Genomic DNA, 142,217 nt, shown 5'->3' with positions numbered 1-142,217 from the left:
GTTTCTGGATTATTTTTTTTTTTAATGTCTACAACTCTATAAACTTCTTCGTCATCAATAAAGAAAACAAGGGTAGCGTGCCTCACTTAAATTAGAAACCTTGGCTGTCTTTTTTCAAACTCATAATATCTATTCATTTCATTTCTTTGGATTTTTCCACTAGTATAGTCAAGAAACGTTTAATACATTACATTTTTATTAATTTTTTTAGGGGTACCATTTCAATTAATTATTTTTCAAATATATATTTTTTTGTTGGGAAATGTTAACCAGTGTCCCGAGTGCACTGGTTAAGGAATTATAAAAGAAAATATTTTCTTGGAAATTGTGTATTCTACTTTTTAAAAGTTAAAAAGTGTTATTTTCAATGTAAAACTTTAAAATTCTTTCTACTTTTAGTTCCTTAACTAGTGCCCCGGGGGCACTGGTTAACAATACCCAATATTTTATTAAAGATAGTAAGATCCACCTTTAAACTAGGAATGACAATACGTGTAAACCTACCCCGCCTATAATCTGTTTAAAATAATACAGTCGGAATAAAGCAACTAGATATATAAGGTTGAAAATCTCACGTTGTCTCATTTTATAGTAGTTCGGTTCGAATCGGTTCGGAGTGCTACCCGTCAATTTTTTAAATAAAAGTTTTAAAAATTCACTAAAAAAATGTAAAAACAATTTAATTAAAGATCATATTTTCAGGTAACCAAAATATATAAGTAACGAGTATAAGAAATATAAATTTTATCATTCAAAAGTTTATGATACACCGCAACAAAATCTTGAATAAGCCAACAAAACAACTAAATAAGAAGTTAATGAATTTCCTTAAAAAAAAAAAAAATAATGAGTTCAATGACTCAAAAAATATTAGAAACATGAGACTAAAAACTTAAAAAAGTGATTTAATTAAATGAGTTGTTTTTCCTCTCAACTCTATGAGTCAAATACAAGAGAAATGAAAAGTTGATTATGACTTATAAATAAAATTAGTGAAATGTTAACCGGTGTCCCCGGACACTAGTTAACGCCTTTAAAAGGTAATTTATCATGAAAATATGTGAGATGCATTGTAAATCGAAATATTTAACTTTTTTATAAAATAATTTTTTCTTTTGGAATTCTTAAAAGAGTGCCCCGGGGCACTCGTTAACAAGACCCTAAAATATTTTATCTATTGTAGCAAAAAAATTATCTATTCTCCATATTCTAGTATGGGAAATGTTAACCGGTGCCCTGGGGCACTGGTTAAACATATTAAAAAGGAAATTATATAGTAGTTAATATATTGAAATTGTGTAATTAATTTATAAAAAGTAAAAAACAGGTTCTTTTTATGGTAATAATTTCCTTTTTTGGTATGCTTAACCAGTGTCCGGGGCACCGGTTAGCATCACCCTTCTAGTATTTCCATTTTATTTTTTATTAAAAGTATCTATATTCTTTCCTTTTAAAATTAAAAACCGCCTTCACAGCTCAAATTATGGCACCTTTTCAACAAAACGATCTATATAAACGACGAATAATTAGTGTAATTTAAAGTAGGCAGCAAATAACAGAACACTGAAGCAATAAAATTGATTTGACACACTGACATTTTATGTTCTGAATATATATAAGATGTGTTGCTTTGTTGCATGAAGCACGGTTAATATGCACATTTCATTTACTAGTTAGGCTTAAATATGTTATTCGTCCCTGCAAATAGAGGTCGCTTAAAATTTCGTCCCTGCAATCGCTAATCCTTTTTTTTTTGCCCCTGCAAAGTTTAATCAGTTAAAAATTCGTCCCTTAACCAAGTTAATGACTGCCACGTCATCAAATTAACAAAATGGCATGGGAATTGACGAAAATACCCCTGACTTTTTTTTTTTTTTTTCCTTAAAAAAAAATTCAGTTTTTTCCCGAATTTTTTTTGCGATTTTTTCCCCGAAAATTTTTCAGTTTTAATTTTAACAGTTTTTTTCCGAATTTTTTTTACTGAAAAAAAAAATTACCCCAGGCGTATTTTCGTCAATTCCCATGCCATTATGGTAATTTTGATGATGTGGCAGTCATTAACTTGGTCAAGGGACGAATTTTTAACTGATTAAACTTTGCAGGGGCAAAAAAAAAGGATTAGCGATTGCAGGGACGAAATTTTAAGCGACCCCTATTTGCAGGGACGAATAACATATTTAAGCCTAATAGTTATGAACAAAGGTAATATTTGTGGAACAGAATATGGAAGAAAATCATGGGATGGTATCAGAACAAAAAAAATTGAATAATAATGCATTGGTTTCGGATGGAAAGCAGGCTTGCCCTCCTGATCATCCTGCAGAAGATTCCTCACACTCATCCAAGTTAGAAGAACCCACGCAAGACCTAATTCCTTTCAAAAAAGCCAGGGTTTCCATACGTGCAAGATCAGAAGCTCCCCTGGTACTATATATTAATTGATATCTTTCACTTTTTATCTTACTACTACTATTAATAATCATCACTCTTATTGCACCATTGTACAGTTATATTTATATATATACTTGGTGAGGCCTAAGCTATTCTGGTGCATATTGTTTTTTGAAGAGCTAATTGTGGTGGATATATAGCTAGCTAGGCCGGCCACATGCATGAATGTGGAAATTAATTAACTAGTTTAGAGATCAATACATAATACACTAATTAATAATTGATGATTTTAGATCAGCGATGGATGTCAGTGGAGGAAATATGGACAAAAAATGGCCAAGGGTAACCCTTGTCCTCGTGCCTACTATCGTTGCACTATGGCTGTAGGATGCCCAGTTCGCAAACAGGTAATTAATTAATCATATGCTTATTTCTTTTATAAGATCAAAATGTCATTTTAGTCTCTAAGAAACAATGCATAATTTTATTTAGAACCTCTGAATTTTAGTAAAATATATATCACCATTTTACCATAAATGATATTGGGTCTACCTTTGGACAAATTCTTACGAGATTTATGTTAGATGAGCCCTATATAAAATATGTATATCCCAATTTGGTAATTTTAAGAGATTATTTGTGGACTATTTTGAAAGCCTATAATGTGTTTCATATTTTCTTCAAAAGACTGAATAGGGTCTTTAATGTTGCAATTTTGTTGAATCTAATTTTATGATGTTGTTTTTTTTTTTTTTGCTGTTTGGAAATGGTTATTAATTGAGTTCTGCAATGGTAATTGTAACTACTTCAAACACATTTATATGCATTTTTTTACAAAAACAAAATTAAGTTGAAAGAATAATATCCCCTCAAATCCATCACTGATGTTGGTGTGTGGATATAAACAGTATGTAGGCCGATTGATAGGCTCTGATGTCATCTTAAAGTTTTATATTAGATATAACTTATCTTTACAAAACCATTTCGTAAGGTAGTGAGGAATATTACTCTTTATAAAAGATAGGGTTAAATAAGTAAATGGTTCCCCTAAATATACCAACATTTGATTTTAGTCCCTCTAAAATATTCCTTAGGCTTTTGATCCTCTAAAATTTTCCATCTACGAAATTAATCTCTACTATTTATTCAATTCATGTTAACCTTCATATTTTTCAATAAAATTTTCCAGAAAAAGGTAGAATATTATGACAATCTCTCCAAAAAAAAATTAGAATTTTTTAACAAAACATGAATTAAATATGAATTTTTATGTTTTTGGTGTTAAAAAGTTCATATTAAATTCATGTTATGTTAAAAAATTCTAATTTTTTTTTTAAAATATTGTCATAATTAACCCACTTGGGTTGGTTTGGTGGCATTGGCTTGGGACCTAGGAGTGTGCTCCTCCTCGAGGTCTCAGGTTCGATTCTCTCCAGTGTCAATTTAGGTGGGCTAATTTAGCTTCTTCAAAAAAAAAAATTGTCATAATTTTCTACCCATTTCTAGAAAATTTTATTAAAAAATATGAAGTTTAGACATGAATTGACTAAAAACTAGGGACTAATTTCATGAATGGAAATTTTTAGAGGGACTAAAATAAAATGTTGGTATATTTATGAGAACCATTTACTTATTTAACCCTAAAAGATATTATCTTAATTCTTTTATGTGAAACTTGGATTTTTATCTATTGAGCTTGTGGGTTTCAAGAAGAGTAATGTTAACACTCACCGACTCACTAATTGAACTAAATCAATATATGTTCTACACTTTGTAAATGAAACCCACTTAAAATCATCATGAGATATACATATATTGCAACACATGGATCGGAGATTTAAAGTTAAAAACATTGTTCCTAATATACATATACACTAGTAAATGTGCACTATGTTTCTTGAACAGGTTCAAAGATGTGCAGAAGACAAGACAATACTAACAACAACATACGAAGGCAACCACACTCACCCACTCCCACCAGCTGCAACTGCCATAGCAAACACAATATCAGCAGCTGCAGCAATGCTGCTATCAACTTCAACCTCATCAACACTTAGAAAGGAATCAGCCGGATATTTATCTAATTCATTTCCCTATGCAACAATGTCAAGTACCCTATCAGCTTCTCAACCCTTCCCAACAATCACCCTCGACTTGACACATAGCCATAACCTCTCCAGAGTTCCTCCTCTACCATTTCAAATGCAACATCCGCAACTACTAGGGATTAATCCATTGTTCTTCTCACAGAAGCTACCACCATTACTTCAACTAGGGCAACCACCACCTTCATCTATGGTTGAGAGTGTTAGTGCAGCCATTTCTTCGGATCCAAATTTTACTACAGCTTTGGCCGCAGCAATTTCATCAATCATTGGAGCACAAAGAGGTGGTGATGGTAATAATAATCTTGCAGGTGTAGTTCCTGCAGGTTCACCTCAGCTTCCACAATCATGCACTATATTCTCTACCAATTAGATAACTATATATATGCTTTCTCTATGTAGTATGTACAGGAAGAGAAGAGATGATTAAGCATGCGTTTTACTCTTTTCTTTGTTCACTATATTATGTAAAAAAAAATTAAATTAAATATCGACATATGAATAAGTGGAATGTTCGTGCATTGTCCTTACCAATCGAGATAAGCTCACCGTTTAAAAGTTGAAGCATTTTTTTAATGAATTGCGTACAATCTTTAGGAAGAAAAAAAAATATTTATACAATCTACTCTTTACTAGTAAAGTCCAGAACTAATACGGCATTTAAACAGAAATGACATATCAAAAGCATTCGCTAATTTATGATTTAACTAAACAAAAAACTGAGTAAGTAAAAAAATTTATAATATTTTCTTAACTTGTATAAAAAAATTGAAATTTATTGTACAACTTCAGTTCTGGTGTTAAGACCTCCAATTTATGCTCAACATAGACCATGCTTAAAATGCAAACTTTCAAAAATAGGAACTACAGAACTTTTTTCTTTTTCTTATAATCATTTTGGTCCTGCTAATGCTTCTTAGTGCACTTTCCTTAAGCTTCAGAAAGAAAAAAATTGTATATTTCCAAAAAAATATCTTGTATTTTTTTTTTTGGACAATTTTTGTATTCTCTATCAAACTTGAAGTTTAAATTTAACACGTAACTTTTGATTTGTTTTTGGATCATGTTAACTAATGTCCTGGAGACATTAGTTGAGCAAACAAAAAAGGAAAATTTTGTATTGAAAAGAGTACTTTTTATATTTTTAAGAGTTTGACTACATCTTTCTAGATAATTTTACTAATTTGCTTACTTAACTAGTCTCACATAGACTCTTGTTAGCATTTTCCTTTATTTTTAGATGTTCGGAATGCTTCATGTGCTGCTGGTTTTATTCGCGGCTTATAGTTGACCAGTTTTCCCAACAAAAAAAAAATCAGTAGCTATAGGGGACAGTTTTTCCTTACTCATGTGGTTCTGATACTATGGGTGTTTACTTGTTTGTAGGGCTGGGATTTGATGACTTTGGTGTTATATAGTTGTGAAGAATAATAGTAAGATAAAGTTGAACCTGAGAAAGCGTCACCAGCCACCTAGACCATATTGAATCTGAGGAGATAAAGAACAATAGTACTTGATATTTTTGAGTTGTTTTTAGTAGTCCTCAGTTGGCACATGTGATTTAAGAATAATATTGAATATAATCATATGTGTCGGCGTCACGTGTCCGACACCGAAGACGTCTTTGATCAAAAGTGTTAATGTTGCAACTTGCAAGTCAATTCTAATGCTGAAGAAAATTCAAACACAATTTCTAGTCATTCTTAAAATTTTAGAACACAATTTTTTAGATGCTTTTTTTATGATGAATATTGAAGATGCTTTGATATATATGATGACAAGGAAAAGCTTGTGAAATAAAAAACCTATGGAGAGGGCATAGTTCATTGAAACTTTTTTCGTTAAAGACAAAATGTGTGGACCATTGATGAATGCAGACAGAAATACGGACAATGAAGGATTCGGCTCAAAAGGAGACTTAACAGATCCCAGCAGTAGAATCAATTGTAAAATTTTCAAGCTTAAGAAGGAACTTTTCCTGCTTTTATAGAAGCATCTTTGACTTATTGAGACTAACAGAAATACGTATCTAAGGTGCTTGAGACACATATTTCAAGACTGATTCTATGTTCAATTATTAGCAAAGATGGAAGTGAATCATGCCCAAGACAGTTAAAACATTTATAAATGGTTATTCTAAGAAACGCTTTCATTAGTCAAGTATTCAAGTTCATCTCTATACCACATTGATTCCTTATAATTTATACGTGGGATGAAATTCTTTATAATTTATACTCCCTTCGGAGGGAGTACCTAGTTTATACCTAGATAGTTAATGCAACTTATAATTCTCATTCAAATTCAGTCATGTTATCTTACCAGATTTTAATCACCAGCTACTAATTTTAAGCTTTCTACACCTTCCATTCAGTAGGCATAGGCTTTCACTGTCACATTAATTCTTTCTTTACAAAGGAGATTATAAGCTATTGAATGTCATTGGTTTTTATCATTGGCACAAATACTATCCAAATTTGGACTCAGATTCCCTGCTCTAAAAATATCTCACCAGCAAATTTGAGAAGGGGTGGCACAGATTACACAATCAGCAATTCAATTCCAAATGATTTTGACCATTGATTTGAGATCGAACAATCGAGATCTTTAAACGCAGTTACAGCAGGGAATCTAATTCTATTTCCAAACTTATATGCCTTTAAACACTCATTTTGCTTTCCAGCAAGATAAGATCCTGAGGCCACCACCAGTAAGTAACTACCAGCCCAAAATAAAAAAATGAAAACAAACAATAACTCTTTATTATTATGTGTAAAAAAGGATGTAATTGATTAGATTCCACCTTTATAGGAAGTTTAGTTACTGGATTCCTTATTCAAACAAACATCTACCTGCCTCCAACTTGTGCAAAATCTTCAATGTCCAACAACATAGTAGCAAAAGGGAATTGTGTCAGAAGAATAACCATATCTCACCTCTACCAACAAACACACTATTTTCCCTTAGAACCAAAAAGAGACAACATTTTCATTTTTTTTTCTCTTTACCAAAGCCAAAGGTAGCTAGAAAAAGCAGGACATGAAATAATTCAACTTCCTATTTTTTTTTTGTTTGATAAATCACTCAATTATTTGTCACTGCACACACGTTACAAGAAACAATCATCTCTCTCGGTATATCTTTCTGCAGACGAGCAAATCACAAATCAGCAACTCCACTCAACTTCTTATGTCAAGTGAAATTTTTGTCCTGCCGAAAAAACGAACCAAATCAAATTTCATCTATGAAGTACACTTTGGTATGATAATGCTATAAACTCCACAATTTACCAAGACATAAACCAAGCACCTCTGTTTTTATTATTTGAACTTTGTTGGTGATTCGACAAATAGTAACAGTCTGAACAATGGTCGGGGAATATCCTCTCCTTGAGCGGCTCACAAGCTTCAGGAAAAACCATGTCAGAGTATCCTCTAATGTTAGAGCAGTTCCATGGATAGTTTGAGCTCACATTGAGGGTGATGTTTGATAAGCATATGTTGACGAAATTGTCACCTTCTATACCTTCTATAAGACCTGCTTTTGTGATCTTTTCACCTATCACATCCTCGATGGTAATCTTTTCAATTACTGGTAAAGCATTTGGGTCATAAGCATCATCTGGATGATCACCATATGAGCCGGTGAACCGAATAGCAATATCAACATTAGCCAAGGTCATGTTAGTGACATAGATGTTTCTAACATAACCACCTCTTCCAGGTGAAGTCTTTATTCTGATTCCAGTATATGAATCATAAAAGTGAATATCTTCCGCACGAACATCTGATACACCACCCGACATCTCACTTCCAATAGCTATCCCTGCGCTTGTGTGAGTTTTTCCAACAAGCCTGTGGATGACAATATTTGTGCTGGGACGACCGAATGCAATTCCATATTCATCCCACCCACTTTTGATGGCAATCAGATCATCGCCAGTGCTTATATAACAGTCTTCAATACACACGTCATCAGAAGAATCTGGACACATTTTGAAGGTAAATGTGAGAATCTAGGTTTCAAAATTGTCAAATACACACAGAACATGACATTCTAGGGGTATTATAGATAAGTTAGTTAAGAATTAGTTATCCTTGTTATCCTTTTCATTTTCATATGGACTCGTATGTATAAATAGAGTCTTTTGTATTCATTATCAATCAAGTTATCGATAAATGAGATATGTTAGTAATAGGGAGAAAGTTCACCTGGATCGATCCCATCTGTGTTTGGTGAATCAAGAGGAGCAAGGATCGTGACATTCTGAACTGTAACTTGGCTGCAATATACAGGATGAATAGTCCAAAATGGAGAATTCAAGAAGGTTAAATTTGAAATAAGAATCCCGGTTGAATTCATCAATTCTACCAAATGCGGACGCGTATAATCCAGAGTTTTGTTCCTAAACATGCTCCACCAGATACTCCCTTGACCATCGATAATCCCCTCATTACCTTCATTTAGACAGCAATAGAATCAAGTAACCAACATGTATAGAGACCACGGTTATTTGCGGAATATTTATATCACCAACCTGTTATGATAACATCAGTCAAATTACATCCATAGATGAGACTCCTATGCCTTCCACCCGGCAACTCCCTTCCTCGCCCATAAGACGGTAGAGGATCAACAACCGGCCAATCCTCAGAGTTCTGTAACAAGGAACTATACATATCATAGTTGAACGAATTGCAAGATCTTAGCAGATTAGAAGCATGTGTTTGGTTCTACAGTAATAAAATTTATTTTAAATGACTTGATTATGGCTACAAGTGAGTTGAATGTAAAGTGAATAATGTTTGGATAAACTCAAGCAAAAGTGAACTGAACAAAAAATTCAACGCTACAAATCAATTTTAGAGGCAAAAGCTCCGAATTCTAGCTTCAAGTTAGAATCAATTCTAGAAGCAAAATCAATACTACTTGAGAACATCCAAACATGTCAAAATCAACTCTACACCTCTGAAATCAACTTTGCCTCCTTCAAAAGTGGGACCAAATGCACACAAACTTAAAGACCAATGCATAATATACAAATCTGGCTTGCTATAAAGATTACTTATACCCCAATTTTGAAAAATTAATACTCAATCCTTTTTTTGGGTACAAATACTCAATCCTTTTATAGTAAACTAATCCATATCTCAGAAATTACCTATATATAGTTATCAACTAAAATAAACCACCACTACATTGATTGATTAGTAAGAATAAGAAAGTTATGCTGAAACCGAAAGTGACATTCCAAATTATTTTTAAAGAGTGAATGCTTACTGTTGATCCAAGAATTATTGCATCCTTGTCCAACCACAAAGTTAGGTGACTAATGAGATCAAAACTACCGGTTAACCACCGACCGGCTGGAACAAAGAGCTTGGCTCCACCTTTGTCTGAGAAAGAATTTAGGTAGAAAATCGCATTCTGAAATGCTTTTGTGTTGAGAGTGATCCCATCGCCAACTGCACCAAATTCAGTAATACTAACACTATGAGGCCTAACTTTGTCCAAGTTTGTCTCTTTGCATAGTGTGCTACTCCACACTTTCCATGAGCTACAACAGAACAATGCAAGTACCAGAAACACATCCACAAACTGCAAAACAGAAAAGAAAGAAAAAAAAAATCACCATCAGTGAAACCACAAGCACTAGCAACTTCCCAACTTTGGATTCTATCAAATTAATTAAACCATGAACTAAAACAGCACAAGTTTATTTCTCATGCTTCTTCAAACAGTAATTAAAAAAAGCATGATGAAAATTATGAAATTGTAGTAGGATCTAGACAGAGCTAAAAACAATTCAACTCAGATCAGTTACATTATCAAAAAATGAACAACCAAAACTGAAAAAACAATCACAACCCATTTTTTGTTAAGTGCAAATTAATTGAGAAGAGAATCAGCATAAACAATTAAGTGAATTAACTCAAATTATATAAAAATTAACAAGTAGATGATCAAACTAGTACTATTCTAAAATAAAATAAAAAGAAGTTTTAGATCTTACTTAATTACTCCTTTCACAACAACATTGATGCAAAAAGTGAAAGTGAAAGTGAAAGAGAAGTACTTACTGTAGAAGGTCTCCTCATATGAATGAGATCCGTTTTTCACCTTTTGAATTGAAAAAAATCTTGTTCCTAGCAATGAAAAAGACTCAAGAGACAAGAAAAAAGGTGAAGAAGAAGAAGAAGATGAAATATTGGTTAATTAGATTAAAATGTTAAGGTAGAAAGAAGAGTGATATTGATATTGATTGGGTGGGTCAATTGATCATAGAGAGTAACCACACACCACCACCCAAATCATTGATAGAGACTGTTGTTGCTAACAAAAATATAAACACCAGTAGGACCCCCCCTCCCTTAAAAATTCTGCTTCTCTCTCTAAGGAGTGAAGAAAGAAAGAGAGAGAAAATGTAACTGAAAATAGTATTAATATGAATATGTAAGTGAAAGTGATGAAGTTGTTGTTGGGATGAGAACTGAAGAGTGTTGTTAAAGTGGAGACAGTGACTTCCAACACAGACAACTATGTTTTCAGACAACTGTTAATTAATGTTGGAACATTTGCATGGTGATGTTTTTGTTGTTGGTGATCAAGATTCAGTTCAGTGAATATGTTTTTTGATCTTCTTGAGTTCCACAAACAAACTCACTCTCAGATTCACTCAAAATCATAGCTAGATATTTTGTTTCCTTTAACTACTATTAGACTGTTACTACTAATCATTTGTTTTCTGTTTTTACTATATTAAATCAACATAATAATAAAAGTGTTATATGGATTATTACCATAAAAGATTAAAAGTGATATCATTCTCCAAATTGGTTCAAGTTTACCAAAATTAAGTTTCTCATAGTGGTATTGATATTAAATCTTTTAAACAGGGTATTAACTCATGTGAAATGAATATATGAGGAGGAAAAGGGTCTAGAGAGGGGAAGGATTGGTTCATAAAATTGAGGGCATATTAACTTAATTATTTTGTTACAAGTTATTGAATCATTTTACTTTTCTCTATTGAAAATTTAGTGTTGTATCTACAAAAAGTTATTGAATAATTTGGAAATATAAGGGACATTTGTTTCAAGTTTACAAAATATAATTTTGAAAATAATTTTTCAGGGAATATAAGAATGAAAAATTTATTCTCGGGTTTAATGAGAAAATGTGTTTGGCTAGTATTTAAAGTATTACTGGGAATGATTTATAAAACGATATGTATGGATAGTAATTAATGATTTTATTCTCATCTACATGAGAATTTTATTCCTCCCAATTTCCTTTGGAACAAAACAACATTAACAGGAAACTTCTATTCACATAAATAAAATTTTAAAAATTTGAAACAAACATGGAAATATATATTTCCTGTTATCATATTCCCAATAATCTCCAAATATGACTTGAAACAAACGCCCCTAATACCTAAATATTTATGTGTCTTTGATATTTTTAGATATAAAATGAGATATTTTTTATCGTCGTCAATATTTTTCTCAATGATAAATATATAATGGAAAATGATAATGTGTGCACTTAGACAAATATAGTTATTCTGTCTCAAAAATATTTAACTCGTTAGCATTTATCATATTTGTAATATATTTTTCTTCCACCGATTAAATCTTTTAAATTCCATATTTGTAATATATTTTTCTTCCACCGATTAAATCTTTTAAATTCGTCCTTAAATCTTGTGAAAAAATAGCAAAATGTGGTTGAGAAGAATATGATGCAGACACAAGCGAAGACTAACAAGCTTTGAATCTAGATAGAGAAAAGAATAAGTTTGTAAGCGACAAATCTGTGAAAATAGGGTTTCAGAATCCAGTAGAAATTGGGAAAACTCTCTGAAATATCATTGAATGTTCATCTCTAGCTACAGCTGAAGTGTTTGAATACTAAGGAAACTCTAATCCAAAACAGAAAATAAAACAAGAATTATTAAAATTGGGCTTAAATAAGTTTTATGGCGCAATTGGACCGAAATGAACTTCGTCTTTTATATATTGGGCTATTGACCCACACCAGTAAAAAGAAAAGAAAATTGCTTTTCTGACAATGAAAACTTCCTATTGACACAAGTAAAATACTAAAATGCCCCCAAAGGCAGTTATCAACCGCTCAATGATACGCTGGCAGTTAACTGCCGTTCACACCAGTAAACTAGACCAGACATCACTGGTTATCCAGGAGAATTTTTCCTGTTTTTGCATCCAATTGCAAATTAAAGTAAAGAACCAGGATATGTCGGGAAATTAAAACGTACGTACAAAATAATATTTAACAGATAAAATTAAAACGCAAGAAATAATATAAAGGTATGTCGGAAAATATCATAGAAATACCAAAATGTACGGAACATGTCATAATTATACAGCACAGTCAAAAAGTACATAAAAAAAAGCCTAATCATAATCAACCCTGCTGCCTAGCATGCCTCGACCCCTGCGCCGACTGGCAGTCTGATACGTAAGGGCAGGGCGACCAGTATTGGCTATCTGCATCACCTCCTGGACAATCTCCTCTTTAGTCATCTCGGCTTGCCTGGCCACAATATCATCAGCTATATGCACCACATCCCGGATGATCGTCAGTGTGTCAGGCATCTCTCTGGCATGCTCCTCCTCTATGATCTGCTCCACGTTCGCCGGCCTGGGAGGAGATACTTCATCAGGTGGGAGAATACGAGGGTGAGAGACTTTGGCATACCAAGCCATGTAGCCAGGCGCATGATGCCATGCTCTCTCACACCCATCTCCCCAAGCAGTGAATAACCACGCCTGAGCGTCCATCAACACAGTGGTCAGCAACTGCGTAGGCACCTGAACGACAGAAGACGGATGTCTGGGAACGTCCTGTACAAAGGATAACTGCCTCTTTACCCGCTCAGGTAAATGACGGTACACCCTCTCCTCCCCGCACATCAGCCATCCCGAGTAAGTGCACAGAAGCTGAAATGGGCGCACCTCTCTGTGATCACCATAAGTAGAAAACCTGACGTCATCCACCTCTAAGCGATCCAGGTGTAAGCGGTAATGGTGCACATCTTTATGCCCTTTGCTAGTAAGTCATCTCCCAGCACATGGTCTCTTGGGAATCCACCTCGGGTTAGGCTTCCTTGGGTACGGGCCTGGCAAATCCTCCAAAATTCATCCCTGCCACAAAATAAATAATACAAAAAAATAATTATTCGAGTTAAATATTCAATAAATCTAAAACATTATAAAATAATCTAACATGATAATAAAATTTATAAAATAAATTCATAAAGAAATGAAGATAAATATTAAATTACTACCATAAGAAGAGTCGTACATCCAGCCATCGTTCTGTTATTCAGAATAACAGAATCATCCAGATAATCGTACAGGTAAGATAAGGTCCCTCCCCATGACCACTTCCCAATCGCCTGCAAGTCCGCCATACAATCAAGATATATCAAGTGGATGTGTCTGTTCATTTTGTTAGTGATCAGTGCACAACCGACGAGATATAGAAGGAAACTCCTCACACACCACACCCTCATCCTCGTTCTCTCTTGTAGCTCCTCCCTCGTCTGTGGCTCCTCAAGTCGTCTAGCCTCTATCAGGTGGTCTTCATTAACCCGCTTCAGTGAGGGATAACTAATATGACCAGTAGATTCATTCCTAACCTCAGCCCTAGCATCAACATCTAACATGCCCAACAACCTGGTCATCAAATCAATCGAACGGTCCCTATCCATTGCCTCGTCGTGGTCCAGCATGCGGCCGTGAATAGGAATGTGTAGGAGATTATGCACATCGTCCAAAGTAATCGTCATCTCCCCCACAGGTAGATGAAAACTACTGGTCTCCGTGTGCCACCTCTCACACATAGCACGTATCATGGCATGGGTCACAGTCGAATACCCGGTGTATATCAAATCATGTAGGCCAGACCCCTCCACAGGCTCCCAACCCGCCTCCGACTTATCAAGCTCTTTCATCCTTTTCCCTGCATTTATGCTCTTGTAACCCGCTTCATCATACCACATCTGAAATTCAAATTAATTAAGACATTGTCACTATTTTAAATAATTAAATCACTTACGCTACATAATATTAAATAGTTAAATCACTTAAGCTACATAATATTAAATAATTAAAACACTTACGCTACATTCATTTAAATAAACATTTACGTTACATAATATTAAATAATTAAATCACTTTTTTTTTTTGCTAAGCCAGGAGAGTGGACAGGCATCAGGGGGAAGCAACGACATCCCAACTAGGTTGGTACCCCGCAGAACCCTCATCCTATGCCGCCAAACTCAGATAAAATTTTATTAAAAAAAGGGGAAAAAAAATTACATGAGGGGGGACTAGGCCAAAACCCTCAAAAATCAAAACATAAACAGAAAAGAAAAAATAATTAAATCACTTACGCTACATTCTTTTAAATAATTAAAACATTTACGCTACTTTCTTTTAAATAATTAAATCACTTACGCTACATAATATTAAATAATTAAATCACTTACGCTACATTCTTTTAAATAATTAAAACATTTACGCTACATTATTTTAAATAATCACTTTAAAGCATTTAAAGAATTTTAAACAATTTAAACACTTACATTATGATGGTTCACCCAAAGAGGGTTCACCACGTGTCTCGCGTAGTCGGACAACAGTGACGTGGTCTCAGATCCTCCAGGAAAGGGAGGCCTTCCAACAGGATACAGCGGTATCAACGGAACACGACGACGTCGTGGCTGAGTCTGAGGCTCAGGCTCACCCTCAGGAACTAGATTATCTGCCTCAAGATAATCCGCCACAACATCCTGTGGCACCCCCTCATCATCTTCCACCTCCTCATCCTCTGTCTCGTCTGGCGGCTGATAAAACATCCTATCATCCTCCATCCGATCATATCCAGCAAAACCCTCATCCGCATACCCAGCATAATCATGCGCTGGTGTCGGATAAACCACCTGGGAGGAGTAATCCACCTATACCTGTGAGCCTTCTCCAGCTATCCTCGGGTCCCTGCGCTTCCGAGTCTTAGGGACATACGGGTTTTGATCCTCCTTTTCTCTCCGAGCGCTAGCGGTACTCGCCACTTTACCTTTGCGCGTCCTATCCCCTCTAATAACCCGTTGCCGCTCATCCTCATCCCTGGCCATATCTGTTCAAAACGAATTTAAAAAACACAAATAAGTTGCCAAAAAATATATACTTTTAAGGCGTTTAACATGTAACAAATTTTACTTAGGCATATCCCTAAGTTGAATGTATCTAAGCATTTCCTTAAAAACTATATACTTTTAAGGCATTTAACATGTAACAAATTTTACTTAAGCATTCATAAAAATTCAAACTTAGAATCATTCAACTTAGACATTTCATAAAAAAAAAAAAAAAATTACGTATCTTATAACATTATGTCATTCTTAAACTTGCCAAAAAATGTCAAAATCCAACCTTATAATAATTATAACATATATACATTATTAAATTTAGGGTTAATAGTGTTTTTCACCCCTGTAATATATGACATTTCCGGTTTTCGCCCCTGTAAAATTTTTGGTTTGATTTGCACCCTCGTAAAAAAAAAAATTCCGGAAAACACCCTTTTTAGGTCATTCAAAAAAAAAAATTTCAAGAATTTTTGGTTTTTGAATGACCTAAAAAGGGTGTATTCCGGAAAAAAAAAATTTTACGAGGGTGCAAATCAAACCAAAAATTTTACGAGGGCGAAAACCGGAAATGACATATATTACAGGGGTGAAAAACACTATTAACCCTTAAATTTAACATATTTGGAAAAAAAAATACAAAAAAAAAAAGCAAGATTATTTCACTTAGGCATTTCATCAAGGCTTAATTACACTTTTGGCCCCCTAAGTTTCAGAAAGTTGTGATTTTGGCCCCCTAAAAAATACAACTCTTTCCAAGCCCCCTAAGTTTACTTTCTGTTGCAATTTTGACCCCCTATGCCAATTTTGACCCAGTCAACGGACAAGTGGGCGCCACGTGTGTAATTATTATTTTTTTTAAAAAGTATTTTTGTAATTTTTTTTAATTACAAAAATAAAATGAAAAATTAATTTTTTTTGTTTTTTTATTACAAATAAAAAAAATTAATTACAATTTTTTTTCGTTTTTTTATTACAAAAATTTAAATTAAAAATAATTTTTTTATTTTTTAATTACAAAATAAAAAAATATTAAAAATACAAAAATGTGTCAACGTCAGCGTTGACTGGGTCAAAATTGGGCTAGGGGGTCAAATATGTAATTAAGCCTTTCATCAAACACATTAAGTGCATTTTAAAATAGTAGCACAATTAGTGTTAATTCAACATCAAATTCAACTACATTGTACCTAAACCTACTCTAAACAACAATGTCAGCATAAACAATCCATCAAAGCATCTAAATCATGCATAATTTGCACTTTTCTAACCTAACCTAAAACTAACATTTTGCTCAAAATTATGAAAACTAACACCCTAAACAAACTACATTGCATGTAAATAGGAAGAAAAGAACTTACTTCTGATTTACTTGAAGAAATTAGGATGATTTTCGAGCAAATGAGGATTGGGAGATTTTGATTAAAATTTGATGTTTGTGTTGCATGTGTTCTGGAACCAGAACTGGAAGTTTTTGCGTTCATATCATTAACATTGCAACGGCAGTTAACAACCGTTGGGTCCAGCGGCACTTAACTGCCGGCGGTTTTTCCAACGGTAGTTAACAACCGATGGGGGTAAAAACTTCATTTACTTGTGTCAATAGGAAGTATTCATTGTCAAAAAAGCAATTTTCAAAAGAAAATAGAACTGTTTGTTGTTTTCCAATCATACAATTATATGATTACAAACAGATCTGCAATTAGCACTTCACGAGAACGAGAAGTGTTATTAATATAGTGAACCCATGATTTTATTGTGTTAATGAGCTAACTAGCTTTGAGCTTCACACGAGGAAATAAATAAATAATAACCCCAAAAACTAAAATGATCTTAAGAGAAAAATAATACTACTAGTAGTCAAGTGTTAATATCAAAATATTTGACTGATGTTACTGAATATCAATATTGACCATTTCACGCAAGAAAGAAAATGAATATTCATAATTAATTTTAAGGAAAAAATAAATAAATTGTGTGTCAAGAAAGAGGGGGCAGGGTCCTAGAACAGACAAGATGAGAGACACAAAGTTTAGTCATAAATCTCGCTCTCTGTCATATGAAAAGTTCAGGTTTCCAAAGTCAGGCATCCTATGCCTGATTGAAACCATAATACAATAAGTGCGCTACTGGTATGACTATGATCAACTATAGGGATGAATGTATTGTTTGCTAAATAAACATAAATCTTAAACTTTTAGAACAACCATTTCTTATACTCACGAATGTTCTTACTCTTTTTTTTTCCATTTTTCTCTCGATTATTTTTGTTCGAACAAAACAAGAAAGAATAGTTATTTCAAAAGTTGTTAGAAAAATAGTTATAGTATAAATATCATTTCTCATTGTCATCATTGACTTTACCTTTTTTTTTTTTTAAATAATCTACATAGTTTAGTCATTAAAATTATGTATTTAAGAAACAGACGTAGTTTGCTCAAAAAAAAAAAAAATTTGATTTACCCATAGAACATTTATTAACTGACTAAACTTTGAACTTGATTAAATTACATGAGAAGCACTCCTTGTCCTTGACCAGAAGTCTTAAAAATCTGACAGCATAATTAGAAAGGATACTTAAGCACAGTCGCGTAATTGTGTATTTTACCCTTTCATTATGAGAAATGATATTTTGACAACCACCTTTTGACAACTTTTGGACAACTTTCTCTCTCATACTCACATGATGTTGTTATCCTCTCTCTTCCTTTTTCTTTCTCCATTGTTTTTGACCAATAAGAAGTGAGAAAAACAAGATTGTCAACAAAGTTGTTATCAAATAGATGTCAAAATATCATTACTCTTTCATTATATATACGAACTTTTTCTCACAAAGTGTGCGTGGTTATATTATAGTACTGAACATATTTGTGTAGCATCATTGTAGTAGTGCTTTGCGTAATTTGCCAATTTATTCGATTTAAATAAGGTTCCCGTTTCATGCTTTGTCAATACTCCTACCTAATGATAATAAATCAAGTAATACTAATGATAGAATTAATCAAATCCCGACAGACTAAGAACATAATATCGACCCCACGAAAAAAATCTTAAATAATTTAATTTGTGTATTCAATTTAGTGGTCTTAGTTTGGCCTCTTAAAAAAATTGTGAATTATCAAAGTACGTGATATCGTGATAAATAAATTGTTGGAATAATTGTTTGGTCACAAATAGTAAAATATAAGTTAGAGTTGAAAATGAAAAAAGAAAAGCATACAACTTTTTAAAAATACGACAATACTATAGAAGTATATCTCATAAATATTTAGGTGTCTTTAGATTTACGGGTATAAAATGACATACTTCCACTCTCTCACAATATTAATCGTTTAAGGTTTGTGCACAATTATTAAAGAAAAAATGTTAAAGAGACAATAATTGTGAGACGGAGGGAGTAATATTTTTTCGTATTTTAAAATGTTGTTTGATTTTTTTACTTTTCATACCATCGGTGAACCTATGCAAATGACCTATTATAGTCGGTTACTTTCAATTTAGTTATTAAATTTTAATTTATTGAATTCTCTCAAGTGTAATTCCCTCAATTCTTATTTTATATGTAATTTGCTGAATTGTTACATTTCAACCTCACACTCAATATTCTCTTCTTTTTTTTATATGTAATTTTATATCGCTTTTTTTTCTCTCTTATGTTTGATGGTGTAGATGTAACAACCGAATAAAATTGAGAAAATTCCAGTCAAAATAACTTTTTCCACTTTTTCCGGTATTAATATGTATGTAATTCACATTCTTTTTGTGAGAGTGAGTAGATGAACGTTCCAATATAAAGAAGGTCCAAAATTCAAGTTAACATTAAAGGATAATTTTTTTTGAAACCATTTTGTGTGACTGGAAAATAAAAAGAAGGTCCAAAACTCTCAACGTCCATGCCAAATTTATGTACAGAATGTGATATTGGTGATGAGGGTTCAAATCCACACAAAAAAACTGCTTCCTTGGACACGAATTCACCTAACTACTTCATTAGGATACCAATCTTGCTCAAAATCAACACAGTGAGTGAGACGCAAAAGCATGATTAAAAAGATTGAACCTGAAAAATTTAAATTGCATGTCAAAGATCAAGGATAGTAGTTGCTTTCGTTGTTCTTATGGAGATTTTGCATTGGAAGTCTAAATGAACAACAACAACATTTGTATTTAACATTTATACAATAAACACAGAAAACTATTAACTAAATAAGAAGTAACCTGCCATAGTAGGGTGCTTAGGTCCGCCAATGGAACATTATTTTTAGGATTCATATTAGGGCTCTCTATACATTGATATTTTTCTTATGCAAATATTTAGAGTTTAATTCATATTTGATAGTTAACACTTAACCAATCAAAGATCAAATCAAACTACGCCATACAGATATTTATAGATATATTTTAGAAACTACTCTATAAAAATGGCACTATAAAGTGATTTAATTAGATGCATGTCTAAAAAAAAAATTGCACTTTCAGCCCATACGAATTCAATTTATTCATATTTATAAAATATGATTTTGTCTTACAAATTGAAATTTATGGATATGCTTCGCTGAGTGGCAGCGTATTGTGGCTGAACCACTATATTTAAGAACCAAAGGTTACACAGGATGATACATTAAGAAGTTTATGTGACCCTCCTTCAAAAAAATCTATTTACGTGAGACACCTTCAAAAAAAAATTATTTACGTGACACTCCTTCAAAAACGTGAGACTCCTTCAAAAAAAATCTATTTAAGTGACACTTGTGTAACACGTGGATTAACATACCACATCAACTACTATGATAAATTGATTAAGGCCCCGTTTGGATAAACAACTTATATTGATGTTTATAATATTAGAGCTTATAACACTAGAGCTTACATCATAAGCTTTTATACTCAATAAGTTATTTACGTTTAGAGATGTACACTAAAAAGTACTTACATAAATTGAAGTATTTGGATGTGTCATTACATAAGCAATTATGAAATGTTAAAATATTTTTAATTTAAAAAAAAAATATAAAATCAAAGAACCAAACCACAGTTTTTTTAATGAATCAAACCACGATTTTAAAGTTGTAAAAAAAAAACGATATTAAAATATAGTAATAATTTTAATCTTACTTACTTAAAATCAAAGGTAGTCTGATAGGAGTTAATCCCTAACCCTAATTGCAGCAAGGACCCACATTATGCTTAATCTCTTTTGCCTAATACATGTTTTGGCGCCTTGCAATTTTGCTCTAATCACCCAACTGCCTGTATTAAATGACCTGCTGTTGGCCCCACGAAGTATTAGCAAGAAAATGGTTCATTAATTATTCTTCCAGCCATGTAATGCTTAGGAACAAATGCAGCCGTTTTTTTGTGTTTAACCAATGCAAACTATCTGCATGCCCTAGGTATCATTCAATGCCATCTAAGTGAAGATGCCTTGAAACACTCCAAACCTTCTAAGAAAAACGAGCCATTGTGCTATTATGGTCTGCATAGTGGTTACTATATAAACAAGCATCCTTTGTTAAGGTTAGCCATGCCTTGAAAAACCCTTAACCATTTCATCTGCCAACTAACAACCCTTTCTTTTATGCCATCTGCCAACTAACAACCGTTTCTTTTATGAATTTTGGCTGCTCAATGCAACTAAGTCAATAACCATGTGCTAATTTCAATAACCTCATCTGATACATGTGCTATATAAATTTGGTGTAGGTATATGTTGAACAAACCATGGTGTGAATCAAATCAATATCAAATTAAAGTTTCTGCCATTTCGATTTTCATCTATCTTTTTTGACAGTATACATATTTCATATTTCTCATGACAACAAAATTGTTCAACTAAACTTCCTGTGAATCAGTCATGATTTGTTGCAAGTTCCACAAAGTACTCTCATAAGTTTTTCAATTTCATTCATAGATGCGTCATGGATAATGAATAAAATACTCCAGACCATGGCAAGAGATCAAGGTCTTCATCTCACAGTAATTTCTTCCCAAATAAAACTAGCGAAAGGACTCCTCTATCTGACATCACTAATGGTAGCACGAAATTCTTTTTACCTTGCATTTTAGGTTGCACATTTGGTTTGATTTTTGCTAATATTAAGTTTACGTGATTTGCTTTTAAATGTTTTTCCAGTTGGTTCTTTTTCTTTCAATACACACGTCCCAATAAGAAAAGAAATGTTGCTCTTCAAGGACGATTGACTCCCGGGAAATATACACTAAGTCGTAGCGTGCTAACGAGCCATTCTACTCAGACAAGCAGTTGGTTCATCGTTGAAAATGCCCCTCCTATTGATTTGGATGCTGTTTCGTTTCAAGGTATGTTCATCCATGCTATAACATGAATTAAATTCATACTTTTAAAAGAATAGTTCATTTCTTGAGGAATCTCTGTATTGCGTGTTTAGATTGATTGTTTATTTAAGTGTATTGTGTTTATATAGGATTGGACATTTTCAATGAGGTTATTGACATGGAATGTAGGAATAATGAGGAAGATTCTGATATACCTTCTAATGCAGGTATGAATCAAAAAATTATGTTTTGCATTGTTGCTGAACTTTCAATGTATATTTATTAGTTATTATAAGTTGTGTTTTCCTGTCATTTATAGTTAATGCTCTTTCCCTTTACACTCTTACAGACTGACGGTCCTGAAATTTATCAATTTTGCATGTTTTCACACTTGCACATGTCTTGCTTATTGCTTCAAATAATGATTAGAAGAAACTAATGCAACTGCAAATTTCATTTTCCAGCATGGAGGAAGGAGATTTAGAGATGAAGTCTGCAATTGTTAGAGAGATAAGGGATGTCCTTGACTCATGTAACCCGTATGTTGAAACTTATAGAACAATCCGTGAAAGGATAAATGAAAATGACAGTCCTGCCATGAGGTTAAGGATACTGCACAAGGGGATGATAACTGCGTAACATCTAATGTCGTTTACAGGAAATTTTCCAAAATCTATGATCAATATTAGAATGTAGTCTTTTTTTTTTGAACTTCCTCATTACAAATTGTATGTTTATTTCTTTCATAGATTAACCTGAAAATTGTACGATTATATTGTTTTACTCTTTTATTCCTAAGTTGATTGCAATCAGAAATGACATGTTCAAGAGACCCGTGCGATAGCACGGGTCAACAGTCTAGTATACATAAATATGTGATTTTGGGGTTCGGATTTTGAGAGTGAGGCGGCTAGGTTAGTGTAGAGAGATTGGTCCTTAAAAATATAGTCAAATTCATTTTTAGTCCTCATAAAAATAAAAATAAAAAGTGAAATGTTTCGGTCCCTAATTTTTTTTTTTAGAACATAGTTTTGTTAAATTAAAATTTGTTTAATTATGTTTAAAATCTGAAACTTTTGAATGGTTTTTTACATATTTGTTTAGAACATTATAATAAGTTCCTCCATAAAAAAATGAGCTCAAAATTTGATTTTTAAGTCTAAAATTTTACTACTTTCATCTTGAAATTTGGACGTTTTAAAAAAATTATATTTAATTCATTAGATGTTAAAAAGTTATAATTTTTGGTAAAAGAGTTTCTTATAATATTCTTAACATGTTTGTAAAAATAACTTTCAAAAATTAAAAAATTGAAGCATAACTACACAAATTTTAATTTTATCGAAATTAAAACTATGTGCTGAAATTTTTTATAATGACCAAAACATGTCACTTTTTTATGAGGACTAAAAAGGCAAAAGTTATGGTGCATAAGCCATAACTTATGCACCATGCATAAGTTAATCACAACCGTCAGATCAGGGACACGTGTTATAATCTTGTGCTTCAGCTCTTTTCCATTGTTTTGCATCACAATCAGTTCTCTTTCTCTTCACCATCACCACGATTCTGTTTCTTCTCCGTCAGTTTAATCGCGCCGAAATGGAGGTGGAAGTAAAGCTACGTCTCGCAAACGCCGAAGCTCATCGCCAAGTCACCACTTTCCTCTCTCCCTTCCACGTCGTCACCCATCACCAACACAACCACTTCTTCGACGGCGCCGCCTCAGAACTCTCTTCTCGTCGAGCCACACTTCGTTTCCGATTCTACAACGACGACGAACGGTGCGTCGTTTCGCTTAAAGCAAAAGGGGTTCTAGTCAACGGCGTGCGTCGTGTAGAGGAAGACGAGGAAGATTTGGATCCGAAGATTGGTCGAGATTGCGTTGATGAACCGGGGAAGTTGGGTTTGGGTAAAAATGGGTTTGTGGGTTTGGGGGATTTTAGGAATGTGAGGAATGTTTATGATTGGAAAGGTTTGAAATTGGAAGTTGATGAAACTGGTTTTGATTTTGGGACTTTGTTTGAGATTAAGTGTGAGAGTTATGTTCCTGAAGAAGCTAAACGTATTCTGGAGGAGTTCTTGAAGGAGAATGAAATTGATTATTCATACTCAATTGCTTCTAAATTCTCAATTTTTCGATCTGGGAAATTGCCATAGTGTGTCTATATTCTATGGTTTTTGAATTGGTTTCTAAGTTATGCTTTTGTAGTTGATAATATAAGAATGCATGATTCACTACAAGAAATGTTGCATTTTGCCAGAGAACTATGCCAGGAGCAAGAACTCCTGGCAAATTTACCAGGAGCAATGCCAGGGATGCCCCTGGCAAATGACTTTAGAAAAGGTGGGACCCGATTATCATAAAAAAGGGGGTTATATTATTATTTTTTTACCTCATTTTACTCAATTCAACCAAAATATTACCACTTTACCAAAAAAATCTCTGAATCTTATCCTCTTCACCCACTTTCCTAAGCCAAAACCTTTTCTCTCTTCTCTCTCTGTTTTCAATTCAATTTTTTTCTCTTATCTTCAACCTAAAAAATTTGTTTATCATCATCCCTAGATAATATATCTATCGATTTCTCATTACTTTTATCCACACTCACTCTCACTTTCTCTGTATATCAAATCCAATTCTGAGAAATCAACCATGTCTCACTTCGGTAGGTCGGGTCCTCCAGACATCTCCGATACCTACTCTCGCCTCGTTCTCAACATCACTTTCCGTAAACGAAACCCTTTTCTCTCTTCTCTCTGTTTTCAATTCAATTTTTTTTCTTCTTATCTTTAACCTAATTAACCTAACACCGTATTTTGCTTCCTCTAGGTACCACCGCCGATGACCTATTTCCGTTGTTTGATAAGTATGGCAAGGTTATTGACATCTTCATCCCCAAAGATCGACGGTGTTAAAAAAGTTTTTTTTTTAATTTCCCCCAATTTTTCATTTATCAAATTTATTTATTTGTTGAATTTTTCTTGTATTTTTGAAAGGACTGGTGAATCGAGAGGTTTCGCTTTTGTGCGTTACAAATATGCTAATGAAGCTTCCAAGGTTGTTGATAGGCTCGATGGTATATGCTTCTTGTTAATTTATTTCATTTATTTGGAAGAAAAAAAGGTTTTTTTTTAATGTGAATTTATAAAAAAAAAAAAAAGATTAATTTTTAATGACAATACTGTATGTTATGCTAGATTAGTAGCATGCAATAGCTTCTTCGGAATTTTAAGATATATTAAATTATTGATTGACATACATCTGCTTGATTTATGGTGGAGGTTTAGTGAACATGTTAATGTTATACTCTAGTATGATGAGTCAGAGCCCTATAGACATGTTAATGTTATACTTTAGTGAACATTCTACTGACGTCGTGATTCTTTTTCTTTGCATATTTGCTTAACTCCATTAAGGGCAGAGTTGAGTTTACTTAAGCAGCACATTGAAGCCCAGGCCAAAGAACTCGACCATAGAATGCACCAGGTGGAGGAACTTGAAGAGAAGGAGAGAGTGGCAAATGAAAATGTAAGCTTAACCACATTTGCTAAAAGTTTAATATGATCCCTTAATTGTGATTTGTGAAGGTTTTGTCGACTTTTTTATTTTGTAGAATGTATGTTTTGTTGTGTGGTTATGGGCTGTGGGTAATTTGCGAGAGGCATTTGGTGTCAATACTTTTTTTTATCTCTTACAAGTTTGCTATGTATGGAGGATGTAACTGAATAAATTTCTAAGTTGCAGCTGATTGCATTATTCTATTCTCTATTTTTATTTTTCGTTATGCTCATATATATTTAAATGCACAATTTTATTTATTGGCAATTTGGCATGTTTTCCCGCTTTAGTTTTGCAATGGTGCAATGAGGGCTGCAAAATTTGCCGTTAGTTTAGAATATATGCTGGTTGCTTGTGATTCCATGTTTATGTCTATTCAAGATACTGGGAGCAAACTGATATCCATTCTCCCCATGTTACTGTCTATGAATCTTTGCTCTATTCAGCATGGCTCCGATCGTCCCTTGACATCAATGCTGAAACCAGAAAGGTTAGTATTTTAATCACTTGAGATTTTACCATTCATTGGAATTATTAAGTTTGAAAATGACTTATGCTTGTAGATGTTCATTGAGGAAGTCATGGAACTTGTGGAACTGAAACCACTGCAAAACGCATTAGTAGAACTACCTGGTGTTAGCGGTCTCTCAGCAGAGCAGCGCAAAAGGCTGACTATTGCAGTTGAGTTGGTTGCTAATCCTTCAATAATATTCATGGATGAGCCAACTTCTGGGCTAGATGCAAGGGCTGTAGCTATTGTAATGAGAAGAGTTATGGAAACAACATTGGTCTTACTAGCGCAATCCTGTATACACTGCCATAAGATCAAGTGCACGGCGATGGTGCAGCGGCGGGGCTATAAGTTTGATTCCCTTTTTCTCCTTTAATTTTGTTTAATTTAGCAAAGTCCATATATGCATGCCTTGTTTGATTGGTTGGTTGAACAAATAAGTAAATCACTTGTTGTTGGCAAAAGACGTACAAAAATATCAGTTAGTGTTCAAGATATATATGGATTTGAATCATGTATGTGGATATTAAACTTTATCTTGTTCTTTCTTTATAATTGTCTGACTATTATTTTCCTGTTTAAATTTTAAAGTATTTTAGCACTTTCATGCTACATATATCTGCAGAGGAATAGTCTTGAGCAGTTCTGCATACTTATGTATACTTTATGAATGTTTCAATATTGTGATTAATTTTTATGCATCTTTGATCATATTTTAATGAATGTTTCAATATGGTGATTAATTTTTTTTTTATAACAATTTGCGGTGTTTTCAACCTCTGCAACAAAACCCCCGCAGTTTTATACCATAATAAGTATAAACTATTTCTTGTTAAAACGTTTTTTAAAATTATTTTAATTATTAAATTTTAATATATTGATTTTTTTAAACAATTTAAAAACGTTTTTTTAAAAAAAAAAAATTGTACGCATTTTGCCAGGGGTTAACCCCTGGCAATGTTCCTGGCATGGTTTGAAAATGACTGATGTGATGCTGACACAGTCTGCAAAAGCCTGCAAATTTGCCAGGAGCTAAAGCCCTGGCAAAGTCATTTGCGATGAGCAGATTTGCTGGTGATTCTGCTCCTGGCAAAACTCCTGGCAAACGTCCATTTGCCAAGGCTTTCTGCATTTTGCCAGGGCTTCCACCCCTGGCAAAATGCAACATTTCTTGTAGTGATTTTATGTTTGTTGTGTTGCAAGTTACTGTTATAAGAACCATGATTTTCTGATTTTGAATCAGTTACGTGTTATAATCTTTTTATGTTCAGTAACAATTTTGTTTGTAATGGTGAATCGATGATTCAGTTCAGTAATAATCCTGAATTGATTTGAATTTGATTGGGAAAATTGATGATGGACCTGGTTTGAGAAAATGTCGAAATCAAATTGGGAATTTTTCTGAGAATTGTGATTTTGTTGCTAAGAATTCAAAGTCGGTGCCTGAATCTGATGATTTTGAAAATGTTCTGTTATGGTTAGAAAATTCCATATGTTTTTGATTTTTGATTGTCATATGCACCCTGCTGGATCAAAGAAAACCATTAAGTACATCTAATGGTTTTGGAGTACAACTCACATAAACCATTTCCACAGCAAAATGGTTTTGGAGTACAACTCACAGAAACCATACTCATAGCAAAACCATTTCAGTAATAGTTTTTATTTAAAACCATTTGTCAATAATAATTTTCACTATTCTTTTATTTTATTTAGCATTTGACAATTATTTTTCTTTCACATACAAGTCTATTAAAACCATTAAAGCGCAATTATATTTAGACAAAGCCAGAAATTCGTTTTACAACGTTAGAAATAAAAGAGAGATGACGAGGCTTTATAAAAAAAGTGGTTACTTATTGATTAATTCACATTAGGTTATAAGTGTGTACTATTAAGTGGTTACTTAATAATGATTTAAATGTTTATCACAATTTTTTTATTACAAAACCATTAGACAATTATTTTGGTTTCACATTGAAAACTATCAAAACCATTAAACCATACGTATGGTTTCAGTAATAATTTCAGTAATAACCATTAGACAATTATGTCTGTACTTTTGCAGTAATCAGTAATTAGAAGTTGACCTCCAGGTTTCAACCATTTGTAAAATGATCTAAATAATGTTGGTTTGTCCTGCAACAAATCCAGAGTACATTGCAGAATACAAAGGTCAGGATATTGATCAAAATTAAAATCCAGAATTCTTCTTAATGGAGAGCCAAAGAGACCAATAGTTTAATTTGCTTGCAAGTGTAAGAACCGAAAAGGAATAACATTTACGAGTAATAAGGTGGATGGCCACTGCCGAATCACTTTGAACCTAGAGTTTAGGTATTCTTTTATTCCAAGTAAAATTGTTACAGAGGAAGGAAATTTAATTTGATAAAATCGTCCTTCATTCATGCTTACAGTTACATACACCTGGGGCTAAGAGGATAAAGCTATCTATTGATTGAATATTTCAAAGCTTAACAAGATAATTCCTTACTTTGATGTATAGCATGGCATCACGAGTGTAGATTACATCATAGGTCTTCTCAGGATATGTTTTTTTTGGAGCAATCAGCACAATCAAATTCAACAGTGTATTTCAGACCGATAGCACGTTCAATAGCACGGGGAAATCACATTTATGGATAGATCTACACCAACAACCTCAACATCAAAATTTTCAGCCATGTAGAAATCACCTCCGCTAACACCACAACCAACATCCAGTATTTTCTGGCCGGGCTTTATTTCCAGCTTAGCCTAGCCATGTAGAAAGCAATTTTGGTTTTTCCTGGGGTGTAGAAAGCAATTTTGTTGGGCTAGGTGTTAATGGGCTGGACTTATGCATTGTACATAAGTTTTGGCTTATGCATGATAACCACACCCGACTAAAAACATGTCACTTTTCTATAAAAAAAATCATTAATATTCTTATATAACAAAATTAACATTAGAGATGTAAATAAATAGTCTAAACATCACTATTCTCAAGTAATAATCAAATATAGGCAAAAGTTTGATAGTCCTATACTCCCTAAAAAAAAAATTGATAGTCCTATACCATTGTTGAAAAATTCTTTTCTATTTGTTGGTAGTTACGTGTGTTTTTTTTTATTACTTACTTGAAATAAAACAAAGATAAGTATATAAGTAATCGCTGCAAAAGATAATTATACAATGAATAAAATACAAGGCTTTGGATATGGAAAGAAAAAGTGCAATGCGGGAATCGAAGGGTATCTTGTATTTGCATAAGCTCGGTAATAAGCTATTTGTTAAGCTCAAAATTTAAGCTTGTTAAAATTTGGCATAAGCAGTTTATAAAATTGTGGTAAGCTATTTTTATTGATTTATTCAAACACTTTTAAAAAGACTTATGTTAATAAATAAGCTCACATAAGCTCGGAATAAGCCAATCCAAACGGAGTCTAATAGCGAAAAGGTCAGAGTGCAAAGGCGCTAGTACACGTGATAGTATTTAAAGAAGCCTTGTTGCTTTCTCAGTGTTTAAGATTGAGAAAGTTGAACCGTATTCGACAGATGAACTATAATGAATTTTTTTTTTAATATTGCGATAGACCGGATGTTATCAATGCATAAAAAGTTCAAGACTCTTGTTACCAAACATCATTAAATTTTGGAAAAAATGTATATACTTCGTTAAAAAAAATTATATAACGGCGAGGTAAAATAATTATACTATGTCCCGTGAGCATATCTCAGGGACAATGCATTGTTATATGCAAGGGCTGGGGTTCGAACCCCGAACACCCAATTTATTCACCTTATAAGGTGAATTCTAACCACTAAGCTACTTGACCAAAAAAAATTATACTATAATTTAATGTTCACTATATAAACTTGACCAAACTCTAAAGTACACCCTTCGGTCACTAATATAAGCAAAAATCCACTTTTTAGATACATTCAATTAATGATGTATGTGGTCTTTATTATATGTCACATACATCATTAATTGAATGTATCTAAAAAGTGAATTTTTGCTTATATTAGTGACCGGAGGGTGTATAAGACAAGTTTACACCAAAAGCCAATTATTAACTTTTAATAATATTAAGTTCATACAAACCCAGAAAAATTTGAACAAACAAGGCCAGGAAAGACAAGAATTGATTAAATCTTTCATCATTCATTAAAATTTCAAATTAATTGAATCCCAATATTAATATTTTAAAAAAAAAACTAGAATTGAAATCAGAAAAACTAATCATTCTTTCAGCTGTCCTATCATTTTTCCTTCCAACGCGTTAGTTTGGATTGTTGGAAAGTCAAGTTGGCTGAAAAATCTTTAACATGCTTCCATCTTCATGGTAGCTTCCTTCCTTCTATAGGATCCATATTCATGGACACTTTGATCAATCACATCTTTTCATTCTGAATGAGTAATATATATCCACAGAAATTGAACACAATAGTTGAAACCTGGGTGACCAAACACGTTATAAATCAGAAAAACTAATTGGATCCCATAAATTAAGTGTTTCATAAATCACAAAACCCATATGTCAGAAGAACTAAAATCAGAAAAAGAAAAGGGTTGAAATGGTGGAAACATAGGCACAAATGTATGCTACACTCATAGCTTCTTCAGTCACCATTTCTTTCTTCAGTCACATCATTCTCTTCTTTCATCAATTTCACATACTCATTAATCGCAATATCACGTCGATTCTTCGGATCCCTCGCAAGAATCACAACACCATCATTAAATCGGTTATTTTCACCGCATCATTAAACGTCATTCTCCAAAATCATTAAATTCGGAAGAAGAATTGAAGGGTCGTGCGATTTAGCGGCGGATTTACGATCTTGGTGAACTACATCTTTTACTAGATCTGGGAGTTTTTTTATTTAGCGGCTTTTTGCAAGTTACAATCTTGGTGAACTACAACTTTTCACGATCTTGCTTAACTACAATTTTTTTTATTTAGCAGCGGATTTTCTTTTTTCGGTTAATGGCGGAAAATGAATGTTTAAGGCTGGTGGGTGATCATGGAATTGAAAGGTAGTAAAAGGGATAAATGAATGAGGGGAATTTTGGGGGGAGATTTTGGGAGAGGAGGCGGTAGAGATTAAGAAAAAAGATGAATGAGAGTTTTAATTTGGTAATTTTCAGGTTTTTTTTTAAGATGAAGATGAACAAAGATGCAGGTGAAGAAGATTGGTAGAGGAAGAAGATTAAGAAAAAAATTAGGTAATTGTGGTTCATTATAAGCTACAATAGATTCTTCCATGATCAAACGATTTTCATTTAAAAAAACGATCAAACGGTTAAAATTAATTTTTTAAATAAAGTCTATGGTGGACCACCTACAAAGTTGGTTCACTTTAGACATTTAAGGTTAAAAACTAACGGAGAGGACCAAAATGGTAAGCGAGGATATGGGACCAAATTGAAACATTTTATAGTTAAGGGACCAAGTTAAGGGACCATATGATGTATTAAGCCAATAAATAAGTTTTAGCACAACACTTTCGTGTCCCAAAATAAAAAAGCTGTATCTCTTTGGTAACATTTGGTGCAAACCAGAGGATTGGATTGTTCAATTTCCATTCCATTGGCTTTCAATCGACATAAACAAGCTGTGGTCAAAAGGCATAGTATTCAATTGATCAGTCGCTATACTGCCAACAATATTTGGACAGCAAAAGATGCAATACTTTTCTTTAAAGCTGAATAAAATATTGTACCGTATAAAATCAAAGTAAAACTATCAATTGAAAAATAAGTGTGTTACTCTAGCAGAAGAAACTAATATTTGCATAATCCACAAATTCAGTCAAGGCACCATTAAATGGTGAACTAGCTTCAGAAAATACCACAATCAAGATCTAGTAGCTTTTGCCCCAGTATGACCACTTCTTTGCAGGCTTGCCTGACGCAAAGCACACGGTGCCTATAAAGTCCATAACTCAAGGTCTTAATAAGAAGCATAAAATCAATTATGATTATTTACAGAGAAATATTCATACAGGGGGTCATGAAAATTAACCATAGTATAGAGCAGGTTCATACAGTCAAATGAAGCAGCAAATAGATTTTAACTGTCAGTTGTATGAATATACTACTGTATCCGTCTCATATGTACCGTAAGCACAGTCCTCCAGCAAGCATACACTAAGTGTCTCATTTGCAATTTTTACTTGTCGCATATTAATTCTCTCTTAATATTTACTAATGAAACATTAATTAATTTTTTCGATTCATATACCCTTTACTCATTGACTTATTGTATCCCAACCCTCTCTCTACTAAAGTTTTTTAGTAAATGAAAGTCATTTTATCATTGAAATCAACTTAACTAAACATTTTCTTAGGAACCATGCACAACTCAAATGAGACACTTAAGTTATAAAGAGACGGAGGTAGGATAAAATAATAACACGTTAACACCTCCACTTGAATAATGCTTATACCTTCGGGGAGTTCAGGCTGATCAAAGGGACTGCAGAGTGTCTTTGCAGCTCCTGTCTCACCCTTTGTCTTTGCTTTGACATCTTTTTCCACCTCCTGAAGCATTATAAACCAAGAACAGTTTACCAAGAAAACACCAAACCGTAAATTTAAATACATAGCCAATGAGCAGACATATCAAAATATTAAGCATAAGGCTATGTATGTCTAACTATAATACATTGGACAATCGGATATTCAAAAATTCAACACTACTGACTGTTAAGAGAATGTAATTGTTAACTTGACCTTCAGTTTTATTATGAACTTATATCATTCAAAGTGCAAGATGGAAGGAAATTATACGATATAAATTCATTAGAATTGAACCAATATAAATCCGATTAGTCCAATCACATGCGTTGTTTTTTTTTTTTTTTAACTGGTAATGAAGAAAGGCCTGATACAGAAACCAACAGACAGACAGGCGTTTAGAAATAGAAAGGGTTTACTTACCAACTGGGAAGGACAGTTTTGATGTAACTTTTTGTATTAGTTCATGACATAAAAATGCATCTTAGCTAAATATATGTCTTATTTAACCTCAATCAGAGAGTGACACGATTATAGAGGTGTAAATTCCAAAACAATGAAATGCCTAAAAAAGAACTTGGCAAGCATACTATCTTAAAATCTGGATTATTGTAATTATATAAAAAAATACAAAATTCATACCTCCTCGTCACACCAAGGAGCTAAGATCATCTTTTTTTCATTCAAAGCTCCTACAAACTCATCCCATGTATGTATGATCTGAATACATGCATCTCGTTTTTGTTTTGCAACATCGAACAAATTCTGTTGAATATTATCGAGCAACTTCTTTATTTCCTCAACCAAATCATCATTACCAATGTCGATCTTTGCTCCGCTATCACGACGAACAGCACGGACCTGTGCAAAATTAAATGAGATTTATTCGGTGTTTCATTTTGTTGAGTAATAATAGACAGAGTAGAAGCAAAATGACATTTCTGCAAATTAGTGCAATAGGCGAAGATTGATGACCTGCTTATTTGCTAAATCCTTGGGCCCGATTTCAATCCTTAGAGGAACACCTTTCATTTCCCACTGAGAATACTTCCATCCAGGAGAATAGTTGTCTCTGGCATCTGACTCAGCACGAATTCCTGCTTCCAACAACATATTCACAGTTGCGGTACAGGCATCAAAGATTCCTTGAGTATCAGCATCTTTGTAGGGCACAGGAATCACAATGACTTGAACTGAAGCTACTTTAGGTGGCAGCACCAATCCCTTGTCATCACCATGAACCATCACCATCACCCCAATCTGTTGAAAAAGCGCAAAGACACGTTAATGCAATCATATTTAGACGAATATTGCAATGCATGTATATTGAAGAAATTAAAGCTTACAGTTCGAGTACTGTAGGCCCATGAGTTCTGCCAGACCATTGCTTTCTCTCCCTTCTCATTTTCATAGTTTATCTCGAACATTTTAGCAAAATTTTGTCCCAAACAATGAGAAGTTGCACCTTGTATGCCACGACCAGTGTTTGGAATAAATGCCTGGGAAGATTTTACATCAAAATTTTATTAACTTCCAAGTGTTTATGATACAGAAAACTTGACGATGGCAGCATAAGAATGTCAGACACACACCTCAACACTGGTAGTGTAAAGTCCACCAGCAAACTTCTCAAGCTCACTTTTCTTACCCTTTACGACAGGAACTGCCAAATACTCTTCATAGATACGCCGATATAATTCCAAAATCTCGAGAACCTGAAACAATTATAGTTTAGAACATTTAGAAAAATGTACTTTCAAAGGATAGAAAATCTGTGTGGGTGGAAAAATGAACATGTTAAAATGCATGCTCATGAAGCAAAGGGGACGTTAATAGTTAATTATTTTAAGCACTACACAACCACAAGAGAAGGTATTTTAATATATATATATATATATATATATATATATATATATATATAGAGAGAGAGAGAGAGAGAGAGAGAGAGGACATATCAAGTGAGAGGAGTATTTATTGTGAGAGGGTGAGAGGAATAATTAATAACCATCAGATCTATATCAACGGTTGGCATTTAGTTAGTCGCTACAGACTTAGCTAAATCTTCATCTCCCTTCCTGACATATTCTCCACGCCGTTCCAATTTTGAACATGCATCATCATAAAACACTTGTAATTTAAATTTAATAGCTAATTTATGGAATCCATGACAAATGAAATTGATTATGACTAATTATCTAATTTTCAAATTGCAACTTTCAAATACTTAATTTTTCAAAGGGCTCTTCATCTTTACTCCTTATTTCTTCAACTCCAGATCAATAACAATGGTTTTTTTAATCAAATCTACACCACAAGTCGAAACCCATTCATAGTTTGCTTTCTCAACTGAAGACCCATTTTTTTCTTCTTCAATTCTGGATCGGGAAGCCATGAATGGGTTTTCGGTAAGATTCACCAATTTGAAAGTTTATCCCAATTTTAATTTTTGGAGAAGTAGTGTGATTCAAAAGCCAAGGACTTTTTAGAAAGACAAAAATAAAAAGAGGAATAGAGTTGATGCAGAGAAAATGGCTTTGTGCTGGAATAGGAGAAAATTTGGAAAGAAGAAAGAAGAAAAAAAATTGAAAACGTAACTGAGAGAGAAGAAAGGAAGAGAGGTGCATACGGAACATGTGAGTTGCTTCAAATAAATATCACCCACTAGATTTGATCTAATGGTTGTGATTTAATCCTCTCACCCTCTCATTTAAAAAGTCCTCTCATTTGAAATGCTCTCTCTCTCTCTCTCTCTCTCTCTCTCTCTCTCTCTCTCTCTCTCTCTCTCTCTCTCTCTCTCTCTCTATATATATATATATATATATATATATAATATATAAAACAAACGAAAAAAAATGTTCATAAAGCACAAGATATATGAAAGGCCTTACGGAGACCAAAGATGAAAAATTAATGCAGTTACACAAATGAAAAGAGACAGAAGATAGCAATTCCTGAAATAACTATTTGATGGAATACCTCTGTATCTGCTTCCTCCTTTGTTGCAAAAGCGGTGTGTCCTTCTTGCCAAAGAAACTCACGACTCCTACAATTAAAATTGGTATAAGTACCCTGAGATGGACTATACACAAGTGCCATATGAAGTAAATGTGCATGACAAAAACAAAATCTGAAAAATGTTAATAATTAGATATAAAATATTTGGTTGATAACAATTATTGTTTCTTGCAAGGCAGCTTCACGGAGACCAATTCACTAGAATCATCACCAGATGATTCATAAAGGAAGCATGCAGAATTCAAGGTATTATGTAAGACATACACACACAATGCAGAATTCACACTCTTATTGGGTGAAATTCATTTGGGTCTTACCATAATCACGAAATAGACACTACATAAAGTGGTGAGAGTGAGACCCACGTGATTTCACCAAATAAGAAATTGAGAGTTGAAAAGAGAGTGTTAACGTGAGTGTTCCTAGCACTACTCGTATTAAAATTATGAATTAAGCTTTAGAGTCATATGTTAACCACAGCCAACAAATTGCTATAACAAAGAAAGGAAAGCATGGTTAACGGAAAAAAAAAAAATAATGCCTGATGAATGGTGTGGGATTGCTGAACTCCCATCTAACAACATTGCACCACTGATTAAGCTTCAAAGGTAAGTCACGATGTCCCCTTATCCACTTAGAGTAGTAAGGATACATAACAGTTTCACTAGTTGGACGAATAGCAATAGGAATCTCTAAATCAGATTCTCCAGATTTGGTCACCCAAGCAACCTGGGTAATGGGCAAGACATTTAGTCAGAAAATTAAAAAGCTATTTTAAGAAATTAAATACTAAATAGTCACAGCAAAATCAGGCACAGACGTTGCTAAGTCAGATCATCCAGCATAGCATGCTGCTGATAGAAGGACTAGGACCATAAAACAAATATTTTTAAGGAGCAAACCAGTCAGCATGACATGCAGGGAGAAAGTTGCCTTTATTCTAAAAACACAACCAAACTTGTTGAACAATCACATTTAAATGACTCTCACCTCTGGAGCAAAACCCTCGATATGGTCCTTCTCCTTTTCCAGAACAGTATTAGAAACAAACAGAGGGAAGTAGCAGTTCTTGATCTTCATTTTCTTTATTTCTGGATCAAAAAACGCCTGCACATTTGTTTTTAAAATAAAATAAAAAATTGAGAGCTACATAAATATTCACAAAAATAACTATGTATAGATCAACAACTAATGAATAAATAAATAAATAAATAAATACATTTGGGTAACAGATCTAAAACATGAAGATTGATTAAAAGAACATACTTGCATAATCTCCCAAATAGCCATTGACCAAGGTCTGAGAATATAGCAACCAGAAATATCATAGTACTCAATCATTTCCCCATTCACAACAACCTGTAAAATCAATCCAAATCAAAAGTCAAACACAACATGCAAGCCACACTACTCATAAATCAAAATCAGATCAAGATAAACAAGTTTGACCTAAAAACAAATCAGGTGAATTGAATTGTACCTCGGAATACCATTCTCCGAAGTTTTCAGCCTTCTTATTGGTCAAACCTAAACCAGTTTCTTTCTTAACTTCCTTCTTCTTTCCACCACCTACAAAAAAGTTTTGGCCGTTAAATTGAAACGTGGAAGGAATGGTACTAAGAACGTGAAGGAAGATTGGGAATGTGAAATAACCTGATTGTTGTGGTTTTGGTTGTTTTGGTTGTTTTTGGGGTTTTGCAGCGGATTGTTGTTGTGTTTTGTTGTCATCGGTCCCCGCCATTGTGAAGGATGACGAGCACCTGATCCTGAAACAGAATGTTACCACCGATGAGGAATTGAAGAAGAAGAAATGTTTATGAATGAATTCAGAAACGGTGTTACCTTGTTGTGTTGGAAAGAAGGCGAGAGAGAATGGAGCGTGCAAGAGCGATGGTGCCGGCCGTAAGAGGATATTCTCTCTCTGTATTCTGTAATCTCTAGCTAGCTAGGGTTTTTTATTTTTATCTTTTCTCGCTCTTGTGGCCCACGGTTCAGTTATCCCTCTCAACTAAATCTCAGTTATGCTGTAACTTTTTGAGATTTTTAAATAGTTATTATTTAAATTAAAAAAATTTATTTATAATCGAGTGTTTATACTTTTTCTTTTTTTTAATCTGAAGTTCTTGAGTATGAATCTCGTTAGTGACTTAGAGCGATGTTTTTTTTTTTTTACCTAAAGGAAGGTAAATATAAATCTCTTAAAAAAAAATACATGTAGGACGTTATTTTTTCGCCCTGGTTTTTTCTAATAAAAAAAAATACTCACATTATTGTTATTTAAATTATCGTTGACTAAATTAAAATTCTTTACGATCAAAAAAATAATTTAAATTCCTTTTTTTATTAACTCTTAACGTAAATAAGTGGAATGTTCGAGGTTCAAACCTTGATTCTAACCTATATTAACTGAACTAAATTCACGATACAAAATTGAAATGTCTCAAATCCCTAATTTCACAGCATGGATAAAGAGAGCTAAAAAGCATAATAAATTAAAGGCTAAAATATGGTTTTAGTCCCTGCAAATATGCCTCGTTTTGGTTTTAGTCCCTGTGAAAAAAATTAGTTTTTGCTCCCTGCAAAAATTTTTGTTTTTTAAAATAGTCCCTGGAGGGACTATTTTCAAAATCAAAATATTTTGCAGGGGCCTTTTTAAAAAACAAAATATTTTGCAGGGACCAAAAACTGCAAAATAGGTTCAGCCATCATGTGTCACGTATGCAAATCATCACAAAAGTATGGTCAGGGACTATTTTCAAAAACAAAATATTTTGCAGGGACCAAAAACTAATTTTTTTTTACAGGGACTAAAACCAAAACGAGACATATTTGCAGGGACTAAAACCGTATTTTAACCTAAATTAAATGACAATGGTGTGTATATTAGATGGACGTTAAGTCAAGTTAACATTGATTAACTATTAACAAACAATCATTCAAAGTTATGTTATTTGAACAACAATTTCAATTATAACCAATAGGACAACCATTGATTTACAAAGAAAATGAGATGTTGACATAAAGAGAGAAAGTAAAAACATAATATGAATATGAGAAGTAAAGTTGTCAAAAAATTATTGTACAAATATCATTCAATAAAATGACTTAATTAATATGATTTAGATTTGTGATTAGGATTACAATTTTTTATTATAGAGATATATTTGGAAAAAATTCAAATAGTTCAATGCCCTATAAACTGATTAAACAACAAAAAAATAATTGCTGATGTGTTACTGAGCGCTCTTCAATCGTGATAATGTTATTCCAAAATAAATATTCTGACAAGTATTAATTTATTTGTTTATTTATATCCCCGTCTAAGCTTGTCAACAAAGGATTCTCACCATTCTATCGAGATCGGAAACTATGATAATATAACTAAAATTTGAGTAAATAGACAATTTCCCCCCGAAATTGTAAGGTTTGTCAAATACCCCCTGTAGTTAACGAAACATCAATTACCCCCCTGAAATTGCATAACGTTAATCAATTTACCCCCTCCGTCAATTTTTCTGTTAACTGTTTACGGTTATGATCAATTACCCCCCTGAAATTTTACACTTATGTGCAAAATGCACCCTGAACTTGAAAAATTTAAAAAAATTGAAAAAATTCTTGAAAAATATTCAAAAAAAAATTAAAAAATTCTGGAAAAATGAAAAATCAATAAAAAAAATTGAAAAAAAATATAAAAAAATTCTGGAAAATTGAAAAATTAATAAAAATGAAAAAAATCTGGAAAAATTAATAAAAATAAAATAATCTAATAAAATGAAAAATAATGAAAAATTTCTGAAAAAAAATAAATTTTCAAAATTTCTAAAAAAATTGAAATTCTGGAAAAATGAAATTTTCGAAATTTTAAATTTTAATGAAATTCTGGAAATTCTCGAAAATAAAAATGAAATTCTGGAAAAAAGAAAATTTAATGAAAATTTTTTGAAATTTTCATTAGTATTTCTCAAAAAATTTCCGGGAATTTTTGTGTATTTATAAACCGAGAATAAGGGAAAAAATATGTGTATTTATAAACCGAGCTTAGGTTTTTTATGTATTTTTCAAAATTTCAAAATTTTCATTAGTATTTTTTCCGGAAATTTTTGTGTATTTATAAACCGGGAACTTTTTGTGTATTTATAAACCGAGAATAAGGGAAAAAATACACTGAAAAAACCTAAGCTCGACATATATACTAATCAAAATTTCGGAATTTCGACATATATACTAATCAGAATATTTTTTATTTTCCAGAATTTTTTCATTTTATTAGATTATTTTATTTTTTTAATCATTTTTTATTTTTATTAATTTTTTCAGAATTTTTTTAAATTTTTCCAGAATTTTTTAATTTTTTCAGATTTTTTTATTTTTATTAATTTTTCCAGATTTTTTTAATTTTTCAAGTTCAGGGGGCATTTTGCACATAAGTGTAAAATTTCAGGGGGGTAATTGATCATAACCGTAAACAGTTAACAGAAAATTTGACGGAGGGGGTAAATTGATTAACGTTATGCAATTTCAGGGGGGTAATTGATGTTTCGTTAACTACAGGGGGATATTTGACAAACCTTGCAATTTCGGGGGGAAATTGCCTATTTACTCCTAAAATTTTGATTCCCGTATTGAAAACTAGTATGCAAAAGAACTAAATAAAAACTATTTTACACATCTATAAAAAGAAATCGTTTATAAACCAAGTCATTTTCTATACAGGTTCCACTTTCCATGAGACAATGACTAAAGAGGTAAGGGAAGAATGGGTATCAACAAGTGCTAGAAATATAAATAGAGAGAAATCCTTTATTGCTCTATGATAACACATCAACTTCTGCCGATGAACATCCTCAAAAAAGAAAAAACAAAAAAAGAAAAAACAAAAGAAAAACATTTTTTCAAGTGCAACTTGCACCTTTATGAACGGTTTTCAAAAGTGAACAAAATGAATGGGAGAGGCTCCGAATCTGAGTTTTTTTGACATATGCGACATTTCACTGTATGTGTCTATTCCACAAAACATGCAAACAAACTTGGCTTCACCAAGACCTTTTAAGGTTTTATAAATTAAACCACCAAATCACCTAATGCAGAAGACTACCGGTCATCAACTCGGTTGAGGTGGTACGACCTTCAAACTTCGCATCCATTCACAGAAACTTGGATCGTCGAAGTGAACAAAACTGCTTTTCAACTTTGTTCTCTGTTCTGATGTTAACGTCCTAAGTTGTGGGAACCTTGCCTCCTGCACAAAAATAAGTAATTTATTTAGAACAAACACATTTGGAGTCTCACATCAAAGGATAATAAAGTGCTAGTGTTGTTTACCTGCTCATAAGGAGGATCCTTGTGAGCTGGTATGAGACGTGGGACAAAATATCGAGCCTGCGAGCTACCCTCCTGTTTTAAAATGTAAATTCAGAGTTGTATATAAGTTTATTTTACAAGAAGATGACACCAGGAATGAATAATGAAGGTGAAAACTGACCTTGAATGCAAGGATACGAGGAGCTGGAAAACGGAACTCGGTCAGCTCTTCAGCCAATGTCCTGCATGCAGCCAAAGCAGAAGCACTTTTTCCTTCATCGGCTACAAGTTCAGCACCCTAGAAAATCCATCCATAACATATAAGGAAATTGCATGTATATTGGGAGAAAACAAACAGAACAAAAATATGGAAAATTCTAAATAGAGAAAGAAACTAAAAATATGGCCAACAAAAATGTTCCAAGAGCCACCACACAAGCTGAAGAAATACAATATAATATTTTGTGAACACAGTTTCAATCAATATCCTGGTTTTAATTATAATTTTACAACATAGTTTCCCACATGGCTGCAATGGCACTGCAGTATTTGGCCTTTTGCATTGCAGTATATTGTCATCAATTTGATGCCACATAGGCAGAAGAAACTTTGACATGCTAGCAGATGTATATACAAAAGTTTATAGGAGGAAACTTAATTACAGCTACTTAAAGTACTATTTGTGTTTAATTCTCAAATCAAAGCACACACTCGCAAGTGCAACCCGAAAGCAACAATTTGTTGCCGTGGTCAGTGTGAAAACAAACACACTACACGTTTGACGTTTGTTATGACTGAAACTGGGAAGAGCGAAATCAAAGTCCAAATATGTAATTTAGGCAATCATTAGAACTATAGATCTGTAGACTTTAAATACAAGGTATGTTTCAACAACTGCCTTATTCAAGCATCCGATAAAGAAGAAAAATTACAGACCCAACTCATGCCCCTTGAGCAAAAAAAATCACTCCATCAGAACAAGTTTTTTTTTTTGTTGCTAAGCCATCAGAACCAGTTATTTATGGCAATCAGCACATTTTATTATATGCAAAAGAGCAAAGGGCGGCAATATTCAAACAAAACAACAAATTTATAGGATAAAATGCACTATATCAAAAACATTACAAAAGCCACGTTGATTCAGACAATCATCCAAAATAAAATGCAACAATTTTGTTGGCAAGGCCATCTGCCACCAGCTGCAGTTGCTGCTGGAACGGCAGCTGCTGGCCTGGTGACAAAAAAGGCTGGGTTGTATTTCCATTGGAAAAAACAAAAGAAGAAATGAAGATGAAAAATGAGGAAACAAGGAAGAAAGCACCTATGCACCACTCAATACTGCACATTATTAACAACTGTGACCAGACTAACTACTGTTCCTACATTTCATAACGCAATGACATATCAATTCCATTACCATGAAAACTAACCTTTTTTCTATCACAGGTTACACAACAGGAAGTAAATTTTAAAAACAACATGAACAATTGCTGGCAGGAGAGCAAATGTAGTATAATTGATTTAGGTTAGTGCCCAAAAATACCCTCTAAACCATAAAAGGACAATGACTGCAAATAATTTATCCATATCTCCAACTAAGAAAATGTCATAATAGAACAGATACAAGTAGACATACCAGCCAAATGAAGACATCAGTTCCATGGTCAAGTACAACAGCAGTATCCGACTGCATGGCAAGATCATAAGCCGGTAGCTCCTCAAAAGTTCCCCCCTCCCTGTGCATTAGACAACGAGGAGCCACCATTCTGAGAGATAGATCAAAAGATGCATTTAGAAATAGGTTCCTCAGCACGGACCTCTCATCTTCATGGCCAATAATGCATCCCAATAGTGGCCCTCTCCTGAGATGGAAAAGGAGCTCCGGTAAGAGAGAAAGCTCCTTTGGGAAGCAATGAAGTTTTGATTTGGGTAATTGGGAGCCAAATTTTAGACCAATATCCTTGATTCTTTCATCTATTGTTACCCGCATATCAACAGCCACTGAATGGTTCTTGGCTCGTAACAGAGTTCTCTTTGCAATGAGCACAGCAGCCACTTCATCCTGAACACTTTCAAGATATCCCGAAACACTATCTACTGTAGGCAATCTAACAGTAACGACCCTTGAGACATCAGCCTGGTACACATTTGAATACTGAATTGCAAACTGGAAAAAGACAAAATCACTTTTGATGTCTCCTTTGGTTTCCATAGAGAGAGCGAAGCTCTGTGTCTCTTCAACACTTAGCATTTGAATATAAAGAGCGGCGTCGTTTTTAAATGTTTCATGGGTGTCTACATGAGACTCTTCCCCCGGACCCACAACTTGAGTGATGAGAATATCGTCTGATGTGCGCAGTTCTAACAATCCGTGGGAGCCTGCCGATCTGGCAGACGCCCTTTGTAAATTAACGCCAAAGGCTTCTCCAAAATCATCATGAAGAACCAAAACTCCACCTGATGCTTTTGCAAGAGGATTTAAGATAGGAACTCTTACAGGGCATGTTCCAGCACATAATATATCAACCAATATATTGTGTCGATGAGCCTCGCGACCTAAATTCTCCATCCATTTCAATGCTGTCTTTTCCATATACGGATAATTAGGGTGGTTAAAAGAATGAGGAACAGATCCAGGCCCATAAGTGTTCGGTCCACCGGCACAGACAATAATTCTACTATTGCCCCCTGACCTTTTGACAACCCCTCGAGACAGATCAGCAGATGGGCCCTGAATTATAGCAAGAGCAACCTCAACAGCAGTTCCTAGGCACCGATCTCTGGAAGCTTCTGGTACGTTCAACTTATACGGCGTCAATGATGAAAATATGGAATGCGCTACAGCCAGTGAAGCATGCATTGGTGACAAATATATACCGGTACCATAAAGCAAAGCCTTCAAAGAATCTTCACTTGGTGACTTGTCCCCAGGAAGCACATCAGCAGATGCAACTGATTCTTCTAAAAAGTCGTACACCGACACGGTACGGCCATATAGTATAATTCCTAATCTTGTTGTTGGAGGGAGAGAATCAACAAATGCATGCAAAGAGCTCTGAAGATGCTGTAAGTGAGGTTCATCTAGACATTCATCTATTACAAGAACTACTGGTGCAGACATTCTGGAATCTGAAACTGGAACAAAACCAGGTCGCTTGGTCCCAGTTTGAACAAAGTCAACCATTGGTGAAGATAGTTCTGGAAATCTGTGAAGATCTTCTTTGCTATGTGCAATGTACTCACCATCACTTGCATTCAGTTTTCGACATATAACACATTGCCACTGGCCTGATCCAAGCAATATGTTGCAATATATATTTGCATATGCCCCACAGCTTTGACAGCGATGGGGATCGCGCTGTATTACCTGGGGGCCAGTTGAGACCTCCCTACCAGGAGAGACCAATGCCCCAAAACCCAAACTGGGTACATTTGCTTGTTTCTTCTGCTTCAATACCTACTTATCATATGAAAAGAATAAGTTTATACATTAAAAAAAAAAAAGGATTTCATAAAAAAATATAATTTGGCCCTGTTTGCTTAAACAGCTTATCAAGCGCTTATCATATACATACTTATGTATAAGCTATTTCTACAACAAAAGATAAAACAAAGTCAAATTGTTTTCATAAAAACTATAAACTCCTCCGGCGAGGTTCTTGTGATAACAGTTTCCATGTGCTCTCCCAAACAGTTTCACGAGTATTTATGACAGTAGATAAACTCGTCAAATAAGTCAATTCAAACAGGCTGTTTATCAAATAGTAAGTAATTCAATGTAAGATAATTAAGCAGGATTCACCTTATGAGCTGAGAAAAGTACAAAGGATGACTCTCCATTTGGAATATGATCCTCTAAGCCACCAGAAACTTGTGACTGTAAGTCAAAGGATCCATTTGAGTAACGTGGTGGCGACGAGGCTGGCAAAGAAGAGGTTGAGGAACGAGCCGGCGGCTGAGGCGAAGCTGGTGAAGTTCGAAAAGGAATGGCAGCTGGACGGACAGGAGATGTAAATACAGGAGGTCCAGGAGGGGTACTCAAGTGAGGAACTGGACTGCCATTGGCAGATGAAGTTTGATCTTTCTGTAATTGTAATATTGGTGGAGGAAATCTAGGTGGTGGTGCTAAAATACGAGTTGAAGGAGGAGGAGGAGGGGGATGAATTGGAATTGGAGTCTGTTTTTGTTCTGGGTTTGAAGGGATGAACCCAACATTAGGTTGTGTTGGGTTATTAGCCATTGAAAGGGTTGAGGTAACGCAATAAAACAATTACAAGAAATGAAACCCAGAATGAAATATGTAAAAAAGTTACAAAATTTACAGCATTGGCGATTAAGAAGAATCAAGATTGTCAAGAAAATATATTTATTTATTTAAAGATTGTAGCTTGAGTTGAGTCCACAGAATTTGCAGAGACCCCGGTGGAATTGGAATTCCTGAAACAAAATCAGAGATCCAATGGGTAGATATTATTAATAAAGCAGCTATAAATTGATTAAAAGATTGCTAGGGTTTTGGAAATTGAGATCAAGAATTGAATGAATAATTGTAACAAGTGATGGAAAAGAAAAGAATTGGGATTAACGTACATACCTGAGAGAGAAACGAGAAGATGAATGGGGAAGGAAGAGGGATCTCGGGGAAGATGATGAAAAATACAAACTACTATGTTGTGTTCTTCTGTCCCGTTACTCAAAAATTCTCCAATTGAGAAGAGAAAAGAAAAACACACGCGCGGTGAAACAAAACAAAACCTCTTCAACTCAGATCAACCTTGGTTTTTTTTCGTTCTGTATGTGTCGCACTTCTATATTTCCTAGCTGGCGTGTTACTGCACACGACAGCTGCCACGTCACTTTATCAATACTACTAATCTTCCAATGGGAACCACGGAAACACGTGTGTAACTGCCAACTAATAACGAGCCAAAATTATACTCTTGTTATAGAGTAAATCAAGATTTACATAATATAAATACTTTAATAAGGAAATTCTTAACATGTTAACAGTAAGCACATCTGGTGTAGTGGTATCATAGTACCCTCCCACGGTACTGACCAGGGTTCGATTCCCCTGGATGCGCACATCCCTGGATGCGCACATTTTGTTTTAATTTTCTTTTTACTACTGCTCAAACATATAGTGAGACAATTTAGTCCTCTTTTTGAAACAGCCAGTTTAGTTCCTTGATATATATATATCTTTTAAATCTGGTGAAGTTGACCATTATTCTTCAATTTCATGGTAGAGTGTCATTTTATGGATGTATTGCTTGATTTCTACAATTTCAAATGCGCACATTTTGTTTTAATTTTCTTTTTACTACTGCTCAAACATATAGTGAGACAATTTAGTCCTCTTTTTGAAACAGCCAGTTTAGTTCCTTGATATATATATCTTTCAAATCTGGTGAAGTTGACCATTATTCTTCAATTTCATGGTAGAGTGTCATTTTATGGATGTATTGCTTGATTTCTACAATTTCAAATACGAAAATGTTTGACCTGCGTTCAAACCAGCTCAATGGAACTAACTATGTTAACATGGTGGATTTTATGCTCTACGGGTTTCAAAAAAATTAGAGAAGATGAACTAATTTGTCGTAAAAAATTTATCTGTTGCAAAATAATTTCCCAACATGATTGATTGTCTTCGAGTCAACATACGTGACCGCTTTTTTCTAATTAATTAAATTGAAACATGAAAAGTCTCAAACATTCAATCAGGTGTAACATTTGAAATAACAATTTTTTTATATATAAATGATGAAGTTCACTCAAACTCACACCCACTAAAGGGTTTTGGGTTCGAACCGGTGAAGACGTTCAATTTAACATTTTCGACATTATCAGTTGAGCTAGATTTAACGCAACATATTTCACCTTTAAAATGAATGAGATAACAAGTCTAACGCACAATATTCCACTCTTAAAATGAATGAGTTGACAACTTTTACACAACATATTCTACCCTTAAAATGAATAAGTGGAAATTCGAAGTTTGAATTTCGACCTCCTGCATAGATTCCAAGAGTCGTACTACACATAGCGAAAAAATCATCCCAAGAAATTCACGATGTTGATGTGTTGTTTTAATAAACGATGACAATCCTGTAAATACCTAGTGGAAATCATGGCGGGCCAATGTATTTAGCAACCAATAAAAACAATCTGTGACACATTCGCTAAACAATTCTTCGCTTTATTTATCATTTCCAATATTCCAATGCATTGTTGCGATGAATTGAACTACAATTTAATTGAATGTGATGGAGAAAAGAATTTAATTAATATTGCACAATGTCAAGGAAGTTTTTAGAATTACGTCAAAGTTGATGACTAGATTCTTGACAATTTTCTCACAACCAATTTAGTTACATTAAAAAATAAAGGTTTAAATATGACATTAGTCCCTGCACTTTCATCAGTTTTTGGTATTGGTCCCTGCAATTTTTTTTGTTTGGTTTTGGTCCTTACACTTTGTAAAAAATTTGTCATTGATTCCTCTCTAAAGCTGCTGTTAAAAAAAAAAAGGAAACTAACGGAGTGCCACGTGACACGTTAAAAGACAAAATTTTAAAATAAAAAAATCAAATAAAACAATTGGTTTTTTTTTTTTTAGTTTTATTCTTATTTAATTAATTAATAATTGGACAGCTCAAGTTGAGGGAACAGGTAAAGAAGCGGTTTTGCAGTATCACATAAAAATCCTCCTTCCTTTCCCCTCGTTTTCCATTCCATCTTCTCTTCTGAAATTGAATTTTCGTTCGGTAGCAGTTGTAGTTCCGTAGCCATGGATGAAGAATCAGGTCGTCCCATCAGAATGATGAACTTCGTCTCCGAAGAGCAAGTAAGTTAACAAACTCTTTTCAATCTCAAATCCTTGAATTTTGCATAAATTAGGGTTTCGTCACCAAATTTTTCATTGTTTTGGAACAGTTGGAAGAATCTAAAAGAACAAGGGGAGAACGTGTTGAAGATGGCACTGCCCACAGAGACAGACCTCTCTTCGAGGTTCGCTTTCTCATTTCCCGCTAACCAAAATTTATAAGATCATGAGAAAAAATAATTATTACTTACTCATTAACCTTGCATTTGCATTGCAGATTCTGAAGGAGAATAAGGACAAGAAGGATGCTGAATTCAATGAAAGATTCAAACATAGTAAGTATTCAATTCAACCACCATTTATGATTTACCAGGATAGTTTGTTTCTCAAAATAACTCAATGTGATAATAACGTATACCACTGTTGTCAACAAACTACTATTGTTTAGTAATACCAGTGTTGTGCAATTGCGGCTACAGTGGTGTTGTTGCATAGCAAAATTAGCTTAAACTAGTGTTTGGATTGGCTTATTTGACTTTATCTACTGGCATAAGTTTTGTGAGACTGTTTGGGAGAACTTATGAAAACTGCTTATGACAATTTTCATTAGCTTTTTTCAACTTATTTTCATAAGTTCTCCAATATAGCTTATATAAAAACAACTTACAGCATATACAAAAACAATTTAACATTATTTTATCTTTTGCTATGAGAATAGCTTATGATAAACACTTGTGCTATAAGCTGCAAATAAGCTGTTTATCCAAACAGACCCTTATTATCTGCAGTCTGCCATTGACAACATTGATGCCAACTCTCAACTGTTAATCCTCTCCTGATTACTTATTGTAGCTTTTGAGATGGGCATAGTTTAAGCTAATTGTTTTAATCATGTTCAGATTTTACCCACTTACTTTTTTCTCTTCTCTACATGGTCTCCTTTTGCTGTAATCTTGCTTGAATTTTGACTGGTCGATAATTATCACAGGACCTCCCAAAGCTTTAGATGAGGATGAGACTGAGTTTCTTGATAATTATGAATCAGTAAGTTTCTGGTTTTATTTTTACAGCATTTTCATGGCTTGAACCTGAAACTGAAAGTATGAATTATGGAATTTGATATGATTAAATATATCCTTTACTTCTGCAGTTGTACAGACAGATATTGTATATTTCTCAAAAACAATTTGATTAACTTTAACAATATGAGAACAAAATAAATGCTTGAAGAAATTGTTGATGCAAAGTTTATGAATGTGTTTGTTCTTCTTTGCTGAAAGTATGAATTATGGAATTTGATATGATTAGATATATCCTTTACTTCTGCAGCTGTACAGACAGATATTGTATATTTCTCAGAAACAATTTGATCAACTTTAACAATATGAGAACAAAATAAATGCTTGAAGAAATTGTTGATGCAAAGTTTATGAATGTGTTTGTTCTTCTTTCTAACATAATCCTTTTGTGTTTTATCCACCTTTTAGACAAAAAGGGAATATGAACGAAAATTGGCAGATGAGGAAGCCCAACAACTACGTAGCTTTCAAGTTAAGTCATAACAAGTACTCTATGATAACAACTTTTATCTTACACACACACGCGCACACACACACACACACACACAAATTCCTCACTTGTACCTTTTCTCTCGGAATAGTTATGAATTTGCTATTTCTTAGGCGAGCTTATCATCACGTGTCCATTATTTGGTCATTGATGTTTGTTTCTGTATTGCTTTTGTATGTTGATCTTAGGCGGCAATAGCAATGCAGTCCAACACTGTGCATGAACTTAAGGAAAAAGCCCCTGTACTTGCAGTCCAGGTTGGTCAGCGAATTTTCTTTCTTTTGCTAACATTTTTTATGTTGAATGTGCTGTATTAGTGATTACAATTCCATACAATAGTTGCCTCTGTTTTCCTTATTCCTTCAATAACATTTTTACATAATCAGCCAATATTGAAGACTATCATGTGCAGAATAAGATCTTTGAAAACTAGTCTACCTGGAAGGGTTTGACCACCATGATCAATTGACATTCATACCAACACGTTTCTGTTCTAGTATACTGTCCATGTAGTTTTATTTTCTGAAAATTCTTAGTTTATGAGTGGTTTTTTGTTCTTGTGTTTTTAAAACTCCCAAATTAAGGCTCTCCTTTTTACTAGTAGGTTACTAGATTAGAACCCCCTCTCCTATCTAGACTGCACAGCATCATTTAGTACGTTTGCTGTGTTTATTCATCTGTGACTTGAAAAGAAGACATAATTTGCAATGATCCTGTGGCTGATGCATTTACAGTAGAGTGTCGACATTTACTATGCTTTCAAGAAATTCTCTAAATACTAAGTAGTATAAATGTTACTGATAAAAAATAAAAAGGGATTAACTGATCCAAAGAATACTAGTATATAAAAGTCCATCACTAATGATTATAAGAGCTACAAAAACAAATGCCTCCCAGGCTCCCACCCGTTAGTCTTGAAAGGCCCCATTAATACAAAAGCCTTCCACCTTGTCCTCGCTTAGTCACTTCAAGATTGCTGGTGTAAGTAAACTCTGTTTTATTACATTTTTTTTTGGATCATAGTATTTCTAAATATGGGATATTATTTTATTTGAATACACATTAGTTCCAAAGAATATAAACTTCCAAGTAGTAAACTATGTTATATTATGCAACATCCAATAAAGCCGATGACTATTTGGTTGGCTATTTTTACTGGGGCCTCCCTTCTCAACCATATTTTTCCTGCTACAAAACTCAAATCTGCGACCGTGCTTAAGAGAAATGAATCTAGTTTACACTCCGACCAATCTTATGTTGGTTGAAAATCGATATATTTTTATTTTACAAACTCATTTAAATAAGTATTGCCCCAATATAAAATCTTTGGATCTGTTCTTGGGCTTGATTGAAGTATTGAAGCATGAGGTCGAAGATGAAGTTCAGAGAGAATCCTAGAAGATTTGATTAACAGATAAAACTAACTTGTACAATAGAGAATAGCTCTAGTTATTTATACTTTATAGGGCAGTGAGCTAGCTTTTATTTATTTTTTTATTTCTTTATAATCAGCGGTGAGCTAACTTAATTCAGTTCAGTTAGTTACATTAGTACATCTAAATATAAACTGAAATGAATCTAATTACATTTAGACTTTAACTATTTTATTTTTCTAATAGGGCTGACTGCTGCAGACATTTCTAAGCCATTGCAGCAGTGAGTTCAGTTTTGAATCAAAAATATTAAATGTGTATTGCAGCTGTTACTATTTTTCTGTTTGTCATTCAATCTGTTTTCTCTGGCAGGAAGAAAAACCTGCTACTGGAAAGAAGAATCCAGCCTCTCGCCCATTAAGCATGATTATAAAAGTCAAGCCTCAAGCTAAAAAAGCCAAGTTGGATGAAGGAAATACCGAAGAAGTTTCAAAAGCAGGAATAACTTCTGTGAATGATAAGAGTAAGCCTTTAGAACCAGTACAGCCATTGAATGGCATAGCTGATAAGGCAAGTGAAGTTGCCCAAACCGGCCTTGTTTCATATAGTGACGAAAGTGATGATGACTTGTAGTTTGCTATCTGTATGATGAGAAGTTATGTGATTGTGAATACTCGTATGCCCATTATAGTCAACTAATTTTATCGTTGAAGGTTACTCCTCCGTGCATAAATATGATTTCTAATGACACCATGATCGGCTGCATATATAGAATATATATTTCATTTGAAAAGAGAATATTACAAAATAAAGACAACAGAAACTACATTTTAGTTTCTTGACGGACACAACTTTTTTTTATCTTTGAACCATAATAACATCTTGTTCTTAAGCATAAAAAAGCCAGACTTTTGGAATATGGCATGGTGACGCTCTTATTATAATAGTGGCTTATTTATAAGACCATGAATTTGATCAATGAAGGGAAGGCGATGTGCCTCCTCCACACACCATGTAACCAAACAAATCCCTCTGTTTGGGAGAGGCAGCGAGCGCACAATGCCAGCTGGCACAATGACAGAGCCTTGAATGGGGACCACGTGAACTGGTGGACCCCACTGATAGTCCACGTTGTCAAATCCCAACCTCCCCCACTCAGACATAAACAGTGTGGCGTAATTTGGTGTAGGTGCAAACGGGTCCTCAAACTCATCACCAACTTTTATATGTTCACCCTTCAAGTACTTAACGAACTCTGAAGGTAACTTGGCCTTCGCTTCTTGGATCAGCTTCACCACCTTAATGATATTTGGTGCTATTCTAAATGACTCGCATGAGGCCGTAGTTGTCACCGGGAAGAAACAGTTTCCGTAGAAACCATTGGGTAGAGGAGGGTCTATGAGGTGTCGACAATTTGCAAAGAACACGAGCTTCACTTGGGTATTGGGATCAAAATTAATGGCTCTTGTTCTGCTGCTCCAAAACAATGCAGCAACAATTTCAAAGGTAGAACAACTTCTTCCAGCTACTTGTTGAAACTCCCTCTTCAGCCGGTTGATTTGTTCCGCGGGTATGTCTATGTTAGAATGCTCTAGCTTGTAGCATGGCAATTGAGGTGGATCTGTACGAGATAGTTTTGGCAATGCAGGTGCTTGAGAGGGAAAGAAGTTCCTGTGCCACACTGGTTCGATGGTGGGTTTGTCAAGTCCTCTAGCTAGCTCCCCAACCGCATTTAGAAATTGTGCAGCACCAAGATCACATATGCTATGGCTGAATACCAGGCCTATCACAAAACCGCCACATCCAAATTGTGTCACCTGAAACAAGAATTCTCTCATGACCAAACATGAGTAAACGATCCTCAAGGTACATTTTTTAAAGGATCAACTTACATAATAATAATAATAATAATAATAATAATAATAATAATAACAACAACAACAATAACCACAACAACAATAATAATAATAATCGTCTGTAAAGCCTAGTCCAACGAGCAATCGTTAGATTGTTAGACTAAACATTTTTCGTGGTTACCTGGGTTCGAAATTGGGATCTCCTGTTTGTGTGTGTGGGTCTTTAGGTGGTGTTTGCCACTCCAACAAAAAAAATAAAAATCAAAACTATGCAATTGGCCTCACCAGATATACATTCACATTTCACATAATAAATAATAATCGTGGTGCTTACATTAATTAAGCATGAACAAACCATTATTAAGTTTTAATGTTTAAAGTATTTTGATTCTCTGAAGTACAACGGTTTATGCTTTGAGTTCCTCCAATTTGTTTATTTTATCATTGATCTCAATATTTTTGGAATGACGACTTTTTAAGTGTTTGTTATCAATTTCTTTTTTTGAAACGGCAAAATATTATTAATCTGCAAGCCCATGCAAGAAGCACTAATAAGCTTGGGTGGGTTTGTTATCAATTTCTATTTATTTAGTATTGGCATAGCTTATGGAAATAGATGTGACTATTGTCATTGTATGATAGAAAAAACTGAACAAGCCTAGCATGAAGTTTGTAAGTTGATACCTGCATTTGCACAAGGGGGTCGATGTGTTCGATCTCGTGAACATTATCTGGAAAAAGACTACCATATTGAATAGACTCCATGTCATCAAAGAAATTGACAGAGTCAAGTGTGCAATTAGTTGATGCCTCAACATACCACACACCATCACCCGAGCATTCGATTTGGAGACACTGCGGATTAGACTCTTTGAGTCGTCCTGCAAGAGGGTAGTAGGGAACGAGTGCTAAGGACAATGCTTCTCTTATGACCCTTGCTGCTTTAGGACCATGTCTAAACACATGCAAAGTTCTAACATAGCATTTTAGAACAGGTAGTTTGTCGATTACTGACATGTCTAACGTGACTAATGGGGTCTTCTTGGCTGGTTTAACTAAGTCTCGTTTTGTTCTAATCACTGATATTTCCATGATAATGTATATAGACTAGAATTAAAGAGTTGATTGGTAAGAATGTGTAATTTGTTTGATATCCTGATCCATCGTGGATAGGCATTGTTTATAGATGATTAAACTGCATATTTTATGTTTTGAGCTTCTTGGCCTTCAAGTCTAATTATGTTTGGTGCGAACGTAAAACCTGAACTATTCCCCCCCAATTAGAGGAATATTTTAACTTGTTAAACATTTGGAGTCATACTTGTCTTCCCTTATCAGCATATATATTTTTGCTTTGGCGTCAATGGAAAAAAGTTTTGAGCAAAAATTTATTTGATTGCATAAGAAGTTTGATTTGGGTATTTCAAAAGAAAGTGAAGATGGAGAGGAATTTTTTTTTTTTAATAAATTGGAAAAAAATAATCACACATGTAGGTTTCTAGGTGAGGCTTCAATTAAATCCATCGAACCATTGTAAACAATAATTGAGAGCGATTTCTTCAAAAAAAAAAATGAGAGCGATTAAATCCATCAACTATATAGATTATATTATACACTATATGCACGGGATCTTTTATCTCTTCTCTCCCATCTTCCTCTCACCTTTTCCCATCCCTTGGTGACCAGATTTGCATAGCGGAGTCTCCCTTCTTCGTATAATTATCTGGGAGTTCACTGGTTGTACATCTTTCCAACTTTAAGGTTATAATGAAGAGAACGAGGAAATGTCTAAATTGTTGAGAGAGGTTTTGATTCATTTTTGATTTAAAAATCCTTCATGTTTCATTATTCTCATTGAAATTATGAAGATGAAAGGTTTATTTTTTAAATTATCAAATCATCTATGCATTGAATTTGAATAAAATCAAGGGGGTCATGAATCAATTTTGTAGAGAGGGGTAGTTACGAGCAACAAATTGGAACTCAAATTTGCTTAACCAAACATGGTGAGGAGAAATGTACGGAACAGTCGCTCAGTTTCAATTAAGAGTTAAATCATTATGTTGTATTGTGTCTTGGTTCAAATAATCTATGGCAGCAACCATCTTGTGCAGAATTTTTGGTTAGCAAGGAACTAGATGGGGAAGGACGTGATTGTGTTTGGCAAATGTAAAGTTGTTCTCATTTTTTATTTTCAACAAAATCTAACCATTAAATAAATTTAACATTATTTTATTCTTGGTCCATTAGTGAGTGACTTAATTGAACACTCACCTTAAGATCCACCTACACTCACAAAAAAAAAATTAAAAAACTAACTACACGCACATAAGCTTCCTTGCAAGTAAGACATCAAAAGTAAAATTCAAAGAATGTTTAAAGAGAAATGATATATTGACAACCTTTTGTTTATCCTACATCGTATATTTATATTGTATAGATATTATATCATTTTTTAATTAGTTGTTTCTCTCTCTCTTATAGTCACATCATTAGTTTTTTTTTTTTTAAAGGAAGTCACATCAATAGTTATAATTGATGTATTTTTATACTAGTTGTTCAAAAGTTGTTGAATTTTGGATGTTCATATAACATTACTCATGTTTAAATGACGTTCAAATGAAAGCGACCAATACACTATTTAGCCCATTAAAAATTAGAGGAATGCTACACTCACTTTTGAACACTCTTTCTATCACTCACTCTTTTATTGGATGAAATTAATGTATGTCCCACCACTTTGTGTGGGTTCTATTTCCAATGTGTAGACCCACAATGATTTGAATCAATAAAAGAGTGAGTATTAGAAAGAATGTTCAAAAGAGAGTGTTACTAGCACTACTCTAAAAATTACTCCCTCCGGTCACTATTATAAGCAAAAATCAACTTTTTAAGTTCATTCATTAAATGGTGTATTTGGTCTATATTATTGACTAAATACATCATTTAATGAATGAACCTAAAAAGTTGATTTTTGCTTATAATAATGACCGGAGGGAGTAATATTTTCCTTTTAGGCCCGTTAGGAGCATGCAAGAAAGGAGGATAGAATATAGATCTCCTTTTTTATCTCGTGTTTGTTTGAGGTGAAGTACATGAGAGATAGAAGCGATAGAAGTCACCGAGAAGTTAGATACTATCATGTTTCGTTTAGCAAAGAAGTGGGAGAGAGACACACAAAACACATGGGGTTCACACTTTTTATGTGCCTTGCCTGCTTTGCAAAAGAAAGGTAGCGAGAGTAATACTTCATCTGTTTCAAAATACATGTTGCAGCTAATTATTTCACACATGCTAATGCACATATTTATCGTGATAGATTGAACATCTTTAATGCTAACATTTGTATTAATATATTAGTTAAAAAATATGGTAAAAATAAGTCATGTGAATAATGCATGTTGTAAAAATATTATTTCACACATGCCAATGCACATATTTATCGTGACAGGTTAAACATCTTTAATGTTAACATTTGTATTAATATCCCTCAAAAAAAAAAAAACATTTGCATTAATATATTAGTTAAAAAATATGGTCAAAATAAGTCATGTGAATAATGCATGTTGTAAAAATATGACATGCATTTTGAAACCGAGAAAGTAGTTGTTTCATGCAATTATTGCCGCTTCACATTTTTTATTTGGAAATGCGCTTTAAGGGCACTTCACTTGTTAAGAAATTGAACGTAGTATTTACATCTTGAGAGTTGTATAATCAACACATTAAAACATTAAAAAACAATTTATTTGAACATAAAATCCATCAATTTTCTTTTCTAGAAACTGTTTGACCCTTTTTTTTCATCAACATTGAAGCATGACACTTTTTAATTTGATTGAATATTGAAATTTCACGTTGTTAGATGTCTTGTCTTTTCTAGGTTTATGATGAAAGGGCCAAATACATCTTGAGCCATTTAAGTTTAACGTTTGTACTACATTGGTCATTTATGCTTTTAGTTTGGAATTAATCTTTTCAGTCTTTAACAATTTACATCATTACCCTTTTAATAAACTTTGATACATTAAGGATGATGTGTTAGTTAAACTCGTGACCAGATTGGTCCACAACAAAAAATTTATTAAAAAAGAGAAATGAAAAAAAATGGTAATATTTTATCCATCTTCAACAAACCCAACATAATTCATCATGTTCATCTCCATCTTCAAACAAATCTAACAAAAATTTATCATGTTCATCTTCTCTTTTTGATAAACCAAAATATTTTCCTCTGAAATCCTTTCACCATTCTAAAAACAAACACTCTCATCCTTCAAAATTAATTTCACTCAGCAACCCGAAACTCAATTCCCAAAAATCCAACTCGGTGGGTTTACCGGTTTACCCCACCAAACCAAACTCAAATCCTACATTCCCGTGCCAACCTCAATTTCTCTTCTTTTTCTTCTATACCAAAAGCAATACATTGAATATACTCTATTTTTCACCTCTTTCTCTCTTCTCACACTATCTCTTATCTACTTCCTCTTCACAACTTCTCTTTCAAGCCAAACACATCATAAGTAAAAAAAAAAAAAAAATATATCTCCTCTCAACAATAGATATACCTCGTGGGTGCTTGACCTATATAACAATGTTATATTGTTCAGTTAAGTGTCTTCTCATCTCTCAAAATTATCTTATCACTATTCTCATCTCTCTACATTATCAACACCATATGATTATAGACTTCCAAATTTAGTAGTCGCTTCAAGTTGTAGAGTAGGGTCGTCACCCACGAGTGTCAGTGCCATTCTAGAAATGTCTCGTAGCTGATAAATAACATTAAGAGTAAAAGATGAAAAATATTTCTATGTTGCAGTTCAAAATTACGCACAAAAGCTCGAGCATTACATGCAATTATAGCTTTTTTCCACAAAATTCTGTCAAAGTTTCTTATTTTTGCAATCACCATCTCTATTACTACCTCCGTCCCTAATTATAAGACCCTTTTGAGAATTTTTTTTGTCCCTTTTTATAAGACCCCTTTGCTATTTCCAACTACATTAATTATTTCTTTACATACATGCCCCTATTTATTATACATCTTTTTCTTCAATAAGCAATAAATAACATGTTGAAAACATAAACCAACTCTCTCTCTTAAAGGATAAAATTGTAAAACCAATAGTAATTACAAACATATTTAATACAAATATCAACTATCTTAATTCCCGTTATTTTTTCAAAAGGGTCCTATAATTAAGGACGGAGGTAGTATTATTTTTCACCTATTGCTACTAAATTAGCCAACTGACAAACAAGTAGTCGTACAGTTGGTCCTAAAGTAAGAAAATCGTATAGTTGGTCCCTAAAATTTCAAAATGGCGAGGGCGACAATAGAATATTTAGCACGAGTAGTGTCCAGGTTTTTGCTACTTTTAAGTCCTTAAATCACCACTAAAAACCATAAAAATTAATAAATGTATCTTCCAACACATATATGGACATACTGTACTCGACACGTTTTTCTTAATATAGATAACTCTTAATATAGATTCAGTTGTAATACTATTTGAAATTAATCACGAAAAATAGATAACTCTTAATATAGATTCAGTTGTAATTCTTTATTAAAGGCACAATACTAACACTCATATTAGCATATTAAGAATCAAAAAGAAGAATTTACCTCGGGTCTATAGTCCTTCACGATCAAATCAACAGTAGAGAGATTTTTTGCAACCAATTGTATGGAGATATAAGAAAAAGGTTAGAATACAATTTATCTCAGAAGGAGGATACTCAGTGATTTTCGGAAAAGAATTAAAGCCAACTATTCTTTCATCCTTAGAAATTGCAGATATAAGCTTTTCTCAGCATCTTCAAAGAAGAAATTCCACATAGGGCTTAAATCAATCATTCTCTTCATCCTAGCTTTTGGGGTCTCGTTAATTCCGATAAATCCATACCTAGATTCAGTTGTAATACTATTTGAAATTAATCACGAAAAATAGATAACTCTTAATATAAATTCAGTTGTAATTCTTTATCAAAGGCACAATGCTATCACTCATCTTAGCATATTAAGAATCAAAAAGAAAATTTACCTCGGGTCTATAGTTCTTCACGATCAAATCAACAGTAGAGAGATTTTTTGCAACCAATTTGTATGGAGATATAAGAAAAAGGTTAGAATACAATTTATCTAACAATGTGAAGTTTTTCAAACAAAAGTTCTATACTTACCCCCAGAAGGAGGATATTCAATGATTATCGGAAAAGAATTAAAGCCAGCGGTTCTTTCATCCTTAGAAATTGCAGATTTAAGCTTTTCACGGCATCTTCAAAGAAATTCCACATAGGGCTTAAATCAATCATTTTCTTCATCCTAGCTTTTACGGTCTCGTTAATTCCAACAAACCCATACCTCCACAGTGATGATGGTGAAGTAGGCAGATCAAGAATCTGCTATAAGCTCGAACTCCGGAAATAGCAAATTCAAAGCGTGAAGAGTTTGTTGATCATTTGTTATCATCAAGTATCGCCACAATGGATCAATAAGGATGTCAATATTATGTTGAGGCGGCTGAGGAGGAGATGAAGAAGAATCGTTATTATTCTCCATTTTAAGATTTCAAGGTAGCAGGTGGAGAAGATAATAGATGAAAGGGTTAATTAAGTAAATGATCCCTATAAATATTCATAATTTTGTTTTTAGTCCCTACAAAATAAAATCACACTTTTTAGTCCCTATAAAATTTTCCATCAGCATTTTTAGTCCCTATAAAATTTTTCTATCAACATTTTTATTCCCTGTAAAAAAAATTCATCAACATTTTTGGTCCCTAAAATGCTTAAGGAAAATGTCAAAAAGCGTGATTTTATTTTGTAGGGACTAAAAACAAAACTGTGAATCTTTACAGGGACTAAAAACTTAATTAACCCTAGATGAAATGAAACATTTATCTCTGATTGATGGAAACCTTTCTTCCGCTTTGTGCTCACGTGATTGACTTGTAACAACTAGGGGTGTTCGCGGTCCGGTTTGGATCGGTTTTGAGACAAAAAATCAACCGATCCAAAATAAAAATCATGTGCGGTTCGGTTTGGTTTGGATGATTATTCTAAAAAAGTCCGATCCGAACCGATCCAAATATATGCGGTTTAATTTGGATTGGTTTTTGGATATCCAAAGTGCAACATATAATTTCTTTTATTAATATTAATAATACAAATACACAATAAAATAATAGGTTTGATACAAAATATAACACAAATGTATTAAAAAAGTTAACATTACACAATGAAAATGATTGATTATATTTGAAATAGATAAAGTAGTAATAATATAAATTAAATTAAATTAATGTAATATATAAGATTAAATACCAACAAGCAATATATTATTGCAACATATAATACTAATAAAATAATAAATAAGTATTAAAATTTACTTTTGCGGTTCGGTTCGGTTTGGTTCGGTTTTGAAAAGGTGATCCAAAATCCGATCCGATCATAGTGGTTTTTCCAAAACAACATCCAAACCCAAAAATATTCGGTTTTTTGCGGTTTTTGGTTATTTTGGATCGGTTTGCGGTTTTATTTTGGATCGGTTTGGATTTAAACACCCCTAGTAACAACTACTCTTGAAGGGAGACATATTTATATACTCCACAAAACTATATCAAACAAAAATTTACTTAATTCTTTCCTTTTACTTTAAAAAGGGTAAATTATTGTTTATGAATAAAGATATATTTTAATTTTAAGAATATTAAAATAATATAAGTTAAATTTAAATAATTCATATAAACAATCCAAAACCTCACTATACTTTCCTCCAATATGATAGAGGGTCTAATGTATCTTCAATATGAAAATGATAGAGATCAGTTTGAGTATTATTTTTAACAGGAGACAAAAAGATTGGGTAAATTGAATGTTTCTTCAACACGCAAGTGTAGTAGAGATTAATCCATTCGAAGTAACTAAAATTCATTTAAAGAGTCCACCTTTTACAACAATTGTTTTTTCATGTGCATCGACCAAAATTTAATCCTTGAACGAAATCATTAAAAGGGTCATAGATATTATGATACACTATTAATATAAGAAATGATATTCGCACAACTATTTTATGACAACTTTTATACAACTCTCTCATACTTACATTATGTTATTTACTTTCTATCTTTCTTTTTCTCGCTCTTTATTGTTTATGACAAATAAAAATGACAAACAAAGTTGTACAAAAGTTTTGTTATGAGTAAAAAGTTGTTACAAAAGTTATCACACCAATTAATTGTACAAATCTCATTACTTTATTAATATTCATAGATTAATATGAACCGCGGAAAATTGCACAATAAGCAACGTTATACTTTCTTCAAAAAAAATTGAGTTTTTTCTTTAGCACTCCTTCCGGCCCAAAATGTAAGCAAAAAAACTTATTTTCTTTGTCCCAAAATGTAAGCAAAACAAACTTTTATCCTATCTAATCTTATTTTTTTTAAAAATAATCTTTTCCAATAAAAACTTTTGTTTATTCTCGTAAAATTAAATGCAAATTACATTCAATTTTCTTGCTCTTTCATTTTCTCCATAACAATAGCTAATGAAAATTGTTTTTACATATTCCAATAAAACTTTTTCCGAAGAAAACTCAAAAAGCTACACTTCAAATTCTTATGTTTTAGTTTTCTTAATAAGTGTGATTTTTTTTTTTTTTGCTTACATTTTGGAACCGAGAGAGCATATCATCTAACCCATGATTAAAAATACTCCATCCGTTTCGTTTTAGCCAAAAAAAATTGTTTTAAATGAATGTCATTCTCACTTTTCAATGTACCATTAATTACATTTTTCCAATAGTACCCCTTAATTATTACTCCCTCCGTCCCATAATACTTGACACAGTTGACCTTATTACGCATGCCAATGCATAATTTTGAGCTTAAATATCTTGAATAATATATTAGAAAAAATTATGAAAATTTAATATTTTGAAAATATTCATCGAGACAAATCCAACGACATCTTATATGATATTATTTATCTTTGTATATTAGTAGAAAAATATGGTCAAAGTAAGTTAGGTCAAAATTACACATTTTCAAATGAGTCATCTATTGCGGGACAGATGGAGTACTATGCACACTACTTTCAAAGTACCAAATTTTCCTTTAATTTATAATGATGAGAAATGCACCAATAGTTAACAAGACTATTTTAGTAAGGGTCATGTTAACTTGTGCCCTTAGGGCACAAGTTAAGGAGCTTAAAATGGAAATAAAAAATAAGTTTTATATTGAAAATATAACTTTTGAGACTTTTAAGACATTGAATGCACAATTTCCAAACAAAAACTTTTACATTTGGTTTCTTAACTTATGCCTCAAGGCACAAGTTAACATTTCCTTTTTAGTAAAAATGTCATATCTATAAACAATATTACTGCATTTCCTAATATGTATGTAACAACCTTAAACGACATTCATTTTGAATGGAGAGAGAACTTTTTACTCCTTGAACAAAAAAAAACTTTGTACTGAAACTTGTGTAGAACTAGGAAGGAAGGGGATTATGATTCTCTCCATTGAAAATTCTCTCAAGTTTTCTCATGTGGAATCTCAACCATCAATCATGAGAGAGAAAGTGAGAATTAAATTATAATGAAAAGTGGTTGTTGTATTTTAATGGTGGAGATTGAAAATAGAGAAAACTTGAGAAAAATTTCAATGGAGAGAATCCAAATCCGAAGGAAGGAATCACTTGTTGTCTGTGATGAGAAGGCACCAACAATCACAATCAGCACACGTGGCATGGGCCCACATAAAACTCAACTCAAAACCAAATCTATGATACTATTCCCAAAACACTTTAATATCCACACACACAACACAACACAACACAAGACACCAAATCTCATCATTTATCTTTTTCTTTCTTGTTCAGTTCCATGTCCTAATTTTCTTTTCGTCAATGGAAAAAACTGAACCCTTTCTTCTAATCAACCGTCAAAATTTACAACCCTTCCCTTCTTCCAAATCCTTCAACGACATAGCCACCCTACAACAACAACCACCACCACCACCACAATCATCTGAGATACAATCCATCAACTTCACTCCACAACAACACCACCAACAACAACCATTTTCTCATCACAAACAAAAAAAACTCAGCCGCTGCAAAACAGCACCAGCCATGTTCATTCTCCCACACCTTAAACCCAACAATGACCAACCTCAACTTCCCAAACCTCAAACCAATTCCATCATTCGACAAGGCATTTGGCTTCTCCTTATATACCTCTCTGTCGGTGTCATAATATACTCTTTCAACACAAAAAATTTCTCTGGCATTGAAACTCACCCTGTTGTTGATGCTCTTTATTTTTGTATAGTTACCATGTGTACAATTGGTTATGGAGACATAGCTCCTTTAACACCAATGACTAAACTCTTTGCTTGTGTTTTTGTTTTAGTGGGTTTTGGATTCATAGATATACTTCTAAGTGGACTTGTTAATTTTGTTTTGGATTTGCAAGAGAATACGATTTTAACCGGGCTTCAAATGGGTGCAAGGGAAGGGTTTTCTGCTAGGGATTATATAGTCGATGTTGCAAAAGGTAGGATGAGGATTAGGTTGAAGGTTGGTTTAGCACTTGGTGTGGTGGTTTTGTGTATTGGTGTTGGGAGTACTGGTTTTGTGTATTTGGCTGTTATGTCTGTTACAACGGTTGGTTATGGTGATAGAGCTTTTAAGACTCTTCCGGGACGATTGTTTGCCGCGATTTGGTTGTTGTTTTCTACTTTGATGGTTGCTAGGGCTTTTCTTTATTTGGCTGAGGCTAGAATTGATAGAAGACATAGGAGATTGGCTAAGAAGGTTTTGCATAGAGAAATTACTATTGAAGACTGGCTTGCTGCTGATATCAACAATACTGGTTTTATTAGGTAACCTAACAGTTCTTTACCCTCTTTTTAATTTTAGGTCAAATCCGTAGTTCTAAATTGCGGTATATAATTGTAATTGTGGCTGTAATGTAAAGGATTTAGAGATCTTTGCAACAACATTGCAATTGCGGTTGCATTTGCAAACATTTTGTTGCAATATCAAGGTTTACACATGAGTGGTTTATAATTGTGGTGCACGTTTGCATTTGATCGCATTGCAATCCCTGCTATTATGAAAAATTATGGTCAAATGCAGCTGATGCGACCACAATTATGGTTACATTGCGGTTAGAGAAACATAAAAAAAACCTTGATGCGTCCGCAGTTGCAATTGTGGATAGAGTTTTTAAAACATTGCTAAAGAATGTTGACTATTGTTGAGTCCAGAACCAATAAGACTAGTCTTTGTGAGAATGTGAAATTACTACTTCTGGTAAAGTGTTAATTGGGGGGGCCTGATAGCAATTTTGGTCGTCAAACCAAACAAGAATACAACATTGGATGCCATAAATATGATATTCTAATTAAGTTGATTGCCCCTTAAGATCATTAGTTAATTACAAGTTGCTATAATCATCTGTGGCTTTTGTAAAGCATTTGTCACTAATCATGATTTCTAGATTTATACCAATATATTCTTAGTCATAAGCAGACATAATTATACTTTGTTTAATTCACATTAGCTTAGATGGGATTATTTTATACTCTTGTTTAATTTTGACGAGCTGTTATCTTATTATCAAACTTGTGATTGATAATGTCACTTTCTGGGATTAGTCATGCACTATGCATCATAGTACACAAGTAGGGGCAGAGTGTGAGTGTGACATTCAATAATGTATGCATTATTCAATTATTTTATCATATGGTGTAGTTATTTTAAAGGATTATATTTTTTTGAGCACACTAGAAATTTAATATCCATCCTTCTTCACTTTGTTTTCAGCAAGTCAGAATATGTGATTTTCAAGCTGAAAGAGATGGGTAAAATTCAAGATAAAGATGTAATGCAAATTTGTGATCAGTTCAGGAAGCTTGATCCCTCTAACTGTGGGAAGATAACATTACCTCATCTCTTGGAGGGTAGGTCATGACAGAATTTTTTTAAATTTAATTGTTTTAGTGCAAAAGCTAGTGGTGAAGCATAATCAATTGTGCAAAAAATCAGCAAAATGTACATGTATTGTTGGGAGAAAGATTTTGTACAGAAATTAGAATTGTTGGAATTAGAATGAAGTCACTAGAAGATGGATAGAAAGAGACCTATCATGAATATACCAGGAACATTATTTCATCTTTCTTTTTTATTTTATAATTCGCAACTACCGGTTAAGTCACAAATCATTTTCTTATCCTTTGGTGACTTGGTTTTATAACTATGATGATGATTAAGTTTGTCAAAAAATTAAAATAAAAGAAACTATGATGATTATTATGGACGTTTGCCTATGTTATTATTGGCAAGGACCACAAAGTCATGAAGAGAAAGAAATTGACATTTTATCAACAAAAAAAAAAAAAAAGAGAAATAAATTGACACTTACATAGCGATTTTTTTTATTTGAACAGTTTAATAATTACATACTCTATCATTATAAAGTATAAACCAATTATAAGTAGATACACCCTCCTTTAAAAAAAAAAAAAGTAGATACACCCTAAAAGAAAGAGTTAGATACATGTACCCACCAGAAATTTCTATTGATCCATAAAAAAAATTAATAGTATTTTTGGTGTATGGTTATTGAAGGCAAAAATATGATTTGTTAATGAAAAAAATAACCATTAATTTTATGTATAAATGAACCAAACAAATTAAACTCAAATTGTTAATGAATTTCACTGATGATAAATTGTTTAGGAGATCTGAATTCAATTGTGTATTGAACAATTGTTGATATGACTTTACTTCCTTTTCCACTGAATTCTAGATTACAAAGCTTTTTTTCTTAAGAATCATATGATTAAGACATAATAAAATATATTTATGAATAAATGATGTGAAAGGAAATTTTTTATCTTTCTTTGTATTTTTCAATCTTCCAACAATGATGCTAATGACAAATTTCATCCACGGTGATTCAATTATCATTCTTGTTTCCTTTGTTAATGATTGAAAAAAAAATACTTGAGTGCTGAAGGAAAGGTCAAGTAATCTAACCATCTTCTACATAGTGGGTCCGGTACGACCCACTTCACCAAATCACAAACTGATTTTGGATTTTTGTTGCGTTAACAAATAAAAGAGCTTCAATGATTCGTTTTCTTATTTGGATGGAATTTGTTGCAAATGAAATTTTCCTACCAGCATATGGAAACGTGTATGTTTAACTTGTACATATTCAATTAGGTCCCTGGACCCCAAATGTTTAAACAACAGTTCAATCCAAGTTTTTATAGGAGCCATTGTATTTATCTAAAATATAGTTGCCATTGTATAATTTTTTTTTATAGAACTACTATTTTAATTGACGAGTTTACATAAGATAAAATTATAATTATACGAGTTTCTTAAAAAAAATAAAAATACATGATATTACCCGAAAAAAATGATAAAACCTAACATATTAAAGTGAAATATTTCTTCCTTTAAAAAAAAGTGAAATATTTCTTAATTTGAAGAGAATTTGATACAAAATGTTCGAATGATTATAATCTGTAGAGAGGGGAGTATTAATTCATTCTCCAAACCAAATTCCACAGATTCTTTTTTTGAAGAAATCAAAATGAAATATATTAACAGCGGCGTTGGAAGCCCCTCAGTACAAGGTGTACTAAAGGATTCAACCCGACAAACAAACAATCACAATGTATAATTACAAACAGAAAACGGTCAGTCGACACCCAGACAACCAAAAGGGTTCGACCACCAACTGTGAGTACCGTACACAAAAGTGGTTTTATTGGCTTTCAGCCACCACAACGAATGAAATTTAACTTTATCTAAGAGCTACTCAATTGATGATTCAGTGTTGTTGAACAATCTATTATTTCTTTCATTCCACACCAGCCAAATACAGAGAAGCCATAATAATTGTAAGAATGAACGACGAGCTCTCGAGTGACCAGAATAATGAATAAATTGATGAAAGTGGTCTCGGATATTTTCAGCGTCTACACCGGAAACACCAATCCAAGACCTTATATGCTGCCAAAGAGACCCAAAAACATGACAATGAAGGAATAAATGAGATGTAGACTCTGCTTTACCGCATCCAGACACGCACTGATTGTCTGATACCTGAGCAATACCGCGCCTTAGAAGATTTATTTTAGTTGGTAGCCTATCTTTCAGCAAACGCCACACAACAATGGAAACTTTCAAAGGAACCTGCTTATGCCATACAAGATTCGTTGTTGTGTCAATAATTGGAGAAGCCGTAGCTGTCAAAGCATAGTATGCACCTCTGACTGTATATCCATCATGGATGTCCGGGTCCCATTGCCACCTGTCTGAAACATTAGACTGAACAACAACATTAGCTAGTAAAAACCTACACTCCTCTACCATCTCCTCCTCCCACACCCACAACCGTCTCCTCCAACCCCACGCCTCACCTCCAACCCTCCAACCTGCCACATACATGTCTGCCACAGTGGTATACTTATTTGTTGAAAGATCAAACAAACGAGCAAACCTCCTACATAAAGGAACATCTCCTACCTATCTATCCAACCAAAACAAGGTATTAGTTCCATCTCCTATAACTTTCGACACCCTCTCCTCAAACCAGCCCCCATCTATCTCGCCTATCCCATCCCTAATCTTCGCTATCTCCCTCCACCAAGAAGAAGCTCTCCGGCCCCCAACCTCCAACCTCCCCGCCTCCTCACCATATTTCGCCACCAAAACCTTATACCAAAACCCGCCTCTATCAACTAACATCCTCCAACACCATTTACCTAACAATGCTATATTAAATTCCTTCAATTGTCTCACCCCCAAACCTCCTTCCTCCTTTTTTAAACAAATAGAGCTCCAAGCAATCCAGGAAATTTTCCTGTTAACCTCACACCCTCCCCAAATTTTTTTTTTAAAAATAGATTCAATGAGAGAAATGATACCTGACGGAGCTTTGAAAAAGGAAAGGGCATAGACCGGAAGCGATGTCAGGACAGACTTGAGAAGAATTAAACGACCCCCAAAAGATAAAAAACGACTTTGCCACCCCGCCAATCTAGTTTTAATAGTATTTATCACAGGTGCCCAAAACGCTAATTTACGAGGATCTCCTCCGATCGGCAAACCAAGATACAAGAACGGAATTTTCCCCACTTTACAATTTAATATGGAAGCCGCCTCAACCAACCAAGACTCCCCAATATTAATGCCAACCAATAAACTTTTGTTAAAATTCACTTTTAGACCAGACATATCCGCAAACAGCGTCAACACCGCCCGTAGCACTCGCACATTAGCCCAACTTTTAGTACCAAACAAGAGCGTATCATCCGCAAATTGCAGATGAGACACTACCACCGAATTTGTCATTCCAACCCCGTAGCCTGTATACAAATTCCACAGATTCTGTGATGGATTTTTACAAAATGCTACTTTTTGTTATCATAATCTATGAAATTCATTCATACGAATGAAGAAAGCTACATGGTGCAAAGGAATAAATATACTGTTGACAGTGATATAAATTGTCACGTGAGATTAGTTGTTTCCACGGTTAAAAGGCGCAGAAACACATTAATTAATTTAAGAAAAAAAAAACATCATAATTATCGTTCACGCCGAAAAACATATATGGTTGGGTTAGGATTCCTCCCAAAATTGATCATCTACTACAATTCATAAATCTAATTTACATTATTGGGTGCCAAAGTTGATGGCAATTGATAACACTACCTCGGTTAATTTTTTGAGTATCAGTTTTTAAGACTTTTTTTTGTTATTTCTTAATGCTACGTAACTATATAATATAAAACTGAGTTGGTAAGTTGACATCTATCATCCAAAGAAAGCACTGTAGACTAATGGAGACATCATGTTTCATCTTGCACCACTGCTTGAATTTAGAACTATTGAATCTTATTCAATTGATTCAAACTTGAATTTGAACCACCAATTCAAAAGAAATCGTGAATGGTCGACACATCATTTCCATGGATCAAATTTTAACAATTACTAACCAGATTCTATACATAAACTTGATGTTAGGGTTTTGATTTCAATTTTTGAGAAATTAGTTAATGTTATGGCTTTAATTCATCTTGATCGGTTTCGGTAAGTCTGAAATCGTTAATTCAGACGATCTCTGAGGTTCCGTTAATGGCGATTGAATCGTGTAATGAGGTTCAGTATAATAGATTGGTTTGAAAGAGGTTTTAAAACCGGAGCAAGTGGAAGTTAAGGAGACTACTGCTGAGGTTTTGAAGTCCATTTCGCAGTTTGTGATTATGCCGAAATCTCAGGTGAGGAATTTTGCTGTTGGTTTTGTGATGAGTATGGGTAGTAGGGATTGTTCGGATCGTGTGAAGAAAGCGTTGGTTAATTTTCCGAGGTATTTGGTGAATAAGGTGCCGGATAAAGCCGAGCCGAGGGCGTTGGTTTTTTATTTTATTGTGGAGGTTATTAGGGTTATGGAGTTGAGGGATCAGATTGAGTTTGTTAAGTATGTTGTGAAGATGAGTTTAGGGAAGGTGAATTTAACGCTTTTGGCGGTTGATCTTATTTTGAATTTGGTGACATCGCTGAAGGATCCTTTAGGGGTGAATTTGATGGATGAAGAAGTAGAAGAAGGGAATGTGGCGTGGGGAATGTGGTGTTTGGAGGCGTTGGTGAAGCGTTGTTCTGATGTCAGTGCTATGATCAGAGCAAGGGCTTTGTCGAGTTTGGCGCAAGTTCTTGGGTTTTTATCAGGAAATGATAAGGTTAGTGTGGTTTTGAAAGAGTTTTTGGGTTTTGGTGCCCAAATGTTGTGGGTGTGGGAGGAAAGGGAATCAATGAGATGCTTAGGAGAAGGTGTGTGGATGAGAAGGCGATTGTGAGAAAAGCTGCTCTTTTGCTTGTTACTAACTTGACAGCTCTGCTTGGAGGTGCTATTGATGAAGTGGTGCTTAAGACAATGGGTATGGCTTGTTCCGATTCACTTGTTAGCATTCGGAAAGTGGCTGCTGCAGCTCTTTCTGAGGCTTTCAGAACATTCTCAGCAGAAACGGTAATAACTGAGTGGCTACATTCAGTTCCTTGCCAAATAGCCGATAATGAAACCAGCATCCAAGAAGAATGTGAGAACATGTTTCAAGAGCTTGTTTTGGATCGAATATCTAGAGCTGCAGCTGCTACCTCTTTGTATATGAAATCTACGTCTAGTAGAAAAATGAAAGGAAAAGGTTTAGACAGAGATGGATATGCCTTTCCCCCAAGGAATTCTATATCTTCTTAGAGAGATTTGCAATGGGGAAGTGAGTCCTTGGGTGAAAAAAATTTGCACAAACCATGGCAAAAAGAAACGGTTGAATCACAAAATTGTTACTGCACTGCAGAAAACAATTGAGGTGTCCGTCTATCTGGCTGAACCATAGCAAGCCAATAGAAAAGTGGACAGCCCCACCAGGTGCTTGGTTTCTTTTATCAGAGGTGTCAGCATTCCTTCCAAAAGCAGTGGACTGGGATTTTCTTCATCATCATTGCCAGCTTCTTGACAAACATAAAGTGGAAGGCGAGTTTCGAAGTCCAATTGTACAAAAAAATGCATTTAAAGACGAAGAAAGCATAGTATGCAATAACGTTGCCTGGGCTAGTCACCGAGTTTTCCTCTTGCAAACAATCTCTAATGTTTCTGTGGAGGTAATCGTTTTCCTCAATATGCATTCAACAGAGGTAATCGTTATATGGTATTATTGATTAAATTCAAAACTAAGTAAATCCTAACACTAGTGCTTCTTAATCTTGCCTCATTCTTGAATGGCTCCTTGATGGCGTAAATTTGTGATATTATGTCATTGTTAAGCATATGATTTTACTTGTTCTACATTATTAAGAAGTTTATTTACTACTTTCTTGGGAAGGTTTCTCTGTCTCAATTACCACTATTTTCGTCATGTTTCGTAATTTCTTAGCTCATTAAATATTGTACTATCAAACCTTTCTATGATAACAGTTTTTCATGGATTGGGCTGGAGGTCCTCTTGAAATTATCACTTCTATCGTTCTGTAAGTCCTTGGAATTTTTTCTCCATCTGATGCTAATGCTTAAGCTTTCATCGTATTTGCACCCTTCATGCGCCAACAAAGAAGGAAAAAGACCACTCTTAGACAGCATTATTTGCGCGTAAATATTATTTGTATGATAATCTTAGTTACACAAGCAATCAGTAACCCCACAGTCCATACTTATATATCAAATTATTTCTTAAGCATAGTGGAATAGATGTTTTTGTAGAAAAATATTAGTCAATATTCGAGATAAAAGGACAAAAGATATCATATAGTGTACTACAAAACTTTAATGTCATGCTACTTTTGCTAATAGTTGTGTACTACAAATCTATAATGAGTTGTTATTTTGCTGACAGGTTGATGCTCATGTAAAAGCACTTAAAACGATGATCAAGCGAAATGCTTCAGACGACGAGGCAGTAGCATTAGTCTTGATACGGGTACACGACGTTCTGTCCATAGCTTCTCAAATAATTGAAGCTTTTATTTCAGATAATTCAGAGCAAAATGCACAGACTGACTTCTTTACTCCACCTAGAAGTGGGACTAGTAAAGGTAGGAAATCAGTAAGAAAGCGCAAATCATTGTCAAAAGCAATTACGGCAATTTATACAATTGGGTCTTTAGTTATTGTCTGCCCATATGCTGATATAAGCACTGTAACTTCATTATTGCACACTATCATCATCTCTGGGAGATCTGGTCCGAAAGTAAGTAAGCTACCCGGCCCCGCAATCTCTCTACAATAAGAAGCCCCTTCTTTTTATATTCAAGGGTGGTTGACCATGGGCAAACTTTGTCTTGCTGATGGGAAGCTTGCAAAGAACTATATTCCTCTGTTTGTACAGGAGCTTGAAAAGGCCGACTCTGAAGCTCTTCGCAATAATATTGTGGTGCAATGGCAGACTTTTGTGTTCGGTACACTGCTCTTATTGATTGGTAAGCCTTGTAAGAGATACTGCATTAAAGTCATTTTGAATTAAACAAGTATAATAATGTAAATGAAATAATCTAACAAATTGATTAACTGAGGAGAATTATTACTTCATGCTGTGGAAGAAGTCTGATGTTCACGTTATGCGGAATTTATATATTCAATTATGTCAAGTAAATACTCTCTTTGCTAACTTATTTTTTCTTTGAAGCTACCAGTTACATAACCAAGATCACAAGGTGTCTCTTAGATCCTTGTGAACTTGTGAGAAGGCAAACGTTCGTATTGCCATCGAGACTCTTGCAGGTATTGTTTTTTCATTTTCCTTCTATGACTGACTACACTGTTTCTATTTCATGCCTTTTAATACCTTTAACTGATGTCCAAACCCGGCCTTCTCTGCTTCTAATCTATTTCACACCTTTTTATTGGTTATCCAAAACCCGCCCTGGGGTTGAGAGAGTAAGAATATCATTTGCTAAATAATGTTTACCTTTCTTTTATCCTAGAGGGGCTATGTGAAGTGGAGAGGAGTGCTATTTCTTCGTTTCCTTTTGTCACTTGTTGACGAATCAGAAAAGATTAGGCAGCTAGTTGATTTTCTCTTTGGAAATATTTTGAAAGGTTTGAAGCTTTATCTCGGTAGTTCTACTTGCCGTTATATGAATAGAATAACATTTGTTTTCGGACTTTGATTAGCGTTGTTCTGTCACCAGTCAAGGCTCCTCTTTTAGGATATAATAGTTTTGTTGAGGTTGTTTTTGTTTTGAATGACTGCCGTGCCCATAATGGACATCGTGAGTCCTACGAATCAAGAACGGAAAGCCAACTTTTTTCCATCAGGTAAAGGTGTCCCAAATTAGCAATTGGTTTGAAATTACACAGTTTGAGATATTGTGCTTACATCTGTTGCATCGTTTTTTTTTTTTTTTTTTTTTTTTGTAGGGGTGCTGATGAAAAATCAAGGTCTAGAAGAATGCACATTTATGTTTCTCTACTAAATTAAATGGCTCCTGAGCATCTTCTAGCAACCTTTGCTCAATATTGAAGACGCAACTGGACAGTCTGTTCTACAGGTATTGATCTTTACCAGCAATGGTCATTAAGTTGTCCTTACTCTTAAGGAATATATATATATATATATATATATATATATATATATATATATATATATATATATATATATATATATATATACACATATACATATGCTGGTAATTCAAGTACATCTCAATTTATGTTCGAATAATAACATTAACAGTGGGATCAGGATACTTTTCAAATTCTTGGCTGTAAAGAGAAACACATTCAATCAACTCATGTATCATCTGAGTCGGCAGACTTAGAAGAAGAAGGGGGAGAAAATGGATCTTCAGCTAGAAAGGCTATAACTCAGGCAGTCAAGAAAGGCCTCATTCAGAACACTATACCCATCTCCATAGAGTTGAAACGTCTATTGGAAACCAAGAACAGTCCCCTCATAGGCTCTCTCATGGAATGCCTTCGGGTCCTTCTCAAGGACTACAAGAATGAGATTGATGACATATTGGTTGCTGATAAACAGCTGCAGAAAGAGCTTATCTATGACATGCAGAAATATGAAGCGGCAAGCAACAGTTGCTGAGGCTGTAGCCGCCAAGCCAAAATCAGGTGCAAATCAATCACCTGATGTTTCTAAGAATCCGACCAAGGAACATGGACAAACACAAGTACGAAATGTGGACAGTGACATGTTACCAAGTGGTTCAAGAATTGCTTCAGCAATGGCAGATGATGCAGCTGCATCAACAGCTCGTTCTGTGCTCAAGGAAATTAACAAGGGGACAGCGACACCACAGCTTAGCTCTTTGAACGTTCCTAAAGTCAAGTCTTTTGCTGGTGAGTGCATATCTAGGGTGATAAGCGCTTGGATATCTTAAAATCTTTGCAGAAAAAACATTATTTTGATACTGATGAAGAAAACTAAAAACACAGTTATGAGTTTTTAGTTTTCCTTCCTCTAGGCTCCACCAAAACAAAGGTCTTTTCAGACTACTAGTACGGGGGTTCTTCTTTTGCTCATTGTTCCTTCCACGCTGATGTAAATATCTTAGCAACCTTTTCTTATAAGACTAGTAATATATCCATGAATTGATGTTCAATAACAAGCATACATCTTTGAATTGATATTGCTATGTATAGATCAATATTAATTCCACTCAACCTTTTTTGAAGTTTTGTATATTATACCATGTGTTTGACACTGGTGTGGGGAAAGTTCCTGAACCATAATAAAGACACAAATGTTATTACATAATGTTGATAGGATACTACACGTATAAACTCATGAACTCAAGTGTTTGACATAATAATATACCTTTATTAACCTTGAATCTCTTTAATCTTTGCATATTTTACTATGATACTCTTCCATAGTGCAATACAATGTCATTAAATTAGCAAAATAAGCAGCATGATCAACATTATGTTATTGCAATATATACATGAAACACTATCACAAAACAACTATGTTTTCAAAAGTTCTTTCACAAAAAATTAGAATCTTTCAAGAATCTGTCCAAGTAACATTATATAAAAAGTTCTTTCACAAAATTAGAATATTTCAAACTTCCAAAAACTCAAGATTTAAGTAACGATAACCTGGATCTAGAAATCATATTTTGAGCTCATTTTTTTATGGAGAATTCTTTTTATAAAATGTTCTAAACATGTCTAAAAAAAATTATTCAAAATTTAAAAGTTTAAGGATGGACTAAAATTTTGTTGAATTTTTTTGTAGGGACTTCAACATCTCCCTTTTTTTAAGAGGATTAAAAACGAAATTTGATATATTTATAGAGATTAAAAACTTATTTAACACATAATAATATTCATCTTTCACTTTTGAAAAACAAATCCAGACAATGCTGGAAATGATGCATGACTCTTGGGTCATAATTTGATAAATATATGATTCCAACACTTTTCTTTTAATAATAGCATTTTAGTCTTTTTCCTTTCTCTTTTGTTCTTACTTTTAGCCTCTTCATTTTCATTAATTGATTTACTCTATTTACTTTTTTTTATTCAACATCAATATAAAGATTGCTAAATACAAAAGCTTTAATCTATCAATGGACACTGCTTAAAATCTTGATACAACATTATGATTAGGAATTTCTTGAGATAACAATCCTAATCATATAGGAACAACTTAGACAGTAGACACTGGTTATTCCCATAAAAAAATTGAAAAACCACAAACAATAGCATCAAAATGAAATTTGAATAGTTACACAATATTTAAAGCCAATAAATTGAGCGTCTAACACACAAAGCACAATGTTAGCACATATCATATTATGTCCTATAATTGAACAAACATGCTGGAATCAACATGTTGCAATAACCATATATTCTAAGAGACCTAAATAAAAGGGGCTTACAAGCTTGAATCGTCATTCATCATCATCATCATCATCATCATCAGATAAGCACAAAGACTCTTCCTTACACTCAACAAGGACACTAGGCTGAATTCCTCCAAATTTATGATCCATTTTTCCAGATTCTATAACATGCAAGTCCTCAAGAAGGATCACATAACGTTCTTGAACGTCCACTGCACACTTATCACCTCCAACCATGGCTGCTACTACCTCCCATCTTTTCGGATGTTTCTCATCTACCATTGCTAAAGCCAACTCAAACAACTTGTTCTCTTTCCAACTCCACCCACAAAAGCTCCAAGCCATATCATTCATCTCACAAGCTTCACTCACTCCAAATTGTGTTCGTGTCGCGATTCTTTATATTACAGAGAATTACAGTCAAATACATACAACTGGTACAGTCTCAATCTGGATCGCAATTGTGATCATAAAGACATCAAAACTCTTGATGACAAACTTTAGATTAAGGCTGGTAATAGACCTTTTATTAATACTTTACCCTTCATGGTATGATGATTTTGTAAAAGAAAATGGAGGACTTCCTAGTAATTCATCCACATCATGTTGAGTTTGGAGAATGTCTTGTATACCAAGAATCTTAATGACACTTTGTTTTATATAAACTCTTGAACAACATCTGACACCCTTTATACGCTGGGGGGGAGTCAGATGTTGTCTACAACAAGATGCCAATTAGTCTTACCTTTCAAGGACTTAAGAGAGTCGAGTTTAGTCAAATTTTCTATCTGACCCGATCAAAACCCAAAGCAAAGCAATTTATATTTTAAAAATTCTAAAAAGAATATGTAATATTTCATTTCACAAAATTCAACACTAAATAAATTTCATAATTTAAAATTTTAAAACACTTATATATTCACTACATAAATGTCTTAAAATACGTTTAGAAAATAACAAATTTTGAAATTCTTTTCAATAGAACATATTTGCAAGATTGAAATCACGACCTCGTTACCTAACCAAATTGCTTTGAATTTGGCAAGAGTGGATTGAATTCGACCCAAACTAAGAAAAACACAAACCAAAGACTTTCAATTAGATTGATGAATACCCCAAATCTTAAGCCAGATCTGGTAGTGGTTATGACAGAAACTTGTGATAACGAAAGGTACTGAAACAGGAAGCAAAAATAAAATAAATACACAATTGAATAACTTATCATCCATTTCTTGCAGAAATTGGGATGTCTTGGTGTCATGTGGACCAAGAGCCTGCGTCATGTTGAAAAGTATATATACATTATATTTTTACATTTTATTTCTAGAACATGTAAGATGAATGAACGCAAGCTGTCTATTCATCATTTGTTTTTCCTTTTCAAATTTCAATATTTTAACTTGCAAGAAAAGCAAGTGACTTTTGTGGTTCAAATTACCAATTCTTTACCTTTCTAAAGATTCCATGCCATTGTAAAAGGCTCTTTTTCAAGTGTTACTATGTGTAGGAAGACCAATATCAGATTACTTACGTCCAACATTCAATAATAAAATTGAACTTTGATGACTGTAACTATTTTTTTTTTTGAGGGATTTGATGACTGTAACTATTGGTTTTATTTTTTGCCCATCCCCATTTTTTAAGGTCATTTACATGTTATTTGACGTACATGATTGAGATTTTTCAATCAAACTAATATTATTTGCAGTTCTGTTATGGAGCGTTAGGAAACACCGGAACAAGGTGTGGAGTAATACCGCGGAGAGCACAAGGTTGGTGTTAGATCGAGAAAGGAATTTTCTTGAAGGTTGGAGAAATGCTCAACATAGCCGGCAGACCCGTCACACGATTAACAATGCTGTAGGCACTGTCAGATGGACAGCAGGCACTGTCAGATGGACAAAACTGAGGTTGGTAGGTACAACAAGTGTAATGTAACATTGACACCTCTTTTTTTGGACATGGATAAAATATGCAAAGGTTCGTGCATAAGAGATGATCAAGGACAATTTGTTCTTTCTAAAACGGAGCGGATTATGCCAATTCTTGATACAGAGATGGGTGAAGCTATGTGGCTCTTATTGGCACTCAAGTGGGTCAGGGATTTACATTTGTTCGATGTTGACTTTGAGAAGGATACATGAATGAAAATGTGGTCACAAGCTAGTTTACGCATTTTTACTAATATCATTCATGTATATATATCCAACAATATGAAATGATACTGGTCTTTTTCCGTAAAATAAAATAAAATGTTATAGCCATTTGTTCATCTCAAGAAATATCTCAAAAGAAATGAAGACGTTCAATATTATATCTTCGAGTGTTTAAAGTACAATGACTATGTAATTAGACTAACCTAGAAAACATACAACCAAAGCTCTCAATTTCTTATAAAAAATGTTGATCTATATCCTTAAAAAAAAAATCCTCAATGACAGTTAGAACCATGGTACATGCTACTCCTGATTATTTTCTGTTCGCATAGAATGATTTAACAAAAGAATTTATGGTGCCAATTTACCAAACGGTGCACAATTGACCAGAAATAGGAGCTACGGCAGATGAACAGAAAGCAAAGTGGTCCAGGTTGCCAGCCTCAACATGTGGCACCCGACGATAATGCCACAATCGAGGGTCCATTAGCAAAGAGTGACAGTCTAAATGAATTTCTCAAAAACAAGAGGGGCTGTCCAAAACAGGGGAGGTAGAGCACGGCGGTGTCACAACTCACAATGACACAGAACACAAAGTAGTGGACGTGCGATCATAGATTTGATATATATATTTTTTATTTTGTTGACACAAGATCATAGATTTGACAAAGATTACAATAAAACTTCTTATCATTAACAAAAAATTAGGAGAACGGAGTTTGGAATGCATACAATGGTATAAATCATAAGTTTGTTATAAACGATCAAACGTTTTGACATGTTTCTCTCTAAAGAGAAATTTATTTTAGAAAAACCAAATGTATGTAATTATCATGTAGTCATACACAAATCATTATGTGCTATGCTCTTCCTCTCCCTAGCATCTCGAACAGAATAACAATTTTTCTCTCGTTATGTGAACTACAAAAATAAAACACTGAACTAATAATATTAAGCAAAAATTTAACCCACTGAATTACGTAGAAGAACGAAAAGTTGCAATTGCATCCATTTCTTCTTTAAGAAGAAGAGCATCAATGAAGGCATCAAGACTCTCTCCTTGCATCACATCGTCTATGTTGTGATAAGTGATACCAACTCTATGATCAGTTACACGGCCTTGAGGAAAGTTGTATGTTCGGATGCGTTCAGATCTGTCCCCACTACCGATCTGTACAATTTGAAACTTGAGAATCCAGAAGAAAAGAAGGGAAAAAAAGATATAACAAACTGAACAGAGTTTACAAAGATATCTCATCTTTTCTACCTGGTCTGATCGAAGCTTTGATCGACTACTATGAAGTCTAGTTCTTTCTATTTCATATAGCTTTGCACACAGTACCTTGAGAGCTTTGGCTTTATTCTGAGCAGAAATTTAAAAGCAGAGGACACATAAGGAGAAGAAAAACAACAAAAAGAAGAGAAATATAGAACAGGGTAACCAAAATAATAAAGTCATCGCAGGTCATGCACAACCAAATCCCCCATCAACTATGTCAAATGCCTCTTGCAATATCTTGGACAACTGAAACGGCATATGCTTAATGGAAAATAACCCAACAGTAAGTGATTCGAGTCAAATTGACAAGTCTACCCTATCCATGTGCACAGAATTTTGACGCTAAATGATAACTACACCACACATATGAATGAACACAAATCCAATGCACATGAAGAGTAGTACACCAAGTTCTAAGCTGCCTGCCTTTCAGCTGATCGGAAGTGTGTTCATGTCATTACGCCTAAAGGCAAAAAACGTCTGTAAAAAATTACCAAGTAGAAGACAGTAGCACAGCTGAACATATCCCACTAGTAATAACCATGTGTCACTTTAAGTATACATATATACACACACACACACACACACACACACATATATATATATTAGAAGTAAATCAACACAACTTGTAGCACTACTAATAACATGGAGATACCGAAAATTTTTATGAGTTAGTTGTGGCACTCTATAAATATAAAAGATGAGAGTATTTTAGTAAAAATAACTGTACATTAGCAGTAAAAGAAATTACATGTAAATTGTGCCATTTTGGAGTCATTTACCATATGCTGAGAACGCTCATCTTGTATAGCAATCACGATCCCAGTTGGAATGTGAGTCATTCTAACAGCACTGCTAGTTTTATTTGCATGCTGACCACCTGAACCACCGGATCTATAGAAATCAATTTTCAAGTCTTCCTTTTTTAACTGAACGTCAACCTACAAATGGGGCATGGACATAATATAAGATTCAAGCAAGATCTTCATAAAATTGATTGTAAAAGATATTAAACAGGCCTTTGAAATTCCATTCATCAACCTAACAGAACCAAAAGAAACCCCAGAAAGATAGAAGTTGCATTTGTATGGGATATGCTTTTTGCTTTTTATTTTATCGCTATTCTGGAATATCTCAAAGTTCAAAAGCTATTTAATTTCTTAAACACAACAAGCATTCAAGTTTCATATCACAAGGCATTGTTCCATAAGGGTATTTATTAATTACCTCATCAGCCTGTGGGAGAATCGCAACGGAAACAGCACTGGTATGAACACGTCCCAATTTTTCGGTCACAGGAACTCGCTGATAATAAAAAGAATGTCACTAATGGGTGAAAGAGACGTATTCATAGATTTGATGTGAGAGGCAGTGACAATAACCTGTACTCTATGAATTCCACTCTCAAATTTTAGTTTCCCAAAAACACCAACTCCTAAAATAGCTGCAGTAGCCTCCTGAGAAATTGAGGTCCAAAGCAAAAATACATCAAGTAATAGACAAAAAAAAAAAAAACGGTGGTACACACTATAAATGGAAGGAAAAAACGGTGGTACACACTATAAACAGAAGGTTCCAATGAATGTTGGATGCTGAAATGAACAATTCAAAGCACTTCAATAGAACAGCCACATACTGAAAAACAGGTCATATTTAGTATGCATGACATACGTACCTTGAATCCCTTCATATCAGACTGAGCTATATCTACCACATCAAACTTCCAGCCTTTGTTGTGAGCATACTTCTCGTACCTACATTTTGCAAGATAGTATCTCTTTTAGAAAACTATGACAACAGTTTCTGAATGCGATCCCAAGTATAAAGTGTAGCCTTACATCTTAAAGATATTCATTGCAAACAAGGAAGCCTCCTCCCCACCAGTGCCTGCAAAATTGTATAAACAAATGAAAATGGGAATAAAAAAAAGTGTAGGGAGACAAAAGCAAACAGCTAAAAAAGCAAAACGATCAACAGGACCTAAGACAAGCTGGCAGAAATTTATTGAAAGATGTGCTTGACGAACACAAACAATAGATCTCCATCTTCAACAGTGATAATTTACCTGCTCGTACCTCCAAAATGCAATCTCTTTCATCAGCATCATCCTTAGGAAGTAATGACTTCAGCAGCAAATTCTGCAGTTTCCTTTCTTCCTCTATGGCCTGGCTCATTTCCTCTGTTGCCATATTTAGCATGTCTTTGTCTTCAGAACTTTCATTCATTAGTGACTTCAAGCCATCAATTTCCTGCAGATGGTAAAAACCTGTATCACGTGATATTCAAGAAACCCGACAGCCTTATTCTTTTACTATTTTTTTTGTCTGTAGACGAAGTGGTAAGCACCACAGATACTCACACAGAACTGCAAGGTCCCGGGTTTGAACCTGGGTGAAGGTGTCCAACCTAACAATTTCGGCATTGTAAGTTGTGCTATGCTTTACGGACAGCCTAATTGCTTAAATTTAACTTATAAAGTTTAAACCAATATTATGTACACCTTCAATCTTATTTCTAGAACTCCAAAATACATGGTAAATAAATCACATAGGTAACGTAAATAAGAAGTAAGCCACCTAAAGACAGAAAAAAAATGCCATGGAAGAAATAACAACAGCCTGTTTCAACAAAGTGGAGTTGTCTACAAAAATCAAACAACACTGTCGTGCCATGTCATGAACTAAATCTTGGAAATACATAAACAAAGAGTAAATACATATTCAAATATATGTTTGTTAAACATATATGCTTAGGTGAACACAAAAATGAAGCAGGCAGCTAAAACAAAGAACACTCTCTCCCCCCTTATATGAAGGATAAATTTAGTTAAACTCCAATCTAAACTTAAGCCACACAATACTTTCAATTTTAACTTATTCAACAATGATTCTTCAACAGAAAATAAGTGGCCCTTTACCAAAATAAGATAGCCGGTGTAGCCAAATCATTAGCTGAATATCATAAACTGAAGACAAAGACATAGCTTAGCATTGCTTTGTTGTCCTCTCCCAAGACACTTACAAACATTTTTGCAGCATAGACACTTCTAATCGTAGGCCTCTCTGGTGTTCGACAGTGTCTGACACCGACACATCACCAAAACATGTGATTACAGTCAAATAATTAAATCATTTACTCAAATGATTACTGGTGTCGACGTGTCTGTGTTTGTGCTTGGTGGCGCAATAACCATTTCACTGTTCAAAATTACCTTCTGTTTGGCCTTCAATTGATTAATAAGTTTCACAGAACCACTGAGCTTTCGAAGCTCCTTGTTAGCTCTTGCATACTCTGACTGAGACGTTTCTGGCTGTCTTCAATCAACAACATATAAATTAAACATAAGATAACAAACTCAAATTAAATACCATTGAATCATTATTATAAAATTAAACATCAAAATTGCATTACCTGATTAATAAGATTATCAAGACACGTAGCCCTGTGCTTAATAGCAGAGAATCTTTGTTCCATTATATTTAACAGATCCGGTGATATTTCAGGTTCCACTTCTGTTATCAAAATTATTATTCAGAAATAAATAAAAACTTACAAAATTTTGAATAAATAGATTGATTCAAATCGGAAAGTTACCGGAAGAGTAAAGACGAAACCGGAAATTCGGAAGTGAGAGTTCGGATTTTGATTCGAATCGCTTCCGCAGCTGAAAAAGATAACGGAAATTCATAAATCTACCATTAATCCTCATTTTTTTTTACCTCTCTTTCACACACTGAACTGAACTATAATATTGTCAACAAAAATCTTCGACTGAGGTAGTGAATTGAAAGAAGAATCTCTAAGCTTTTTTCGTGTTTCGGCTAAGCTGAAAATGGAAAAAGCGCGATAGTTTGTAGAATTCTGCTCTCCCCTTGCTCTTTTCACTCGCACCCAGCTGAATTGACCAAAATACCCCTGTGCTAGTTAACTAACGCAAATGTAATATTAACATGACTTAAAATTTCGTTTGTTTTACACATGCATGACTTAAGTCACGCCGGAAAACCATTCAATTTTTCACTTTTTTGCACTAGCTGCATATGTGCATATGTGTGGGTGGAGTTAAGTCATATTAATAAAATGAGAGATTAGTCACTTTAGTCCCTGAATAGGAAAGGAGTCGTCACTTTAGTCCCTGAATGCAGATAAATTGTAAAATAGTCCATGAATGTAGACTCTGTTAGTCAATTTAGTCCCCGAATGCAGACTCTGTTAGTCGATTTAGTCCCTGAATGTAGACTCTTTTAGTCACTTTAGTCCCTGAAATTGACCAACAGAGTCTACATTCAGGGACTGTTTTGCAATTTCTCTGCATTCAAGGACTAAAGTGACTACTTGTTTCCCATTCAGGGACTAAAGTGACTAATTCCTCTTAATAAAATACTATGCATATTATTCACTTTTCTTAGTCATTTACAACCATGCTTGACTTGAATTTAATAAAAGAAGTGATGGATTTGACAAGTCATTTACAACCAACGAGTATAATGAATATGCGTGACAGTGGGAGAAAAATTGTATCATGTGTGACTTGGTTTGTTGTCATGTGCATAATAGTGCAAAAAGGTGAAAAATTGAATGGTTTTATTCTAGCGTGAGTTAACTCACGCAGGTGTTAATTCCTGCGTGAGTTAACTCACGCGGCGTGACTTAAGTCACGCATGTGTAAAACAAGTGAAATTTCAAGTCATGTTAATTTTACACTTGCATTAGTTAACTAGCGCAGGGGTATTTTGGTCAATTCAGCTGGGTGCGAGCGAAAAGTGCAGGGGGAGAGCAGAATTCTAGTTTGTATTACCAGCTGATCAACAACTTAAGCCCGTTGGGCCAGCCTGTTCTCCCTGTTAACGAAAATATCCCTTCGCTTCATATTGTCGTAATAAATCCTAAAATTAATCTTTTTCTAACATATTCCCTATATTAGTCCTCGTGAGCGTAGCTCAGTTGGTAAGGACAATTATGCAAGGTCCGGTTTCGAATCCCGGCCACCATCAAAAAAATATTCCCTATATTAATCTTATTAAATCAAATCTACACTAATTTTAATTCAATTTTCAATTAAAAATATAATAATTAAAATAAGAATAATAATATTAAATGATAGAATTCCGTCCAAAACTTTAAGTTTAATATTCACTATGATGGAGATGGACTGTATGGTCTTCATTATAATTTTTTTTCACTATTTTTAATTTATCTCTTTCGAAGAAAAAAAAAGTTTAGTTGGCTATGAAGCCATTATAAAAAGGAATGCCAGTTATAGGCAACCATGTGTTAGCTTGAATAAATTGAGCAGCAGTAAATTGAAAAGCTTCTTCCTTGCTAATGAGTCCCTTAGCCCAATTCACTCTTCTTTCAACACCAGCACCTTCTCCACTGTTCCCAAACTCAGCCATGTAAGAGTTCTCAATATTTGGATATGCTCCTGTCCATGGAATATACCCTTCTGGCTGAATAACATCACCAATAACATTCTCAATAAACACAGCTCTTGAATATTCCTTCCATGGTCTCGCCAAGTAAGACTTTACTGTCAACCTATGTGGTAACAATTTAGCCTCTGGTAAAATAACACAGTTTTGAAGAACAATTCCGGTTGGCATGTTCTTTTGTTCTGTTCCATCTGCTACTATTGTGTTATTTTGATGTGGATAAGGCATTCTTAAAATGATTTTGGAATCTTGTATTAGAGTTGAGGAGTAACCAAATATGAAGTCTACTGTGCCAGAGATTTCACAGTTACGATAATATTGACGATGTGCATGCACATACAATGTGTCTTGGTAACCACGAAAAATACAGTCGTAGAAAGCTGAACGATCACCTTGCACGCGAAGTGCCACTGCTTGGTGACCTCGAGGACCAGCGGTGTTCTCAAAAGCAATTCCCCTCGCAACGAAACCTTCTGCAACTGTTGCTGCAACATTATCATCAACAAAATGAAGAAAAAAAATTAAAGTTATTAGTTTGCTTAATGTGCAACGAAACCAATGAGTCTTTTTGAGGGAACTGATCAACGGATTGAAAAAAGAACTTATTGATAGAGTAAAAAATATTTATAAAATTATTAGTGTGTTAAATGTTACTATAGTAACAACTTTTGATTTTATTATCAAAACCAGTTTACTTAATGCGCAGTCGGTTATAAGAGTAATACAAAAATCAAAATTTAAAGGAAGTGAATAAAACTAATGAAATAATCAATTAAACGTATAATGAATAAAATTAATTAATTGAACTTACAAAAAGTGGCGGTTCTCATTGTCTTGATACCCTGGAGAAAGCTTTTGCTGCCGGTGATAATGGTTTTTGTAGGGCCATCACCAAACATGAAAACATTTGGTTTATCCTTGTCAACAAAAATGTACTCATCATATACACCCCTCTTAATGTAGATAATGTACCTTCCTCGATGGTTATTTGGGTATGCATTAATAGCATCAACAATGGTCTTATATTGACCACTACCATCCTTGGCAACCGTTACTAAAACATCGTTATCAGTGGCTCCAATCGGACCCATAGCCATCAGCTTACGATCATCAACGGAAAACCAAGTTGGATACCCTTCATTATCTACTAAAGGTTTAACATTTGTTGAATGAGAAATCTCAGATACAACATCAAGTGCCAAACCAGTGAGCTTTCCAACATTGTCCAAGTAGTTATCTGTTTGCGAATGTAACATTGCCTTATTATCACTTTTCGTATCGGAAAAGCCATCAAGGCAAGATTGTTGGTAGGCAATGACAGCCCCAAATAAATTCTTGAGTTCTACTGAACGATTGTGTATACTGTGAATGCTACTAATTTCATTGATGATAACTTTTGATGCCTTAAGTTCATCGACAGCGAACTGTAACATGTCCTTGCAGTCCTCAAGGGCCATCTTGATACCTAAATTGTTGCTTTCATTATTTTCCATAGAACTAAGTTTATTACTCATGTCATTAAATGCGTTTTCTACGCTTTCCATCAAGTTCTTCACCACAATATCAATGTAATCTATTGGGTTTGAGGTTTTCACGGGGTAGAGGACATCGTGGCAAAGTTTATGGTCATCAGTGTCTTTGCATAAGGACTTGACAACCTTATTAGGGATTCTCAACTCATTGAAATTATCACTGTGGACAATATCAAAAGTAATATTAATAATCAAGATGAGGAAAAAGGACGAGACTAGCAATGTTTTAGTTTTCATTATATATATCTTAGTATGTTACAATCTTTTATTTTTATCTGTGATGATTATATAATGAAATCAGTTCAAGAGAAAAATAGATAGATAATTACAACAAGGATAAGTTTCCTTTCTTATATAGTTTTGCGCGGGTACGATAATAGAAAAACAATGCATGTTGAACTTCAGTTTTATGGAAGATAATAGTTATTTGTGTTGCTTTTGTGAGATGAATTTTAATGGTCAATAAATTGTCTGTTATAAATGTTTCTTTTGTTAGTCAGTTTTAGTTTTTATTATAACATTTTTACATTTGAATTCGAATTTAAAAATTTGATTTATAAGAGTTGTACAAAGTTATTATCTACTAAACATACATTTGAGAATAAAAAAACAGAAGACAATTATATGGAACTGCCACATTGATCCTCAAACAAAATAATAATTAATTAATAGCTAATCATTCATTAATTATACTGCATTGCCTCAATCACATTTAAGAAAATTGTAGCAAATTCAGAATTGGTCTCAGGAGAGTTTTTGTACGGACTCAACATTTTCATGAGTTGACACTAAGGCTTGAAGAGACTCACAAAATTTGGATCATGAACTCTTTGATTGCATCATATCTCAATAACTAGTAACAGATTGTAGCTCAAACATCATCCCAGGAAAACTCCTTGTGATGCCTAATACACTAGCAGAATTTTAGTTTTATACAGCGTCTCATCGATCCAAGGTAAAATCTACCTTTTTGCTTTAGGTCAATGAGATGTTTCCAATATAATCTAGAGTACAATCTCTTAACACATGCAAAGTTGTTTCCTTTCCTACAAAACTAACTTGAAAATAAATGAATTTCCTAATATTAGAACTCTGACTGTGATCTAGTGCAACGATGATACTCTACATTAGACAACTGATGATCAACCTAAATATTATATTCTTCAGTTTTTCAATGTCAACTCTGTTATCTAGAAACATCACCAAACATTGTGATTTATAAAAATCGTTAACATAGAACTTAAAAATAAGTAATTTAAAGATGTTTCGAGTCATGTTTGGTGTGTTAAGCGTGGAAAAATCCTCATGATACAGTTTACATATTCTACCATCATAGTCTTACGCATTATAATGTAGAAATAACCTATTTTTATGTAGATATATATATAATCATTAATACAATACGAAATTATACTACATTATACTTGCATACTTTGAGAAGTCATTTACTGAAGTAATACTTCTTGATGTACGACAATATGTATACTCATAATTCTGGCACGTTAATTACATTCTGTTATATTAATCCATTCAATCGCGAGTAATCTGAAAGATCTTGGTCTTCATGTAATTGTAAGGTTAGACCTCGGACTAAAAGCAGCGTCACACTTTTCATACCCTTACACATGCCTATTTTTAGAAAGAGTGTCCTCTCTGCTATCTAGGGAATCCGAACCTACCTCACTATAACATTATAATGCAGTCCTTTAATGTTCATACCTGTTCATAACATATCAATCCTCCCAAACATGATAAAATCGAGAGATCTTGGTGTTGAGGAACATCACAAAATCCCTTTTTAGAAGATGCTTTAAGGATAACTGACTTTTTCGAACAAATATCAGATTGATTTTAATATGTTTTGTTTTCAGACTATTTTCTTTTACTGTTCTTTAGAACATGATATTATAAATCCACAAATCGAATTTCATCCTAAGAAACATGAATCTGAACATAAAAGGTGTTGAGAAAGACTTAAGAATTAAGATTGATCAAAAGCACTTCAGATTGAGATTAGAAGCATCTCCGCACACTTCAGATTCAAGACAATGTTAGCCTAAGAATTAGGAGTTCAGATGCAATCTCATGTCAAGTAAAAAATTATCAAAATTCTTCAATCTCTAGTGTTAAAATCAATACCAGGATGAAGATCAAGATGTACTTAAGAATGCAGATCAGTACTGCAGCTCAGAAGCATATCATGTTGAACTTCAAATAGATCATATTAGACTTCACATTGAGAAATTTAGAAAACACCAAGGTAATGATGAAGGGAACCATTCGTAAGTGTAAATTAGAATATCACATTGAGCATCAGAGATGGAAATTAATTAGATCAGAAGCTAAGTTCCCACAGTTGGAATAAGCATAGTCATCAATGCAAAGTTCAAATCCACAAAAGACAATTACGACTACTTTGCAAAGACTAGTTTTAAGATTTGGCCACCAAGTGAAAATGTAGTATTTGGATGGAGAAAACCAACATGGGTCGCCACTTGCGGTTGTTCTTGGAAGAATTTTATTGTTCTGTTGGATACAAAAGATGGGAATGGGATTGTTGCGTTTGTGAACTTGGAAGAGAACCATACGGCCAAGTTTGAGCATGAAGTGGAGCTTCTTAAATATGCATCTCTTAATCTAAGCAATGTTGGTCAATTAAGTGGGTCTTAGTTTTTAGTGGGTGTTAGTATTGTTGGATTTTGGTTGATTGTGTGTTTTATTTGGTTTGAAATAATATCATATGTCAGTTGTAACTTTTAAATTTTTTATTCATCTTTTGCTTTTAAAATAAATAATGTTCCAAACACTTTTATTTATAAATTATTACATTTTTATCCTTTTCTTTTGTTCTTAATTTCAACCTCCTCATATTCATTAATTCATTTACTTTAAGAGACCAATATTTATCTTTTAGATTCAGAATTTCATCTGATTCTTTCTCTTTGATATTTATTTGATCAATGGTCTCAACATTAGGAGCATGGATGCTATTTAGCTTCCCCACTGGTGCATGTTTAGCAGAGTCCTATATATTTTCTCTTGATTTATCTCCTTTACTAGGCTGCCAAATCTCTTAAATGATTTCCCTTCACTCTTTGTCCAGAAACCAAATTTAGCGGTAGTTTTTTTTAACATAAATACTCCTTGGAGGTGCAAGAATTGGCATAGTAGAGAAAGCATATCTCTATCAATACCCGGACAAATCACTCTAATCAAGATCAAAGTTATAATTGATACACATAAACCTATAAAACTAGGTATGTTAAATGGGTAACCATTTAGAGGAGACTAGCTACATGATTTGATTTCCGCTACGAAAAAATTGTCAGGTTTCTGCTTTAGGCCTGGGTTTACTGGGCATATAGAAGAGTTCTTCAAAAATAAGCATGATCAACAAAGATATATAAACTATGTTAATCCCTTTGGGTTGTGGCTGAGATCAACCAAATATGGGAGGAAAATTATGGATCACAGTGAGAAAAGGTTTAGCAATAGACCCAATAAAGTCCCCAAGCTATAGTAGTTACAGCTCAATAAGCACAGGAATAGAAGCAATCATATGGTAATATGGGCCCAAGAGTCCTTTCTATGAGGAGAGGAAAACCATGTATGACAACAACACAAGGAATGATGTTAGTCAAAAATTCATCAAACATACAAAAGATAGGAAGTCTCCTAGGAGAGTCTGGCTAGCAATCATGAAGCTTATTTCTTGAAACCGTCGTGGGTTGGGACACCCCTGACCCTGAGAAGTCAGGGACCTTAAATGGCTCTTGTTCCTTAACCAGTTGTTTTTCTGTTGACTGCAATATTATTGTGGTGGTAAAGCTGGGGGTATTTGTTTATTTTTTTTTGGACTAATTATGTATCTCTTACTATTTATGGCTAAAATGAAAATATGATTGATTTTTATAGAGTCTAATTAATATGGAAGCAATTGTGATTTTTAACAGTTAGTTAATTGGACTGATATTATAATTGCTTAACCAAACACAAAAAAAAAACACACACAGTTTATTTCCCAAAAACCAAGCAACTCAAGATCTTAGAAATGGTCTCCTTCACCTAATTTTAGACACCACAGAGTCTATCAACCTCGTTCAATTTACCTTAAAAAACCAATTAACCTTATTATAGAAATGCTGTTTTCTTGCAAAACATCACAACAAACTGCCAGTTTTAGAAAACAAAAATAGTGGTAGATAGTGTTTCAACCCATTCCTAAAATTAACCGAGAAGTTTTTGACAATTATGTGCCTATCATTTAACAAATTGCCAAATATAGAATTTACTTTGGTTGGTTGAAACTTTTATTGATAACCTATAAAAACCATAACATCATCCCATAACTCTCCAGGGATCTCCAATAAGCCTCCCCTACTAAAACACCCAAGGGGAGGAAACTAGTCTTCTAATAATTCGAGCAAAAAATTAAAAAAATGAAGGGAAAGGTAATTATCTCCGCTGTTTCTCTTATCCTCGTTGTAGGTGTTGCCATCGGCGTGGTTTGCGCTGTTCGAAAAAATGGTGAAGACCCTGAGGTTAAAACTCAACAAAGGTCTCTTCAAGTTATGTGCCAAAATGCAGATGACCAAAAACTCTGCCATGAAACACTTAGCTCTGTGCATGGCGCCGACGCTGCTGACCCTAAGGCATACATAGCAGCCGCTGTGAAGGCAGCCACTGACAATGTCATTAAGGCCTTTAACATGAGTGACAGGCTCACCACTGAGTATGGAAAGGAAAATGGAGCCAAGATGGCTCTTAATGACTGCAAGGACTTGATGCAATTTGCTTTGGACAGTCTTGACCTCTCCAACAATTGTGTTCGTGACAACAACATTCAAGCTGTTCATGACCAAACCGCTGATATGAGGAATTGGTTGAGTGCAGTTATCTCTTACAGACAAGCTTGTATGGAAGGATTTGACGATGCAAATGATGGTGAGAAGAAGATCAAGGAGCAATTAGATGTTCAGAGTTTGGACAGCGTACAAAAGGTTACCGCTGTTGCCCTTGACATTGTGACTGGTTTGTCTGACATCCTCCAGCAATTCAACTTGAAGTTTGATGTTAAACCTGCTTCCCGTCGTCTTCTTAATTCTGAGGTGACTGTTGATGATCAAGGATACCCTTCATGGATCTCTGCTTCTGATCGCAAGCTTTTGGCTAAAATGAAAGGAAACGGATGGAGAGCAAATGTTGGGGCTAATTGTGTTGTTGCCAAGGATGGTAGCGGTCAATTTAAAACCATCCAGGCTGCTATTGCCGCTTACCCTAAGGGGAACAAAGGCAGATATACTATTTACGTTAAGGCTGGTGTCTATGACGAATACATCACTATCCCCAAAGACGCTATTAACATTCTTATGTATGGTGATGGCCCCGGAAAGACCATTGTCACCGGAAGAAAGAACGGTGCTGCTGGTGTCAAGACCATGCAAACCGCCACCTTCGGTACGTAATTCAATTATCATCGATCACAACTTTTTTATTTTATTTAATAAATTGTGTACCTTATGAATGAAAAAAGAGTAGATGATGAGAAATAGTAACATCACTCTCAAAATTCATTTTTGAAGAAAACATAACTCACACTGAAAAGATTTATATAGACACACACACACACACACACACACACACACACACACACACACACACACACACATACATACATACATACAACATTGACACATATAGCCAGTGTGATCGAATTTACTAATTAATTGATCATCCATGCATGCAGCCAACACCGCATTGGGGTTCATTGGAAAGGCAATGACATTTGAGAACACAGCCGGTCCTGCTGGTCACCAAGCTGTGGCATTTAGAAACCAAGGAGATATGTCTGCTTTGGTGGGTTGCCATATCCTGGGTTACCAAGACACTTTGTACGTTCAAACCAACAGGCAATTCTACCGCAATTGTGTTATCTCTGGTACCGTCGATTTCATCTTTGGAACATCTGCCACCTTGATCCAAGACTCTACGATCATCGTAAGAAAGCCTGGCCCAAATCAATTCAACACAATTACCGCAGACGGGTCATACGTGAATAAATTGAATACTGGTATTGTGATCCAAGGCTGCAATATCGTCCCAGAAGCAGCATTGTTCCCTCAAAGATTCACAATTAAATCTTACTTGGGCAGACCATGGAAGGTTTTAGCAAAGACAGTCGTCATGGAATCCACCATTGGTGATTTTATTCATCCAGATGGATGGACCCCTTGGCAAGGAGAACATTTTGAAAACACATGTTACTATGCAGAGTACGCCAACACTGGACCTGGTGCCAATATTGCCAGGAGGATCAAGTGGAAGGGTTATCACGGTGCCATTAGCAGGGCCGAGGCTACCAAATTCACCGCTGGTTTATGGCTCCAAGCTGGACCCAAGTCCGCAGCCGAATGGTTGACTGGTCTTAATGTTCCTAACTACCTTGGCTTCAAAGCTTGAAAATTAAACATGTAACTTTGAGAGAGTGTGAATGTGATGCATGGCACATAGACAAATTGTTATTCTTTGTAATTACGTTCCTATATTTTTCCAGGAGATCCACCAGAAATACAAATGAAAATTTGCTCGAATTATAGTTTAATCTTCAATTTTCATTTTTCTTTTGATCATTCAAATATAAACATTCCATTTTGGTAAGAGTACAAGCGTTATTGCAAACTTCATACACAATTTTTTTTTTTTTGCTTAATCCATATTAGTTATAAAAGCAGTTAAATCAAATGAATGATTGATCGTATAAGAAAAAAGATGAGCAAAAGGTAAGCAAGGTGATGTTTCTCTTAAACTTGATATAAGTAAGGCCTATGAACGAATGGATTGAGATTATCTTAGACAAATTATGATTAAGATGGGTTTTACATTACAATGGGTTTATTGGATCATGATTTGTGTTGAAAAGGTAGATTACTCTCTGTTGGTGGTGAATGGTGGCCCTATTATTTCAGGTTGAGGTCTCCGAAAAGGCGACCCTTTTTCTCCCTACCTAGAAATCTGAGGCACTATTATTTGTTCTAGTGCCCCAACTATTTCTCACTTAGTACTTGAGGATGATTGTTTTCTATTCTTTCTAGCCTGAGAGTGTGAGGTTGTAGCAATGAAGAAGATATTTATGCCATATATTGTTTAATTTTTTTAAGGTTAAATTCTAATACATGTTTATCAGAATTATTCATTTCTATTTAATTATAAATTTATTTGGCTCAATAAATGTATTGTTCATCATTTTTTCAGAGTTTTATTTAATTTTGTGTTTTTGTTTATTATGCATATCTACAACATAACACAATAACATTTTTTAATTAAAAATTAATTTTTTATTATATGACAAATATCTCAATAAGCCACACATATAAATTGTCATGATTTTTGTGTGTGAACGAAAAGTGAAACTTGATAGTTCTATAGGGAAGGAAAAAAAAATCACCCTTAACTATATTTTCCTTAATTTTTATACTTAGTACATATTATAATAATTGTTTTCCGTAAAAACTTTAATTTTAATCTTAAATTCACTAAGACTTTCCTTAATTTTTATACTTAGTACATATTATAATAATTGTTTTCCGTAAAAACTTTAATTTTAATCTTATATTCACTAAGAATTTAGAGGTTATTTTAGAATTAATGACTCGTTAACTTAGGAATTAGGGCAAGAGTATTTTAAAGAATTATATATTAATTCGATAAAGGGATTCAATAGTCATAGTTAAACTAGCAACTCAAGTTTGAAATCCAGTTAAACTAGCAACTCAAGTTTGAAATCCAGTGAATCTCATCTCTGACAATTTTATTATCATCTGGTTCAACCAATTTTTATTTACTTAATTTTCATTATTGCTATCAAACACACAAGATCTTTTAATCAATTAATTGGGATCAAGTAGTTAGCGAGCTCCGCCAAAATGAATTGTTCAAAAGATTCTGAGTTTGATTCCTGATTTGAACAATTTTTTGTCAGACTTTACTTACCTCAAAGTTAAACTCTAAATTAACGGGGATCCTTTCCCATGAGAACTGGGGGATTGCCCCCAAAAAAAGAGACATTTTTGTTCAATTAAGTCATAAATTTATAATCATACAATATAACTCCGGGTTACTATTTAAGTTTACTACTTGAATGATTTCATACACTTGCGAAAATCGCCATAAAGTTTTTGGGTTTATTTATATAATCGTGGTCTCAAGACAAGAAGTGCCAAAGAGATTTAAAGTTCCACTATGCATGGATATCTATATATTACTATATATAAATATAATAGGGATTTAAGTTCCCTAATTATATTTTTTATATTGTTGGGGTCATTGAAAAAAAAATATGGTTTGTTGGGTTTGCTATAATTTGAAAATCACAAGCGTGTGTGTGTGTGTGTGTATACACACATATATATACACACACACACACACACACACACACACACACACACACACACACACACACACACACACACATATATATATATACTCTTTTAATCAAAATCAAAATTTCATAAAAAAAATTGTTCATAATTGACAAAATGTTGTGTGCGACTCTAAATCTTGTTGGGATTTTTTTTTCTCTTGTTTCTTAAGAAAGTTGAATAAGTTACTTGATTTTCAAGAAATCATAAATATAAGGCGGTTATCTTTCTTTGTAAGATATATGGTAGGCAAGACATTTTCTTGAAGTGCAAGACAAGTAAAGTGGTTGCTTCACTTGTTTACCTACTTGTTTGAGAGGTCTTGTAGTCCACAAGGTTATTTGTTGAAGTGCAAGACATGTTGAGTGATGCCTATATATACAAGGTGTTGGTTTTCAATTCTAACAAGAGATGAAAGAGGCAAACTACGGTTTATCAAAAGAGAGAATCAATAAGAATTCAAAGGATAAAGGTTGATTCCTTTTGGGATATAAAATAAGGCTGGGAAACACTTGGGGATAAATCATTGAGTCTCTTGGTATCGAAAGAGATTCGGGAAAAGGATAGAAATTATGGTTTGTTCTTAAAGAATTTGTAGAAGGCTAATTTCTTGTGACCCTTGTATCTCTTTGTAAGAAACTCTTTGATGGTGAATTGTAGAACTCTCTCTCTCCCCTCCAGACGTAGGTCAAATATCACCGTGTTTTTTTCTTTCTTCTTCATTACCTTATTTTATTGGATGTGCATGATTGATCACTTTGGTTGCTGCTAATTTTGCTCTACATATCGAAGTATTGGTGTGAGTTTTGATACGAATTCACAACAATTGGTGCCCATCATGGGGCAATCAGAACAATTCATTAGATGAGCACCATGGGTGCTAAGTGGGATATTGAGAAATTCACATGAGGTAACGATTGTTTGTAGCAGGAAGAAGGTGGAGTATCACACCATGGAAATGATGAAATTTGCACGTTGGCCTTCATCAAGAAGGTTTGTTCGTCTGGAGAGACGTCAAACGCTTAAAATCAACCTAGAAAGGCGGTGCTAAGAATACTCAAGGTATGTGTCTAGAGAGGCGGGGTTAGGAACAATCATGATGAGCCTTAGATGTGGAGTTTGCAAGGTGAAAGACATGTCGAATATACATGTAACGCCCCATTTTTATTCTAATATTTTAGTAGATGTGTGAATATTAGTAGATGACTTTAATTGCTATATATATATATGATTTTATGTGAAATATATGTTTTATATGATTTTTATATGAAATATGTTATGATGCTATTTATTATATGAATATTGGGGTTGTGTATTATTTAAATGAATGTTGTTATTATTGGATAGAAATAATATGAGAAATAGAAATATTATAGAAATAGTATTTATTTTTGGTTAAGCGGAATTAAGTGGAAATTAATAGAAATTAAGGGAGTTGGGTGAGAAAAGAAAAGAGAGATATTTTTGAAGTAAAAGAAAGAAAAAGGGAGAGAAACATTTTCACGTAAAAACATTAGAAGAAAACTGGTTTTGGAGAGAAAACCTAGAAGAGGCCAAGAGAGAGCTAGGAAGGAATCGATTGCGGTAGCTTGACGTTTGGTGTTGCTGAATTAAGGTAAGGGTGGGATTCCTTTCAATAATCATGGTATATAATTCTGAAATTTGATGAATTGTTGTTCTTGGTTTTAGGGTTAGAAGTTTTATGTTAATTGAAGAAAATATGATGAATGATGTTGTTTGATGCATGTTTCTATGTTGTTTTAGTTACTATGTTGTATATAGAACCTGTAAACATTGTTCTAATTCATTTTGGGTGATTAGGGGATCAGAAAATGGGTTTTTGGGGTGAAAATGGTGTTAAAATCGTAACAGTAGATGAAAAACTCGCCAGAAATTCGCTATTAGCGAAACCCTCTGGAACAGGTACGCTATTAGCTCAATTTTCGCTATTAGCGAAATTGTCCAGTGACAGCATTTTCTGTTTCGCGTTCTTGTGTCTTTTTCACCCGTTTCTATTTTGAATTAGCTTTAGGTGTAAACATAAAAGTTGTAGATAATTGAGTTAGCTTTCTAATGGCTTTGGAGTGACTAGAAAATTATTTGTAGATTTAGAGTTATGATGAAAATAGTCCAAGTGGGTCTTCAGAAAATTTTAAGAAAACTTAGCATAATTAATCTCTAGTTAGTCCAAAAAACTTATGGTTGGTTTCCCAACTTCAAACTTAAGTGTTAGGGATTTAGTTGAGGTGTTTATGGATATTTGACTTATGTTCTATTGATCAAAACTTAATTGCTTTTGGGGGATGTTTTAGACTTTGAGATGAATGTAATTGATTTATATATATGTTATGTTGTTGATTTCCGTTGTCGATGTCGTTGTGTCATCTGATGTCGAAGTTGGGGAGTGTGTCATAATTGTTTTAGGCACATATGTTGTTGTTGCAGTCGCTGTTGAAGTTGTATGTTGATATACACAAGTTGAGTCCATTTGCATACTCACAATTGTTGGGGGCTTATGCCCTGGAATGTTTATCATTCACCTGTTGGGGGCTTATGCCCTGGGATGCTTTAACCATCCAAATTGTTGGGGGCTTATGCCCTGGAATGCTTAGCATTCAACGCGCGTAGATTGGTACCACCTGCATGATGCATTAGTTGTTGTTGTCGTTGTAGCATTGTCGAGTTGTTGTCGTTGTAGCATTGTCGAGTTGTTGTCGTTGTCGAATTGTCGAGTTGTTGTCGTTGTCAAATTGTCGAGTTGTTGTCGTTGTCGAATTGCCGAGTTATCGGTGTCGTTGTGGATAATGTTGTTGTTGTTGTTGTTGTTGTTGTTGTTGTACCTTGTTGCTGAAAATGATTATGTTGTTGTTATATGTATTCTTTATATACATTATTAATGATGCATGTTGTGATATATTGTTATTTTCATTAATTTGATGAATTATATATTATCATTATTGGATAAGTTTCTCACCCCTTCTGCGTATATGTTGCCTCGACCGTGGGTAATGTGCAGGTAATGATGGCTTGTAGGTTGATTGGCTCAAGTGTCTAGGGCTCTGATACATATTAGGATGGGGATCGTCGCGAGTGTCTTCTCATTTCTTTTATGTATCACATATTTTGGAAAAGACTTGCTATTAGAATAAAGTTGAATTATGTTGTGGCCTTATGCCAAGACTTTTATTGATGTCGAATTTGGTTGAATTTATATTTTAAAGAATTATTCCGCTGCAGTTTGTAAGATAATTTAAATGTCGGTTTTTAAATAAATAGACAATTTTCTATTATGAATTTTTGAAAAGTAGTGTGACACTCCGTTGTGTGATTACTCTGATTTTATTTATTAATATTAATTTGTTGGGAGAACGGGGTGTTACAATTGGTATCAGAGCAGGTCGGTCCGTCCGGCCAATTAGTAGAGTCGTGTCGAGCCTAGTAGTGTTGTGTGACAATTTTGTATTGTCCTTTTTGTCCTGTTTGTTGATTGTGATGTAGAGAACCAATACCTGGTATGAACTGGTTGGAGTACAACCATGTTCGTACTTTTCTTCCGCCGAAGAAGAAAGTGGAGCAGAATTTTTATCTACCAAGCAGCTGAAGCAGTTAGAACATGATGGAAACTTGATGTTTTCTTTAATGGCGTATTTGTCTGTGGAGAATCAGGCTGTGATTGATAGGTTGCCGGTTGTAAACGAATTTACAGAAGTTTTTCCTGATGAGATTCCAGATGTGCCACCAGAGAGGGAGGTTGAATTTTCAATTGATCTAGTGTCGGGTACGAAGCCTGTGTCGATGGTTCCTTACCGTTTGTCAGCTTCAGAGTTGGCAGAGTTGAAGAAGCAGTTAGAAGACTTGTTGGATAAGAAGTTTGTAAGACCGAGTGTCTCACCTTGGGGAGCGTCAGTATTGTTGGTAAAGAAGAAGGATGGTAGCATGAGATTGTGCATAGATTACCGTCAGTTGAATAAAGTGACGATAAAGAATAGGTATCCACTTCCGAGAATTGATGACTTGATGGATCAGTTAGTAGGTGCTCGCGTGTTTAGCAAAATTGACTTGAGGTCAGGTTACCATCAGATTAAGGTGAAGGATGAAGATATGCAGAAGACGGCCTTTGGGACACAGTATGGGCACTATGAATATAAAGTGATGCCTTTCGGTGTTACTAATGCGCCTGGAGTGTTCATGGAGTATATGAACAGAATTTTTCATGCTTTTCTAGATAAATTTGTTGTTGTGTTTATTGACGATATTTTGATTTATTCTAAGACTGAAGAAGAGCATGCAGAACATTTGAAGATTGTTTTACAGGTGCTGAAAGAAAAGAAATTGTATGCAAAACTGTCAAAGTGCGAGTTCTGGTTAAGTGAAGTAAGTTTTCTTGGCCATATTATTTCTGGTAGTGGTATTGCAGTTGACCCGTCGAAAGTAGAAGCGGTATCGCAATGGGAGACTCCTAAGTCAGTTACGGAGATCAGAAGTTTCCTTGGCTTGGCTGGTTATTACCGTAGATTTATCGAAGGATTTTCGAAGTTGGCACTTCCATTGACTCAGTTGACCTGTAAAGGTAAAGCTTTTGTGTGGGATGCTCAGTGTGAGAATAATTTCAATGAGTTGAAGCGAAGATTGACGACGGCTCCAATTTTGATTTTACCAGAGCCGGATAAACCTTTTGTGGTATATTGTGATGCGTCTAAGTTGGGTTTAGGTGGTGTGCTTATGCAAGATGGCAAAGTAGTGGCTTATGCGTCAAGACAATTGAGAATTCATGAGAAGAATTACCCTACACATGATTTAGAGTTGGCTGCTGTGGTTTTTGTGTTGAAAATTTGGAGACACTATTTGTACGGTTCCAGATTTGAAGTGTTTAGTGATCATAAGAGTCTGAAATATTTATTTGATCAAAAAGAGTTGAATATGAGGCAGAGAAGGTGGCTAGAGTTGTTGAAGGATTATGATTTTGGTTTGAATTATCATCCGGGTAAAGCCAATGTGGTTGCAGATGCCTTGAGTAGGAAAACGTTGCACATGTCGGCAATGATGGTGAAAGAATTTAAATTACTGGAACATTTTAGAGACTTGAGTCTTGTTTGTGAATTGGCACCTCAGAGTGTGCAGTTGGGTATGTTAAAAATTAATAGTGATTTCTTGAAGAGTATCAAGGAAGCACAGGAAGTTGATGTGAAATTTGTAGATTTGATGACTGCTAGTAATCAGAATGCAGATGGTGATTTTCAGGTTGATGATCAAGGAGTGTTGAGATTCCGAGGCAGGATTTGTATCCCTGATAATGATGAATTGAAAAAGTTGATTTTAGAAGAGAGTCACAGAAGTAGCTTGAGTATTCATCCGGGAGCTACAAAGATGTATCATGACTTGAAGAAACTGTTTTGGTGGTCTGGATTGAGGCGTGATGTCGCACAATTTGTTTATGCATGTTTGACTTGTCAGAAATCGAAAGTTGAACATCAGAAGCCTGCTGGTTTGTTGACACCATTAGATGTGCCGGAATGGAAATGGGATAGCATCTCCATGGACTTTGTGACGAGTTTACCAAACACTCAAAGAGGGCATGATGCCATTTGGGTTATTGTCGATAGATTGACGAAGTCGGCACACTTCATTCCGATTAATATCACCTATTCAGTAGCTCAGTTGGCGGAGATCTATATTCATAATATTGTGAAGTTGCATGGTGTTCCATCGAGTATTGTGTCGGATAGAGATCCGAGGTTCACTTCGAGATTTTGGAAAAGCTTGCAAGAAGCTTTGGGCTCTCAGTTGAAGTTGAGTTCAGCGTATCATCCGCAAACGGATGGTCAGTCAGAAAGAACGATTCAATCATTAGAAGATTTGTCGAGGGTGTGTGTGCTTGAGCAAGGTGGATCTTGGGATAGTCATCTACCGCTGATAGAGTTCACGTACAACAATAGTTACCATTCGAGTATTGGTATGGCACCTTTCGAAGCTTTATATGGTCGAAGGTGTAGAACTCCTTTATGTTGGTTTGAGTCGGGTGAAAGTGTTGTGTTAGGGCCTGAAATAGTTCAGCAGACTACGGAGAAGGTCAAGATGATAAGAGAGCATATGAAAGCGTCGCAGAGTCGACAGAAGAGTTATCATGACAAGCGTAGGAAGGACTTTGAGTTTCAAGAGGGTGACCATGTGTTCTTGAGAGTCACTCCTATGACTGGTGTGGGTCGTGCATTGAAGTCCAAGAAGCTGACTCCAATGTTTATTGGTCCTTATCAGATATCTGAGAGAATTGGCACGGTGGCTTATAGAGTTGGTTTGCCACCACATCTTTCGAACTTGCATGATGTGTTTCATGTGTCACAACTTCGGAAGTATGTAGCGGATCCTTCACATGTCATTCCTAGAGATGATGTGCAAGTTAGAGACAACCTTACGGTAGAAACTTTACCTTTGAGGATCGATGATCGTAAGGTGAAGACGTTGAGAGGCAAGGAGATACCTCTAGTGAGAGTTGTTTGGGGAGGAGCAGCTGGTGAAAGTCTTACTTGGGAGTTGGAGAGTAAGATGCAGGAGTCTTATCCTGACTTGTTTACTTGAGGTAATATTTCGAGGACGAAATTCTATAAGTTGGGGAGAGTTGTAACGCCCCATTTTTATTCTAATATTTTAGTAGATGTGTGAATATTAGTAGATGACTTTAATTGCTATATATATATATGATTTTATGTGAAATATATGTTTTATATGATTTTTATATGAAATATGTTATGATGCTATTTATTATATGAATATTGGGGTTGTGTATTATTTAAATGAATGTTGTTATTATTGGATAGAAATAATATGAGAAATAGAAATATTATAGAAATAGTATTTATTTTTGGTTAAGGGGAATTAAGTGGAAATTAATAGAAATTAAGAGAGTTGGGTGAGAAAAGAAAAGAGAGATATTTTTGAAGTAAAAGAAAGAAAAAGGGAGAGAAACATTTTCACGTAAAAACATTAGAAGAAAACTGGTTTTGGAGAGAAAACCTAGAAGAGGCCAAGAGAGAGCTAGGAAGGAATCGATTGCGGTAGCTTGACGTTTGGTGTTGCTGAATTAAGGTAAGGGTGGGATTCCTTTCAATAATCATGGTATATAATTCTGAAATTTGATGAATTGTTGTTCTTGGTTTTAGGGTTAGAAGTTTTATGTTAATTGAAGAAAATATGATGAATGATGTTGTTTGATGCATGTTTCTATGTTGTTTTAGTTACTATGTTGTATATAGAACCTGTAAACATTGTTCTAATTCATTTTGGGTGATTAGGGGATCAGAAAATGGGTTTTTGGGGTGAAAATGGTGTTAAAATCGTAACAGTAGATGAAAAACTCGCCAGAAATTCGCTATTAGCGAAACCCTCTGGAACAGGTACGCTATTAGCTCAATTTTCGCTATTAGCGAAATTGTCCAGTGACAGCATTTTCTGTTTCGCGTTCTTGTGTCTTTTTCACCCGTTTCTATTTTGAATTAGCTTTAGGTGTAAACATAAAAGTTGTAGATAATTGAGTTAGCTTTCTAATGGCTTTGGAGTGACTAGAAAATTATTTGTGGATTTAGAGTTATGATGAAAATAGTCCAAGTGGGTCTTCAGAAAATTTTAAGAAAACTTAGCATAATTAATCTCTAGTTAGTCCAAAAAACTTATGGTTGGTTTCCCAACTTCAAACTTAAGTGTTAGGGATTTAGTTGAGGTGTTTATGGATATTTGACTTATGTTCTATTGATCAAAACTTAATTGCTTTTGGGGGATGTTTTAGACTTTGAGATGAATGTAATTGATTTATATATATGTTATGTTGTTGATTTCCGTTGTCGATGTCGTTGTGTCATCTGATGTCGAAGTTGGGGAGTGTGTCATAATTGTTTTAGGCACATATGTTGTTGTTGCAGTCGCTGTTGAAGTTGTATGTTGATATACACAAGTTGAGTCCATTTGCATACTCACAATTGTTGGGGGCTTATGCCCTGGAATGTTTATCATTCACCTGTTGGGGGCTTATGCCCTGGGATGCTTTAACCATCCAAATTGTTGGGGGCTTATGCCCTGGAATGCTTAGCATTCAACGCGCGTAGATTGGTACCACCTGCATGATGCATTAGTTGTTGTTGTCGTTGTAGCATTGTCGAGTTGTTGTCGTTGTAGCATTGTCGAGTTGTTGTCGTTGTCGAATTGTCGAGTTGTTGTCGTTGTCAAATTGTCGAGTTGTTGTCGTTGTCGAATTGCCGAGTTATCGGTGTCGTTGTGGATAATGTTGTTGTTGTTGTTGTTGTTGTTGTTGTTGTACCTTGTTGCTGAAAATGATTATGTTGTTGTTATATGTATTCTTTATATACATTATTAATGATGCATGTTGTGATATATTGTTATTTTCATTAATTTGATGAATTATATATTATCATTATTGGATAAGTTTCTCACCCCTTCTGCGTATATGTTGCCTCGACCGTGGGTAATGTGCAGGTAATGATGGCTTGTAGGTTGATTGGCTCAAGTGTCTAGGGCTCTGATACATATTAGGATGGGGATCGTCGCGAGTGTCTTCTCATTTCTTTTATGTATCACATATTTTGGAAAAGACTTGCTATTAGAATAAAGTTGAATTATGTTGTGGCCTTATGCCAAGACTTTTATTGATGTCGAATTTGGTTGAATTTATATTTTAAAGAATTATTCCGCTGCAGTTTGTAAGATAATTTAAATGTCGGTTTTTAAATAAATAGACAATTTTCTATTATGAATTTTTGAAAAGTAGTGTGACACTCCGTTGTGTGATTACTCTGATTTTATTTATTAATATTAATTTGTTGGGAGAACGGGGTGTTACAATACACATTTGGAAGTTGAGGTAGAGAATGACCAGTTTGAGGTGGAGTTTTCCACTAACAGGACCATGTGGAGACAAATGATGGCAACAATCCATGCTCTAGTGAAGAGAAATGGAATTTGTCAAGAAGACTGAAGGAATTCCATGGGTTGAAGAAGGTATGGCACGACTTGTGAGATTACCTTAAAAGACCTAGTATAATTTGGGCAATGGGATCTTCAAGAGAACGAAAATTGATAACTCCGGGGGTTGAAGAGGGTATGGTGAAAATTTGTGGAACCACCTAAAAAGTCTGACGTATTTGGGAGCAAGGATCTTCAAGACGCCATAAGGAATTCCGAGGTTTTTAGAAGTAAAGGTAAAAGCATGTGGTACTACATAGTGTACTTGGATGCAAGGATAAGGAGCAAGGTGGTTGATGGTTAAAGGGGCATCACCACCGATTTAGAATCAAGGTGGAGAATTGTTGTTTGTGACTCAAAATCTTGTTGGGATTTTTTTCTTGTTTCTTAAGAAAGTTGAAGACACTACTAGATTCTCAAAAAAGAATAAATATAAGGTGGTTATCTTGCTTTGCAAGGCATACGGGCTGCAAGCATTTTCTTGAAGGGCAAGGCAAACAAGGTGCTTGCTTCACTTGTTTACCTACTTGCTTGACAACTCCTGTAATCCACAATGTTTTTTCTTGAAGTGCAAGAGAACCTAAGTGACGCGCACACACACACACACACACACACACACACACACACACAAGGTGTTGGCTTTCAGTTCTAACAAGAGGTGAAAGTAAGACAAGACAAACTAAAGTTTATCAAAAGAAGGAATCCTTAGAAAATCAAAGGCTAAGGGTTGGTTTGTTTTGAGATAGAAACTAGGGTTAGGAAACACCTTGGGGATACATTATTGAGTCTCTTCGCCACGAGAAGATATTCGAAAAAAGGATAGAAATTAGGGTTTGATCTTAGAGAAGTTGTTGAAGGCTAATTTCTTGTAAACCTTGCATCTCTTTCTAAGAAACTCTATGATAGTGAATTGGAGATCTCTCTCTTTTAATTGCGTTAATATTTGTAAATTATAGATTGTAATTTTCTTACGGCAGATGTTATTTCTGATGACATTCTGTCATTACGTAATATTAGGGACTTATTGTGACATTTTGATAGAGTTCTCATGCAATTTATACTGTTCTGGAGTGCAAAAAGCTTAAATATTGAAGTCTGTTCGAAGGAAATCGCGCCACGCCAATTTCAAGCCGTGCTGCGATTTTTGAAGCAAAATTACATCCTCCCTGTTTGAGGGAAATCGCGGCACGCCAATTAACAAGGCGTGGCGCGATTTTGATGGGTCAGGCCCATGACTTCTATAAATACTGCACTCAATCTGAAGAACAAGGGTTACGATTTTGGGGAGCAAAGTGCGATTTTGAGACATCAGAGACGGCTAGAAGGGCGATTTCTTCAACCTTTTACCAATTCATGTATGTTTTAATTATTTCATTGATTATGCTATTTGTAAACTCGATTATGAGTAGCTAAATCTCTCAGAGATTAGGTCAGAGATGAATCTATGTAACCCTAATTGATACATGTTGCTGTGAAACTCTATTACTTATTAATGATATTCTAGTTTTCATTCAATTCAATTGTTCTTACTGCTTTTTATATCCTGATCAAATATAAACATGATTTTGTGAGATCGAATGACTACTGACCATAGCTTTCGACTTAGACCTAATTGAATTGTTCTAATAAACATGGTTAGTCTAGGAATGGATAATCGTTTGTTAGTGATATTAGGTTAACGTGCTTAAACCTTTGATGATTATTAGACCACCTAAGGAATTAGGGGCTGTAGTTTAAAAAGAGGGTCCTAACTCAAGGGATTGATTAGGGCTAATTTGTTAACTATCGTGAAACTAGAGAATCATTAGTAATAATAGGTGCAGTAACCAATTAGGGGAAACATAGAGGATTCGAAGACCTGATCTCATCTCTCTCCATATTTTCATAATCAAATCTATTCTTTTTTATTTGATTTCGTAAAATCAAACCAAATCTACTGCCTAGTGGCAAACCAAAAATAACTTTTATACATCCTAATTATATAACGCAATTGAATTATTGAAGTTAAAAACAGTCCTCGTGGGAACGATATTTTTACTACTTCGATAGTATTTGGTGCACTTGCCAAACGTCTATCAAGTTTTTGGCGCCGTTGCCGGGGACTGTTGATTTATTTCAACAAGGCAATTACGTTATAATTTAGGGTTTTTGCAATTTAAATTTTTCTGTTTTTAATTTTTATTTTTCTGTTTTCATATTCACTTGATTACTTTGCGTTGTGCAGTGCTACTAAGGTATTTTGCTGTTTATGCGAGGTAAACAGAGCTCGGACGATTTAGAGTACGATCCGGAAATTGAAAGGACTGCTAGAGCACTTCGGAAAGCTGTCCGATCGCAAAGGTTAGCTCAATCCGTTCCACCGGGTGTTCGAGAACAAGTACCGGAGCAACTCTCAAGTGAATCTGAAACAATCTCTTCTCCTAAATCTGCAACTATGGAAGGAGAAGGAGTTGTACCACCAAGACCTAAGCTTGGAGACTACGGGTTAGCCACTCATCGCGGTCAACTGACCCACACTTTTCAACCAGCTAACCCCGTAGCTTTCGACATCAAGACAACTGTCCTCAACGGTTTGAGGGACAAGCAATTCGATGGGACTGAAGCTATGAGTCCTCATGAACACTTGAGCCGTTTTGCTGAAACCTGCGAGTTTTGTGTGCAACCAGCCACCGTGACTGAAGCACAAAAGAAGCTAAGGCTGTTTCCTTTCACCTTGACGGGAAGAGCAAAAGATTGGTTGCTAACAATTCCAAACGGGACTGTCCAAACATGGGAAGAGTTAGAGCTGAAGTTCTTGGAGAAATACTTCCCTATGTCTAAGTATTGGGACAAGAAGATGGAGATCTCTAACTTCAAGCAAGGAGAAGGTGAATCATTGTATGATGCTTGGGAGAGATTCAATTTGCTTCTCAAGAGATGCCCTAATCATGAGTTCACCGAGAAGCAATACCTCCAAATCTTCACTGAGGGGGTAACACCAAACACTCGAATGTTCTTAGATGCTTCCGCGGGAGGTAGTCTCAAGAGCAAAACTGATCATGAAGTCCAAGCTTTGATAGAAAACATGGCTGGAAATGAGTATCGTGCTGAAGCTAAGAAGAAGGAAAGAGGAGTGTTTGGGGTAAGTGAACAAACTGCTATCCTTGCTAACCAAGCAGCAATGAACAAACAGATCGAAGCTCTAACTAAGGAGTTTCAAGGCTTCACTTTGGCTCAAAAGCAACAACAAGTAGCTGCAATCAAGTGTGACTTATGTGGTGAAGAACATCCCAACGGTGAATGTGTTCCAGAAGGGTCAAATGAAGAAGCTAACTTCATGGGAGGTTATCAAAGGCAGAATCAATACTACAATTCAGGCATCAACAAGCATCCCAATCTAAGCTACTCAAATAACAATGCTTTGAACTCTCAGATGCTCACTCCTCCTCAACAACAGCAAAGGAAGCCATCAGCTCTTGAGGAAACTATGATGAACTTCATGAAGATGACTCAAGGCAACTTTGAAGAGATGAAGAAGAGTCAAGAAGCTGAAAGAAAGAACAATGAAGCTTCTAGGAAGCTGCTTGAAACTCAACTGGGGCAATTAGCTAAGCAATTGGCTGAACAAAGTAAAGGCGGATTCTCAGGTAACACTAAAGATAACCCTAAGAATGAGTCTTGTAATGCTATTGAATTGAGGAGCAAAAAGGTTTTGACACCTTTAGTTCCAAAAGCTCCAAAGAAGGTTGATGATGTAGTTGAGGTAGAGGAGGATGATGTAGTTGAAAAAAAATGATGAGGGTGTAGTTGAAAAAGAGAATGATCATGGAGTAGTTGAAAATGAAAGGAAGAAAAAAATAGAGGGAGAAAAAAGTGAGAAGTTAATTGATGAAGATTCAATCTTGAGAAAGTCGAAGAGTCAAATTCTGAAAGATGGAGACAAACCACAGGTTATTCCATCATATGTGAAGCTTCCATACCCTCACCTTTCAAAGAAGAAAGAAAAGGATGAAGGCCAATTCAAGAAGTTCATCCAACTTTTCTCACAACTCCAGGTGAATATTCCTTTCGGTGAAGCTCTTGATCAAATGCCGTTGTATGCTAAGTTCATGAAAGACTTGTTGACTAAACGAAGGAAGCCTAAGGATGATGAGAACATAGCACTTTCTGAGAATTGTAGCGCTATTCTTCAAAAGAAACTGCCACCTAAGCTGAAGGATCCTGGTGCTTTTACTATCCCTTGTTCAATTGGACCGGTAGACATTGGTAGAGCTCTATGTGACTTGGGAGAAAGTATCAATCTGATGCCTCTTTCAATGATGAAGAAGCTTAAGTGTGGGGAACCAAAACCAACAAGAATGACCATTACTTTAGCTGATCGGTCAATCTCTTATCCTTTCGGTATACTTGAAGATGTGCTAGTCAAGGTTAATGACTTGGTGTTCCCAGCAGATTTTGTGGTCCTAGATATGGCTGAAGATGAAGACATGCCACTCATTCTAGGGAGACCTTTCCTTGCAACTGGTCGTGCTTTGATTGATGTTGAACGTGGAGAGCTAATGTTGAGGTTTCATAAGGAGCAGGTAGTCTTCAATATCTTTGAGGCAATGAAGCACCAAGATGAGAATCCCAAGTGTTACCGGATTGACGTTGTGGAAGAAACAGTCGAAGATAAAACCCTTAAATCTCAACCTATTCAATCTAAGGAGGTGGAAAGTGTGGAATCTATAGACAGACAAGAAGTGATTGAAGATCTTGGAAAGATAGAGGGTGTTAAGCAACTGGAAGTAAGCAAAGAACATATGCAACAACAATCATCAGGAGACATCCGTGACAACAAGTATGGGGGATTGACAACGGGTAAAAATGAAATAAAGACTACTACCACTGGTCCAGGTGGTAAATTGGCTTATAAGAGGATTCCCTGTGGGATGCGTAATGGGCCGGCTGCTTTTCAATGGTGTATGCTTTCAACTCTCTCTGATACTTTAGAAAGAATTAGGAGGTACTGTGACGAAGGGTTGGCAAGAAACAAGCTTGTTGATGAAGCTGTGGACCTAAAGAAGTCTGGTGCACAAGGAACTTTCAAGGGTAAGGAACAAAAGCTGAAACGGTACCGTGAAGGAGGACTCCCAAACAATGAAGAGGGAGCCACATCAACTGATCCTTAGGGATAGTCATCAGTCAAGCTAGTGACGGTAAAGAAGCGCTGAGTGGGAGGCAACCCACTATTTATTTTTCAGGTATGATTTTATTGCTTTCAAAAATAAAAACACAAAAATATTTTTCTTTTCTTTTAATACAAGGCAGGAAAGTTTAAAAATTTGTTCAAAATATACCTCTTGCCAAGAAAATCATGCAAGGTACTGATGTCTTGCATGATTCTCTCCTCAAAAATTTTCAGAACTTAAAGGAACTCAGGCATTTTTTTTTTCAAGAAAACAATTTTTTTGGCCTGAGGAAGCAAAACACACTACCTGTTTCATCAAAATCGCGCCGCTCTATGCTTTTTGGCGTGCCGCGATTTTGAAGAACAGGAGAACCCTTTCCCTGTTTTAAAGAAATCGCGCCGCGCCTTGTAATTGGCCGCAGCGCGATTTTGCTTGAAAGATTCATAACCGTTGCAAAAACTAGCCGTTGCAAACCCACCAAACTTCCCAACCGTTAAAAACTAGCCGTTACTAGCCGTTGCAACACAAAATCGCGCCGCGCCTTGCTTTTTGGCGTGCCGCGATTTTGACCAGACAGACCTATAAATCCTTCACTGTTCATCATCATTTTCATTCCATTCTTCATACCTTTCTCTACCAAAACTTCCCTAAACTTCCATTCACGAATTCTCTTCATCTTCATCTCTTTTTCACTTCCTAAACCATCATCATACCACATTCCAATCACAAATTCATCAATCCAAACCACCATCAAACCACAACCATTCAAAACTTTCCCAAACCTCACAAAACTTCCCATTCACCATCTTCCCAAACCACAAATGGCCTCCAACCAAAGAAACACGCGCTCAAAGAAAGCCACCAACCCCAAACCATCCACAAGCAAATCCAAACGCCCTCGTGCCGCATCCGAACCACCCGAAAACGCCATCCATTTCATCAATGACCAAGCCCAAGAGTTCCATCAATCTATGAAAAGTTTCGAAGTCATAGGGGAGAGGAAGTTTGATTTCACAAAACTAGTGAAATATCCTTTCTTTGAGTCTGAATTAAGAAGGAGGGGGTGGACGAGATTGAATGAAATGATCGACGAGGCAAACAACAAAACGGTGATCGTCGAATTCTTTGCAAATGCAAGGGTGTCCGATACACCCTTTCAATCTTTTGTTCGAGGGAAGTATATTGATTTCAGCCCGGATGCTCTCAACGCATGGCTGAATGTTCAAGCACCGGAGGAGTGTTGGGTAGAAAAATTGAGGAGGGAGAGATTTGCGATTACGGAGGATATCTTTGATGAGATCATCACCACCATGTGTAGGCCTGGGTCGACTTGGAAAAAGTCCCGGATGCTTACTTATGCGGAGATGCTGCCGGTACCCAAGGCGTGGGTATCATATGTGGTCCAGACTCTTGAGAGTGCATCTTGCACTTCTGAAATTCCTCTCAAGAGGGTGCTTGCTGCCTATGCCATCATCAAGGGGCACCCCATAGATATTGGCCGCATCTTGGCCAATAGTCTTCATGATCTAGCAACCGGGAACACCACACAATTGGGACATGGAAGCTTAATTAATTGGTTGTGTGAGCAACAGTTGGTGCCGGCTTATGATAGTGATCTCAACACAAGCAATATGAAGCCGATCACCGACTCGGTCATGGATGGGTTTGTGAAGAAATATGAAGGCTATATGAAGGAAAGAGAGAGGGAGGCAGCAAGGCAACAACAAATGGAGCAAGGAGGGAGTAGTAGCCAAGGGGGTTATGCTCCTCTTCACCCAAAGCTTGAGGAATTCATGCATGTGCAAGCTAATTGGATGAATGAGACTTCGGACCAGCTGTGGGTGAACCGTCCTAGGTTCTCAGCTGCGTTTGCTGCGGAGGCTCAATTGCATATGGGTCCGATTCGTGGGTCTTATGAGAGGTTTGGAGGCTCCCGTGAGCACATGGAGCAATATTTTACACATCAAGAAGAGTATGGACTGCGCATGAGGAGGAAAATCACTGATGATTTCAATACCACCGAGCAAGATCAAGGGGATGGCATCTTTGAAGGATTGAGGACACCGGGGGCTGAACACTCGGATGATGATCAAGATATGGGCTGATCTACTGATGGATTAGCATTTTCTGCTTTGTATTTTATTTTTCAGTCATTTTTCTTTTGATGTATTTTCTTTTTATTTTCTTTTTAATGTCGAAGTCCATTGAACCTATTTCCCTATTGTAATTGCTCCTGCACTTGTTTTATTAATGAATTTGTTTTGTTTCATGTGACTTATTCCAGTTTAGTAACAGTTGTTTGATGAAACGGTATTCCAAAAGTTCTAAAGGAGGGGTGACTTGATTCAAAGGCGAAGTGTACGGCGTTGCTAGGTAGTCACATACTCCCAGAAATCTCAGCCATAAGGTTCATTGCCAAATTTGTTTTTCAATTTACTTATATTTAGATTAGTTTTCCATGCAACTACATTTCTAGAACTTGCATTGTTTCTCTATTATTGATTGGTCTTTGTCAATTACACACTGAGGCAAAAGTGCTTGGTCCTGTGAGCCTTTTTGAAGCCTACCCTGTTTTAATTTGTTGAATTTATCCTTTCTTAACCAATTGTGAGCCGGTAGGATTAGAACTTTTTGTTCGGTGACAAACTACATTACAAGCCTAGAGACTTTTAGGACTTGTCCCTTAATGAATTTCTGAGTTAAGGCATTGTAGAATGTTGCTAAAGATTAAGTTTGGGGTTGCTATTGGAATTTGCAACCAACTAAGTTTGGGGTGGGGGTACTAGAGAATAAGAGAACAAAAATGAAAAAAAAAATATGAGATTGTCATGCAAAATATACACAAAAATGGTGTATTAAAAAAAAAAGAAATTGAATGATGAAAAAGGGACAAAACATTGAAAATCCGAGTAACTTCAAACTCGATTGTCCCTAAATGTTAAAAATATTCTCTAGTACCTTTGCATTGATTGTTATTCCACAAGGTGAATGATCGAAGGATTGAATTTTGTGCTTTAATTTCCGTAGGAATGCCTAACTCAAATTTTGTAGCCTACTTATCCAAATATATCCCACCTTTCACCTAAGCCCCGTTATAACCCTAAAGACCTCAAAAGTGTGTAATGATATTGACTTTGATTGATGTTTAAAAACTTTTCAAGCGTATGGTAATATGTAGACCTGCATGTCGACTGGTAGAACCCTATTTCATATTGTTGCGTGGAGTTGTGAATTGGTGGATGCGAACAAGTCAAACTAGCTCATCTTTAGCTAGAAGGAGAATGAACTTTTGGGTACTATCGTTTTGTCAGGTAACTGTTATTTTACTGTCATTTGTCACTGTTGCAAGCAAATTCCTTGAGGACAAGGAATGGTTTAAGTTTGGGGTTGTGATGACATTCTGTCATTACGTAATATTAGGGACTTATTGTGACATTTTGATAGAGTTCTCATGCAATTTATACTGTTCTGGAGTGCAAAAAGCTTAAATATTGAAGTCTGTTCGAAGGAAATCGCGCCACGCCAATTTCAAGCCGTGCTGCGATTTTTGAAGCAAAATTACATCCTCCCTGTTTGAGGGAAATCGCGGCACGCCAATTAACAAGGCGTGGCGCGATTTTGATGGGTCAGGCCCATGACTTCTATAAATACTGCACTCAATCTGAAGAACAAGGGTTACGATTTTGGGGAGCAAAGTGCGATTTTGAGACATCAGAGACGGCTAGAAGGGCGATTTCTTCAACCTTTTACCAATTCATGTATGTTTTAATTATTTCATTGATTATGCTATTTGTAAACTCGATTATGAGTAGCTAAATCTCTCAGAGATTAGGTCAGAGATGAATCTATGTAACCCTAATTGATACATGTTGCTGTGAAACTCTATTACTTATTAATGATATTCTAGTTTTCATTCAATTCAATTGTTCTTACTGCTTTTTATATCCTGATCAAATATAAACATGATTTTGTGAGATCGAATGACTACTGACCATAGCTTTCGACTTAGACCTAATTGAATTGTTCTAATAAACATGGTTAGTCTAGGAATGGATAATCGTTTGTTAGTGATATTAGGTTAACGTGCTTAAACCTTTGATGATTATTAGACCACCTAAGGAATTAGGGGCTGTAGTTTAAAAAGAGGGTCCTAACTCAAGGGATTGATTAGGGCTAATTTGTTAACTATCGTGAAACTAGAGAATCATTAGTAATAATAGGTGCAGTAACCAATTAGGGGAAACATAGAGGATTCGAAGACCTGATCTCATCTCTCTCCATATTTTCTTAATCAAATCTATTCTTTTTTATTTGATTTCGTAAAATCAAACCAAATCTACTGCCTAGTGGCAAACCAAAAATAACTTTTATACATCCTAATTATATAACGCAATTGAATTATTGAAGTTAAAAACAGTCCTCGTGGGAACGATATTTTTACTACTTCGATAGTATTTGGTGCACTTGCCAAACGTCTATCAATTTCGTTATGAAATTTTTTATTTTGAACAAATTACAAATGGAGAGGATTTTTACCCGTTAAGCTCTCTCCATTTATGACTTTACCGTCCAAACAAATCTTCTTGTCATTTCCTAATATATTAAATTTGCTTAGCATCGACTGTAATGTAAGGATTTAGCTAATCATGGAAGACTCAATTAAATTGGAGGCCATATTTAAATATAAAAAATTGACCCCTAATTAAAAAAGTGCAATTTTAATTTTTAAAATTTATCATCTATTTAAATAGTAAATAACACCCGACAAAACGTAAAATATTTAAACAGTCATCCTCTATTTAAAAAGAGTCATCATTTTTCTTGTTTAGCTTTTACCTACAAACAAGACCGTAGATAGATTTAAAACAAAACATATAGCCTAATGAACCATTATCTATGAACAATTAACATTCAGTGACTGTTTTTTATCTATTAACAGTCAATTTAATTGTTCTATAGGCCTTGTTGCACCCCTAAAGACCGGCATTTACGATGCATGTTTCTCCTAGTTTTGAAGGACTTGTCATTAAACTTCTAAATATCAAGAGTATTTTGAAGGTTTATATTTAACATAGCTGCTTGATAGTTCATTTATTAAATTGAACTTGTATAAATATATAACAAAAGTAGTTTAAACTATTGTAGTTCCTAAAAGTTATAGTTGGCTAGAACGATAATGGATTAATGCGAGTCAACCACAACTCAATTTATATTTTTATTTTTAAATAAAAATCCACAACTCAATATGGTACCAAATAACTATCCTAAATTATTATTATCAGTTATGATATACAAATCCACAATGGTACAATGGTGATGGCAGCCCTATTCAAGATCACACACATACACACAAAAACTCATTGTTTATTTCCCAAAAAACAAAGAACTCGAGATCCTAAAAATGATGTCCTTCAACTAATTTTAGACATTAAGATGTCTATCAACCTTGTCCAATTTACCTCAAAATATTAATTAACCTTAATATCGAAATGTTGTTTTCTTGCAAAACTTCACAACAAACTTGCAATTTTAAATTAGAAAAATAGTGGTAGATAGTGTTTCAACCCATTCCTAAAAATAACCGAGAAGTTTACGACTATTATGTGCCTATCATCTAAAAAATTGCCAAATATGGAATTCACTTTGTTGGTTGAAACTTTTATTGATAACCTATAAAAATTATAACATTATCTCACAACTCTGCAAGGATCTCCGATAAGCCTCCCCTACTAAAACACCAAGGGGGGGAAACTAGTCTTCAAATAATTTGAGTAGAAAATAAAAAAAAAATGTCGGGAAAGGTAATTATTTCCGCTGTTTCTCTTATTCTTGTTGTAGGTGTTGCCATCGGCGTTGTTGTCGTCGTTCGCAAAAATGGTGAAGACCCCGAGGTTCAAACTCAACAAAGAAATCTTAGAATTATGTGCCAAAATGCACAAGACCAAAAACTCTGTCATGAAACTCTTAGCTCTGTGCATGGCGCCGATGCCGCTGACCCGAAGGCATACATAGCAGCCGCCGTGAAGGCAGCCACCGACAAAGTCATTAAGGCCTTTAACATGAGTGAAAGGCTCACCACTGAGTATGGAAAGGAAAATGGAGCCAAGATGGCTCTTAATGACTGCAAGGACTTGATGCAATTCGCTTTGGACAGTCTTGACCTCTCCAACAATTGTGTTCGTGACAACAACATTCAAGTTGTTCATGACCAATACGCTGATATGAGGAATTGGTTGAGTGCAGTTATCTCTTACAGACAAGCTTGTATGGAAGGATTTGACGATGCAAATGATGGTGAGAAGAAGATCAAGGAGCAATTCCATGTTCAGAGTTTGGACAGCGTACAAAAGGTTACTGCTGTTGCCCTTGACATTGTGACTGGTTTGTCTGACATCCTCCAACAATTCAACTTGAAGTTTGATGTCAAACCTGTTTCCCGTCGTCTTCTTAATTCTGAGGTGACTGTTGATGATCAAGGATACCCTTCATGGATCTCTGCTTCTGATCGCAAGCTTTTGGCTAAAATGCAACGAAAAAATTGGAGAGCAAATATTAGGCCTAATGCTGTTGTTGCCAAGGATGGTAGCGGCCAATTTAAAACCATCCAGACTGCTCTTGCCGCTTACCCTAAGGGAAACAAAGGCAGATATGTTATCTATGTTAAGGCAGGTGTCTATGACGAATACATCATCGTCCCCAAGGATGCTGTTAACATTCTTATGTATGGTGATGGCCCTGCAAGGACCATTGTCACCGGTAGAAAGAGCTTTGCTGCTGGTGTCAAGACCATGCAAACCGCCACCTTCGGTACGTAATTCATTTATCATCGATCGAAACTTTTTTATTTTATTTAATTAATTATGTACCTTATGAATGAAGAGTATATGAGAAAAAGTGGCATCACCCTCAAAATTCATTTTTGAAGAAAACATAACTAACATTGAAAAGATATATATACACATATAACATTGACATATATAGCCAATGTGATCGAAATTACTAATTAATTGATTATCCATGAATGCAGCCAACACCGCAATAGGATTCATTGGAAAGGCAATGACATTTGAGAACACAGCCGGTCCTGATGGTCACCAAGCTGTGGCATTTAGAAACCAAGGTGATATGTCTGCTTTGGTGGGTTGCCATATCCTGGGTTACCAAGACAGCTTGTACGTTCAAAGCAACAGGCAGTACTACCGCAATTGTCTTGTCTCTGGTACCGTTGACTTCATCTTTGGATCATCTGCTACATTGATCCAACACTCTACAATCATTGTAAGAAAGCCTGGCAAAGGGCAATTCAACACAATTACCGCAGACGGATCAGACACGATGAATTTGAATACTGGTATTGTGATCCAGGATTGCAATATCATCCCAGAAGCAGCATTGTTCCCAGAAAGATTCACAATTAGGTCTTACTTGGGCAGACCATGGAAGTATTTAGCAAAGACCGTCGTCATGGAATCCACCATTGGTGATTTCATTCATCCAGATGGATGGACCATTTGGCAAGGAGAACAAAATCACAACACATGTTACTATGCAGAGTATGCCAACACCGGACCTGGTGCCAATGTTGCGAGGAGGGTCAAGTGGAAGGGTTATCACGGTGTCATTAGCAGGGCCGAAGCTAACAAATTCACCGCTGGTATATTTCTCCAAGCTGGACCCAAGTCTGCAGCTGAATGGTTGAATGGTCTTCATGTTCCTCACTACCTTGGCTTCAAAGCTTGAAAGGTAAACATGTAACACTCAACGAGTGTGAATGTGATGCATGGCTCAGAGACAAATCGTTATTCTTTGTAATTATCTTTCCTAATTTTGTACATGAGATCCACCAGAAATTCAAATGAAAATTTGCTCGAATTATAGTTTAAGCTTCAATTTTCATTTTTCTTTTGATCATTCAAATATAACCATTATTTTGGTAAGAGTACAAGCGTTATTGCAAACTTCATACACAAAAATGTTTTCTTTTTTTGCTTAATCCATATTAGTTATAAAAGAGTTAAATAAAATGAAAGATTGATCGACGATACGGATACGATACTGATACGGCAATACCGATACGGTGATACGGCCTCGATACGTTATTAAGAAATTAAATTTAAAATTAATAGTATAAGTGCACAGTGTATAAACATAACTAAAAATGATAATAAACAAACATTCACATTAATGAAAATGATCAAAACAAGTGACAATTACATATTTTTCCAGCACAAATTAGATAGAATATAGCTAAACATCATTAGTACCATCCAAAGAGAACATCATAAGTACTATAAAAAAATAAAAAAAATAAACACATTTGTCTAATGTTGACTACTTAATAGTTAACAGGGGTGTAACGGTTCGGTTTGGATTGGTTTTCAGTCAAAAAAATGTCCAAACCAATGAAATCTTCATCGGTTCGGATTGGTTCGGTTTTCACTATTTTTCAAAAAAGAAACCGAACCAAACTAATCGGTTTGGTTCGGTTTGGATTGGTTCGGTTGATCGGTTTGTTTAATAATACAATTAAAAACAAATTCATATTCTCACAAAAATATTTCATAGAACTTTGTATAATTGTATTTCATATTTTATTTTTTCATGTTCTCTATTTTTCAAACAACTTTTCATAACTAACCTTACTCAATATTTCATACATTTGATCCAAAATTCATTCATCCATCATTCTTCAAAACCAACTTCATCAAACTTAAATATTTCAATCATCCATGATACATACATGCATCATTCATCAACAAACACAAAAAATCCAAAAAACACATCCTAAAATTAAAACATAGTCAAAATAACAAATCAATGGCATAAACATGATAAAACTAACAAAGAGATAAACAATCACAGTGGTGGTCGGTGGTGATGAACAATTGGTTTGGTGTGGTTGATGGCTAAGGTTTATTTTTTAGTAGAAATGAAAGAGTCTGACTGATGAGATGAGATGAAAATAATGATGAGAGAAAGTGAATGGATTAAAAAGTATTTTATGTTGGACTTTAATTTTGGGATTAACCATAAGTTTGTGTGAGGTAGGATAATATTAGTAAAATAAGGAGTGGGGTTATCATCGGATTGGTTCATCGGTTTTACGGATCTCGAAATGAAAAACCACGAACCAAACCAAACTAGATCGGTTTTGATTGGTTCGGATCGGTTTCAAACCGAACCAAACAAGGTCGGATATTTTTTCGGTTTGATTCGGTTTGAACTTTCGGTTTCGTTGGTTTAGTCCGAACCGCTTACACCCCTAGTTAACACTAATTTATATCGAAAACAAACAGTTTTTTCCCAATTAGATAGAAGAACAGAAGAAACATGGCATTCGAGCAAAGAGATACATAGTAGAATTCAATTGGTGATATTGGTTAGAAGAGGGAATAACTATAGCTATGTGGTGACGAGAAACCTCATTTTTTTGGGTTAGAAGAGACAATATGTTTTTGATAGCGCTGCCAGACTTGTAGTTTTATTTCTAATTATTTTATTTTTATTTTTTTTAAAAGGAAATATGTAAGAAAGAAGTATCGGTGTCGGAGTATCGAAGAATAAGTTAGCCGTGTCGGAGTACAAGTTAGCTGTATCCGACACGTAATGGTTGTGTTGAGAACTCTGTTCGGAAAACATTTACATGTGTTGCTGGAGAAAAAACAGGGAGAGAAGTTGAAGGAGTTAGAAAGGAGAGAGAGAACATAAATTGATAAGGTGTGGGAGGGTGTACGATGCACTTGCTGTTTTTTCACTCACGGTGGGAGACCTATTAGAGCATCCACAATGGTAGTTCCCTAACAAGGACTCCTTAAATAGACCCCACGTGACACATCACTTATTTATAATTTTTTAATAAAAGTACATATTAAGGACTCAATGACTCCAATGACAATACACTAATAAGGACTCCAATGAAAAGTATTTAAATATGTCCCACTATCTTTACATATTAAACAAAAATAATTTATCTATTACTCATTTTTACAAGTGGGACCAAGTAGTACACATTTTATTACTTCTTTATGCAAGTGGGACCAAGTAGTACACATTTTATTACTTCTTTATGCAAGTGGGACCAAGTAGTACGCATTTTATTACTTTTTTAAACGTGGGACCCATTAGTTACTCAGGAGAGAGAGGGTCCTTATATAGTTGTCCGTTCCTTAACGGGGACTCAATTTTTCTTCCTCCAATGGAGGGTCCTTAACGGGGAGTGGTCCTTGTTAAGTAAGGACCCCCCATTGGAGATGCTCTTAAGCTCTCCCACCCTAGAAGGCGCCAATGAACGAATGAATTGAAATTATCTAAGACAAATTATGATTAAGATGGGTTTTACTATACAATGGGTTTATTGGATCATGATTTATGTTGAAACGGTAGATTACTCTGTGTTGGTGAATCGGGTGTATGGTGGCCCTATTATTCTAAGTCGAGGTCTCCGAAAAGACAACCCTTTTTCTCCCTACATACTCCCTCCGGTCACTTTTTTAAGCAAAAAAAACTGTTTACGCGGTGTTTAAGGAATTCAGTTAAGTGCACTTAATTTTCTTGATTTGATGAAAAACATGAGTGAAGTTTACTACATTACCCTTTTGAAATTTAACTGAAAAAAATGGATCAGTTTTATGCTAGAATAAATTGAGAGAGAGGAGTACTATTGATGTGGTACACTGAACGAGATTACTAGAAACTCTAAAATTTCAGCTGAAAGCAATAAAACTTTCTCCACGCGGTGTTTAAAGAAAAAGAAAAAAACTCACGTGGCCAATAAGAAGAAGGAAGGTTTTTCTTGTTATCTTTTGTAGAAAGAAGATGGAAGTTTTTTTTTTTTTTTTTTATCCCTATTGGTTTGATGAGAAAGAAAACCGAGGGATAACTACACCTTGGAACTAACACTTGCTAGTGTTTGTAAATAAAAGTGGAGTAAATGCCTAAAAAAAGTAAAGTTGTAAAGTGGAATAGCATGAGGGTATATTAGGAACAGTAGTATTAAATAGATTAAAAGTGGTTAACTTTTGCTTATATTAGTGACCAAGATTTGAAGTGTTTTTTTGCTTATAAATGTGACCGGAGGGAGTATTCATTATGTGGGTTGAAGGTCTTTTGACTTTAATTCGTGAAGTAGGGAGATGTAATTATTGTTTTCTATTCTTTCTAGCCTGACCGTGTGAGGTTGTAGCAATGAAGAAGATATTTATGCCATATATTATTTAAATTTTTTTTTAAATTAAACTCTAATACATGTTTATTAGAATTATTCATTTCTATTTAATTTTAACATTATTTGACTCAATAAATTTATTGTTCATTATTTTTTCAGAAATTTATTTAATTTTGTGTTTTTGTTTATGAAGCATATGTACTACATAACACAAAAACATTTTTTAATTCATTTTTCTTTATTATATGACAAATATCTCAACAAGCCACACATATAAATTGTCATGATTTTTTTTCTGTGAACGAAGAATGAAACTTGATAGTTCTATAGGGAAGAGAAAAAAAATTACCCTTAACTATATTTTCCTTATTTTTTATACTTAGTACATATTATAATAAATGTTTTCGGTAAAAACTTTAATTTTAATCTCAAAGTCACTAAGAAGTTAGAGGTTATTTTAGAATTAATGACTCGTTAACTTAGGAATTAGGGAAAGAGTATTTTAAAGAATTAGATATTAATTCGATAAAGGGATTCAATAGTCATAGTTAAACTAGCAACTCAAGTTTGAAATCTAGTGAATCTCATTGCTGACAATTTTATTATCATCTAGTTCAAACCAATTTTTATTTACTTAATTTTCATTATTGCTATCAAACAAACAACATCTTTTAATCAATTAATTAGGATCAAGTGGTTAATGACATCCGTCAAAGATGAATTGTTTAGAAGAATATGTGTTCGATTCCTGAGTTGAACAATTTTTTGTCAGACTTTACTTACCTAACAGTTAAACTCCGGATTACCAGGGCTCCTTTCCCATAAGAACTGGGCGATTGCCCCCAAAAAAAGAGATCTTTTTGTTCAATTAAGTCATAAATTTGTAATCATACAATATAACTCCATATTGCCATTTGAGTTTACTACTTGAACGATTTCGTACACTTACGAAAATCACCATAAAGTTTTTGGGTTTATTTATATAATCGTGGTCTCAAGACAAGAAATACCAAAGAGATTTAAAGTTCCGCTATGCATGGATATCTATCTATTACTATATATAAATAGAATAGGGATTTAAGGCTGACTTTTTCACTTCCCTAATTTAAATTATATTTTTTATATTGTTGGGGTCATTGAAAAAAATATGGTTTGTTGGGTTTGCTATAATTTGAAAATCACAAACATCTATACATATACTTTTAATCAAAATCAAAATTTCATAAAAAAATAAATTGTTCATAATTGACAAAATGTTGTGTGCGACTCTAAATCTTGTTGGGTTTTTTTTTTCTCTTGTTTCTTAAGAAAGTTGAATAAGTTACTTGATTCTCAAGAAATTATAGATATAAGGCGATTATCTTTCTTGGTAAGATATATGGGAGGCAAGGCATTTTCTTGAAGTGCAAGACAAGTAAAGTGGTTACTTCACTTGTTTACCTACTTATTTGAGAAGTCTTGTAGTCCACAAGGTTATTTGTTGAAGTGCAAGACATGTTGAGTGATGCCTATATATACTAGGTGTTGGTTTTCAGTTCTAACAAGATATGAAAGAGGCAGACTAGAGTTTATCAAAAGAGAGAATCAATAGGAATTCAAAGGCTAAATGTTGATTCCTTTTGGGATATAAACTAAGGTTGGGAAACACTTGGGGATAAATCATTGAGTCTCTTGGTATCGAAAGAGATTCAGGAAAAGGGTAAAAATTATGGTTTGTTCTTAAAGAACTTGTAGAAGGCTAATTTCTTGTGACCCTTGTATCTCTTTGTAAGAAACTCTTTGATGGTGAATTGGAGAACTCACTCTCTCCTCCAGACGTAGGTAAAATATCACCGTGTTTTTCCTTTCTTCTCCTTTACCTTATTTTATTGGTTGTGCTTGATTGATCACTTTGGTTGCTGCTAATTTTGCGCCACACATTAAAGTATTGGTGTGAGTTTTGATTCGAATTCACAACAATTGGTGCCCATCGTGAGGCAATCATAACAAATCATTAGGTGAGCACCATGGGTGCTAAGTGGGATATTGAGAAATTCATAGGAGGCAACGATTGTTTGTACCAGGAAGAAGGTGGAGTATAACACCTTGGAAATGATCAAATTTGTAGGTTGGCCTTCATCTAGAAGGTTTGTTCATCTGGAGAGACGTTAAACACTCAACATCAGTTTGGAAAGGAGGTGCTAAGAATATTGAAGGTCTGTCTAGATAGGTAGGGTTAGGAACAATCATGTTGAGCCTTAGATGTGGAGTTTAGAAGGTGAAAGACATGTCGAATATACACATTTGGATGTTGAGGTACAAAGTTGACCAGTTTGAGATTGAGTTTTCCACTAGCAGGACTAAATGGAGATAAATGATGGCAACAAAATGGTACACCTATAGAGACCTTGGGTTCCATGCTCTAGTGAAGAGAAATGGAATTTGTCAAGAAGACTGAAGGAATTCCATGGGTTGAAGAAGGTATGACATGACTTGTGAGATTACCTTAAAAGACCTAGTATAATTTGGGCAATGGGATCTTCAAGAGAACGAAAATTGATCACTCCGGGGGTTGAAAAGGTTATGGTGAAAATTTGTGGAACTAGCTAAAAAGTCTGGTGTATTTGGGAGCAAGGATCTTCAAGACGGCAGAAGGAATTCCGAGGTTTTTAGAAGTAAAGGTAAAAGCTTGTGGGACTACATAGTTTAGTTAGATGCAAAGATAAGGAGCAAGGTGGTTGATGGTTAAAGTGGCATCACCACCGATTTAGAATCAAGGTGGAGAATTGTTGTGTGTGAAATTGTGGAACTAGCTAAAAAGTCTGGTGTATTTGGGAGCAAGGATCTTCAAGACGGCAGAAGGAATTCTGAGGTTTTTAGAAGTAAAGGTAAAATCTTGTGGGACTACATAGTGTAGATAGATGCAAAGATAAGGATCAAGGTGGTTGATGGTTAAAGTGGCATCACCACTGATTTAGAATCAAGGTGGAGAATTGTTGTGTGTGACTCAAAATCTTGTTGGGATTTTTTTCTTGTTTCTTAAGAAATATGAAGACACTACTAGATTCTCAAGAAAGCATAAATATAAGGTGGTTATCTTGCTTGGCAAGGTATACGGGATGCAAGGCATTTTCTTGAAGTGCAAGACAAACAAGGCATTTGCTTCACTTGTTTAGCTACTTGCTTGACAACTCCTGTAATCCACAAGGTTATTTCTTGAAGTGCAAGATAAGCTAAGTGACGCATATACATACAAGGTGTTGGCTTTCAGTTCTAACAAGAGGTGAAAGTAAGACAAACTAAAGTTTATCAGAAGAGGGAATCCTTAGAAAATCAACAGTTAAGGGTTGGTTTCCTTTGAGATAGAAACTAGGGTTAGGAAACACCATGGGGATACATTATTGAGTCTCTTGGCCACGAGAAGATATTCGAAAAAAGGATAGAAATTAGGGTTTGATCTTAGAGAAGTTGTTGAAGGCTAATTTCTTGTAAACCTTGCATCTCTTTCTAAGAAACTCTATGATAGTGAATTGGAGATCTCTCTCTTTTAATTGCGTTAATATTTGTAAATTATAGATTGTAATTTTCTTACGGCGGATTTTATTTTGTTATGAAATTTTTTATTTTGATTTTGATTAAAAGTATAACTATATATGTTTGTGACTTTCAAATTATAGCAAACTCAACAAATCAAGTTTATCTATTTCAAAGACACCAACAATATATCAAATATAATATAAATTCTTTTTTTTTAATGACACCAACAATAAACATTATTATAGAAAAAATTATTTAAGGGTATATTTGAGATAATAGAAAAGCCAGCTCAAAATCCCCCACTCCCTTTTGTACATAGTATAGAATAGATGATTGTTATTATCACTAACGGAAAAACGGACAATCATGTGTTAATCTTTCTGCTATATTTCTTGCATTAACACTCGTAAACTATGGACGATGTTTATTTAAGAATTTTTTTGTCAAGTAACATGATGGTTAGAAATTCACCTTTTAAAGACCAATAAGGGGAGTCCAATGTTCGAACCTTTAAGAATTTTTTTGTCAAGTAACATGGTGGCTAGAAATTCACCTTTTAAAGACCAATAAGAGGAGTCCAATGTTCGAACCCCAAGCGCTAATTGTGTTAAGCTCAGATATGTATGTTTGTGACTTTCAATCTTTGGAAGAAAAAAAACTGTGACTTTCAAATTATAACAAACTCACTTTATTTTTTGTATCCATTATATCATGAACAATGCATACAAACAAAGAATATCAGAAACATTCATCACCCAATATCAATCAACAATCATAACTAAGGCCTTAAGGCTAAATACAACATAAACTTGGTTGATGAATGAAACTGAAAACTCAAAAATAGAATGAAAATTGATAAACTTGAGTTTTTTTAATATATTTCATTCCTTTCTTTTTCTGTTCTCACAAATTGATTGTCTTGATACATACACACCCAATTCTCCACATGCTCATAACCGGACCAATTCTATGAAATATTCACCCACAAAACCTACTATTATAGTACCCTGCAGCATCAAATGTGGCTTGCCATTTCGATATATATGTGCAAAGAGAGGTGTCATTATAAACAACTACACATCTTCATAATAGATACAGTAGTGCAATCATGTTAAATGAAAAGAAACAGAGGAATAAAAAAACCAAAACAGGTCCTTAGCCTTTTGATGTGAACACTGAGAAATTATATGATTTGCAAAAGGCCCTTATTTTCCTCTGGAAGGACTTTGAGCTCATTCTACTGCTTTAAAACATACATGATCAATGATTGTAAAGTGAACTCATCCTGATTCAGTTGAACATGCTTCAAGCTCTGATTGTAATTTGTATCGCATAACATTCCTTCAAAGAAGCAACTTATATAAATTTAATATAAGCTGCTTCTTAGAAGGAATGTCATGTAGTCCATCATGATGATATGATAAACGGGCGAGTCCAAAAATGGGTCACCCCAACAGGTGAGTCTAAAACAATATGATTGATTTTGATGGTTGTTCAATAGATTTCTCAAACAATTAACATTTAGTGATCGTTTTTATCTATTAAAAGTCAATTTTCTTGTTTTGGAAAATTTAAGACCTTGTTCATACGCCTTGTTGCACCCCTAAAGACCGGCCATGATAAAAAATTAATTACATGCATGCATTTACGTTGAATGTTTCTCAGGACTTATCATTAAACTTCTACAGTAAATATCAAGAGTATTTTGAAGGTTTATGTATTTAACATAACTGCTTGATAGTTCATTTTATTAAACTAGTTCCTAAAAGTCAACCACAACTCAATATTTTTTTTTTTTGAAATAAAATCCATAACTCAATATGGTACCAAATAACTATCCTAAATTATTATTATTATTATCAGCTATGATATACTAATCCACAAATGGTACAATGGTAACAGCATCCCTATTCAGACCACACACGTACACACACAAAATAAGGAACTCGAGATCCTAGAAATCGTGTCCTTCAACTAATTTTAGACATTAAAATGTCTGTCAACCTTGTCCAATTTACCTCAAAATATTAATTAACATTATTATAGAAATGATGTTTTCTTGCAAAACATCACAACAAATTTGCAATTTTAGAAAAGAAAAATAGTGGTAGACAGCGTTTCAACCCATTCCTTAAATTAACCGAGAAGTTTACGACAATTATGTGCCTATCATCTAAATAACATGCCAGATATAGAATTTACTTTGGTTGGTTGAAACTTTTATTGATAACCTATAAAAACCATAACATCATCCCATAACTCTTCAGGGATCTCCAATAAGCCTCCCCTACTAAAACACCCAAAGGGGGGGAAAATAGGCTTCAAATAATTTGAGCAGAACGAAAATAAAAAAAATGTCGGGAAAGGTAATTATCTCCGCTGTTTCTCTTATTCTCGTTGTAGGTGTTGCCATCGGCGTTGTTGTTGCCGTTCGCAAAAATGGTGAAGACCCTGAGGTTCAAACTCAACAAAGAAATATTAGAATTATGTGCCAAAATGCACAAGACCAGAAACTCTGCCATGAAACTCTTAGCTCTGTGCATGGCGCCGATGCTGCTGACCCTAAGGCATACATAGCAGCCGCCGTGAAGGCAGCTACTGACAATGTCATTAAGGCATTTAACATGAGTGACAGGCTCACCACTGAGTATGGAAAGGAAAATGGTGCCAAGATGGCTCTTAATGACTGCAAGGACTTGATGCAATTTGCTTTGGACAGTCTTGACCTCTCCAACAATTGTGTTCGTGACAACAACATTCAAGCTGTTCATGACCAATACGCTGATATGAGGAATTGGTTGAGTGCAGTTATCTCTTACAGACAAGCTTGTATGGAAGGATTTGACGATGCAAATGATGGTGAGAAGAAGATCAAGGAGCAATTTCATGTTCAGAGTTTGGACAACGTACAAAAGGTTACCGCTGTTGCCCTTGACATTGTGACTGGTTTGTCTGACATCCTCCAACAATTCAACTTGAAGTTTGATGTCAAACCTGCTTCCCGTCGTCTTCTTAATTCTGAGGTGACTGTTGATGATCAAGGATACCCTTCATGGATCTCTGCTTCTGATCGCAAGCTTTTGGCTAAAATGCAACGAAAAAATTGGAGAGCAAATATTAGGCCTAATGTTGTTGTTGCCAAGGATGGTAGCGGCCAATTTAAAACCATCCAGGCTGCTCTTGCCGCTTACCCTAAGGGAAACAAAGGCAGATATGTTATCTATGTTAAGGCCGGTGTCTATGACGAATACATCATCGTCCCCAAGGATGCTGTTAACATTCTTATGTATGGTGATGGCCCTGCAAGGACCATTGTCACCGGTAGAAAGAGCTTTGCTGCTGGTGTCAAGACCATGCAAACCGCCACCTTCGGTACGTAATTCAATTATCATCGATCAAAACTTTTTTATTTTATTTAATTAATTATGTACTTATGAATGATGAAAGAGTATATGAGAAAAAGTGGCATCACTCTCAAAATTCATTTTTGAAGAAAACATAACTAACATTGAAAAGATATATATGCATATATAACATTGACATATATAGCCAATGTGATCGAAATTACTAATTAATTGATTATCCATGAATGCAGCCAACACCGCAATAGGATTCATTGGAAAGGCAATGACATTTGAGAACACAGCCGGTCCCGATGGTCACCAAGCTGTGGCATTTAGAAACCAAGGAGATATGTCTGCTTTGGTGGGTTGCCATATCATGGGTTACCAAGACAGCTTGTACGTTCAAAGCAACAGGCAGTACTACCGCAATTGTCTTGTCTCTGGTACCGTTGACTTCATCTTTGGATCATCTGCTACCTTGATCCAACACTCTACAATCATTGTAAGAAAGCCTGGCAAAGGGCAATTCAACACAATTACCGCAGACGGATCAGACACGATGAATTTGAATACTGGTATTGTGATCCAGGATTGCAATATCATCCCAGAAGCAGCATTGTTCCCTGAAAGATTCACAATTAAGTCTTACTTGGGCAGACCATGGAAGTATTTAGCAAAGACTGTCGTAATGGAATCCACCATTGGTGATTTCATTCATCCAGATGGATGGACCATTTGGCAAGGAGAACAAAATCACAACACATGTTACTATGCAGAGTATGCCAACACTGGACCTGGTGCCAATGTTGCTAGGAGGGTCAAGTGGAGGGGTTATCACGGTGTCATTAGCAGGGCCGAGGCTAACAAATTCACCGCTGGTATATTTCTCCAAGCTGGACCCAAGTCTGCTGCTGAATGGTTAAATGGTCTTCATGTTCCTCACTACCTTGGCTTCAAAGCTTGAAAATTAAACATGTAACACTCAACGAGTGTGAATGTGATGCATGGCTCGGAGACAAATCGTTATTCTTTGTAATTATCTTTCCTATTTTTGTACATGAGATCCACCAGAAATACAAATGAAAATTTGCTCAGAATATAGTATAAGCTTCAATTTTCTTTTTTGCTCTGATCATTCAAATATAAATTATTCAGAAGCGTTACTGTAAACACCATACGCAAAAACGTGTTTTTGCTTAATCCATATTGTTTAAAGAAGTTGTTAAATGCAAATGAATAATCGATCATTTAAGAAAAAAGATGCTTCAAATATATATGATTACGTCACTGATAAGTGATAGTTAATATTGAACGTCTTCATCAAAAAAATAGTTAATATTGAACGTCACACCTATCTAATTTAGACAAAAACTATTTGGTTAGTATATTTCTCAAACAAATCTATATATCTCTTTAGTTTATAGACTTTTTTAAGAAAAATGTTATGTAGAGTTACATTTAAGGGGATGTATTGAATTGGGATTTTAAAGGATATTAGAAGACTTTACAAAATTTTAATGATTTAGTGATTTTTAAATATCAAGATTTACAATTTGGATTTCAATGGATTTACATCATAAGATTTTAAATTATTTCAAAAGATTTTATGGATTTATAAGATTTCAAATTTCATGAATTTGAAAGTTCCATTGAAAAGAAATGATTATAATTCACTCTCTATTACAATGTTCTCAACATCTCTTTTATTTATTTATTTTTAAGAGAAAGAGGAAGTGAGAGAGATAGAGAGAGGGGGAAAATCTTAAAAGAAATAACAATCCTATAAAATCTCATGGTACAAAGGTAATAGCAGCCTTATTCAAGGCACAACACACTTACACACAAAAACTCACTGTTTATTTCCCAAAAAACAAAGAACTCGAGATCCTAGAAATGGTGTCCTTCAACTAATTTTAGACATTAAAATGTCTATCAACCTTGTTCAATTTACCTCAAAATATTAACTAACATTATTATAGAAATGTTATTTTCTTGCAAAACATCACAACAAACTTGCAATTTTAGAAAACAAAAATAATGGTTATTAAGAGAATTGGTAGTTAATAGAAGTTAGTTAGATTTGAACCCGCGCTTCACCACATCAAATGCCTTTGCAACAGAAAGTTGTTTGACATTTCTTATTAGCAACCTAAAAAAATAGATATGTTAAAGATGATAAATTTTATGCATGAGAAGTTTGCATAAACCGATAGCGTGTAGATGATCTGCTAAAAGACATGGACTGAACTTGACAACTTTTTTTGTACTAGTAACTGTCAAATAATAACTGTATATAACAGAATTAGTTTTTTCTGTTTTAGGGACTTCACTGAGTATATATTTGATGAAGTACCACTTTGTAATCCAATTAGCACATTCATTTCAATAATGAGAATTGTTTCTACTCATCACAGTAATAGTGGTAGATAGTGTTTCAACCCATTCCTAAAATTAACAGAGAAGTTTACGACTATTATGTGCCTATCATCTAAAAAATTGCCAAATATAGAATTTACTTTGGTTGGTTGAAACTTTTGTTAATAACCTATAAAAAACCATAACATCATCCCAGAACTCTGCAAGGATCTCTAATAATCTTCAATAAGCCTAAAAAAATGAAGGGAAAGGTAATTATCTCCGCCGTTTCTCTTATTCTCGTTGTAGGTGTTATCATCGGTGTTGTTGTCGACATTCGCAAAAATGGTAAAGACCCTGAGGTTCAAACTCAACAAAGAAATCTTAGAATTATGTGCCAAAATACACAAGACCAGAAACTCTGCCATGAAACTCTTAGCTCTGTGTGTGGCACCGATGTCGCTGACCCTAAGGCATACATAGCAGCCGCAGTGAAGGCAGCCAATGACAATGTCATTAAGGCCTTTAACATGAGTGAAAGGCTCACCACTGAGTATGGAAAGGAAAATGGTGCCAAGATGGCTCTTGATGACTGCAAGGACTTGATGCAATTCGCTTTGGACAGTCTTGACCTCTCCAACAATTGTCTTAGTAACAACAACATTCAAGCTGTTCATGACCAAACTGCTGATATGAGGAATTGGTTGAGTGCAGTTATATCCTACAGACAAGCCTGTATGGAAGGATTTGACGATGCAAATGATGGTGAGAAGAAAATCAAAGAGCAATTCCATGTTCAGAGTTTGGACAACGTACAAAAGGTCACCGCCGTTGCCCTTGACATTGTGACTGGTTTGTCCGACATCCTCCAGCAATTCAACTTGAAGTTTGATATCAAACCTCTTTCCCGTCGTCTTCTTAATTCTGAGGTGACTGTTGATGATCAAGGATACCCTTCATGGATCTCTGCTTCTGATCGCAAGCTTTTGGCTAAAATGCAACGAAAAAATTGGAGAGCAAATATTAGGCCTAATGTTGTTGTTGCCAAGGATGGTAGCGGCCAATTTAAAACCATCCAGGCTGCTCTTGCCTCTTATCCTAAGGGAAACAAAGGCAGATATTTTATCTACGTTAAGGCTGGTGTCTATGACGAATACATCACTGTACCCAAGGATGTTGTTAACATTCTTATGTATGGTGATGGCCCTGCAAGGACCATTGTCACCGGTAGAAAGAACTTTGCTGCCGGTACGAAGACCATGCAATCCGCCACCTTCGGTACGTAATTCGATTATTATCGATCAAAGTTTTTTTATTTTATTTGATTAATTGTGTACCTTATGAATGAAGAAAGAGTATATAAGAAAAAGCAGCATCACTCTCAAAATTTATTTTTGAAGAAAACATAACTCACATTGAAAAGAGATATATATACATATAACATTGACATATATAGCCAGTGTGATAGAAATTACTAATTAATTGATTATCCATGCGTGCAGCCAACACCGCAATAGGGTTCATTGGAAAGGCAATGACATTTGAGAACACAGCCGGTCCTGATGGTCACCAAGCTGTGGCATTTAGAAACCAAGGTGATATGTCTGCTTTGGTGGGTTGCCATATCCTGGGTTACCAAGACAGCTTGTACGTTCAAAGCAACAGGCAGTACTACCGCAATTGTCTTGTCTCTGGTACCGTTGACTTCATCTTTGGATCATCTGCTACATTGATCCAACACTCTACAATCATTGTAAGAAAGCCTGGCAAAGGGCAATTCAACACAATTACCGCAGACGGATCAGACACGATGAATTTGAATACTGGTATTGTGATCCAGGATTGCAATATCATCCCAGAAGCAGCATTGTTCCCAGAAAGATTCACAATTAGGTCTTACTTGGGCAGACCATGGAAGTATTTAGCAAAGACTGTCGTCATGGAATCCACCATTGGTGATTTCATTCATCCAGATGGATGGACCATTTGGCAAGGAGAACAAAATCACAACACATGTTACTATGCAGAGTATGCCAACACCGGACCTGGTGCCAATGTTGCGAGGAGGGTCAAGTGGAAGGGTTATCACGGTGTCATTAGCAGGGCCGAAGCTAACAAATTCACCGCTGGTATATTTCTCCAAGCTGGACCCAAGTCTGCAGCTGAATGGTTGAATGGTCTTCATGTTCCTCACTACCTTGGCTTCAAAGCTTGAAAATTAAACTAATGTTTCTATTCAGCGGTCGTGGTTATTGGCATAAACTTATTGAATCCATCGTTTGGGTTCATAATAAATTAAAAGTTGCTCCTGCTACTCAGTGTAACTCTCAGAGAGTGTGAATGTGATGCATGGCTCGGAGACAAATTGTTATTCTTTGTAATAATCTTTCCTGTTTTTGTACAGGGGATCCACCAGTAATACAAATGAAAATTTGCTCGAATTATAGTTTAAGCTTCAATTTTCAATTTTCCTTTGATCATTCAAATATAATTATTCAGAAGCGTTACTGCAAACTTCATACACAAAAACGTTTTTTTGCTTAATCCATATCGTTAAATTAAATAGGCCCGGCCTGATGGGCTTAATAGGCTTTTTTACAAGCCTTAGCCTGGCCTGTTTAATTAAATAGGCCTTATAAAAAGCTTGAGCCTGACCTTGTTAATAAACGAGCTGGACCAAGCTAGACTTTAAATAGGCTAGGTCGTAGGCCCCTGTCGGACGGCCTGGCCTATTCCCACCCCTATTGTTAATAGAAGCTTTTAAATGCAAATGAATAATTGATCATTTAAGAAAAAATATAGGATTACGTCACTGATAAGTGATTGTTAACATTGAACGTCATACCTATCTAATATAGACAAAAAATATTTGGTTAGTATATTTCTCAAACAAATCTATATATCTCTTTAGTTTGTAGACTTTTTTAAGAAAAATGTTATGTGGAGTAACATTTAGGGGATGTATTGAATTAGGATTTTAAAGGGATATTAGAAGAATTTACAAAATTTTAATGACTTCTGGATTTATAAGATTTCAAATTTCATGAATTTTAAATGGCAATTTCTATGGTACACTCGAAAAAATTGAGTGTACCCGTACACCTATATTTAAATTAGTAGTTTAATGAGTTATTTTTTTTAGAAAAAAATATTTTCTATCAATTTACAATTATAATAACTATATTTTATTTCTCAAAATTGTTGGCGAAGCAAAATTCAATTTTTTTTAATTTTTTATTACTCATAACAGTGAATATTGATTATTATTTTTTGATAAAATGTAAAAAAAATTAGTATGATTCTTATAAACAATAAAATGATGTTTTTTTCTTAGGAAACTAGTGTATTTACCCGGCGTTGCCCGGGTTAAACATATTCAAGAAGATCAAAAAATTATATGTATGATATCCGCAAATAAAATTTATCACGGATTGGTATGTGACATATATCTTAATAAATACACACGAATATAATAAAATAAACCATATTATAAATACTCGTAAATTTATAGATGCACATGCAGATAAAATTAACGGGATTTAGTAAAAATATTAACACATATAGAATAAAATTAACTTTTTTTAAGTTTTCGGACTCACATAAATCCATATCCTTTATTAAATTAATAAAATTATACAATTGTTGTGTTACATAAAATAATATATAACTGGATCTCCTAATTAAAGATTTTTATTTGATTAGTAATTTGCGAATACCTCGTTTGGAGTTAAGTAAAATATTTATTAGATAAGATCAAATGTTTGTTGAGATATTTATACCAAATTAAATATTGGTTTTAAAATATAGAAAAATAATAAAAATATCACTAATAAACGTGGAAGTGACACATAGCATAAAAAACCTTACTTTATATATATACTATTGATTGATTGATTGATTGATTGATTGATTAATTGATAGTATTGATTGATGATTTATAGTTCAAGGGTATCGTATGTAATTTGTTGAGATATTTTTGTTACATAAAATATTAGGAATCAATAGTATATATATAAAGTAAGGTTTTTTATGCCACATGTCACTTCCACATTCATTCTCAATATTTTTTATTATTTTTTCTATTTTATTTAACATAAATATCTCAACAAACTTTTGATCTTATGCACTCAGTATTTTTTATCTCAACAAACTACACATCAATCAATCAATCAATAGTATCAATAGTATATATATAAAGTAAGGTTTTTTATGCCACGTGTCGTTTCCACGTTGATTCTCAATATTTTTATTTTTTTCTATATTTTATTTGACATCTTATTTGACATAAATATCTCAACAAACTTTTAATCTTATCCACTAAATATTTTATTTAATTTTATATTTAATTTCTAATATTTTATGTAGCCAAAATATCTCAACAAACTATATATAATACTTTCAATATTATCCATTAAATCTTCCTTTTTTCTTCTTCTTTTTTTTTTAGGAAAAGAAGTTTCAATTAGTTATTATATAATCTTTTAGCACCATATTATTCAATTAGTTTTTTCATTAAGGAAAAAAAGGCTTCGGTTTGTTTTTTTTTTTAACTATAAATTAGATTTTGTTAATCACCAAAATCACATATTTTGAGCAGAAACCGAAACTCAAACCTTCTTTTGATCTAAGCTTTTTTTTCTTCATGTTTGACAAACACCTATACTATCGTTTCTTCTACTCATGCTTAGATTTTTATTTTTATATGTATAATATAAGATGGAACTAACATCTAAGAGTGAGTTTATTGATTGTTTTTTTCTTTCTTTCAGGTCCTTGAACTATTGTTTCTGGTATCCATTACAAACACCTACGAGTTTCAGATCCTTGAACTAACACATATACTATTGTTTCTGTTTCAGGTCCTTGAACTAACATCTATACTATTGTTTTTTTTTCTTTTTCCGATTCAACAGTAACGCTCTTCTCCCCATTGTTATTCATAATTCATAATTGAGTTTGTGGCATCCATTCCTATTTTGTATTATTATTATTATTATTATTATTATTATTATTATTATTATTATTATTATTATTATTATTATTATTATTATTATTATTATTTAGTTATTATTATTTTATTATTATTTCACCAGTTCCATAGTTTAGCAATATGTATTTTTGTTTATGTTGATCTTTTATGTTGTTTTGTGCGTGAACCCAGTATAGCGGACATTCATAATTGGTGCGTGCCGTTATAGCAATAGGTATTGACATCCATTCATAATTGGTGCAAGCCAATATAGCGGACACCGTGAACCCAATAGTGTATAGGAACACACAGTCGTTTCTAAATAACAAACCAATCACAGTCGTTTGTATTTCTAAATAATTATCAATATCAATCAATCATCAATAGTATATATATATATATATATATATATATATATATATATATATATATATATATATATATCAATAGTATATATATAAAGTAAGGTTTTTTATGCCACGTGTCACTTCCACATTCATTCTCAATATTTTTATTATTTTTTCTATTTTTAAAAACCAATATTTTATTTAACATAAATATCTCAACAAACTTTTGATCTTATGCACTCAGTATTTTCTTTAAATTTTTATTGAATTTCTAATATTTTATGTAGGAGAAATATCTCAACAAACTACACATCAATCAATCAATAAATATCAATAAATAATCAATATATATATATATATATATATATATATATATATATATATATCAATATAAAGTAAGGTTTTTTATGCCACGTGTCACTTCCACATTCATTCTCAATATTTTTATTATTTTTTCTATTTTTAAAAACCAATATTTTATTGGGTTAATTCAAAATTTTGTTTTTAGTCCCTATAAAATAAAATCACACTTTTTAGTCCTTATAAAATTTTTCATCAGCATTCTTAGTCCCTATAAAATTTTTCCATTAGCATTTTTAGTCCCTATAAAAAAATTTCATCAACATTTTTGGTCCCTAAAATGCTTAAGGAAAATGTCACAGGGACTAAAAAGTGTGATTTTATTTTATAGGGACTAACAACAAAACTGTGAATATTTATAGGGCCTAAAAACATAATTAACCCTATTTTATTTAACATAAATATCTCAACAACATTTTGATCTTATCCACTCAATATTTTCTTTAAATTTTTATTTAATTTCTAATATTTTATGAAGCAGAAATATCTCAACAAACTACACATAATACTTTCAACAAAGTTTACATATACGATCTTATTTTATGATTAAAAGACTCCAATTTGTTTATTTGTTTTTAGGAAAATAAGCTTCAATTAGTTATTACTAATCTTTTAGCTCTATATCATTCAATTAGTTTTTATGTTTGAGGAAAAACAAAAGGTTCGATTAGTTTTTTTTTTTGATAAAAAAAAAGGTTCGATTAGTTATTATGTTATCTTTTAGTAGCATATTCTAATGCAAATGTTAACTCTAAATAAATAAATTTTCGTTAATCACATATTTACATATTTTGAGCACAAGCAGAAACCCCAAACCATCTTTTCATCTAACGTTTTTCCTTCTTCAGGTTTGCCAAACACCAATTTTATTATTTCAACCACTTTCTTCCCTTTCAATCGATTTTTCTCTCTCATACGCATGGGCCACGAAACAAACCCATGACCACATGTTTAAAGGGACCCAAAACTCTTACCACTTTGACTAATTCATTACTGATTTTGTTACACTTTTTATTCTTGCATTGAACATTCATCTCATCATTTATATTTATTTTTATGATATTATTATAATTTTAAATTTAAATAAATTCAATCTAATATACTGACACGTGTATTCGTGTACACAAACTTATAAAACTTATTTCATATCTAATCCAGGCAACGCCGGGTCTCTAAACTAGTTCAATAAAAAAGTTAAGTAAAATATTTAATAGATAAGATCAAAAGTTTGTTGAGATATTTATGTCAAATTAAATATTGGTTTTAAAAAATAAAAAAATAATAAAAATATTGCTAATAAACGTGGAAGTGACATGTGGCATAAAAAACCTTACTTTATATATATATACTATTGATGATTGATTGATATATATATTATTGATTGATTGATGATTTATAGTTGAAGGGTATTGTATGTAATTTGTTGAGATATTTCTTTTTTCTTTTGGAAACAAAGGGGCCTAAGCCCAAAGGAGGAAAAACTAAATAGTAACAGTTCTAGGGGTCGCTATCCCCATAACATCAGCTAACATGATCAAATTAAGTCTAGTGGGGCACACCTCATACACCCGCAAACCTGGGCCATGATCACACCCCATATTTGCAAGTGCATTTCTGTTACATAAAATATTAGGAATTAAAAAAAAAGTTAAGTAAAATTTTTAATAGATAAGACCAAAAGTTTTTTTTTGAAGGAAGATAAAACCAAAAGTTTGTTGAGAGATTTATGCCAAATTAAATATTAGTTTTAAAATATAGAAAAATAATAAAAATATCGCTAATAAACGTGGAAGTGACACATGTAAAAAACATTACTTTATATATATACTATTGATAATATTTTCTAAAATATAAAAGTCGACAAATAGCTCTTTATTACATAAAAATGATCCTTAACTTATTGATTTATGAAACCGGTGTATCGGTACACCTTAATTTAAGGGTGTACCGTAGAAACTCTCATTTTAAATTTTCATTGAAAAGAAATGATTATAATTCACTCTCTATCACAATGTTCTCAACATCTCTTTTATTTATTTATTTTTAAGAGAGAGAGGAAGAGAGAGGGGGAAAATCTTAAAAGAAATAACAATCCTATGAAATCTGATGGTACAAAGGTAATAGCAGCCTTATTCAAGGCCACACACGTACACAGAAAAACTCACTGTTTATTTCCCAAAAAACAAAGAACTCGAGATCCAATTTACCTCAAAATATATTAACTAACATTATTGTATAAATGTTATTTTCTTGCAAAACATCACACCAAACTTGCAATTTTAGAAAAGAAAAATAGTGGTTATTAAGAGAATTGATAGTTAATAGAAGTTAGTTAGTGTGACCCCGTGATCTTAGCTCAACTAGTAAGGATAATGTATAATATATGTAAGGTCCGGGGTTCAACCTCGGACACCACCACCAAAAAGAAATAGAAGTTAGTTAGTAACTATCAAATAATAACTGTATATAATAGAATTAGTTTTTCCTGTTTTAGGGACTTCACTGAGTATATATTTGATGAAGTACCACTTGGTAATTCAGTTAGCACATTCATTTCAATAATGAGAATTGTTTCTACTCATCACAATGTTAACTGTAATAGTGGTAGATAGTGTTTCAACCGAGAAGTTTACGACTATTATGTGCCTATCATCTAAAAAATTGCCAAATATAGAATTTACTTTGGTTGGTTGAAACTTTTTTTATAACCTATAAAAACCATAACATCATCCCATAACTCTGCAAGGATCTCCAATAATCTCCAATAAGCATAAAAAAATGAAGGGAAAGGTAATTATCTCCGTCGTTTCTCTTATTCTCGTTGTAGGTGTTATCATCGGTGTTGTTGTCGACATTCGCAAAAACGGTAAAGACCCTGAGGATCAAACTCAACAAAGAAATCTTAGAATTGTGTGCCAAAATGCACAAGACCAGAAACTCTGCCATGAAACTCTTAGTTCTGTGCGTGGCGCCGATGTCGCTGACCCTAAGGCATACATAGCAGCCGTCGTGAAGGCAGCCACTGACAATGTCATTAAGGCCTTTAACATGAGTGAAAGGCTTGCCACTGAGTATGGAAAGGAAAATGGTGCCAAGATGGCTCTTGATGACTGCAAGGACTTGATGCAATTTGCTTTGGACAGTCTTGACCTCTCCAACAATTATGTTCGTGACAACAACATTCAAGCTATTCATGACCAAACCGCTGATATGAGGAATTGGTTGAGTGCGGTTATCTCTTACAGACAAGCTTGTATGGAAGGATTTGACGATGCAAATGATGGTGAGAAGAAGATCAAGGAGCAATTCCATGTTCAGAGTTTGAACACCGTACAAAAGGTCACCGCTGTTGCCCTTGACATTGTGACTGGTTTGTCCGACATCCTCCAACAATTCAACTTGAAGTTTGATATCAAACCTCTTTCTCGTCGTCTTCTTAATTCTGAGGTGACTGTTGATGATCAAGGATACCCTTCATGGATCTCTGCTTCTGATCGCAAGCTATTGGCTAAAATGCAACGAAAAAATTGGAGAGCAAATATTAGGCCTAATGCTGTTGTTGCCAAGGATGGTAGCGGCCAATTTAAAACCATCCAGGCTGCTCTTGACTCTTACCCTAAGGGAAACAAAGGCAGATATTTTATCCACGTTAAGGCCGGTGTCTATGACGAATACATCATTGTCCCCAAGGATGCTGTTAACATTCTTATATATGGTGATGGCCCTGAAAAGACCATTGTCACCGGTAGAAAGAACCGACATTCCGGTATCAAGACACAGGACACTGCCACCTTTGGTATGTAATTCAATTATTATCGATCAAAGCTTTTTTATTTAATTTAATTAATTATGTACCTTATGAATGAAGAGAGAGTAGATGAGAAATAGTAGCATCACTCTCAAAATTCATTTTTGAAGAAAACATAACTCACATTGAAAGATATATATATATATATATATATATATATATATATATATATATATAGACACATACATATAACATGATTGAAGTTACTAATTAATTGATCATCCATGCATGCAGCCAACACCGCAATCGGGTTCATTGGAAGGGCAATGACATTTGAGAACACAGCCGGTCCTGCCGGTGAGCAAGCTGTGGCATTTAGAAACGTAGGAGATATGTCTGCTTTGGTGGGTTGCCATATCGTGGGTTACCAAGACAGCTTGTACGTTCAAAGCAACAGGCAATTCTACCGAAAATGTGTTATCTCTGGTACCATTGACTTCATCTTTGGAACATCTGCCACCTTGATCCAACAATCTACAATCGTAGTGAGAAAGTCTGGCAATATTAATCAATACAACGTAATTGTCGCAGACGGATCACCGATAATGAATATGAATACTGGTATTGTGATCCAGGACTGCAATATCATCCCAGAAGCAGCATTGTTCCCTGAAAGATTCACAATTAGGTCTTACTTAGGCAGACCATGGTACAATGAATCAAAGGCAGTCGTCATGGAATCCACAATTGGTGATTTTATTCATCCAGATGGATGGACCACTTGGCCAACGAGAAACCAAAGAAATGAAGAGACATGTTACTTTGCAGAGTATGCCAACACTGGACCTGGTGCCAATGTTGCAAGGAGGGTCAAGTGGAAGGGTTATAAGGGTGTCATTAGCAAGATCGAGGCTACCAAATTCACAGCCGGTATATGGCTCGATGCTGGACCCAAGACTGCACCCAAGTCTGCAGCTGAATGGTTGCACGATCTTCATGTTCCTCACTACCTTGGCTTCAAACGTTGAAAATTAAACTAATGTTTCTATTCATCGGGCGTGGTTATTGGCAAGAACTTATAGAATCCATCGTTTGGGCTCATAATAAATTAAAAGGTTCTCCTGCTACAGAGAGTGTGAATGTGATGCATGGCTCGGAGACAAATTGTTATTCTTTGTAATAATCTTTCCTGTTTTTGTACAGGGGATCCACCAGAAATACAAATGAAAATTTGCTCGAATTGTAGTATAAGCTTCAATTTTCATTTTTCCTTTGATCATTCAAATATATTAAATTTTCCTAAAAAAAATAGAAGCTATTAAATGCAAATGAATAATTGAGCATTTAAGAAAAAAGATGCTTCAAATATATAGGATTAAGTCACTGATAAGTGATACTCCTAGCTACTTTTTTTAGGGGACTCCTAGCTAATTTAGACACAAACTATTTGGTTAGTATATAGTTTTTCTCAAACATATATATATATATATATATATATATATATATATATATATATATATATATATATATAGTTTATAGACATTTTTAATGGATTGGTAACTCCTTCCTTAAAAAAATGTAGAGTAGATTTAATTTTAAGTTTAAAAACTTATTAATTATTAATTATATTGTTAACTATATTTTTAGTCTCTATAACATTATGAAGTTTAGTTTTTGTTCCAAAAAAATTGCATCTTTTAATCCCTACATATTTATTTTGCTGAAACAAAACAAGTTTAATATCTTCAATTATATTAAATTTTTGATTAATTTTTTGACAGACATATTTAAAACATTATAAAAGGTTTTTCCACAAAAATTTAAAACTTTTCAACATGAAATGAATTAAATATGAACTTTTTAAAAGCAAAAAAGGTCAATATAAAAAAGTAACAAAAATTTAAACCTTTTTTTTTTAAGAAGCCAAAATGGAATTTATTAATATCACAATGAATTCTAACCAGCACAAGGAATGCTAGACTAGGAGTCGTAAAGTAGCAACATACAAAGGAAAACAAAAGTTGTACCAAAACCCTCACCCAACATACATAAAAAAAAGGCAAATATGAAAAAGGTCCTTGTAAGTTGGCGCATTTTTGGTTTTCGTCCCTATACTAACCCCAGTCATCAACTAATGTCAAGTCACGAAGTGCCACATAAGCCTCTGTTAGCCAACTCAGTTTTTTTTTCACGGAATTGAACGGCAGGGACGAATGTCAAAACGTTTGGTAAATACAGGGGTTGTCTCGCAACAAAAAAACTTACAGGGACGAAAACCAAAAATGCGACAACTTACAGGGACCTTTTTCATATTTAAGCCTAAAAAAAACTATGAGCCAACATCACAAGCTGCCACAAAACAACTTCCACCACCTACATTCTGCTCGCACACAACCCCAAACAACAATGTCAAGAACCAACACAACAACCAACAACCTTTGAAAAACAAATCGATAACTATAACGATTGAAACAACAACAATCACCTTCGCCACAACAACAATCGATGACACCGTAACGAATCCACCTTTGCAACAACAACTAGCGCAACAACAAAATCCACCTTCACAGCAGCAACACCATCGATCCACATAGACAAACCATCAGATAAAACGGAGTAGTCGAACCGGATGAGAAGGTTCTGATCGAACCTAACCGTTGAAGACCCACTGACACCTCCTCACACCACAAAAAATGTGGCCTACATCACCACCTCACACCACCATCACCTCCTCCACATAGATCTGGATCGAAAGAAAACAACCACCACGCAAAAACACCAAACAACTTGTGTTTTACTAACAGGTGCAAACTCAGCACACGCAAGGAAGAAAATCACAAAACCTCCAATACAACACAACCCACAAGCTCCTCATCATCATCGCCACACCCTCGAACTCACCACCACACAAGAAAGAGACAGTGAACATTTCGCCTCCCAACTCAACACCAAACACCACCACTTGTGATACCCATCACCAACAACCACCAAAATCACCATCAACTCAATAAACCATGACCCTAGATCTGAAGATCACCACACGCAGACTGTATCACCACCACTTGGACATCACCCAAGACAGCATCACCACTCCCTGCATCACCTCCATTCGAAACTTCTCCAAAAACAATAGCACACTAACAACACCGCCACCCCGACATCACCAACCGAAACTTCTCCCTTGGTCACCAGTTCAAAAAACAACGCGGATCTAGATCTGATATGGTTACGGATTTAGATCCGGATTCGCATCCACCACCACAAACCACTGCTAACACCTCCACAAAAACCACCACCACAACCCACAAAAACCTCCCTAAAATCCACCACGAATAGTAAACCATAACCCCAAAAAACCAGCCACCAGGAACAAACTATGAAAACCCACCGCGATTTGTGTTGCTAAAACCTTCCAATGTCACCGGCAACGACGCCGCCACCCACCACAGCAAGCCCGAACCAGAACAAAGTTTGATCTGAGACGACGAATTACCGAATAGGACGAGGGACGCCGGAGGTAAGGTGATGCGGAGGCCGTGCCTCGTCGCACCACCACCAATTGGATCTACATCGTGATGAATTGTGGTTGGGTTTGAGTGAAAAGGGAAACTGCAATGTGCTTTTTCAAAATACAAACGGCGGTGACAGTAGGATCTACAAAAATTTAAACCTAAAAATCAATTTTGAGTTAAATATGTTTCAAGTCCCCATAAATATGCGACCTTTTGACATTGATCGCCATAAATTAGAGAGTTAACGAAGTCAATCGATTGGAATGTTTTTTCAGATTTTCAGGTTGCATTTGAAAATACTAATTTTATATGTTGACTTGGACTAAAATTGTTTATAGGCTAATTTTATAGGACATAAAAATACTATTTTTTGATGTGAAGGAAAAACAAAACTTGATAATTGGCCGAAAAACATACCCTTAATTATATCTTCCTTATAATTTTATACTTTTTTTTTAAATATCCTTAATTTTTATACTTAGTAAGTACATACTATGATAATTGTTTTTTGTAAAGACTATTTTATTTATATAATCGTGATCTCAAGATAAGAAAGCCACAAGAGATTTAAAGTTTGATCGACTGTACATGGATATATTCTTTAGCAAATTACCTTATTACAAGTTTGGTCGTTGGATTAAAAGATATATTATAATATTGATTACGTCTATAAAATTTAATATTAATAAAAAATTATTTAATATGTTAAAATGAAATACATCAAAATTAGCGTCTATAAACTTTTTGAAAAAACGAGTTAATTTTGATGTATCTTATTGACATATCAAATTATTTTTGATTAATGTTAAATTTATAGAAAATTATCTATGTTATAATATCTTTCAATTCAACAATCAGTTCTATAATACGGTTATACGATAAATAATCATCAAAAGTATCAATTGATCATGTCCCATGAATATAAATACAACAAAATAACTTGACCTAAAAAAAAGGCTTAATAACACTTTTGGCCCCCTATGTTTGACAAAATTGCGATTTTGGCCCCCTATCTTTGAAAACTACAAAACCGCCCCTTATGTTTCGTTTTCGTTGCACTTTTGGCCCCCATGGTCAATTT

At 34.4% G+C, this 142,217-nt stretch overlaps 15 protein-coding genes, 1 long non-coding RNA gene, 1 other non-coding gene and 3 pseudogenes across 25 annotated transcripts in view; 12 read left to right on the top strand and 8 right to left on the bottom strand.

The window, feature by feature from the left end:
* Positions 1-5,030, top strand: part of WRKY47 (WRKY family transcription factor) — a 6,028-nt gene extending 998 nt beyond the window's left edge. For 2 of the 4 annotated variants that reach the window (XM_085727000.1, XM_085726999.1), the window contains exons 4-6: positions 2,221-2,424; positions 2,685-2,798; positions 4,297-5,030. In XM_085727000.1, the coding sequence (XP_085583126.1) occupies positions 2,221-2,424; positions 2,685-2,798; positions 4,297-4,869 (891 nt within the window). In that variant the 3' untranslated portion in view covers positions 4,870-5,030. The remainder of the gene's footprint in view (positions 1-2,220; positions 2,425-2,684; positions 2,799-4,296) is intronic. The other 2 variants (XM_085727001.1, XM_085727002.1) reach the window with 1 other exon arrangement.
* A 2,203-nt stretch (positions 5,031-7,233) lies between these two features.
* On the bottom strand, positions 7,234-10,716 carry LOC146911197 (Pectin lyase-like superfamily protein). The gene is made up of 6 exons (XM_085722557.1): positions 10,574-10,716; positions 9,774-10,091; positions 9,031-9,151; positions 8,705-8,950; positions 7,803-8,477; positions 7,234-7,703 (listed from the first exon to the last, which is right to left on the bottom strand). Exons 1-6 carry the CDS (start codon positions 10,589-10,591, stop codon positions 7,681-7,683), a joined length of 1,401 nt encoding a protein of 466 aa, XP_085578683.1. The 5' UTR covers positions 10,592-10,716; the 3' UTR covers positions 7,234-7,680.
* Positions 10,717-21,013: 10,297 nt separating this feature from the next.
* Positions 21,014-22,746, top strand: LOC146911196 (uncharacterized). Its single transcript, XR_015017501.1, has 4 exons — positions 21,014-21,702; positions 21,803-21,987; positions 22,113-22,190; positions 22,428-22,746. It is a non-coding gene; the product is annotated as an uncharacterized LOC146911196 (long non-coding RNA).
* A 797-nt stretch (positions 22,747-23,543) lies between these two features.
* On the top strand, positions 23,544-24,124 carry LOC146911195 (triphosphate tunnel metalloenzyme 3 pseudogene; annotated as a pseudogene).
* Positions 24,125-24,506: 382 nt separating this feature from the next.
* Positions 24,507-26,619, top strand: LOC146911194 (serine/arginine-rich splicing factor SC35-like). 2 transcript variants are annotated; one of them, XM_085722555.1, is made up of 6 exons: positions 24,507-24,695; positions 24,797-24,875; positions 24,964-25,043; positions 25,389-25,495; positions 25,816-26,015; positions 26,089-26,619. In XM_085722555.1, exons 1-6 carry the CDS (start codon positions 24,620-24,622, stop codon positions 26,123-26,125), a joined length of 579 nt encoding a protein of 192 aa, XP_085578681.1. In that variant the 5' UTR covers positions 24,507-24,619; the 3' UTR covers positions 26,126-26,619. The 2 variants fall into 2 exon arrangements, with proteins under 2 accessions (XP_085578681.1, XP_085578682.1); XM_085722556.1 differs by having other exon boundaries at positions 24,537-24,695; positions 25,972-26,015.
* Positions 26,620-31,638: 5,019 nt separating this feature from the next.
* Positions 31,639-37,488, bottom strand: LOC146911193 (Class II aaRS and biotin synthetases superfamily protein). The gene is made up of 13 exons (XM_085722554.1): positions 37,399-37,488; positions 37,210-37,322; positions 37,037-37,125; positions 36,823-36,915; positions 36,547-36,663; positions 36,098-36,285; positions 35,518-35,584; positions 34,134-34,256; positions 33,888-34,040; positions 33,517-33,801; positions 33,184-33,402; positions 32,472-32,565; positions 31,639-31,951 (listed from the first exon to the last, which is right to left on the bottom strand). Exons 2-13 carry the CDS (start codon positions 37,295-37,297, stop codon positions 31,887-31,889), a joined length of 1,581 nt encoding a protein of 526 aa, XP_085578680.1. The 5' UTR covers positions 37,298-37,322; positions 37,399-37,488; the 3' UTR covers positions 31,639-31,886.
* A 2,853-nt stretch (positions 37,489-40,341) lies between these two features.
* On the bottom strand, positions 40,342-45,615 carry LOC146911192 (Sec23/Sec24 protein transport family protein). The gene is made up of 6 exons (XM_085722553.1): positions 45,455-45,615; positions 44,663-45,297; positions 42,497-44,317; positions 41,042-41,158; positions 40,882-40,953; positions 40,342-40,798 (listed from the first exon to the last, which is right to left on the bottom strand). The coding sequence occupies exons 2-6, from the start codon at positions 45,098-45,100 to the stop codon at positions 40,661-40,663; spliced, it is 2,586 nt and encodes an 861-aa protein (XP_085578679.1). The 5' UTR covers positions 45,101-45,297; positions 45,455-45,615; the 3' UTR covers positions 40,342-40,660.
* A 1,889-nt stretch (positions 45,616-47,504) lies between these two features.
* On the top strand, positions 47,505-51,348 carry LOC146911191 (NEFA-interacting nuclear protein). Its single transcript, XM_085722437.1, has 7 exons — positions 47,505-47,710; positions 47,800-47,874; positions 47,967-48,024; positions 48,678-48,733; positions 49,177-49,239; positions 49,447-49,515; positions 51,004-51,348. The coding sequence occupies exons 1-7, from the start codon at positions 47,654-47,656 to the stop codon at positions 51,262-51,264; spliced, it is 639 nt and encodes a 212-aa protein (XP_085578563.1). The 5' UTR covers positions 47,505-47,653; the 3' UTR covers positions 51,265-51,348.
* Positions 51,349-51,389: 41 nt separating this feature from the next.
* Positions 51,390-53,734, bottom strand: LOC146911190 (HXXXD-type acyl-transferase family protein). The gene is made up of 2 exons (XM_085722436.1): positions 53,172-53,734; positions 51,390-52,448 (listed from the first exon to the last, which is right to left on the bottom strand). The coding sequence occupies exons 1-2, from the start codon at positions 53,577-53,579 to the stop codon at positions 51,570-51,572; spliced, it is 1,287 nt and encodes a 428-aa protein (XP_085578562.1). The 5' UTR covers positions 53,580-53,734; the 3' UTR covers positions 51,390-51,569.
* Positions 53,735-62,312: 8,578 nt separating this feature from the next.
* On the top strand, positions 62,313-64,685 carry KCO5 (Ca2+ activated outward rectifying K+ channel 5). The gene is made up of 2 exons (XM_085722434.1): positions 62,313-63,391; positions 64,338-64,685. Exons 1-2 carry the CDS (start codon positions 62,415-62,417, stop codon positions 64,483-64,485), a joined length of 1,125 nt encoding a protein of 374 aa, XP_085578560.1. The 5' UTR covers positions 62,313-62,414; the 3' UTR covers positions 64,486-64,685.
* A 3,689-nt stretch (positions 64,686-68,374) lies between these two features.
* Positions 68,375-73,567, top strand: LOC146911188 (condensin-2 complex subunit CAP-D3-like; annotated as a pseudogene). Its single transcript, XR_015020266.1, has 8 exons — positions 68,375-68,387; positions 68,534-70,223; positions 70,919-71,501; positions 71,715-71,802; positions 72,006-72,120; positions 72,213-72,339; positions 72,442-72,572; positions 72,767-73,567. The product of XR_015020266.1 is annotated as a condensin-2 complex subunit CAP-D3-like (transcript).
* Positions 71,386-75,424, bottom strand: LOC146911187 (protein RADIALIS-like 3 pseudogene; annotated as a pseudogene). 2 transcript variants are annotated; one of them, XR_015017462.1, is made up of 2 exons: positions 74,922-75,424; positions 71,386-71,520 (listed from the first exon to the last, which is right to left on the bottom strand). The product of XR_015017462.1 is annotated as a protein RADIALIS-like 3 pseudogene, transcript variant X2 (transcript). The 2 variants fall into 2 exon arrangements; XR_015017461.1 differs by lacking the exon at positions 71,386-71,520 and adding an exon at positions 73,549-73,756.
* Positions 75,425-77,822: 2,398 nt separating this feature from the next.
* Positions 77,823-82,143, bottom strand: LOC146911186 (Peptide chain release factor 1). Of its 2 annotated transcripts, XM_085722433.1 has the most exons (11): positions 81,915-82,143; positions 81,732-81,832; positions 81,532-81,630; positions 80,386-80,569; positions 80,159-80,207; positions 79,996-80,074; positions 79,703-79,777; positions 79,548-79,625; positions 79,103-79,261; positions 78,309-78,404; positions 77,823-78,212 (listed from the first exon to the last, which is right to left on the bottom strand). In XM_085722433.1, the coding sequence occupies exons 1-11, from the start codon at positions 82,027-82,029 to the stop codon at positions 78,018-78,020; spliced, it is 1,230 nt and encodes a 409-aa protein (XP_085578559.1). In that variant the 5' UTR covers positions 82,030-82,143; the 3' UTR covers positions 77,823-78,017. The 2 variants fall into 2 exon arrangements, with proteins under 2 accessions (XP_085578559.1, XP_085578558.1); XM_085722432.1 differs by having other exon boundaries at positions 77,823-78,404.
* Positions 82,144-83,426: 1,283 nt separating this feature from the next.
* On the bottom strand, positions 83,427-85,521 carry LOC146911185 (putative pectinesterase/pectinesterase inhibitor 13). The gene is made up of 2 exons (XM_085725623.1): positions 84,564-85,521; positions 83,427-84,237 (listed from the first exon to the last, which is right to left on the bottom strand). The coding sequence occupies exons 1-2, from the start codon at positions 85,519-85,521 to the stop codon at positions 83,540-83,542; spliced, it is 1,656 nt and encodes a 551-aa protein (XP_085581749.1). The 3' UTR covers positions 83,427-83,539.
* Positions 85,522-89,638: 4,117 nt separating this feature from the next.
* LOC146911184 (pectinesterase 4-like) lies at positions 89,639-91,874 on the top strand. Its single transcript, XM_085722551.1, has 2 exons — positions 89,639-90,741; positions 91,031-91,874. The coding sequence occupies exons 1-2, from the start codon at positions 89,724-89,726 to the stop codon at positions 91,741-91,743; spliced, it is 1,731 nt and encodes a 576-aa protein (XP_085578677.1). The 5' UTR covers positions 89,639-89,723; the 3' UTR covers positions 91,744-91,874.
* A 13,624-nt stretch (positions 91,875-105,498) lies between these two features.
* LOC146911183 (small nucleolar RNA R71) lies at positions 105,499-105,605 on the bottom strand. The gene has a single exon (XR_015020953.1). It is a non-coding gene; the product is annotated as a small nucleolar RNA R71 (small nucleolar RNA).
* Positions 105,606-113,528: 7,923 nt separating this feature from the next.
* LOC146911182 (pectinesterase 4-like) lies at positions 113,529-115,704 on the top strand. The gene is made up of 2 exons (XM_085722550.1): positions 113,529-114,628; positions 114,849-115,704. The coding sequence occupies exons 1-2, from the start codon at positions 113,611-113,613 to the stop codon at positions 115,559-115,561; spliced, it is 1,731 nt and encodes a 576-aa protein (XP_085578676.1). The 5' UTR covers positions 113,529-113,610; the 3' UTR covers positions 115,562-115,704.
* Positions 115,705-124,769: 9,065 nt separating this feature from the next.
* LOC146911181 (pectinesterase 4-like) lies at positions 124,770-126,942 on the top strand. Its single transcript, XM_085722549.1, has 2 exons — positions 124,770-125,873; positions 126,097-126,942. The coding sequence occupies exons 1-2, from the start codon at positions 124,856-124,858 to the stop codon at positions 126,807-126,809; spliced, it is 1,731 nt and encodes a 576-aa protein (XP_085578675.1). The 5' UTR covers positions 124,770-124,855; the 3' UTR covers positions 126,810-126,942.
* Positions 126,943-128,429: 1,487 nt separating this feature from the next.
* LOC146911180 (pectinesterase-like) lies at positions 128,430-130,641 on the top strand. The gene is made up of 2 exons (XM_085722548.1): positions 128,430-129,478; positions 129,703-130,641. The coding sequence occupies exons 1-2, from the start codon at positions 128,461-128,463 to the stop codon at positions 130,413-130,415; spliced, it is 1,731 nt and encodes a 576-aa protein (XP_085578674.1). The 5' UTR covers positions 128,430-128,460; the 3' UTR covers positions 130,416-130,641.
* A 5,990-nt stretch (positions 130,642-136,631) lies between these two features.
* LOC146911179 (pectinesterase-like) lies at positions 136,632-138,864 on the top strand. Its single transcript, XM_085722547.1, has 3 exons — positions 136,632-137,672; positions 137,919-138,588; positions 138,645-138,864. The coding sequence occupies exons 1-3, from the start codon at positions 136,655-136,657 to the stop codon at positions 138,802-138,804; spliced, it is 1,848 nt and encodes a 615-aa protein (XP_085578673.1). The 5' UTR covers positions 136,632-136,654; the 3' UTR covers positions 138,805-138,864.
* Positions 138,865-142,217: the final 3,353 nt, after the last annotated feature.

This window comes from Medicago sativa, chromosome 7 (assembly GCF_051527215.1).
Source record: "Medicago sativa cultivar Bolivia chromosome 7, Bolivia_mono, whole genome shotgun sequence".
NCBI classification, from domain to species: domain Eukaryota; kingdom Viridiplantae; phylum Streptophyta; class Magnoliopsida; order Fabales; family Fabaceae; genus Medicago; species Medicago sativa.
This window is presented reverse-complemented; position numbering and strand designations above follow the sequence as displayed.

Bases quoted from the DNA above. Each gene is read 5' to 3' on its own strand.
- LOC146911193 (XM_085722554.1), bottom strand. From the start codon at position 37,297: ATGGCGGGGACCGATGACAACAAAACACAACAACAATCCGCTGCAAAA. The intron at 37,126-37,209 runs GTTATTTCACAT...ACTTTTTTGTAG, and splicing joins ACCAAAACCACAACAATCAG to GTGGTGGAAAGAAGAAGGAA. The intron at 31,952-32,471 runs GTATAAGCATTA...TGGACTTTATAG, and splicing joins TCAGCCTGAACTCCCCGAAG to GCACCGTGTGCTTTGCGTCA.
- LOC146911182 (XM_085722550.1), top strand. From the start codon at position 113,611: ATGTCGGGAAAGGTAATTATTTCCGCTGTTTCTCTTATTCTTGTTGTA. The intron at 114,629-114,848 runs GTACGTAATTCA...CCATGAATGCAG, and splicing joins CATGCAAACCGCCACCTTCG to CCAACACCGCAATAGGATTC.
- LOC146911184 (XM_085722551.1), top strand. From the start codon at position 89,724: ATGAAGGGAAAGGTAATTATCTCCGCTGTTTCTCTTATCCTCGTTGTA. The intron at 90,742-91,030 runs GTACGTAATTCA...CCATGCATGCAG, and splicing joins CATGCAAACCGCCACCTTCG to CCAACACCGCATTGGGGTTC.
- LOC146911191 (XM_085722437.1), top strand. From the start codon at position 47,654: ATGGATGAAGAATCAGGTCGTCCCATCAGAATGATGAACTTCGTCTCC. The intron at 47,875-47,966 runs GTTCGCTTTCTC...TTTGCATTGCAG, and splicing joins GAGACAGACCTCTCTTCGAG to ATTCTGAAGGAGAATAAGGA. The intron at 49,240-49,446 runs GTTAAGTCATAA...TGTTGATCTTAG, and splicing joins AACAACTACGTAGCTTTCAA to GCGGCAATAGCAATGCAGTC.
- LOC146911194 (XM_085722555.1), top strand. From the start codon at position 24,620: ATGTCTCACTTCGGTAGGTCGGGTCCTCCAGACATCTCCGATACCTAC. The intron at 24,876-24,963 runs GTGTTAAAAAAG...TATTTTTGAAAG, and splicing joins TTCATCCCCAAAGATCGACG to GACTGGTGAATCGAGAGGTT. The intron at 25,496-25,815 runs GTAAGCTTAACC...TTCCCGCTTTAG, and splicing joins AGAGAGTGGCAAATGAAAAT to TTTTGCAATGGTGCAATGAG.
- LOC146911197 (XM_085722557.1), bottom strand. The intron at 9,152-9,773 runs GTAAGCATTCAC...TCCTTGTTACAG, and splicing joins CAATAATTCTTGGATCAACA to AACTCTGAGGATTGGCCGGT. The intron at 7,704-7,802 runs GTGCTTGGTTTA...TTTTTTCGGCAG, and splicing joins TTCAAATAATAAAAACAGAG to GACAAAAATTTCACTTGACA.
- LOC146911186 (XM_085722432.1), bottom strand. From the start codon at position 82,029: ATGAGGATTAATGGTAGATTTATGAATTTCCGTTATCTTTTTCAGCTG. The intron at 81,833-81,914 runs GTAACTTTCCGA...TTTTGATAACAG, and splicing joins GTTTCGTCTTTACTCTTCCG to AAGTGGAACCTGAAATATCA. The intron at 79,778-79,995 runs GTACGTATGTCA...TCAATTTCTCAG, and splicing joins CTGATATGAAGGGATTCAAG to GAGGCTACTGCAGCTATTTT.
- LOC146911180 (XM_085722548.1), top strand. From the start codon at position 128,461: ATGAAGGGAAAGGTAATTATCTCCGCCGTTTCTCTTATTCTCGTTGTA. The intron at 129,479-129,702 runs GTACGTAATTCG...CCATGCGTGCAG, and splicing joins CATGCAATCCGCCACCTTCG to CCAACACCGCAATAGGGTTC.
- LOC146911190 (XM_085722436.1), bottom strand. From the start codon at position 53,579: ATGGAAATATCAGTGATTAGAACAAAACGAGACTTAGTTAAACCAGCC. The intron at 52,449-53,171 runs GTATCAACTTAC...TTCTTGTTTCAG, and splicing joins ACCCCCTTGTGCAAATGCAG to GTGACACAATTTGGATGTGG.
- LOC146911181 (XM_085722549.1), top strand. From the start codon at position 124,856: ATGTCGGGAAAGGTAATTATCTCCGCTGTTTCTCTTATTCTCGTTGTA. The intron at 125,874-126,096 runs GTACGTAATTCA...CCATGAATGCAG, and splicing joins CATGCAAACCGCCACCTTCG to CCAACACCGCAATAGGATTC.
- KCO5 (XM_085722434.1), top strand. From the start codon at position 62,415: ATGGAAAAAACTGAACCCTTTCTTCTAATCAACCGTCAAAATTTACAA. The intron at 63,392-64,337 runs GTAACCTAACAG...CTTTGTTTTCAG, and splicing joins AACAATACTGGTTTTATTAG to CAAGTCAGAATATGTGATTT.
- LOC146911192 (XM_085722553.1), bottom strand. From the start codon at position 45,100: ATGGCTAATAACCCAACACAACCTAATGTTGGGTTCATCCCTTCAAAC. The intron at 41,159-42,496 runs GTATGTCTACTT...TGGATTTTCTAG, and splicing joins CTGATGTCTTCATTTGGCTG to GGTGCTGAACTTGTAGCCGA. The intron at 40,954-41,041 runs GTCAGTTTTCAC...ATTTTAAAACAG, and splicing joins CTCGTATCCTTGCATTCAAG to GAGGGTAGCTCGCAGGCTCG.
- LOC146911185 (XM_085725623.1), bottom strand. From the start codon at position 85,521: ATGAAAACTAAAACATTGCTAGTCTCGTCCTTTTTCCTCATCTTGATT. The intron at 84,238-84,563 runs GTAAGTTCAATT...ATAATGTTGCAG, and splicing joins AATGAGAACCGCCACTTTTT to CAACAGTTGCAGAAGGTTTC.
- LOC146911179 (XM_085722547.1), top strand. From the start codon at position 136,655: ATGAAGGGAAAGGTAATTATCTCCGTCGTTTCTCTTATTCTCGTTGTA. The intron at 137,673-137,918 runs GTATGTAATTCA...CCATGCATGCAG, and splicing joins ACAGGACACTGCCACCTTTG to CCAACACCGCAATCGGGTTC. The intron at 138,589-138,644 runs CAAGTCTGCAGC...ACCTTGGCTTCA, and splicing joins GCTGGACCCAAGACTGCACC to AACGTTGAAAATTAAACTAA.